The sequence below is a fragment of the Oncorhynchus nerka genome, unplaced genomic scaffold (genome assembly GCF_034236695.1).
Source record: "Oncorhynchus nerka isolate Pitt River unplaced genomic scaffold, Oner_Uvic_2.0 unplaced_scaffold_129___fragment_2___debris, whole genome shotgun sequence".
NCBI lineage: Eukaryota > Metazoa > Chordata > Actinopteri > Salmoniformes > Salmonidae > Oncorhynchus > Oncorhynchus nerka.
The window spans coordinates 1-125,000 of NW_027039945.1; the positions used below are offsets into that span (position 1 = coordinate 1).

General features: G+C 43.8%; 1 protein-coding gene across 1 annotated transcript; it reads right to left on the reverse strand.

The window, feature by feature from the left end:
* Positions 1–3,493: 3,493 nt before the first annotated feature.
* Positions 3,494–71,285, reverse strand: LOC115108028 (utrophin-like). Its single transcript, XM_065015569.1, has 14 exons — positions 69,934–71,285; positions 67,627–67,799; positions 64,806–64,962; positions 52,432–52,561; positions 50,364–50,632; positions 49,944–50,090; positions 48,697–48,775; positions 35,220–35,280; positions 23,802–23,863; positions 14,288–14,362; positions 12,207–12,408; positions 12,011–12,096; positions 6,650–6,807; positions 3,494–3,649 (listed from the first exon to the last, which is right to left on the reverse strand). Exons 1-14 carry the CDS (start codon positions 69,982–69,984, stop codon positions 3,494–3,496), a joined length of 1,806 nt encoding a protein of 601 aa, XP_064871641.1. The 5' UTR covers positions 69,985–71,285.
* Positions 71,286–125,000: the final 53,715 nt, after the last annotated feature.

Sequence of the window (125,000 nt, forward strand, 5' to 3'; positions counted from 1 at the left end):
CAAGGCTTCCACTAGATGTCAACAGTCTTTAGAACCTTGTTTGATGCTTCTACTGTGAGGTAGGGGGGAATGAGAGCTGAATGAGACGGAGGTCTGGCAGAGTGGCATGAGCTGATCACACGCGCTCACGTGAGAGTTAGCTGCGTTCCATCGCATTTCTACAGACAAAGGAATTCTCCGGTTGAAACATTATTGAACATTTATGATAAAAACATCCTAAAAACTGATTCTATACTTCGTTTGACATGTTTCTACGAACTGTTATATGACTTTTCGTCTGAACTTTCGCCTGGACTTGCTCGCTCGTCGGGGGTTTGGATTGTGTACTAAACGCGCGAACAAAAAGGAGGTATTTGGACATAAATGAGGGACTTTATCGAACAAATCAAACATTTATTGTGGAACTGGGATTCCTGGGAGTGCATTCTGATGAAGATCATCAAAGGTAAGTGAATATTTATAATGCTATTTCTGACTAAAGTTTTTTTGAAATCTAACACAGCGGTTGAGAAGTGGATCTAAAATTCCATGCATAACAGTTGTATCTTTTATCAATGTTTATTATGAGTATTTCTGTAATTTGATGTGGCTCTCTGCAAAATCATCGGATGTTTTGGAACTACTGAACATAACACGCCAATGTAAACAGATTTTTGGATATAAATATGTTCTTTTTCGAACAAAACATACATGTATTGTGTAATATGAAGTACTTTGAGTGTCATCTGATGAAGATCATCAAAGGTTAGTGATTTATTTGTACTTTTTGTGACTCCTCTCTTTGGCTGGAAAAATGGCTGTGTTTTTCTGTGACTAGGTACTGACCTAACATAATCGTTTGGTGTGCTTTCGTCGTAAAGCCTTTTTGAAATCGGACACTGTGGCTGGATTTACAGTTTATCTTTAAAAATTGTGTAAAATGCTTGTATGTTTGTGGAATTTTAATAATGGGATTTATGTTGTTTTGAATTTGGCGCCCTGCAATTCCACTGGCTGTTGGCGAGGTGGGACGCTACCGTCCCACATATCCCAGAAAGGTTAACCCTTGCAAGGCTATCGGCCCAGACGGGATCACTAACTGCGTCCTCAGATCATGAGCAGACCAGCTGGCTGGTGTGCTTCTGGACATATTCTCTTTACTGTCCCTAGTAAAGGATCATATCACCTCCACCTTACCTGTCACCCTAGACCCACTTCGATTTGCTTACCAACACAATAGGTCCACTGACATTGCAATCGCCATAACAGTGCACACTACCCTATCCCATCTCGACAAGAGGAATACCTATGTATGTAAGAATGCTGTTCATTGACTATAGCTCAGCATTGAACACTAAAGTTTTTAAGTTCCTCGCCGTACACATCAGGGACAAACTGAAATGGTCTACCTACGCGGACATTGTGGCGAAGAAGGTGCATCAGCGCCTCAGGAGGCAGAAGAAATTTGGTTTCTCACCTAAAACCCTCACAAACCTTTACAGATGCACAAGTGAGAGCATCCTGTCGGGCTGTATTACCGTCTGGTACGGCATCTGCACCACCCACAACCACAAGGCTCTCCAGAGGGTGGTGTGGTCTGCACAATGCATCAACGGCGGCAAACTTCCTGCCCTCCAGAACACCTACAGCACCCGATGTCACAGGAAGGCCAAAGACCCGAGCCACTGCCTGTTTCCCCCGCTACCATCCAGAAGGTGAGGTCAGTACAGGTGCATCAAAGCTGGGACCGAGAGTCTGAAAAAAAGCTTCTATCTCAAGGACATCAGACTGTTAATCATCCATCACTAACACCGAGAGGCTGCTGCCTACATACAGACTTTAAATCATTGCCCATTTAATAAAGGTATCACTAGTCACTTTAATAATGCCACGTTAATAATGTTTACATATCTTGTATTACTCATCTCATATGTATAAACTTTGACAAAACACTTCAAACTACTTTTGTAATCCAACTTTAGGTATTAGTAAACGTTAATAATCGATCGAATTGATCACGGGGCGATGTCTATTCAATAGCTCCACGTCTTGAAATGATGGTCGATATTCTCTCTTCCAAAACATCCTGTCGTGTACCGGATGACATGAAGTGCCTCTTCTTCATTTGACCAAGGATCAACTTCAAGCCAATTGCCAAGACTGGCGACATCGTGTGGAAGCTGTAGGACTTGTAAACTGGGAGCTATCTATTTTCCCTTGCCATAGACAATACAGCCAACTGGCGGATTGATATTTTTCTTTTTTTGGGGTGAACAGTTTTCCTTGGGCTTTTGCCTGCTCCACACGTTCTGTTATAGTCACAGACATGATTTAACTAGTTTTATAAACTCCAGAGTGTTTTCTATGCATGTACTATATTCCTGGCATGAGTAGCAGGACGTTGAAATTTTGCACGATTTTTAACAAAACGTTGGAAAAAAAGTCCCGAGCCCTAAGAGGTTTTAAAGTGAATGGAAATGAAAATTTAGTGTCAACCAATCAGCTTTAGAGTTGGCTATTGTACGCCTGCTCCAGTGTTACACAGGAGCCAGCTAGCAGGCGTAGTGCGTGCACGTCTTTTGATTGGATTACCAATATTGAGAGGCATGTCCTATATGGGCAGGTATATGCAAACCTCAGAACTAGGAAACTGAATTTGATCAACTAACTAAGCTGTTTTTCTTAACCCACAATGGCGGAAGGAGGAGAAGATATCGATTTGGTCGAGGATATAATTATAACGCCATTCTCAAGACAAACTTTTCAAGAAAAGTTAGACATTGTCAGGAGAGGTCGCCCGACGCCGACGCTACAAAGCCTGTCACAGGCGGGAAAGGGGTTCGTTCGCCACTTTCAAAGTGGCTCACAGGCTCTGCGCTATCAATGGCTCACAGGCTCTGAGAAGCACTGCAAACTGTACTGCTGGGAATGCCTATTATTTGCAAGTGATAGATTTGGTGTTTGGAGCCACACTGGCTTTGCAAACTTGAGTTGTCTAACCAAGGCAGCAATGAGACACGGCAGGGCACTTAGAAGCAATGGTGCTTTTGAAAACTTTTGGGGACACCCGAGTGGATCTACAGCTCAACGAGCAAGCGTGCAGGGCAATGGGAGCTGCACAATGAAAAGGTATTGTACTCTTCCCCTGCAATTCTATGAATAAAAATGTCAATTTCAAGGTGACGCAACGCCTGGTTTTATACTGCGTTTCTGTCTAAATGTATAGTGTCTAGAGCCATGGCATCATAATGATGGTAATAAGAGGTGGATTAATTTGGGTGGGACTGTGTAGGACCTCACTGAAGGCCCAGCCCCCAGGCCCACGGCACGCCACTGCATGTTAGATATAGCTGCACTGTCGGAACTAGAACCACAAGCATTTCGCTACACTCGAAATAACATCTGCTAACCATGTGTATGTGACCAATAAAACGTAATTTGGTTTGAAATAAACATCACTTTCTTTTATAGTTTTCAGTAGCGCCATGCTGCAGTTGTTGCCAGCATAAACTAGCTAGCTGGGAGGGCTCTTCTGGACGACTGACTGAACCAAATCCATTCGTCTCCACTTGACTCTCAGCTGTGCAACATACGTCATCAATTTCGGCACCAGATGTGTCCATACAGCGTCTCCCAAGAGGGAACTCTTGGGACTCGTGGAAGAAATTGTCTGCAGGTCACAAGATACTCACACACAAAGTGAGAATCACCATGCTTTTGGTCAATGAGCTGAAAGTTCAAAACCTTTTCCTGTGTGTGTGATCTCTGTTTTTTTACAGTGACCTCTAGCTGAGTGCCTCTGTTGGGGATAAATGTCAGATATATGTGATGCAGCTCTGAGATCACACACACACAGACAGAAAGACATGGAGAACCAGTTCTGGAGTTGCAAGGCATTGAGCCAGAAAGCAGACACCACCGACCCTTCCCTAAATTTTCCTCCCTGTTTTCTCGTTCTCTCGTCTGTTTCCCCCTCCCTCCCTCATCCCTGAGTCCCTCCTGTCATCCAAGGGGCAGAGTTACGGCACTTACAGATCAATTACCCGAAGGAAGTAGGGAGGGAGGGAGGATGGAGGGATGGCGAAAGAGGAAAATGGGAGGTCAAGGCTCGTAGAACAGGCCGTATTTATGGGCCCCCACCTCATTCATTACAGCCCCATTCAATCAAATGGAGTGGGTGACTGCACTGTGGCGGCTCTTCGCTGACTGGCTGATACAGGAAGGTCACATGGACAGAGAGCGAGACAGAGAGAGAGAGAGGCTACTGGGCAGAGAGGCCAGAGCCATCAGTCACTCTCACCATGAACTTTAATGCATTATGAATTGTACCGTGAATATCACACCGTCTCGTTGTAATGGTGGTGGTGCGGAGGATGGTGTGCATGCATGTGTGTTCAAGTTTGTTTATTTGTCATATACAAAGGGAAAGGGCGATACCTAGTCAGTTGTACAACTGAATGCATTCAACTGAAATGTGTCTTCCTCATTTAACCCAACCCTTCTGAAAGTATTTAGACACCTTCTCTTTGTTATGTTACAGCCTTATTCTAAAATTCATTAAATTGTGTTTTCCCCCCATCAATCTATACATAATATCCCATAATGACAAAGCAAAAACAGTTTTTTAAAAACTTCTGCATATATATTAAAAATAAATGCAGAAATACCTTATTTACATAAGTATTCAGACCCCTTTTCTATGAGACTCGAAATTGAGCTCAGGTGCATCCTGTTTCCATTGATCATCCTTGATGTTTTTACAACTTGATTGGAGTCCGTCTGTGGTAAATTAAATTGATTGGACATTATCTGTCAATGTAAGGTCCCACAGTTGACAGTGCATGTCAGAGCAAAAACCAAGCCATGAGGTCAAAGGAATTGTCTGTAGAGCTCCGAGACAGGATTGTGTCGAGGCATAGATCTGGGGAAGGGTATCAAAACATTTCTGCATGATTGAAGGTCCCCAAGAACACAGTGGCCTCCATCATTCATGAATGGATAAAGTTTGGGACCACCAAGGCTCTTCCAAGAGCTGTCCACCTGGCCAAACTGAGCAATCGGGGGAGAAGGGCCTTGGTCAGAGAGATCCAGAGTTCCTCTGTAGAGATGGGAGAACCTTCCAGAAGGACAAACATCTCTGCAGCACTCCACCAATCAGGCCTTTATGGTAGTGTGGCCAGAGGGAAGCCACTCCTCAGTAAAAGGAAATATGACAGCCCGCTTGGACTTTGCCAAAAGGCACCTAAAGGACTCTCAGACATTGAAAAACATGATTCTCTGGTCTGATTAAACCAAGATTGAACTTTTGGGCCTGAATGCCAAGCGTCACTCCTGGAGGAAACCTGGCACCTCCCTATGGTGAAGCATGGTAGTGGCAGCATGATGCTGTGGGGATGTTTTTCAGCGGCAGGGAATGGAAGATTAGTCAGGATTGAGGGAAAGATGATTGGAGCGAACTACAGAGAGAGTCTTGATGAAAACCTGCTCCAGAGCTCTCAGGACCTCAGACTGGGGAGAAGGTTCAACAGGACAACAATCCTAACCACACAGCCAAGGCAACGCAGGATTGGCTTCAGGATAAGTCTCTGAATGTCCTTGAGTGGCCGAGCCCAGACTTGAACCCCATCAAACATCTCTGGAGAGACCTGAAAATAGCTTTGCAGCGACACTCCCCATTGAACCTGACAGAGCTTGAGAGGATCTGCAGAGAAGAATGGGAGAAACTCCCCAAGCTTGTAGCGTCATACCCAAGAATACTTGAGGCATGTAATCACTGGCAAAGGTGTTTCAACAAAGTGCTGAGTAAAGGGTCTGAATATGTGTGCAAATGTGATATTTCCGTTTTTTTTTATAGATTTGCAAAAATGTCTAAACCAGTTTTTGCTTTGTCATTATGTAGTATGATGAGGGGAAAAAACAATTTAATCAAATTCAGAATAAGGCCATAACCTAACAAATTGTGAAAACAGTCAAGGGGTCTGAATACTTTCTGAATGCACTGTACACATGATATTCATGGAGTACACAGTGCAAGGAAATGCTTGGCAGGCTCACCACTCAACAATGCAACAACAATAGGAAAGTAAATATGTGAATAAAAAAGTAATAACAATAAAAGCTTAATTAAGACAAATATAGTGAAAGGGGACAAGGGTGTAATGGGGGGAGAGAATGGAAAGAGGTTGTAGGTAGATAAGGAGTGAGAGGAGGGGGACTGTTGAGGCGATAGGAGAACGTACAGACAGTAAAGACATCTCCAGATCCGTAGCGGCTCCTGTTACACTGTATGACATTCCCAATGTCAGCCGCGCTCCATCACCCCCACTATTTTGGGAGCCCGAGCAGCGAAATCTGGGATATTTATTGCTTACTAATTTAATTCTGCCAAAGAGTTTATGACTGACGAAACATGAGTCATGGGAAAAGAGAAAAATGAAAATGTGAACCCAAGGGATGGAAAAGTCATTAAACAGGAGTGGTGGCCAGACATAAACACAGGGAAAGTGCTTGGGTGGCCGCAGTAAAACATTAGAGGACAGGCCAACCACGTGAACGTTTATATTTGTACTTTCATGAGCAATGTGTATGTGTTCTGAGTGCCTGTGCGCATGCATGCTTGTGTGCGTGTGTGTGTGCACATGCAGGTGTGTGGGTGTACGCATTTACATACGTGTTGGAAGCAGCTCCGGACACTGGGTTCAATGTTGCTCCCTCCGAAGGCAGAGACCTCTCCTAGTTGCCGTGGTATCTGGATAGCGTCATGGAGCAACAAACCCAGCTGTCTCTGGTCACACTTATCCCCTGACGATGCCACCTGACTGAACAGGTCTGGAAGAAAGAAAGAAAGAAAGAGTGTTTGATCTAGGAGACTACACAAATACAGTTTCTCATCCAAGAGTCCACTGACACTTTTTATCAGCGTGTTGTGTGAGTCAGTGTGTTGTGTGAGTGTGTGTATTAATAGCTTCATGTGGGTAGTCATCACTAAGAGCTCCCTTCCTCCCGCTATCTCTATCACAGGAGAGCAATCAATTTCCCAACAACCCCTGCCCTGAGCGGAGAGGAAGGGGCATCTGCCCGTTGTTAAAAGGGATGACAGAGTTCTAGACGTACACACCTAACGTTTTTTTCTTCTTTAAGTTGTAAAACAAAACAAAACCAAATTGAAAGCAAGAGCTCAGTTGATTCTTGTCAGAGCTCTGTCTGCATTGTTACTCATAGATAGGACAAACAAGGAGAGAGAAAGAAAGAGAGAGACAGTGAGAGAGAGAGATGAGGGATGAAGGGAGAGTGAGATGAAGAGCGAGAGATGGAGAGCTAGTGAGAAGAGAAGAAAATACAGGGATGCAGTAGACAGCGAGAACGTTGGAGAGAGAGAAATACATTTACATTACATTTACATTTAAGTCATTTAGCAGACGCTCTTATCCAGAGCGACTTACAAATTGGTGCTTTCACCTTATGACATCCAGTGGAACAGCCACTTTACAATAGTGCATCTAGGTCTTTTAAGGGGGGGGTGAGAAGGATTACTTTATCCTATCCTAGGTATTCCTTAAAGAGGTGGGGTTTCAGGTGTCTCCGGAAGGTGGTGATTGACTCCGCTGTCCTGGCGTTGTGAGGGAGTTTGTTCCACCATTGGGGGGCCAGAGCAGCGAACAGTTTTGACTGGGCTGAGCGGGAACTGTACTTCCTCAGTGGTAGGGAGGCGAGCAGGCCAGAGGTGGATGAACGCAGTGCCCTTGTTTGGGTGTAGGGCCTGATCAGAGCCTGGAGGTACTGAGGTGCCGTTCCCCTCACAGCTCCGTAGGCAAGCACCATGGTATTGTAGCGGATGCGAGCTTCAACTGGAAGCCAGTGGAGAGAGCGGAGGAGCGGGGTGACGTGAGAGAACTTGGGAAGGTTGAACACCAGACGGGCTGCGGCGTTCTGGATGAGTTGTAGGGGTTTAATGGCACAGGCAGGGAGCCCAGCCAACAGCGAGTTGCAGTAATCCAGACGGGAGATGACAAGTGCCTGGATTAGGACCTGCGCCGCTTCCTGTGTGAGGCAGGGTCGTACTCTGCGGATGTTGTAGAGCATGAACCTACAGGAACGGGCCACCGCCTTGATGTTATTTGAGAACGACAGGGTGTTGTCCAGGATCACGCCAAGGTTCTTAGCGCTCTGGGACGAGGACACAATGGAGTTGTCAACCGTGATGGCGAGATCATGGAACGGGCAGTCCTTCCCGGGAGGAAGAGCAGCTCCGTCTTGCCGAGGTTCAGCTTGAGGTGATGATCCGTCATCCACACTGATATGTCTGCCAGACATGCAGAGATGCGATTCGCCACCTGGTCGTCAGAAGGGGGAAAGGAGAAGATTAATTGTGTGTCGTCTGCATAGCAATGATAGGAGAGACCATGTGAGGTTATGACAGAGCCAAGTGACTTGGTGTATAGCGAGAATAGGAGAGGGCCTAGAACAGAGCCCTGGGGGACACCAGTGGTGAGAGCACGTGGTGAGGAGATGGATTCTCGCCACGCCACCTGGTAGGAGCGACCTGTCAGGTAGGACGCAATCCAAGCGTGGGCCGCGCCGGAGATGCCCAACTCGGAGAGGGTGGAGAGGAGGATCTGATGGTTCACAGTATCGAAGGCAGCCGATAGGTCTAGAAGGGTGAGAGCAGAGGAGAGAGAGTTAGCTTTAGCAGTGCGGAGTGCCTCCGTGATACAGAGAAGAGCAGTCTCAGTTGAATGACTAGTCTTGAAACCTGACTGATTTGGATCAAGAAGGTCATTCTGAGAGAGATAGCGGGAGAGCTGGCCAAGGACGGCACGTTCAAGAGTTTTGGAGAGAAAAGAAAGAAGGGATACTGGTCTGTAGTTGTTGACATCGGAGGGATCGAGTGTAGGTTTTTTCAGAAGGGGTGCAACTCTCGCTCTCTTGAAGACGGGAGGGACGTAGCCAGCGGTCAGGGATGAGTTGATGAGCGAGGTGAGGTACGGGAGAAGGTCACCGGAGATGGTCTGGAGAAGAGAGGAGGGGATAGGGTCAAGCGGGCAGGTTGTTGGGCGGCCGGCCGTCACAAGACGCGAGATGTCATCTGGAGAGAGAGGGGAGAAAGAGGTCAGAGCACAGGGTAGGGCAGTGTGAGCAGAACCAGCGGTGTCGTTTGACTTAGCAAACGAGGATCGGATGTCGTCGACCTTCTTTTCAAAATGGTTGACGAAGTCATCTGCAGAGAGGGAGGAGGGGGAGGGGGAGGAGGATTCAAGAGGGAGGAGAAGGTGGCAAAGAGCTTCCTAGGGTTAGAGGCAGATGCTTGGAATTTAGCGTGGTAGAAAGTGGCTTTAGCAGCAGAGACAGAGGAGGAAAATGTAGAGAGGAGGGAGTGAAAGGATGCCAGGTCCGCAGGGAGGCGAGTTTTCCTCCATTTCCGCTCGGCTGCCCGGAGCCCTGTTCTGTGAGCTCGCAAAGAGTCGTCGAGCCACGGAGCGGGAGGGGAGGACCGAGCCGGCCTGGAGGATAGGGGACATAGAGAGTCAAAGGATGCAGAAAGGGAGGAGAGGAGGGTTGAGGAGGCAGAATCAGGAGATAGGTTGGAGAAGGTTTGAGCAGAGGGAAGAGATGATAGGATGGAAGAGGAGAGAGTAGCGGGGGAGAGAGAGCGAAGGTTGGGACGGCGCGATACCATCCGAGTAGGGGCAGTGTGGGAAGTGTTGGATGAGAGCGAGAGGGAAAAGGATACAAGGTAGTGGTCAGAGACTTGGAGGGGAGTTGCAATGAGGTTAGTGGAGGAACAGCATCTAGTAAAGATGAGGTCGAGCGTATTGCCTGCCTTGTGAGTAGGGGGGGAAGGTGAGAGGGTGAGGTCAAAAGAGGAGAGGAATGGAAAGAAGGAGGCAGAGAGGAATGAGTCAAAGGTAGACGTGGGGAGGTTAAAGTCGCCCAGAACTGTGAGAGGTGAGCCGTCCTCAGGAAAGGAGCTTATCAAGGCATCAAGCTCATTGATGAACTCTCCGAGGGAACCTGGAGGGCGATAAATGATAAGGATGTTAAGCTTGAAAGGGCTGGTAACTGTGACAGCATGGAATTCAAAGGAGGCGATAGACAGATGGGTAAGGGGAGAAAGAGAGAATGACCACTTGGGAGAGATGAGGATCCCGGTGCCACCACCCCGCTGACCAGAAGCTCTCGGGGTGTGCGAGAGCACGTGGGCGGACGAAGAGAGAGCAGTAGGAGTAGTGGTGTTGTCTGTGGTGATCCATGTTTCCGTCAGAGCCAAGAAGTCGAGGGACTGGAGGAGGCATAGGCTGAGATGAACTCTGCCTTGTTGGCCGCAGATCGGCAGTTCCAGAGGCTACCGGAGACCTGGAACTCCACGTGGGTCGTGCGCTGGGACCACCAGATTAGGGTGGCCGCGGCCATGCGGTGTGGAGCGTTTGTATGGTCTGTGCAGAGAGGAGAGAACAGGGATAGACAGACACATATTTGACAGGCTAGAGAAGAGGCTACGCTAATGCAGAGGAGATTGGAATGACAAGTGGACTACACGTCTCGAATGTTCAGAAAGTTAAGCTTACGTAGCAAGAATCTAATTGACTAAAATGATTAAAATGATACAGTACTGCTGAGGTAGGCTAGCTGCGTTGTTGACACTACCCTAATCAAGTCGTTCCGTTGAGTGTGAAGTTTCTACAATGCTGCTTTTCGGGGCAAGCTGGCTAGCTAGCAGTGTTGGTTACGTTACGTTGCGTTAGGAGAACGACAATAGCTGGCTAGCTAACCTAGAAAATCGCTCTAGACTACACAATTATCTTTGAAACAAAGACGGCTATGTAGCTAGCTATGTAGCTAGCTACGATCAAACAAATCACACCGTTGGGACTGTAATGAAATGAAATGAAAATATGATACTACCTGTGGAGCGAAGCGGAATGCGACCGGAATGCGAAAGTTCTATTCAGTAGACGTTGGCTAGCTATTGGCTAGCTAGGAGTGTCTCCTACGTTAAGGACGACAAAATAGCTGGCTAGCTAACCTCGGTAAATTAAGATAATCACTCTAAGACTACACACTCTAACTACACAATTATCTTGGATACGAAGACAGCAAAGACAACTATGTAGCTAGCTAACACTACACTAATCAAGTCGTTCAGTTGAGTCTGATAGTTACTACAGTGCTACGGTAGACGGTGAACGCGTTGGGCAGATAGGAGATGACGAAATACGATAATTACGCAATTATCTTTGATACAACGACGACTAATACAGTAGAGACGATAGATAAAAGGCGATAGAGAGTAGGATGGAGAGATGTGGCTCTTCTATCTATCTGTTCTGCCTGGCCATGTATTTGATCTCTGTGTGAGACCCTGCCTTGATGTCAACTCTCATTATGTGGAATGGTAATGTCGCTTCTACCATACCGTGTGTGTATGTCTGCATGTGCACAAACCAGTCTTGATGTCAGCTTGCATTAGGTTAAGTAATTATGGCTCTTCTTCGTTAGTGCACGGCCTGAGCCGAACATACTTATTCATGAGCAGCCATGTGTTTGAGCTACATAAGCCTTCATAGCCACTACGTAGGACATCATTGTGAACGACCTCAAAATCACATGAGCCTCAGGCTTACTTAATATTTCTACTCTGAAGGACAAAACGAGGACACAAAAACGGGTGAACAACAGAGCACACTCCCCCAGTGCACCGGCCATTTCCCTAATCCCCCTGCAATAAAAAAAATAATCCTAAACTAGTGGGAGGTCTCTCATTTAATTAGACGGGCCATTCACTGGCATCCTCTGCCACGGGTCCAGCCGCTCGTCACCCTGGGTAACTGAGCTGGGATTACAGCCTGGCAGAGGGCATTATGGGATACACTGGCACGGAGAACACTGCAATGCTCACCACAGGGCTGTTCTCAATTCACCTCAGTGCGTGTGTGTCAAAGTGAGTGATAAAGTTGACAACACTTTGTGTGTTTGAGTGTTTCTGGGTGTGTTATGTGTGTGAAAGAGGTTTTGTGTGATGGTTGGTACTTACATTTGTATTTCTCCTCCAGATGGCCCTTGGAGAGCGAGAGCAATCCTATCTTCATGGACAGGACACGAATCTTCCCACTGCGTCCACTACAGAGTGAGGGAACACACATACACAAGAAGTAAAATAAAATAAATACAAATTCTACAAGGGGCGTGTGTGTGTTTAATACATGGAAATAATGTGTGTGTCGACGTACGTGTCATAGACATTTAGCAGCCAGTTGAGACACATGTCGACACAAAGCGGAACATTGACGAGGTCCTTGTGCTGCTGCTCCAGCCCGTCATAAATGGATGTCAGACAGTTGATCACATCAGGCACTGTCAGCAGCTGGGCATTCTGGGTAAGCTTGTGTTGTTCAAAGGTGCTCTGGGCCACCTTCAGGTCCAAGAGGTCCACTGGATGGAGGGAGGGATTTCCCAAAGTTGTTTACTAAGACCACTCAATTACAACTAAAGGGCATTAGAAAATGGTGAAGAACAGTGGGAACTGCCACTGCAAATTACAGATGGCTGGAATGTCACAACAAGGCCGTAGACAGGATATGAGGTGGCTGTAGACATTGGTGTGACACCAGGGTGGCAGGCCAACCAATTTATGTTACAGCTACTGCAGCCCACGGCTCAGAGTTAATCTAATTAGCCATTTAACATTTTACGACTAGGGGGCAGTATTTACATTTTTGGATAAAAAACGTTCCCGTTTTAAGATATTGTCTGTGAGTGCAACAGAACTGATGTTACAGGCGAAACCCAGATAAAAATCCAATCAGGAAGTGCCGCATTTTTTGAAACCGCTTCATGCCAATGACTCCTTATATGGCTGTGAATGTGCTACGAATGAGGTTACGCTTTCTACGTATTCCCCAAGGTGTCTACAGCATTCTGACGTCTTTTTACGCATTTATGTTGAAGAATAGCCGTAAGGAACCACATTGAGAAAGTGGTCACATGATGGCTCCCGCAGAAAATCTTGCTTAAAGTACTGAGGTAGACATTTTTCCAATCGCTTCTTATGAGAAACCAATTGTCCCGACGGATATATTATCGAATAGATATGTGAAAAACACCTTGAGGATTGATTCTAAACAACGTTTGCCATGTTTCTGTCGATATTATGGAGCTAATTTGGAAAAAGTTTGGCATTGTAGTGACCGCATTTTCCGGTTGATTTCTCAGCGGAATATTGGTGTCTGAGTGTGTGGGAGACACACACACAAATACACATGTCTCACAGTGGGGGTCCATGGAGGAAAAACAAAACACCTGCTACCGGGAAGGGGTTTGAGGAAAATATACCAACTCGTTCCCTCTCTCGCTCATCCCCTCTCTCTTACTCTCCTTCCCTTCTTTTCTCACTCACTGTACGTTTCAGAGCTCACATTAAGCCAGAGTAATAACTAATAAATACAGATCCTGTGTCTATGCTTCAGGCTTCGACTTGTAATCTAATGGGTGAAATTGAATCGGAACGCCTCTGGTCCAAATCAATCAGTTGTACTAGGAGATCTCATCTCATCATCACAAGCAAATAGAGGCAAAGTATTATAATGCAATATTAGATGAACCCAAAGCGCCTGAATCATCTAAAATCATTAACAGACACACTGCTCCATGCATAGAACAACAAGACGCTGAACACACACCCACACTCTGACACCTACTCTCAGCACGACAAGCACCTACCCATCCTCACCCACCCACAGCATGACAGAAAGCAGACAGCGAAATAGGAAAGTAAAGCCGTGAAGTTTGGGGTATTAGTTGGAGCGCTCTGAATAACATAAACACCTGGGTAATTATGGTAGAGAGCCTGGCTCAGTCCCATCAGCAAGGTACAGACAGTACCCAGAGGAACAGATGATCATATCTCTGCACTGCCACACACCAACAGGGAACAACTAACACAATGATAGCTATAGCCAGCTGGTTATTGTAGAAGACAATATGATCCCTTCAAGAATGAATCAAACAAGGGCACAGGTGGATTCTCAGCTAAACAAAATGATGTACACACACACAGGCACACACAAACTCAATCACATACCTACGCACACACCTGCAAAGTGGGATGGACATACTTCAAAATTAGCCCCTCCATGTCAGACTAGAGCCAAACGGTTTGGCAGTAGATCAGGTCATTAAGGCATCTGATGCCTTGCACCTGGACTATGATGTGAATAGGTGAGGAGGGAGAAGATTCTGATGGCACATGAATCTCTACAGCCTGAGGACATTTAGCTGAGGTGTGTGTAAGTGTATAGAAAAGGACACTTACAGCATAGTGCTTTCTGTAGCCTGCGGATTTTCATGGCTGTTCTGTAAGCGGAAAATCTCACGTTGTTTAGGTCGGCTAAAAAAGAGAGAGAGAAAGATAGAAAGAGAGAAACCAGAGGGAAGAAATACATCATACAGAATGTATAATAGCGATCTGACACATGGGCATAAAATAACTGGAAAGGCGGGGAGACATGAAATAATTATGTCAAACTGAAAACCTGTTGAAAAAATGTGCTGTAGTGTAATTTATATGTGGTCACACAGGGATGGCTGGAAATGAATGGTAATTGGGTTAGTGAGTCCTCTCTTGGAGGAGTGGAGTCCTATTTGTTGAGTGTTGGCCCTCAGGAAATGTTCCCAGAGTTTCACAGCTTATTACCTATCCATCTGCTCATTAAAGAACAGTCACACTCGCCACCGCAATGGCATGACTACATGAATTTGGATGTTACAGTCAGTGTGAGTGGGAGAATGTGAGTGTGTGTGCATGTGTGTATGTGTGAGAGAGAGGGTGAGTGAGAGAGGGAGAAAGAAAAGGTGAGAGAGAGAACTTTGGAGCTACTCCATGGTGTAAAATGTGTGTGAGGTGAAAGTGATTTTTTGGTGATTATTTATATATTCATTTATTTCACCTTTATTTAACCAGGTAGGCCAGTTGAGAACAAGTTCTCATTTACAACTGCGACCTGGCCAAGATAAAGCAAAGCAGTGCGACAAAAACAACGACACAGAGTTACACATGGGATAAACACACGTAGTCAATAACACAATAGAAAAAGCTACGTACAGTGTGTGCAAATGTAGTAAGGTTAGGGAGGTAAGGCAATAAATAGGCCATAAAGGTGAAATAATTACTATTTAGCATTAACACTGGAGTGAAAGATGTGCAGATGATGATGTGCAAGTAGAGATACTGGGGTGCAAAAGAGCAAAAAAATAAACATGAGCATGAGGTTGTTGGGTGTGCTACTTACAGATGGGCTGTGTACAGGTACAGTGATAGGTAAGCTGCTCTGTCAGCTGATGCTTAAAGTTAGTGAGGGAGATCTAAGTCTCCAGCTTCAGGGATTTTTTGCAATTCATTCCAATCATTGGCAACAGAGAACTGAAGGGAAATGCGGGGGTGACCAGTGAAATATACCTGCTGGAGCGTGTGCTACGGGTGAGTGTTGCTATGGTGACCAGTGAATGGTGATCAGTGAGCTGAGATAAGGTGAGGATTTACCTAGCAAAGACTTATAGATGACCTGGAGCTAGTGGGGTTGGTGACGAATATTTAGCGAGGGCCAGCCAACGAGAGCATACAGGTCACAGTGGTGTGTAGTATATGGGGCTTTGGTGACAAACCGGATGGCACTACATACCGTTTGCTGAGTAGAGTGTTGGAGGCTATTTTGTAAATGACATTGCCGAAGTCAAGGATCAGTAGGATAGTCAGTTTTACGAGGGTACGATTGGCAGCATGAGTGAAGGACGCATTGTTGCGAAATAGGAAGCCGATTCTAGATTTAATTTAGGATTGGAGATGCTTAATGTGAGTCTGGAAGGAGAGTTTACAGTCTAACCAGACACCTAGGTATTTGTAGATGTCCACATATTCTAAGTCAGAACCGTTCAGAGTAGTGATGCTGAATGGGCGGGCAGGTGTGGGCAGCAATTGATTGAAGAGCTTGCACTTAGTTTTAATAGCATTTAAAGAGCAGTTGGAGGCCGCGGAAGGAGTGTCGTCTGGCATTGAAGCTCGTTTGGAGGTTTGTTAACACAGTGTCCAAGGAAGGGCCAGATGTATACAGAATGGTGTTGTCTGTGTAGAGGTGGATCAGAGATTCACCAGCAGCAAGAGCGACATCATTGATATATACAGAGGAAAGAGTCGGCCCATGGAGTCACACCCATGGAGACTGCCAGAGGTCCGGACAACAGGTCCTCCAATTTGACACACTGAACTCTATCTGAGAAGTAGTTGGTGAACAAGGCGAAGCATTCATTTGAGAAACCAAGGCTTTTGAGTCTGCCGATAAGAATGCGGTGACTGACAGAAGAGAGAAGGAGAGGGGAGAACAGTTAGTTTTCGTTTAGTCAAAACCCCTCGTGCTCTACAGTTCCCGGCACCCCAGTGCGCATGTGCATTTCCTATTAGGTGCAGTAACGTAACACTGCCGTAATGCATTACTGCTTAGTAACCGCACAGTAACTAATATAAACAGATGTAGATCCCAGATACTACACTCCTCCCCCATAGTGTTTAACTCCCAGAGAACAAGGTAAATATGTTAGGTAACTACTAACGCAATATCTGAACAATGAATTCTTAAACATTTTTCAACTACTGGGTTGAAGCAGACTTTTCAGAGCCCAGCACAAATCCAGGGGATTATTCTGCCCCGAAGATGGAGTTTGTGTCCTAATAACTAACCCAGGTAATGTCCTTTTTCTTTCCTTTTATCTAGGACATATTAAAATGTTTGTTTTACTGTCTGTTACCTCCTTAACCAGCTCAACTCACAGGTCAAGCTTTTGAGGTGCCCTTCGCTGTCGAATAGGATATCTCTGCTCCTCCTGGGCTTCCTGTGGTGGGCCAGGTTCGGGTGGAAGGTCAGGCTCTGTCTCTCCCGTACGTCCACAGTCAGGAGAATAGTCCTGGGGGTCGTTATTGTTCTTGTTCTCTCGGCATGTCTCTGCTGGGGCGTTGGACCGTAGCAGATGATCCACATGAACGTTGACCTGGCGATGACCAATTTGGACTTGGTAAGTCAAAGGTCCTCTGCGTTGCAAGATCACACCTGAGTTCCACAGGCCCTTAGGGTGTCTGAAATCACGTACCATAACCCTCTCTTCCTCTTTGAATTCTCTGGTCTGGTTTCAACAATGTCAGGCGGGTACGTGGTTGGCGTTTCAGAAACAGTTCAGCTGGTGTACATTCCGTGGTGTAGCAGCCCAGGACCATGGATGAAGAGGTGCAGCAGCAGGCTTGTTGCGAACAGCTTCACAAGGTGAGCAGTGGCCTACGTGCTGTTGAATGTCCTGATCCAGTCCAGGCCACCACAGATAACTAATTTGTGAGGTACCACCACCCTTGATCCCCACAGAACACACCCTTGATCAGTGGACAACTGGTCTTTCTTGTCGATGAATGGACGAAGGTTATCGTCATTTACGAAGGTTGGCCAACCGCCTAATGTTAAGTCCAAGACTTTGGAAAGCACTGGGTCTTTCCTTGTTTCCTCTGCTATGTCAGAAGCAGATATGGGCAGTTGATCAATGAGAGAGATCTGGAAGACTGCTCTATCATCTTCACTGTCAGAGTCCCTATTGCACGGTAGTCTCGATAGTGCATTGGCATTTGCGTGATCACTGGATCGTCTGTACTCAATCTCGTAGTCGTAGGCTAACAATATCAGAGCCCAACGTTGCATTCGAAGTGCAGCAAGGGTTGGTATAGCTGATTTTGGTCCAAGGATGGCCAACAGAGGCTTGTGATCTGTCAGCAGTTGGAACTTCCTTCCGTAGAGGTATTTGTGAAACTTCTTCACCCGGAATATTATGCTCAGGGCTTCCTTCTCAATTTGAGCATAATTTTTCTCACTTGGTGACAGAGTCCGTGATGCAAATGCAATAGGGTGTTCTTCACCTGACGGTAGAACATGTGAGATGACGGCTCCTACTCCGTATGGAGATGCATCACACGCGAGTCTCAGCTTCATCTCTGTGTTATAGTGGGCAAGCCACTTGCTCTTTAGCAGACGCTGTTTGCAAGTCTTGAATGCTTCTTCGCATTGTGGGGACCAATTCCACTTTGTATCGGCCTGTAGCAATTGGTGAAGTGGATGCAACAATGTGTAATAGTTCAGGAGCCCCAAAAATGACCTCAGCTCTGAGATATTTGTGGGTGCTGGTGCGTTTACGATTGCTTCCACCTTGCTGTTGGTTGGGTGCAGGCCTTGTGCATCAATCTTGTATCCGAGATACTCCACTGAGTCCTGGAGGAACTCACACTTGCTGCGTTTCATTCTCACTCCGTATTTCTCCAGTCTTGACATCACTTTGTCCAGCACTACAAGGTGCTCTCCAATGGTTGGTGCTGACGCGAGGATGTCGTCCATGAAGCACACAACATGGTCTATACCGTTCAAGATCTGATCCATTGTTTGTTGGAATATCGCTGGAGCTGTCGAGATTCCATAGGCCAAGCGATTGAATCTGAATAGCCCCTTGTGTGTATTGATGGTCAGATACTGTTCTGACTCCGGATCCAATTTCAGTTGCTGATAAGCGAATGCCAGGTCCAGCTTACTGAAATCCTTCCCACCAGCTAGAGTGGCAAACAGATCTTCAGCGTTTGGTAGTGGATATTCCTCTGGTAGTATGCAGCGATTTACTGTGACCTTGTAGTCACCGCACATTCTGACGGTCTTGTCTTTCTTTGGGACTACAACAATCGGAGCGGCCCAGTCGCTCCTCGCTACTTTCGTGATTATGTTATTCTTCTGTAGGTGGTCCAGTTCCTTCTCTACTGCTTCCTTAAGAGCATAGGGAACCGGACGTGGTTTGTGAAAGATAGGCTTGGTTCCTTCTTGCACTCTGACTTTTGCTGTGAAGTCTTGTATTTCACCGTAGCCATCTTTGAAAAGTTATTTGTGCGTCTCCAGCATGTTAGTGAGTGTAGCCTGATTGACTGGTTTGTCATTTCTGAGACTGAAGATTTCTCCCCAGTTCAACTTGATCTTTTGTAGCCAGTTTCTGCCTGACAAGGCTGATTTTTCTCCTTTAACAATGACAAGCGGTAGCGTCCACTCCTTGCCCTCATACCGGACTGGTACCTGGATCTGCCCTAACACAGGAATAGTGTCACCAGTGTATGAAGAAAGGCGGATGGACGCGGGCTGAAGAGGGCAGTCTTTCAGTTTTTCTTTGTATAGTCTCTCTGGAACCAGAGATACAGACGCTCCGGTGTCCAGCTGCATTTTTACTGGTTTTCCCGCTAACTCCATGTTGAGATAGATTCCATCTTTTAGTTGCTGAGCTGTGTACACTGTGAACAGTTCCACTACTGTTTCAGCTGTACCTTCCTCTTCTTGTGCTGTGTCTGACACTTTGTGCGCTGTTGCTGTGCGTTTAGAGGCTTTACACACTCTCTGTAAATGTCCAACCTTTCCACACTTTTCATTTTGGAATCGACATTCACTGTGATGATGATTATCTCCCCCACATCTGTAGCAACTTGGCTTAAACCTTTGAGATGTGGGCTGCTTTGTTCTTGTGTAACCTTGAGGACGGGACTGAAAAAAGTGTGACTTTTGTGAGTTTTTTCACCATGTGCATCACTGACCTTGTGAACACCTTTCTGACGTTCTGCATGTCCCGATAGCTCAATAGTATCCCTGTGGGCAAGCTCGAGTCCAAGTGCTATATCACAGGCGTTCTTAAAGGTCAGGTCCTTCTCTGACAGGAGCTTTCTGTGATATGCTTCACCTGTGAGACCACATACAAACTTGTCTCGGAGAGCATCATCAAGAAATCGTGCAAACTCACATGTACTTGCCAGCCTTTTCAAAGCAAGGATGTAGTCAGCCACGGTTTCCCCTTGACTCTGGTGACGTTGGTAAAATCTGAAACGTTCTGCAATGAGAATTGGCTTAGGCTTGAAATACCTTGAAAGAGTTTCAGTCAGTTCTGCATAGTTCAACTCCACTGCTTTCATTGGTTCAATGAGACCTTTCAGCAATCCCATACTCAGTTGGACCCAAAACACTGAGAAATACGTCTGCTTTCTTTCCATCTTTGATTTCATTTGCAGCCAGCCAACGCTCAAAACGCTCCAAATAGGAATCAAAATCCTCTTTTGTAGCCTCAAACTCTGGTACTCGACCAATGGTTGCCATTTTCACAGTTAATTGTTCAGTTTCCTTATTCCTTGTATTCCTTAATTTTCATCTAATTCTTCACTTCAGAAGTTTCTGCAATTACTTCATTCACTGCACTCATTTGTAATAATGTACACACCGTGCTACGTTTTTTTACAATATTTCTCTTCTCTGGCCGGATCAATGAAAACGGCTACACAGTAATGTCTTTTATCTATGGCGGTTATGGTATCCTTTAGGACCTTGAGCGTGGCTGAGGTGCACCCATGACCAGCTCGGAATCTAGATTGCATAGTGGAGAAGGTATGCTGGGATTCCAAACAGTCGATGATCTGTTCGTTATCTTTGCTTTCGAAGACTTTAGAAAGGCAGGGCAGGGCAGGATGGATATAGGTATGTAACAGTTTGGGTCTAGAGTGTCTCCCCCTTTGAAGAGGGGGATGACCGTGGCAGCTTTCCAATCTTTAGGGATCTCAGATGATACGAAAGAGAGGTTGAACAAACTAGTAATAGGGGATGCAACAATTTTGGCAGATAATTTTAGAAAGAGTGGGTCCGGATTGTCTAGCCCAGCTGATTTGTAGGGATCTAGATTTTGCAGCACTTTCAAAACAGCAGCTATCTGAATTTGGGTGAAGGAGAAGCTGGGGGAGGTGGCGTGGGCAAGTTGCTGCGGCGGGTGCAGAGCTGTTGGAAGGGGTACAGGTAGCCAGGTGGAAAGCATGGCCAGCCGTAGTATATTGCTTATTGAAATTCTCAATTATCATAGATTTATCGGTGGTGATTGTGTCACCTAGCCTCAGTGCAGTGGGCAGCTGGGAGGAAGGTCTCTTGTTCTCCATGGACTTTACAGTATCCCAAAACATTTTGGAGTTACAGCTACAGGATGCACATTTCTGTTTGAAAAAGCTAGCCTTAGCTTTCCTAACTGACTATGTATATTGGTTTCTCATTTCCCTGAAAAGTTGCATGCGGGGGATATTCGATGCTAACACAGTACGCCACAGGATGTTTTTGTGCTGGTCAAGGGCAGTCAGGTCTGGAGTGAACCAAGGGCTATATCTGTTCTTAGTTCAACATTTTCTGAATGGGGTATGCTTATTTAAGATTGTTAGGGATACACTTTTAAAGAACAACCAGGCATCCTCTTCTGACGGGATGAGGTCAATATCCTTCCAGGATACAGGGGCCAGGTCGATTAGAAAGGCCTAATTGCTGAAGTGTTTTTGGAAGCGTTTGACAGTGGTGAGGGGTGGTCATTTGACCGCAGGCCCATTACGGAAGCAGGCAATGAGGCATTGATGGCTGAGATCCTGGTTGAAGACAGCAGAGGTGTATTTAGTGGGCAAGTTGGTCAGGATGATATCTATGAGGGTGCCCATGTTTACAGATATAGGGTTGTACCTGGTAGTTTTTGTCACGCCCTGGTCTTAGTATTTTGTGTTTTCTTTATTATTTGGTCAGGCCAGGGTGTGACATGGGTTTTTTATGTGGTGTGTTTTGTCTTGGGGTTTTTCGTAGGTATTGGGATTATGGCTTAGTGGGGTTTTCTAGCATAGTCTATGGCTGTCTGGAGTGGTTCTCAATCAGAGGCAGGTGTTTATCGTTGTCTCTGATTGGGAACCATATTTAGGCAGCCATATTCTTTGAGTGTTTCGTGGGTGATTGCTCCTGTCTCTGTGTTTGTTTGCACCAGATAGGCTGTATAGGTTTTCACGTTACGGTTGTTGTTTTTGTATTGTTTGTTTTTTCATCGTCATTAAACATGTATCAAGAATACCACGCTGCATTTTGGTCTGACTCTCTTTCACCGCAAGAAAACCTTAACAGTTTTCTTGATAATTTGTGTGAGATTGAGGGCATCTTGCTTAGATTGTAGGATGGCCGGGGTGCTAAACATATCCCAGTTTAGAACACCTAACAGTACGAACTCTGAAGATAGATGGGGGCAATCAATTCATGTATGGTGTCCAGGGCACAGTTGGGAGCTGAAGGGGGTGGGGGGTCTATAACAAGCGGCAAAAGTGAGAGACATTTCTGGAAAGGTGGATTTTTAAAAGTAGGAGCTCGAACTGTTTGGGCACAGACCTGAATAGTATGACAGAACTCTGCAGGCTATCTCTGCAGTAGATTGCAACTCCGAACTCTTTGGCAGTTCTATCTTGATGGAACATGTTGTAGTTGGGGATAGAAATCTCTGAATTTTTTGTGGCCTTCCTAAGCTAGGATTCAGACATGGCAAGGACATAAGGATTGGCAGAGCGTGCTAAAGCAGTGAATAAAATAAATTTTGGGAGGAGGCTTCTGATGTTAACATGCATGAATGAAACCAAGGCTTTTACGGTTACAGAAGTCAACAAATGAGAGCGCCTGGGGAATAGGTGTGATGCTGGGGGCTACAGGACCTGGGTTAACCTCTACCTCACCAGGGGAACAGAGGAGGAATAGGAAAGGGTACGGCTAAAGGCTATAAGAATTGGTCGCCTAGTGCAGAGAATAAAAGGGGCAGATTTATGGGTGTGGTAGAATAGATTCAGTGCATAATGTAGAGACAAGAGTATGGTAGGAAGTGAGTACAGTGATGGTAAACCTAGGCAATGAGTAACGATGAGAGAGCTTGCATCTCTGGAGACACCACCTAAGCCAGGTGAGGTCTCCCCATGTGTGGGGTGTGTGACAAAATAGCTATCTCAGGCATGTTGAGCTGGTCTAGTGGGTCTACAGTGAAAGAAAACAATTACTGACCGAAACAGCAGAAGACAAGGCATATTGACATTAGAGAGAGGCATGTGTAGCCGGGTGATCATATGGTCCAATAAACAGCAATTGGTGAGTCCGGAAGCTGTTCGGTAGTCGCTACTATGCTAGGCAAGCAGGAGGCACGGTGTTCAGAAAGCTAGCGGGCCGGGGCTAGCAGATGGGTCTTTGGTGACATCGCAACGGAAATACCTGTTGAAACCTAATCGGACGATTACGTCTGCAGACCAGTCGTGATGGTTCGGCGGGGCTCCGTGTAGGCAATAAAGGGTCCAGGCCCTTTGGCAAAAGAGGTATTGTAGCCCACAAATTAGCGGGTATACCTCTTTTGTTAGCCGAGAGATGGGTCTAGCTTGAGGCTTGCTCAAGACTACCTGGTGCTTGCTTTGGGACAGAGGCGTTAGTCAGCGGTACCCACTCTGTTGCAGCTAGCTTGCTGCGATGATCCGGTGTAATGGCCCAGATCTTGCGGCAGGAATTTGGTGATGTGGTGGAGAAAAGCTGTCCGATATTCTCTGGGTTGATATCGCGCTGTGCAGACTGGCAGGTATTGAAGCTAAAGCTGACTGGTGTCCGATCTAAAGGGGAAGACCGCTAGCCATGGCTAACAGTGACTACTAGCGATTAGCTAGTTAGCTGGCTAGCTTCTGATGGAGGTTCCAGTGGTAACGTATAAAAATAGCAGATCCGTACCACATTGGGTGAGGCAGGTGGCAGGAAAGTATATTTAGATCGTAGGTTGATATATTAAGATTAAAATATATACGAAAAAAATGAGACTGGACAAGACAAACCCACGTCCGACTGCTACGCTATCTTGGATTGAAAGTTTTTGAGTGGAGTAAAGTCTGTGTGTGCGCATGCATGTCTGGTTGTGTAGGTGTTCCATACCAAGCGATTGGTAGAGCTCTGTCATCTTTGGATGGTCCCAGCAGGTAGTCTGAGTCTGGTGGCTGGAAAACAACAGGGGATAACGATAAGGCTTTTGTCACACACACACACACACACACACACACACATAAATTGCTCTGTGCAATCACTGTCTAGACTGCCTTCTCTACCTGTTGTCTCATCGGCTTAAAGATGGAGGCCCATGTACACAAATCAGAAACGCGGATTTGATTGTGATTACCAAAGCATACAAATTATCCAGGACGCCTTCAGAGTGATGCACAAGGAGACACAGACAATCACACCCCTCTCACACACCCCTCTCATCTCCACATGCCCCCTCTCAATATGGTATGGTAAATCAACAAAAATAAACAACATTTGAACTAAAAACGCAAACAAAAAAACAAAAAAACAGATCTGATCAAGGAGAGAGAGTCGTGTTGAGTCTAGTACTCCAGACGACAACATTGATAAGCAGGAGTGGGGTTTGTGTCAGTCTGTCTGCTGCACTGCTTCATGTGATCAGAGAACTGATAAAAATTGGAGGTATTCCGCTTCGGAAAAAAAAACCTGCCTGTACCCACACTGGTATCAAGGGACTGTAATGATTTAACGTTTTAAAAAGAAGTCGTGGGTTTAAAATTAGATGTCTATTCTGTTGTGAACGCCAGTGTCTCTGTGATTAGGTTGTTGTGGATGAGACTGTCTCCACAGAGAGAGAGACAGAGAGAGTTGGAAAGAGAGAGAGCGAGAGTGAGAGAGAGAGAGAGAGTGAGAAAAGACAGGGTAGCTAGTGAAGTGCTGACAGTAGAACACAGGGGAGACTGACTACAGAAGCCGTCAGCAGGTGTTCATCCCTATTCATCATGCTCTGAAATGGCTGACACTTTCACACCTTCCTCCACACACACACACATCTTGCATTGCAAATATCACTGGAGCACCGCTCAGAGTGTCTTTTTTTAGCTGTCCTACACTAGTCAGGGCCTGATTCAATCACGGTCGATTGGATATTATTGTGTCCCAGTGAGAAACTAGTGGTAACTAGTGACAATTTAAGAATCTCTCGGATTTGAAGAACAACACAGAGATGCATCTTCTTAAATAAGCAGTTAAGGTTGGCTGTTCTGAAGCTACTGCCTGAATCGACCAAAGAGGCTTGGAAGTGCCATATAGAATGCAACATTCATTATCAAACTCGGTTAGAGATTTAGTCTTTTCCATGTGTGCACCAATGTTTCCGAGTCAATTATATTCTACTTGTAATGCGTATTGGAATGTAATTGTTGTGTAATATCTGGTGCCAACATGGAAGATATAACAGCTTTGGGTAATGAGCTCAGACAGGAACTCAGAGATCAGCACCACCGGTGTTGATGTGTTGAAGGTACCGAACTGTCTCATCGGTGCCAAACAAGACCTGCAACCAGAGGAGAAAATGGCAGATGTTTTATGTGCCCACAGCCGATTATGTTATTTTGCTCGCTTATTTGCTGTGTTTCTAACTTATTATTTTAAAATAACTTCTAGACATCAGGACTGTGATTACTCACCACGGACTAGCCGAATCCTCTTTTTCCTTTCACGACTCTGACGAGCCCGACGCGAAGGATTCGCTGCCTTCTGATACGGCTGCCTTCTGAGGCGGGAAAAGAGGGGCCGAAGGTTCGACTGCCTTCTGAGAATTCGCAGGTAATCAAATAAACCCCCACTCCCCTCCATTCTGCTAGCGAAAGTGCAATCTTTGGACCATAAAATAGACCAGTTTCGCGGAAGATTAAACTACCAACGGGACATTAAAAACTGTAACATATTATGCTTCACGGAGTCATGGCTGAACGATGACAACATCAACATACAGCTGGCTGGTTATACGATGTACCGGCAGGATAGAAGAGCAGCGTCTGGTAAAGACAAGGGGCGGCAGTCTATGTATTTTTATAAACAGCAGCTGGTGCACGATATCTAAGGAAGTACCGAGCTATTGCTCACCTGTGTTAGAGTTTCTCATGATAAGCTGTAGACCATAGTACATACCGAGAGAGTATTCCGCCATAAGCAAAAAAGAAAGAGCACACCAAGAGGCGGCACTCCTAGTAGCCGGGGACGTTAATGCAGGGACACTTAAATCTGTTTTACCAAATTTCTATCAGCATGTTAAATGTGCAACCAGAGGAAAAAGTACTCTGGACCACCCATACTCCCCACACAGAGACACATACAAAGCTCTCCCTCACCCTCCATTTGGCAAGTCTGACCATTTTTCTATTTTCCTGATTCCTGTTTTCAAGCAAAAATGAAAGCAGGAAGCACCATTGTCTAGATCAATAAAAACAGTGGTCAGATGAAGCAGATGCGAAGCCACAGGATTGTTTTGCTAGCACAGAATGGAATATTTTCCGGGATTCTTCCGATGGCATTGAGGAGAACACCACATCAGTTGTTGGCTTCATCAATAAGTGCATCGAAGACGTCGTCCCAACAGTGACCATGCGTACATACCTCAAAGAGAAGCCATGGATTACAGGCAGCAGGCTAGAGCTGCCAAAAGGCTAGAGCTACCACTTTCAAGGAGCTGGACTCTAACCCAGAAGCTTATAGGAAATCTCGCTATGCCTTCTGACGAACCATCGAACAGGCAAAGCATCAATACAGGACGAAGATCGATTTGTAATACACCGGCTCTGACACTCGTCGGATGTGGCAGGACTTGCAAACCAGACTATAAAGGGAAGCACAGTTGAGAGCTGTGATCACGCTCAGTGTGATCACGCTCTCCGCAGCCGATGTGAGTAAGACCTTTAAACAGGTCAATATTCACAAGGCCACAGGGCCAGATGGATTACCTGGACATGTACTGCGAGCATGCGCTGACCAACTGGCAAGTGCCTTTTCTGACATTTTCAACTTCTCCCTGTCCGAGTCTGTAATACCAACATGTTTTAAGCAGACCACCATAGTCCCTGTGTCCAAGAACACTAAGGTAACCTGCCTAAAAATCTACCGACCCATAGCACTCACGTCTGTAGCCCTGAAGTGCCTTGAAAGACTGGTCATAGCTCACATCAACACCATCATCCCAAAAACCCTAGACCCACTCCAATTTGTATACTGCCCCAAAAGATCCACAGATAATGCAATATCCATTGCACTCCACACTGCCCTTTCCCAACTGGACAAAAAGAACACCTATGTGAGAATGCTATTCATTGACTACAGCTCAGCGTTCAAGACTATTGTGCCCTCAAAGCTCATCAATAAGCTAAGTAACCTGGGACTAAACACCTCTATCTGCAACCTGAAACTGCAATCGGGCCAACCCCAGGTGGTAAGGGTAGGTAACAAGATTGTAGTGTCTTAACACTTAGTACTTATTTATGTAATAAGAAAGACTCGGAATACAAGCAATTGAACTGGAGCTTCACATTTACTCAAACTAGTTAGTACCAGAATAACATAGAACAATACTGCGCATGACCAAGGGTGCTCCATCCTTAAAGGGGACATCAGTAATTAACAGAACATAACATTCCTTCTCTTATACAATCAGAGTTACTTTTACCAAACCACAACTGAAACATTTCCCAGAACTTCTTGTAGTTATTTTGCATCTTTTAATTTGAACTTGAACAGTTCGTTTTTGTTTGTTTGTTTATAAGTCTAGTCTGTCTGGTGGACGGTGCCTTCGTTTTGGGTAGCGCCTCGGATTGTCTGGAGGCTCCTGAACATCCTCAGTGTGTGCTTGTTCCATTATAGCGTCTGCTATAGCAGCACCTTCATCAACACGTTCCCTTCTTTCAGCCTGGGGTCTCTCTACTGCCCCACCGTCCTCTACAGTTCCCTGTGTGTCACTCTCAGGAGCTCTCTGTGCCTGTTCTCTCTCGATTGTTGTGCTGTTTTCCGTGGAATGCATTTGGTTAATGTGACGCCGCCACATTATGTCTGGGCTCACTTGAACCTGGTAAGTTCTGGGTCCCGTTTGTGTGTGTACGGTCCCTCTTGTCCATTTCCCTCCTCTTCTGTAGTCTCGCACCATCACTTCCTGTCCTGTTTGGAGATGGCGCTCCCGGCCACCGGAGAGCATCTTGGCTTGTTTGTTCAGCACTTCATTACGCCTGTTTGGCTTCATGATGTCCAGCTGTGTGCGGAGAGGCCTCCCGAACATCAGTGCGGCTGGGCTTTCATTTGTCGTGGCATGTGGGGTGTTTCGGTAGGAGGCCAGGAACTTGGCCAGTTTTGTTTGCAAAGTCCCTTCGTCTCGTTTTGCTGCACGGAGTCCTTGCTTTAGGTTTGCACAAAGCGTTCTGCCATCCCATTGGTGGCAGGGTGGTACGGAGCTGAGGTTGAGTGTTTGATTCCATTTACTGACATGAATCTTGTAAACTCGTCACTTACAAAAGCTTGCGCGTTGTCACTTACCAGCTGCAGTGGCAAACCGAAGCGTGCAAACGTTGTTCTGAGACACTCTATCGTCTGAGCTGAGGTGGAGGAGTCAGTGCAAAACACCTCTGGCCATTTGGAATGGGCATCAACTATAACCAGAAACATGTGCTTTTCAAAGGGACCAGCGTAGTCCACATGAATTCTCTGCCATGGCTCTGCGGGCCATTCCCATGGGTGGACTGGGACAGGAGCAGGCATGTGAAGGGTTTCCAAACATCCACTACAGTTCTTTGCCATATTTTCTATCTGTTGGTCCAGACCTGGCCACCAGAAGTGGCTCCTCAGAGCAGCTTCATTTTGACAATTCCAACATGACCTTCATGTAGTTGCTGCAAGACTAGATGTTGGCATTTCTGGGGTATCATGACTCTCATTCCCCACATCAAACAACGTTGTAATTTCGTTTCTCCGCTGGAAATACGGAGTCAGCTCCTTTCTGCCAGTAGCTGGCCATCCTGACCACTTTTGACAAGGTCACATCTTTCCTTGTCTCCTGTTTGATAACTGTGCTTGTGACTGGTAGTGCCTCAAGCTGAGCGGTATGGAACATGTCCACTGCATCCACCCTCCTTTGTCTTTCTCTTGTACACGGCAGTCTGGATAATCCATCTGCATTTGTGTGGAGGGATGACGGCTTAAACTCAATAACATACATATGACTGGCAAGGAACAGGGCATATCGCTGTAACCTGGCTGCTGTCATTGCCGGAATGCATTTCTTTGGACTGAAAATGGAAAGCAACGGCTGGTGATCTGTAACCAGTGTGAAACGCTTGCCATATAGGTATGCGTGGAATTTCTTGACGCCCCACACTAGTGCCAGTGCTTCTTTGTCGATTTGTGAGTAGTTTTTCTCTGCATCATTCAATGTTCGTGACGCGAATGCAACTGGCCTCTCTGACCCATCTTTCAGTGTGTGTGAAAGGACTGCCCCTAATCCATAAGGGGACGCATCACAAGCCAACTTCACTGGCATTTCAGGGTCGTAATGCATCAGGACCTGTTCAGATGTTATGAGCCGTTTTGCCTCCAGAAATGCATTTTCACACTGCTCTGTCCACCGCCATGTCCTATTCTTTTCCAGGAGCTGATTTAGAGGCTGGAGTACTGCTGAAAGGTTTGGGAGGAATCTTCTGTAGTAATTGATCAGTCCCGTGAAAGATCTCACTTCTGTGATATTTTGTGGTCGTGGTGCCTGTACCACTGCCTCGATTTTGTCCTGTGTTTTGTGCAATCCATTGCAGTCAATCTCATATCCACAGAAGACAATCTTGTCTTTGAAGAACTCACACTTCTTTAAGTTTGCCTGTAGACCATACTCTTTCAGTCTTTTCAGGACCTCTTCCAGGTTAGCCAGTCCTGTTATGATCATGTCATCCAGGATACACTGGGTTCCTGGGATTCCTTGCAAAATCTGGTCAATAGTTCGTTGCCAAATGGCTGGGGCTGATGCAATGCCAAAAACCAGGCGGTTATACCTGTATAGACCTTTGTGTGTGTTTATTGTCAGGTACTGTTTGGAACTCTCTTCAACGGTAGCTGCAGGTAAGCCTGTTTCAGATCGATTTTACTGAAGTGTTTCCCACCAGCTAGTGCAGCAAAGATGTCATCCAGACGTGGTAGGGGGTATTGGTCCACATGCAACATTGGATTCACAGTTACCTTGAAGTCCCCACACATTCTAACAGACCCGTCTTTCTTCACAATAGGAACTATGGGTGTGGCCCATTCGCTTCTGTCCACTTTCGTCAGATCCCTGTATCCTGCAAGCGATCGATTTCCGCTTCCACCTTTGGTCTCAGGGAGTATGGAACAGATCTGGCTTTGCAGAATTTTGGGGTTGCATCATCTCTTAGTACAAGTTTTGCTGTGAAGCCTTTTACTGTTCCCATCTGATCACTGAAAACTGTGTTGTATTTCTTCCGCAAGTGTTCCAGTGTTTGGTCTGTGCCTTTCTCTTTGACTGGAACGTGTGGAGCATTTTCAAGTCACACCAATTCAGCTTTATTTTTGAAAGCCATTCCCTGCCAAATAATGGGGGCCAGTTCCAGGCACAACATACAGCTGTAACTGCTGTGTTTGCCCTCCATAATGCACTCTGACTTGCAACGCCCCCATTGGACTCAATCTCTCTCCTGAGTATGTCTTCAGCAACACATTTGTGTTCTTCAGCTTGATAGCCTTAAAATGCTCATTGTAGACAGTAGTGGAAATTATAGACACTGCAGATCCTGTGTCCAGCTCCATTTTGAGGGGTTTGCCTTCGATATCTGGTGTCACCCATATTATGCTACTGCTGGGAGAAGTCACTGTGTTTAACTCCATTGTACCAATTAATCGTTCATCTGAATCACTGCCACTGTTCTCTGCTAGTGCATTCACAGACCCTTTAATTTTCTCAGTTTTCCTGTTGTGACTGAATTTTGCTTTGCATGCTCTTTGAATGTGCCCCTTCTACTGCATTTGTGACAAATTTCGTCTTTGAAACGGCAATCCTCTGCTCTGTGACCATCTCTGTCACACCTGTTGCATTTTTCGGCCACACGGGGCGCTGTCGACTGCGTGAAAACTTGTGCAGGGAAATTTGTGACAGGTCAGTACTTCTTTTACTTTGCAACTCAAATGCATCTTTAGTCGCGATTTCCATAGCCACAGCAATTTCAACAGCCTTTGCAAACGTGAGCTCTGATTCTGTGAGCAAACGTTTTTGAATGTGTTCATGTTTCAGTCCACAAACAAATCTATCCCTTAATGTGTCATTTAGGTTCTCTCCCAACTGGCAATGTTCCGACAGTTTCTTCAACACTGCTACATATGTACTAACCCCCTCCCCTCATTCTGATCTCTCTTGTGGAAACGAAAACGTTCCGCGATGAGGAGTGGTTTAGGTGATAGGTGATTTTGCAATATCTCCACAATCTCTGTGAATGTTTTATTTGAGGGCTTCAGAGGGGCAGTCAGATCTCTTAGCAAACTGTATGGTTTTGGGCCAATTAAACTCAACAACGCTGGTACTCTTTGTTATCAGCAATGTCGTTTGCAATGAAGTACTGTTCCAGTCGTTCAATGTAAGTTGCCCAGTTTTCTTGCGTGTCATCAAACACATCTATTTTCCCGATGCTAGCCATTCTCTTTACCTCCGGCTCCACAGGTCTTTGATCTGCCGCCTCGTTCTCGTCAGCTCTCCCCTCGTTTTCACTGCTTGCTAGCTGTTGTGCTACAGGGTCAAAATCTTCCTCTCTTCCTACGAACTCCATCTGTATTCGTGATGCACACTGCAGGTAATCATCCTCGTCGCCATTGTAGTGTCTTAACACTTAGTACTTATTTATGTAATAAGAAAGACTCGGAATACAAGCAATTGAACTGGAGCTTCACAAAGATGATTGTGGACTACAAGAAAAGGAGGACCGAGCACACCATTCTCTTCGATGGGGCTGAAGTGGAGTCGGTTGAGCGCTTCAAGTTCCTTGGTGTCCACATCACCAACAAACTAACATGGTCCAAGCACACCAAGCCAGTCGTGAAGAGGGCACGACAAAATCTATTCCCCCTCAGGAGACTGAAAAGACTTGACATGGGTCCTCAGTACATCACCGGGCCAAGCTTCCTGCTATCCAAGACCTCTATACCAGGCGGTGTCAGAGGAAGGCCCTAGTCATAGATTGTTCTCTCTGCTACCGCACGGCAAGCGTGCCGGAGCGCTAAGTCTAGGTCCAAGAGGCTTCTAAACAGCTTCTACCCCAAGCCATAAGACTCCTGAACATCTAGTCAAGTGGCTACCCAGACTATTTGCAGTGCCTCAAAGAACATTGACTCTGTATCGGTACCCCCCTTTATCGTCTCGCTACTGTTATTTCACTACTGCTCTTTAATTACTTTTATCTCTTATTCTTATCTGTATTTTTTTTAACTGCATTGTTGGTTAGGGGACTAATAACGTTTTATTTAATCTTACTTGAATACCCAAGTCCAAGTCCAGAACAGAGGCTGGGAAACACACAGTATTAAATAGAGCCATGACTACATGGAACTCTCTGCAACCCTAGGTAACTCAAACTAGCAATACAACCATATTCATGAACACATTACGGCACTACGGGACTGTGAAGAGAGACAGACATTTGTTTCTATTTCATTTTTGCATTGCAGTATGTCCTGATATGTGACACGTGGTTGTGATACGACTGTGATATGTGGTTGTCTCACTTGGCTATCTTGAGATGAATGTACTGGCTGTGGGTCGCTCTGGATGGGAGCATCTGCTAAATTGTAATGTAAATGTAGTGCTATGTATATTGTGTATTTTATTTGTTGTGTTTTGATTCCTGTTTGGACCCCAGGATGAGTAGCCGCTGCCTTGGCAGCAGCTAATCGGGGATACTAATACATACTATTATTACTGAATCTTTCCTCAGCAGGGAGTGAATGAGTGAGTGATATAGATAGCAGCACATTTCCCCCGAAAACATCCTTAAATGACATATCTGTGTGAAGAGTGAACATCATTACAACGGGCCTCTGGGATGGAATACTACCTAAAACCTAGGAAACTCTACATTTATGTAACCAAAAAGCTACAGGAAAGTGTTGTTTACAAGAGTGTGTGGCCAAGCTGCAGCAGAGTAGTGTGAATAGAATGACAGAGGTGAGTCTGCTATTCTGCTTCTTCCTGGCTCCAGGTTGCCTCGGATACTGGGTGCATAATTACAGTGTTTAGAATCCTCTGCATAATGACTACTTCCCCTGGAATTTCCTGTTTGGCTTGGCTACTTCATCCACATCACAGACAAGAGAGAAGATGAAGGATGCATAAATGTCATACCTCCCAAAAACATGCTAACCTCCCCTGTTATTGGTAATGATGAGAGGTTAGCATGTCTTGGGAGTATGATCTTTGTGCCTCCTTTAACTTTCTGATTCATTATTCACAATTCATTCAGGATTATCTGTAACCATGGTGGCATCCAGAGTCATGCAGAAGTGTTCAGAAACATATTATAATCTTACTTACAATAAAAGGGACTCCAAAATGACACTTATGATTTACCATTGAATTCTATTGGCCACAAAATAATCTGAAACACAACTAAAACTGCAAATATATCTAACAAGTGTATCTAACACTTTTCCTGCATCTTCTTGTGGTAGACTTATCTCCAACCAGAAGTACCTGCATTCTCCAATTGACATATTCCAAATACATTTTTCCTCTACTCCTACCCTCAAAATGTTATATATTTTTTCTCTCCTCTTCTCCTTTGCATTTAGAAAAATGCAAACCCATGCCACACATGTCCCGTAGAGTGTAATGTGAAGCTTAAGCTAGCTCTTATGTGGACAGAAGACAGCGGCAGTCCACTATTATACCCTGACAGTGTTCTGGACGTCTGAGCCCACTGAAATGCCAGAGGTCAGCTGGGGGTCAACTAGGATGGCAGAGTGTGTTGAGGTGTCCGTGTGTAACCGTTTGATTTGCTAGGTTGTCGCTTCTCCCGGGGAGGAGAGCGACGGGGTTACGGCGTGGTTTAAACAGCGGTCATTGTGCAATCAGGCCGACGAGAAGTTGGATGAGAGAGGTGGGGGGCAAGAGCCAAATTAATGTGCCAAAGCCTGATGTTGTGGTCACAGAAATATCACTACACTGTAAGTGACCTTACAATTAGCCCTGTGAAGGCTGTGGCAGAGTTTTGAATTCACTCAGAAGATATTTGACAGATGTTTAATCACAGATGACAACAGTGGCAATAACTGAGTGTTGCAGCTCCCGGTGGTGGCATTCATTTGAATGAGGTGAAAACCTTACAGCGTTTTGGATTTGAGGAAGGCTGTCAATAGGCTGATTTCTCGCCCTTTCTCCCCATCTTATAGGGTCACTCAGGATGAATGTGAGTGGGGCTCAGCTAAACCCGTGGTGAAGTTGTTGTGCTATGTAATACAGAGTCAAGAATGGTACATATGGTAAAAAGTGTGTGTGTGTGGGGGCAGGCAAAGGTTCAGTAGTCGGCCGCTTGAGGGCCAACATCTGTGATCACAGAGAGCTGTTGTTGATTCCATAGTTCTAAGCCCGTCCTCTCTTCCCAGCCTCTTGCTGCTTTCATCTCTGATGCTTTCCAGTGCAAAGCTCCAGGGCTAAACAAATTGCAGGTGTTCACAGGGATGCCTCCCTGTCTCACTCAGTATCTCTCACAACCTGTCTCTGTACCTCTACCTCCTTATCACCCCCTCTCCCTCTTTCATCCCCACTCCATCTCTCTCCGACTGTCATTTCCTATTAATCACTATTTTTCTCTTTCTACTCATATCCTTCTCTCTCAGTTTACTTATCTCTCAGTAGCCCTCATATCTCTATCCACTTTCTGTATCCACCTGTCTCTGTCTCTTTCTCTCTGCATGTGTCGGTCTGAAAGCCATCCTGAGTGGCTATCAGCACAAGCCTCTCCCTCCCTCTCTGCTTTTTTAATCGACCATGCTGCTAAGCCTGTGTGTGAATGTATTACAATGGGCACCTATCTTAAGCTGTGATACCGCTGCTATAGACCGACTGCAAAAGGGTCCATGAATACTTTGTCATTATCACAGGTATTATGCAAATCGGAAAGACCCCCCGGCAAAATGAATGAGCAACAATTGACATTGCACTGCGAATCACTTCAAATTCAATATTATGCTTGTGGAAACATTCAAGAATTGAATCCAACCCTTAAAGTTTAATACTTAATTGGTGAAACTGCCACGTCCGTTTGGGACGCTCTCCCCTGTTTCTCCTCTCATAAACAAAACAAAAACTATAACAAAGGTGCTGGGGGCGAACAGTGGCGCTGTTTCCCCAAATGAGGATTCGATCTTTAAAGGAAACTTCAGAGCATTAATAGAATCACGCACTCACAAGTCAAATGAGTTACCATACAATAAGCACAAATGATTCTTATAGCATGCAAAAGCAGCATGTTTTCAGTAAGTGTTACTCACTTGATGTAGTACGGAACCTTATTCTGAGAGAGCGCCCTCTGCCACGGGAGCTGCACAGAGGCTGTTGAGAAAAAGGAGGAAGATACACCACGTGAATATAAAAACATGCAATATTTGCAGCACAAACCTTTCGAGCCGCACGCACGCATGCTTTTTAGTCTTTCACAGCCGCACGCTTCTGCAAATATCCGCTAATGGTTCCGTAATGTAATTGGCTTGTTGTACAAATGCGATTCCCACTATGCATGAAATTTAAAAAATGATAGGTATAACTTTTGGTCAGTGGAAGTAAGTTAAGACGGCCGTATCTTGTAAAAATGTACTGCGTCATCTAAATAACCGGTTAATGTGTTCTAACGGCATGTTATTGTTAGACAACACAGATAAAGGGCAGAACAAAACTGAGAGAAGGAAAGTGGATGAATTATCTGAACTTCAAAGCCAAAACACAACCATCATGAAGTGCTTTGAGAGACGAGTCAAGAATCATATCACCTCCACCTTACCTGATACCCTAGACCCACTCCAATTTGCTTAACCGCCCCAACAGGTCCACAGACGACAATCACCATCACACTGCACACTGCCCTATCCCATCTGGACAAGAGGGATACCTATGTAAGAATGCTGTTCATTGACTACAGCAATGAACAGCTGTTCATTCATGAGGCTCGGAACCCTGGGTCTCGACCCCACCCTGTGCAACTGGGTCCTGGACTTTCTGACTGGCCGCCCCCGGGTGGTGAGGGTAGGAAACAACATCTCCACCACGCTGATCTTCAACACTAGGGCCCCACAAGGGTGCGTTCTCAGACCTCTCCTGTACTCCCTGGCCATAAACTCAATCATCAAGTTTGCAGATGACACTATAGTGGTAGGCTTGATTACCACCAACGACGAGACAGCCTACAGGGAGGAGGTGAGGGCCCTCGGAGTGTGGTGTCAGGAAAATAACCTGTCACTCAACGTCAACAAAACAAAGGAGATGATTGTGGACTTCAGGAAACAGCAGAGGGAGCATCCCCCCATCCACATCAACGGGACAGTAGTGGAGAAGTTGAAAAGTTTTAAGTTCCTCGCCGTACACATCACGGACAAACTGAAATGGTCCACCCACACAGACAGTGTGGTGAAGAAGGCGAACAGTGCCTCTTCAACCTCAGGAGGCTGAAGAAATTTGGCTTGTCACCTAAAACAAACTTTTACAGATGCACAATCGAGAGCATCCTGTCGGGCTGTATCACCGCCTGGTATGGCATCTACAGCATGGCTCTCCAGAGAGTAGTGCGGTCTGCACAGCGCATCACCGGGGGCAAACTACCTGCCCTCCAGGACACCTACAGAGCACGATGTAACAGGAAGCCATAAAGATCATCAAGGACAACAACCACCTGAGCCACTGCCTGTTCAACCCGCTATCATCCAGAAGGTGAGGTCAGCACAGGTGCATCAAAGCTGGGACTGAGAGACTGAAAAACATCTTCTATCTCAAGGCCATCAGACTGTTAACCTGTTGAATCTAGGGGTCATTGTTTTGGGGGGGATAACGTTCCCAAAGTAAACGGGCAATTTTTCAGGACCAGAAAATAGAATATGCATATAATTGACAGCTTAGGATAGAAAAACTCTAAAATGTTCAAAACTGTAACGATATTGTTTGTGAGTATAACATAACTGATATTGCAGGCAAAAGAATGAGAAATGAGAGTCCCTTCCTATGCTTCCCTATTGAGCAGTGTATGGGATATCAACGAGATTACTTTTTCTATGGCTTCCTTAATGTGTCTAGTATTACAAGACATAGTTTCAGGCTTTTATTTTGAAAAATGAGCGTGTACAACAACATTGTGTCAGTGTCCACCTGATGGCTCTTTGTGTATTTCTCGCGCAAAAGACAGAGGTAGCCATTTTTCCACCCGGTCTTACTGAAAAAATCTCTGTCCCGGTTGATATATTATCGAATAGATATTTAGATAACACCTTGAGGATTGATTTTAAACAACGTTTGCCATGTTTCTGTCAATATTATGGAGCTAATTTGGAATATTTTTTGGCTTTGTCGTGACCGCAATTTCCGGTCGTTTTCTCAGCCAAATGTGAAGAACTAACAGAGTTATTTTTGGCTACAAAAATAATTTTTCTGTAAAAAAGGAATATTTGCTATCTAACTGGGAGTCTCGTGAGTGAAAACATCCGAAGCTCATCAAAGGCAAACGATTTTATTTGTTTGTTTTTCTGGTTTTCGGGACCAGATTGCATGCTGCTAGCTAGGCATAATGCTATGCTAGGCTATCGATAAACTTACACAAATGCTTGTCTTGCTTTGGCTGTAAAGCATCTTTTCTAAATCTGAGATGACAGGGTGATTAACAAAAGGCTAAGCTGTGTTTGAATATATTTCACTTGTGATTTCAATTATCCCGGATCCGGGATGGGTAGATCCAAAATTAAACAGCCATCACTAACAGAGTGGCTGCTGCCAACATACAGACTCAAAACTCTTGCCACTTTAATATATTTAATAAACGGAATTAATAAAGGTATCACTAGTCACTTTAAATAACGCCACTTTAATAATGTCTACATATCCTACATACTCATCTCATATGTACTGTATAGGGGAGGTAATCAGGAAGGTGATGGAGTCCAGATGAGTAATCATGATGACGGGCAGGTGTGCGTAATGATGAATCCCAGGACTGCTGGTTAGTATACCAGCGATGTCGAATGCAGTACCCCCCCCCCCCTCCGGCCGCAGGACGACGCCGATCAGAGGGACGACCCCGAGGACGAGGAGCGGGTGGCGAAGGTGGAATTCACAGATGATGTTGGGATCCAGAATGTCCTCTACCGGAACCCAACACTGCTCCTCTTGGCCATACCCCTCCCAGTCCACCAGATACTGGAGCCGACCCTCACAACGTCGAGCATCCGGTAGGGATCTGATGGCATAGGCCGGACTCCCCTCGATATCCAGGGGGGTGGAGGGGTGTCATGGGGGAAAGCATTAGCTAGGGGACCAGGAACCACCAGCCTGAGAAGTGAGATTTTAAATGAAGGTGAGCTACATTTGTCACTCGGAACCTGTAATCTATGTGTCACTTTGTTGATCCTCCAGAGAACCTTGAACAGCCCCACAAACCCGCTGCTCAGTTTCTTGCAGGGCAGGCAGAGTGCGAGGAGGCCTGGCAGACAGCCAGACACGATCCCCAGGGTGGAACACAGGGGTCGCAATGCGGTGGCCTGCTCCTTTTGACAGTGGAGTCTCATGTGAGTGTCGCTCCCCATTTCTGCACGCCGGAATCACTCATCAACCGCAAGAGTGTTGGTCTTGGTCCATGGAGCCAGGGCTGGCTGAAAACCAAGAACACACTGGAAGGGGGTCAACCCAGTGGAGGAGTGACGTAGCAAATTCTGGGCATATTCTGCCCATGGAGGGAGAAGGAATCGAGCCCACTCTCCCTGCCGGGCCTGACAGTGACTCCTCAGGAACCTCCCCAGCTCCTGGTTCCTCCTCTCTACCTGTCTGTTGGACTGAGGCCGGTACCCGTAAGTGAGGCTGACCATGACCCGTGAGCTTCTCCATAAAGGCTCTCTGTCCTCCGGAAGGACATAATGCCGGAAGATCTGCTGGAATAGTGCCTCAGTGACCCGGAGAGCAGTAGGGAGACCAGAAAGAGGAATTAAACCACAGGATTTTGAAAATATATCCACAACAACCAAAATGGTGGTGAAACCGTCCGAGGGGGGAAGATCAGTAACAGAGTCAATAGATAGATTGGACCAGGAACGCTAAGGCACAGGAAGGGCTTTCTCTGCTGCAGTGTTCCAGGGGGATTTGGTTTGGGCAAGTATGGAACAGGAATGTAGGTAACATCTTGCGCCAAGGTGGGCCACCAGTATTTCTCAGATATGGATTGGATAGTGCGAGAAAAACCTGGATGTCCAGCGACGACAGCTGTGTGTGCCCAGGTCAGCAGCCCATCCCTTATCCGCATAGACAGGACAGCGGAGTCAATCACCACCTTCCGGAGACACCTGAAACCCCACCTCTTTCAGGAATACCTAGGATAGGATAAAGTAATCCTTCTCACCCCCCCCCCCCCTTAAAAGATTTAGATGCACTATTGTAAAGTGGCTGTTCCACTGGATGTCTTAAGGTGAACGCACCAATTTGTAAGTCTGCTAAATGACTTAAATGTAAATGTAATGTAAATGCATAGAAACGTAGATGCACTCGGCAGGACAGTTAGTGGGTGCGGGCTCCCTCTCCAGAGCCTGGGGGATGTCCAGATCTATGTCCCAGACCACATGGGCTACGACTCGAGAGGATGGGATTATAGATGCGTTCTGGACAGGACCCTCTCCCGAGTCATAGAGACGGTACAAGGCATCGGCCTTGGTGTTCTTTGAACCTGGCTGATATGCCAGCGTGAAGTCGGACCTTGTGAGGAAAAGGGCCCGCCTTGCTTGGCGAGGATTCAGCCTCCTCGATTTCCGTATGTACTCCAGGTTCCGATGGTCAGTGAGGATGACAAATGGTTCCTTGGTGCCCTCCAGCCAGTGCCTCCACTCCTCTAATGCCAACTTCACTGCCAGGAGCTCCGGATCCCAAACCCCAAAAACCGTTGTGGAACCACAGGGGATGGGGATGCAGGTCCTTCAGCATTCGGGTAACCAGTCTGTGATTCTCATCCTCGACCATGAGATCGGGTGGGGTTATGACATTGAATCCAAGGGAAGAAGGGGATATTCTCCTGATCAATTGACTCCACGGTGAGCGTGAGTGGTTGGGTGATGTGTGTAATTTTTCCGGATCCTAGTGCCCGACTATCTAGGGCTTGAACCGGGAAAGGAGAGGAGAGCGAGTATGAGATGTTAAGAGCGGAGGCAAGGGTCTCGTCAAGAAAGTTCCCCATGGTACCGGAATCCACTAATGCTGTAGACACAGTACATGAGGGACAGTCAAATAGTGTGGAACACCAAAAAGAGTTTAGCAGAGAGTGATGAAGATGGAATACTCACTCCTGCCCCAGGAGGTGGAAGATCAAGTGACCGTCTCTCTGCTCTTGAGGATCCTGGATTAGGAAGTGCCGGACACCGCTAGAGCTGGTGGCCCCCTTGACCACAATACAGACAGAGCCCCTGCTGTCTCCGTCTGTGTCGCTCCACCGTGGGGAGGCGTGCGACTCCTACCTCCATGGGTTCAGGCTCTGATACAGAGGGAGAGAAGAATTGAGAGTACCGACGTTCCCGAAGTAGGTTATCCAGATGGATGGTCATCGCAATGAGTGCGTCCAAGGAGAACTTGTCATCTCGACAGGCCAGTTATGTCTGGACCTCCTCGCGCAGACATCTTCTAGATGCTGCTATTGTCCAGAAGGTGAGCGCCTACTTGGCAGCAGTAGTCTGGTCACCCTGCCGTAATTGGATTGAGCTCAAACCCCCTCTCTGCCCTCAAGGGGGATGATCGAAGAAACATTTAAACAGAGCCATGAACCCCTCATAAGAATCTAGCTCCTCCGCCAGACGGCCACAGCCCATTTCAACACCCGCCCAGTCAGCAGAAAAATAACCGTGGCAACCTTGGACCTGTCGGTGGTGGGAGCTCCCATCTGGTTTGTAAAGTAGCGGGAGCACTGAAGTAGCAAGCCACAGCATTTAGATGGGGCCGTCATATTTATCAGGGCGGGACAAACAGGCGTCGCTGACCTGAGCGGGTTGCTGAATGGGCTGTTGTGCTGACTCGCTGGGTCGACTGATTGTAGAGTATCATCCGCTAGTTAACGAAAACGCCTCCCGGGTATGTTCGAGACGTTGCACACTGCTAAGAACCTCTTCCATAGCTGTACCCAGTTGTGCCAGCTGGTCATGTTGTTGACTTAGAAGATATCCCTGCTCGTCGACTGTCTGGAGATATTCTGTTTTCCTGCTGCTTCCATTGTTTGAGTCAGTATTCTGTAACGGAGATGCTGAGAGTCGAGAAGCAGGTGCAGGTGAAACATTTAATAAAACAACAAACATGAACTGAGATAACATAACAGTAGCGTTATATCATTATGTGTACACTTAAACACAGGAACAATACTGACTGAGGAAAGAACCAAAGGGAGGGACAGATATAGGGGAGGTAATCAGGAAGGCGATAGAGTCCAGGTGAGTATCATGGTGAATTGCAGGTGCGTGTAAGGAATGATGCCAGGTGTGCATAATGATGGATCACAGGACATGTGGTTAGTATAACGGTGACGTTGAATGCCGGAGGGGAGGTGCGGGAGTAGACGTGATGGTGAATGCATATCCAATATGAGTGTGTGCATGCATGCATTGAGTTATTGAGCTTGTTTTGGCTGATTTCAAGGGGCTTCATATGACAACCAATCTTTTTCCCTTCCATTTGTACTGATCTATAACCAGTAATGACGACATTCCCGTGGGGAGAAGGGGGTGGCCCTTTGGAGTCTATGGTTGAAGCCCTATTCACACACAGTCAGTTCGCTAAGGCAATAGATACATCTTTGGGAGCGAGGTAAGAGAGAGACCGATTAAGTTGATGAATAAAGTTTGGGTGGCAATCAGCTTTGAAATCAGCATATTTTGCATTATGGTTTGCATATTATCACAAACAAAGGGTAGTGAATTGATGTTAGCTGCCTTCAGCTGTCAGCTAGCAAGGAAAGAGAAAAAATGTTAGCGAACAGTAATTAATAACAGTTTCAACATTTTTACATTGTGTGTCGCATTATTCAAGTGTGTTGACTTCTGTGCAGCATGACAGAGCTAACATAATGCAGCCCAGACTCCCAGTGCAAGCTAAGCGGAGCAGGCATGGTGCACTCGCGTTAAAAAGGGGGACATCGGCTGCGCTGATAAACAGACTTGATCCGTGAGACACATTTGACAGAAGTACCAAAAGTAAAACTAAATCTAGTACCGGGCCCTTTTTCACGTTCTAGTATCAAAGTACAGAGGTTCAGAATACCAACACTAATCAGGAGAGATTATAATAAGAATAAAATAAAGAACAGAGTAGCAGTAGCATATGATGATTGTGAAAGTGTGGTGTGTATGTGTGTTGTCGGTATGTGTGTGTTTGTGCGAGAGTGTCGGTGTAATGTGTGTGAGTGAGTGTATATATTGTGTATATACAGTCTTCCAAGTGTGCATAGTCAGTGCAAGATAGGGTCATTGCAGATAGTCTGGGTAACCATTTTATTAACTATTTAGCAGTCTTATGTTTATTTAGCAGTCTTGTGGCTTGGCGGTAGAAGTTGTCCCGGAGCCTGTTGGTCCGAGAGCGGATGCTCTGGTACTGATTGCTGGAAGGTAGCAGAGTGAACAGTATGTCTATGGCTTGGGTGGCTGAAGACTTTGGCAATTTCTTGGACCTTCCTCTGATATAGAGGTCCTGGATGGCAGGGAGCTCAGCCCTAGTGATGTACTGGGCTGTCCATACCACCCTCTGTAATGATTTACTGTTGAGGGCAGTGCATTTGCCATACCAAGTGGTGATGCAGGCAGTCAATATGCTCTTAATGGTGAAGCTGTAAAAGCTTTTGAGGATCTGAGGACCCATGCACAATCAGCTCCTTGGTCATACTGATGTTGACGAAGCTGTTGTACTGACATCACACTTTCAAGGCTCTGATCTCCTCCCTGTAGACTGTCTCATCGCCGTTGGTGATCAGGCCTACCACCGTTGTGTCGTCAGCAAACTTGTTGATGGTGTTGGAGTCGTGCGTGGCAGTCGTGTACAGTACAGGAGGGGACTAAGCACACACCCCTGAGGGGCACCCGTGTTGAGGGTCAGTGTGGCGGAGGTGTTGTTGCCTATCCTCACCACCTGGGGCCGACCCATCAAGATTTTCAGGATCTAGTTGCAGAGGAAGATGTTAAGTCCAAGGGTCCTGAGCTTGGTGATAAGCTTGGAGGGGACTATGGTGTGGAACACTGAGGTGTAGTCTATGAACAGAATTCTCACAGTTATTTCCCCTCTTGTCCAGGTGGAAGAGAGCAGTGCGAAGTGCAATTGAGATTTCGTGATCTGTTGGGGCGGTATGCAAATTGGAGTAGGTCCAGGCTGTCTGGGATGATGGCTTTGATGACTGTCATGACCAGCCTTTTAAAGCACTTTATAAATACAGATGTCAGTGCAAGGAGAATATAGCCAGGTTACCTTTGAGTTCTTGGGAACAGGGTCAATGGTCTTCAGCTTGAAACATCTTGGTATTACAGACTGGGACAAGGAAAGATTCATAATGTCCGTGAAGACACTTTCCAGCTGGTCTGCACATACACTAAGAATGCACCCTGGTATTCCATCTGGCCCGGCGGCCTTTTAACCTGTTTAAAGGTTTTACTCACATCGGCCATGGAGAGTGAGATCACACAGTCAACTGGAACAACAGGAGCTTTCATGCAAGACACTGTTGGTATAATCTGTGTTTTTCGGTTTGGTTAAATTTGTATGGTCACTCTGGAGACTACATGATGAAGCCTGTGACTGATATGGTAAACTCCTAATGCTATCGGATGAATCATGGAACAGATCGCTGTCTGTACTAGCAAAACCGTCTTGTAGCCTCACATCTGCTTCATCAGATCACTTCCAGTTTGAGCTTTCATTTTTTTTTAATGGGAAGCAGCAGGATAGAGTCATGGTCGGATTTGTCGAAGGGAGGGCGATGGAGGGCCTTCTATGGGTTGTTTTGGGTAGAATAAAAGTGGTATAGCATTTTGATGCCCCTTATGGCGCAAGCAACATGTTAGTAGAAGTGAGGTAGAACGTTTTTAAGTCTCCCCGAGTTAAAGTTTCCTCCTAAAAGATGCCCCTGGGTGTGTGGTCTTTTGTTTGTTTATGGCCCCATAAAGTATTGTTGGCTTCTGGTGGGATGTAGACAGCTGTGATATTTTGGATGAGAACTCTCTTGTTAATTAAAAAGGTCTACAGCTTACCATGGGGCATTCTATGTCTGAGTTTCCTTCGCACTGGAAGAGGCGCACCAGTTGTTGTTTATGAAGGGGTAGACCAGTCCTCCTTCACGTTGTGTTGCTAGCCTGACCACTAAAATATTCTGTCATAATTTAAGTAATTTGTTGTAACGAGAGGTACTAGGGGTGTTGTACAAAAAGTTATCAGCGATTGGATTGTCTAACCAATCAGAGTATCATAGCAAATGGCGAATGTTATAGCTGCCACTTTACCCATATGTGTTCTGGCTCTGGCCCGAACCATCAGTTTCTGGACCAATCAGACAGCCCCTAATGTGTTCGCATTCAGTGAAGGGGATGTACTCAGATCCAAACTGTCGTCCGTGGGCGTGGCGTAGCATTTGGTCGGAGCAAGGAGTCTGGGTATCCAGGCAATAATAATGCAGCTTTTCAAGTCTCTCTGATAGGAGACTCTGGAACGAAGCTCATCCATCGTATTCTCGAGTGACTGGACATTTGCCAATAAAACAGAGGGGAGTGCCAGTCGATTTTCTCTTCATCTCAATCTCACCAGGACTCCAGCCTGTCTGCCACGTCTACAACTGCAGTGTTTTGGTAGCCCATGAAATAAAGGAATAGGGTCTGGTATAAACAAGGGTACAGCTGTCAGAGTCGGGTTTGAAGTTGAAATTGAGGTTAGTAACTGTCGATCTAACGTCAAAAAGTGATTGGCGGTATTGTGTGATAATAGTAAGAACTTTAAAACTTTATAAACTCAAAAAAATTTGCTAAAGTTGGGTTGAAACTTGTAAAGTTTCGACCTTCTCTGTCGGTTACTATGAGAAGGAACGGTAGATTCTGTCTATGAGAGATGAAAGGGGAGCCAGAATGGCATCTTGGCTGATACAATAACTCAGCTGTCAACACCACTCAGGTCTATTGGCACGCGACAACTAAGTTTCCTCTCTATCCCACCACCCTGTTATCATCAAATGGAGGACACGTTGAGATTTGAGATGGAGAGAGGAAAGGGACATAGCAATGAAATAGAACACTTCTGTGTAATTTGGAGTAAATGGGGATGGAAGGAGGGGATGAGGGGGTGTGGCTTTGTCTGTCATTAATGATCCCTCCCTCCCTCCCTTGTTAAAACCTCTTAGGGACAGGCCTGAATACTGCCCCTTCTGGAGGAATTCGGCACCCATATAAACCATGATACATTTTTGTCAAAAGTTGCTAATATATGCATATAAAAATTGTTATCGAATAGGAAACACTCTAAAGCTTATAAAACCGTTTAAATTTTGTCTCTAGCTAAAGCAGAAGTCTCAGGGCATGCATTCTCCCAAAGTCTCTCTTGTAATGGGAAAAGTTGCCATCACTTTGACGTCATCGTATACACACTTCCCAAACAGCTATAACCATGGAAACAGTTTCTACGTCTTCAGCGTGAAGCCTGCTTTCGATGAGGCGTGTAACTGTGAGAATCGCGCGCTCACGAGACGTTCAGTGTGCCCAAACGTCCCGGTGACGCAAAAAAAAAGTTTCACCAATGGGAGCTGGGAAATTTCTCTCTCTTTCCCTCAGGACGGACTGAACAACGTGTGCTTATCTGTTCGCCCTCACGATTGCTGTAGACCTTTATAACATGCTAAGGCTTAATTATAAACATAGTTTGACAAGTTTACTCGAAATATAATGTATACTTTCGACGTTTTGGTGCGCATCCACTTGAAATTTGCATACATTTCGACCGAAAAGTGTCTAGTTTGAGAACGGAAAGACACAGACTTGAAAACTGAACGCTAACTTGGTGAGTATTAACCCTTCCACGTCTTCTGAAGCAAGAACAGCCATGGTAAGGGAATATTTACGTCTTCATTTTGGGTTTCTGTCGACTCCATGATAGAGGAGTCAGTATGCTAAATGAGAGCGCCGACTCTCTATTATAGCCTAGTAAACGCCAAATGTAACGTTAAAAATAATTGTAACATAGCAATTGCATTTAGAAGAAGTTTATCTTGCCATACATATGTAAAACATGCATATTTAGTCAAAGTTTATGATGTGTATTCCTTGTTAGCTGACGTTATCTGCCGGAGCTATTTATTTCTCCTGACATTGCAGTAGCATTTTTTGAACGATGCATAATTGTAAACAGAGATTTATGGATATATATTGCATATTATTGAAAAAAAAATGAATGTACTGTGTAACATGTTATATTACTGTCATCTGATGAAGATTTCAAAAGGTTAGTGAAATGATTTTTCTTTTAATCCTGCGTTTGTTGATTGCATATTTTTTCCTACTTGGCTAAGCTAATGAGGTATGTATGCAGTGGTGGTTGGACATAAATATGTGCTATGTTTTCGCTGTAAAACATTTTAGAAATCTGACTTGCTGGGTAGATAAATAACTTCTTTATCTTTCATTTGAGCCATTTTTCAAGCGATTCTGTGGAGGTTAAATATTTTTAGGATTATTTCTTGCGTTCCCTGCGCCACATTACAGCTCAGGGGGGGTGGGGCTTGATCCCAAAGGGGATCATGTGGCCCTGAAAGGTTAATGACCACTGGTCTGAAAGGAAAGTGAGTCAGAGGAGAGTTGTAATTAAGCCTTGAATGATTCAAGAGTGAAGAACCTTGCCTCCTGTAAACAACCTGCTTGAGTGTGTGTTTGTGTGTGGGTGCGTGTGTGTAGGAGGCAAAGGATGAGGGCAACCCTGACAAAAAGTACAACAGCAACAACAAAACATAATGGATAGGCTACCTCCTAGACATTCATAGGCTGAATCGATAAACATCAAGGGAAGTCATTGGAACGCGAGGTCAGTACAGGTGCATCAAAGCTGGAACCGAGAGACTGAAAAACAGCTTTGATCTCAAGGCCATCAGACTGTTAAATAGCCATCACTAGTCAGCTACCACCCATTTACTCAACCCTACACCTTTTATTTATTTTTTATTTCACCTTTATTTAACCAGGTAGGCAAGTTGAGAACAAGTTCTCATTTACAATTGCGACCTGGCCAAGATAAAGCAAAGCAGTTCGACAGATACAACGACACAGAGTTACACATGGAGTAAAACAAACATACAGTCAATAATACAGTATAAACAAGTCTATATACAATGTGAGCAAATGAGGTGAGAAGGGAGGTAAAGGCAAAAAAGGCCATGGTGGCAAAGTAAATACAATATAGCAAGTAAAACACTGGAATGGTAGTTTTGCAATGGAAGAATGTGCAAAGTAGAAATAAAAATAATGGGGTGCAAAGGAGCAAAATAAATAAATAAATTAAATACAGTTGGGAAAGAGGTAGTTGTTTGGGCTAAATTATAGGTGGGCTATGTACAGGTGCAGTAATCTGTGAGCTGCTCTGACAGTTGGTGCTTAAAGCTAGTGAGGGAGATAAGTGTTTCCAGTTTCAGAGATTTTTGTAGTTCGTTCCAGTCATTGGCAGCAGAGAACTGGAAGGAGAGGCGGCCAAAGAAAGAATTGGTTTTGGGGGTGACTAGAGAGATATACCTGCTGGAGCGTGTGCTACAGGTGGGAGATGCTATGGTGACCAGCGAGCTGAGATAAGGGGGGACTTTACCTAGCAGGGTCTTGTAGACGACATGGAGCCAGTGGGTTTGGCGACGAGTATGAAGCGAGGGCCAGCCAACGAAAGCGTACAGGTCGCAATGGTGGGTAGTATATGGGGCTTTGGTGACAAAACGGATTGCACTGTGATAGACTGCATCCAATTTGTTGAGTAAGGTATTGGAGGCTATTTTGTAAATGACATCGCCAAAGTCGAGGATTGGTAGGATGGTCAGTTTTACAAGGGTATGTTTGGCAGCATGAGTGAAGGATGCTTTGTTGCGAAATAGGAAGCCAATTCTAGATTTAACTTTGGATTGATGTTTGATATGTGTCTGGAAGGAGAGTTTACAGTCTAACCAGACACCTAAGTATTTGTAGTTGTCCACGTATTCTAAGTCAGAGCCGTCCAGAGTAGTGATGTTGGACAGGCGGGTAGGTGCAGGTAGCGATCGGTTGAAGAGCATGCATTTAGTTTTACTTGTATTTAAGACCAATTGGAGGCCACGGAAGGAGAGTTGTATTGCATTGAAGCTTGCCTGGAGGGTTGTTAACACGGTGTCCAAAGAAGGGCCAGAAGTATACACCTTAGAGGCTGCTGCCCCATATTTTTTTATTTCAAACTTTAACCGGGCAAGTCAGTGAAGAACACATTCTTGTTTACAATGACAACCTCAGAACAGTGGGTTATCTACCTTGTTCAGGGGAAGAACAACACATTTTTACTTTGCAGTTCAGGGACTCGATCTAGCAACCTTTTGGGTACTAGCCCAATGCTCTAACCACTAAGCTACCTATACTGTACATAAGCATTGAATCACTGGCCACTTTAATAATGGAACAATAGTCAAGTAATAATGCACTGTTGGAACTAGGAACACAAGCATTTTGCTACACCCGCAATAACATCTGCTAAAAAGTGTGTATGTGACTAATATACTTTGATTTGGCTACTCACTGGATAGGAAGTGCTGGGAGGAAGGGCCAAAGTCTCTGTGGGCTTCCTGAAGGACCTTTAGTCTCTCTTCAATGGCCACCTGCACACCAGAAAGCGGAGAGAGTTAGACACACACAAAGACACACCTGCATCCCGCCAGCACTATATTGTCCGGTCCAGCTGAGTGTGTGTGTGTGCGTGCATGTGTGTGCATTGATGAGTGTCCTTACTGTGTGCAGTGACTCAGTCATCCTCCCTAGAGTGAGGATATAAGGCTGTCTCTACACAGGGAACCAGAAGGCAGACAAAATGTGTCTTCCACACTTTCATCCAGCCCCAGTGAATCTCTGTAAGTCGCTCTGGATAAGAGCGTCTGCTAAATGACTTAAATGTAAATGTTAAATGTATGGGGTGCCTGGTGACTGAGTCCTGCTCTGCCGTTTGCCCTTCTGTTTGATCAGACCAAAGTGGCACGGAGTCCTATCTCAGTGGTCATCATCAACTCCAGCATGGCAATACCAGGGGTGGGGGGGGGCATGGAGAAGGAAAGGGAAGGAATCTAATATCTCTCTCTTGATGTCTCTTTTTTTTCTCTTTGTCACACACGCACACACATTAATCTAAACAGCATAGTGACAAATGAGCCTGAGGGGTGCACGAGTAAAGCTCTGATCCCGGCCATCAGCAGGCTGGACCAGGACACTAGTCCGCTGTGTCAAAAAGTGTTATTTATCTATAGTGACAGAAGTCCACAACATAGAACTCAGTAACCTGTAGAGGTAGACAAGGGGAAGGCCACCTCTCCTCACCCCTCTATGTGTCTGAGCTAAAGTACAGCAGGCTGACAGAGAGAGAGACGGCAGGAATAATGAGAGAAAGCAACGACAAAATGACACAAACAGGTGGAAAGAGATGGACAGAAGTACTTGATTACAAAGACAGCAAGAGGGCTAATATGACGTTGACAGAATAAACATGAGCGTACAGACAGGTTGAGATCTGAATAAGGTGGGTGAGAAAAAAAGAGTAGAAAGTAGAAAAGTCAAGAATATGATAGCTCGTAAAAGGAGGAAGGTTTTACATTTGACCTTTTAGTCATTTAGCAGTGGCACGTACTCCCAAGTATGACAACTCCTAAAAGGGAGGAGGTTTGTAGCTGTGACACCTCTTCTTAAGTATGACACATAAAAGGGAGATGGTTTTAGGCATGAGACCCGTTGCCCACCTGTAAAAAGGGGAAGGTTTTAGGTGGGACAACCATAGCCCACCTGTAGTAGTTTCCAGTGCATGTTGAGGTCATCCAGTTGCCTGGAGGAGGTGGAGGACAGCTGCACATCCAGAGAAGCTAGTTCACCAGACAGCTCATTCACCACATTCACGTCCTGCCTCAGAGGGGCCATCTCTTCCTTGAAAGCCTGGAACATACACAGGATGCACACCCACAGGTCAGTGTTTTGATGTGGGCAGATGTATCTATAACATATTGTTATGGTGCAGGGGTGATACCTGTACCAATGGTGATTAGATGTTGACCTAGGTAATTCATTTTTTTGACACTGATTTATGTACAGGTTAATCACTACCTACACTTGTTGGCCCTAAATGTTTTGTAGTGGACGTAAAAAAACAACGTCCCTCTCTCTCTTTCCCCCTTAATAAATCAGTAACACCCCAGTGACTCCCCTCACCGTGGTCTTCTCTATGTGTTCCTGCAGTGAGTCTATGAGCAGGTCTCCTACAGGCTGCCAGCCAGCCTTGGTCTCTTCTGCCCTGGCTAGCCGCAGGTCCAGCTGGTTCATGTTGCTCTGGAGCTCTTGTAGCCTCTCAAATGCCCTTTCTACCTGACTCTGCCATCCACCAGCGTGGTCCTGCAGACGCTCCCAACGCTCCTGCACCTCCGCTGTCTGCTTCCTGATGGCCCTGGCCACACCCTGCGCCTTCTCCTCTGGAGTCAGGTCTGTGAGAAGGGTAGAGAGGGAGGGAGGGAGAGAGAGAGAGAGAGGGGGGAGCAAGGACAAAGACTTTAACAACCTCAAAGGGGAAAGTTGGTTGTACAATAAAAGCAAGCATTTAAACTTGAAGAGAGACTTATGAGCCAAAGAGAAAAGAGCATGACCAATGTCCACAGTCAACCATCTTGTCTGCAGACCTGAAATCTAAATCATAAACACCCTAAGCACACATCAAGGGTCTGTCTGTCTGTTAGTCTGTTAGTCTGCCAGCCAAGCACACATCAATGGTCTGTCTGTCTGTTAGTCTGCCAGCCAAGCACACATCAATGGTTTGCCTGTCTGTTAGTCTGCCAGCCAAGCACACATCAAGGGTCTGTCTGTCTTTTAGTCTGTTAGTCAGCCAGCCAAGCACACATCAAGGGTCTGTCTGTCTGTTAGTCTGCCAGCCAAGCACACATCAAGGGTCTGTCTGTCTGTTAGTCTGTTAGTCTCCCAGCCAAGCACACATCAAGGGTCTGTCTGTCTGTTAGTCTGTTAGTCTCCCAGCCAAGCACACATCAAGGGTCTGTCTGTTAGTCTGTTCGTCTGCCAGCCATAGATGCCACACAGACAGGACCAGTGTGGGGTTAGTCTGCCACACACCCCAGACAGGACCAGCGTGGGAGCTGTCTGTTTTGAAAATAAGAATGGCAGGGAACAAAGGCCAGGGAAAGTCTGGGAGCGTTTGATTGGGTTGAAGAGGATCTGAAGACTAAGGTGTTCTCACCCAATGGGTTCAGTTAGACTAGAGTAGACAGAGGTGTCCGTGCTGGCACTGGTCTCAGTTTTACCCTGTGAAGCCCCTTGTCCCTCCTGTGAAAGCATCCAATCACAGGTTTTAGATCAGATTGAGATCAGATATACCCTTTACAGTCAAACACCCCTTTCGAAAGTATCCGAGGTCATTGCAGGGCTGGTTTCAGATTACACCTACCCCTCTGATATACCACGCAAAGAAATCATCCTACCCGTCACAGCCCTTAGATCAGTTCTTAACCACCGATTAGACCAAAGGCCCCTTTGATAATTACATCAAAGATCACACAGAAGGGCCAGATCTCTGCCTGCTCGGAGCTCTGGCCACACCCTCCCAGATTGTCTCAGGGGCCTGCTACATTATTTAACAGCACGATTCTGTTAAAGAGGAAATTTGCTGACACAGCGATCACTTCACTTTCATCCTCTTAGGCCCAGCTGCCTTTAGATACAGAATTACTAATGAGTTCTGGTGCGTATTTAGTGTTTGGGTGTATTCTGAGCGTCATACACACACCACATAAACATCAAGTGGATTGGGCAACTTCTGAGGTGCTTTTCAAGGATATTCTCACCCATCCTGATGGGTGGCAGGGTAGCCTAGTGGTTAGAGTGTTGGACTAGTAACCCGAAAGGTTGCAAGTTCAAATCCCTGAGCTGACAATGTACAAATCTGTCGTTCTGCCCCTGAACAGGCAGTTAACCCACTGTTCCTAGGCCGTCATTGAAAATAAGAATTTGTTCTTAACTGACTTGCCTAGTAAAATAAAGGTAAAAAATAAAAATACTGGGTTTCACCAGATCTTGGTTTTGGAGGGCCACTATGTATGCAGGTTAAACGGAATGGTCAACATAAACTGACCAATACTGATATCCGTTACGTAGGTTATGGCACATAGTAGGTTTTATAAAGGAGATCAATTAAATTATAACGTAAGACTAAGTGACGGTTGATGTCACTGGACTTTGGCGTGTGCGTATTCAGGCAAGTCAGTGACAGGAGACTCACCTGTTTTGGGCTGTAGGTTCTTGCATGGTTCTCCCGGCCCCTCGATGGACTGGTCAGCCAGGAATGTGTGTGCCTGGTCCAGTGTATTGGCCACAACATGCTCGCGGTCCTTCAGCTCCGACCGCAACACCTGGGGAGAAACACACACTGGTCAATTGATACTGTCCTTTTAACCTGAATGTTTTACTCAAAATGTATTACTCCTAACTGAGCTCTTTCAAATCAGTTAGAAAATGTTGCCTGATATCATCAAACAGTGCGCGTGGGTCAAATCACTGGGGAAGCCAAGTCCCCCAAAAATATTACAACCCACAGTATGTGTTGTGATAATTGCGTTGTTCTCTCTGTAACCCGTCAGTTCAAATCAAATCAAATTGATTTATATAGCCCTTCGTACATCAGCTGATATCTCAAAGTGCAGTACAGAAACCCAGCCTAAAACCCCAAACAGCAAGCAATGCAGGTGTAGAAGCACGGTGGCTAGGAAAAACTCCCTAGAAAGGCCAAAACCTAGGAAGAAACCTAGAGAGGAACCAGGCTATGTGGGGTGGCCAGTCCTCTTCTGGCTGTGCCGGGTGGAGATTATAACAGAACATGGCCAAGATGTTCAAATGTTCATAAATGACCAGCATGGTCCAATAATAATAAGGCAGAACAGTTGAAACTGGAGCAGCAGCATGGCCAGGTGGACTGGGGACAGCAAGGAGTCATCATGTCAGGTAGTCTTGAGGCATGGTCCTAGGGCTCAGGTCCTCCGAGAGAGAGAAAGAAAGAGAGAAAGAGAGAATTAGAGAGAGCACACTTAAATTCACACCGGACACCGAATAGGACAGGAGAAGTACTCCAGATATAACAAACTGACCCCAGCCCCCCGACACATAAACTACTGCAGCATAAATACTAGAGGCTGATACTGGAGGCTGAGACAGGAGGGGTCAGGAGACACTGTGGCCCCATCCGAGGACACCCCCGGACAGGGCCAAACAGGAAGGATATAACCCCACCCACTTTGCCAAAGCACAGCCCCCACACCACTAGAGGGATATCTTCAACCACCAACTTACCATCCTGAGACAAGGCTGAGTATAGCCCACAAAGATCTCCGCCACGGCACAACCCAAGGGGGGGGGGGGGGGGGGGCGCCAACCCAGACAGGATGATCACATCAGTGACTCAACCCACTCAGGTGATGCACCCCTCCCAGGGACGGTATGAGAGAGCCCCAGTAAGCCAGTGACTCAGCCCCTGTAATAGGGTTAGAGGCAGAGAATCCCAGTGGAAAGAGGGGAACCGGCCAGGCAGAGACAGCAAGGGCGGTTCGTTGCTCCAGAGCCTTTCTGTTCACCTTCCCACTTCTGGGCCAGACTACACTCAATTATATGACCCACTGAAGAGATGAGTCTTCAGTAAAGACTTAAAGGTTGAGACCGAGTTTGCGTCTGACATGGGTAGGCAGACCGTTCCATAAAAATGGAGCTCTATAGGAGAAAGCCCTGCCTCCAGCTATTTGCTTAGAAATTCTAGGGACAATTAGGAGGCCTGCGTCTTGTGACCGTAGCATACTTGTAGGTATGTACGGCAGGACAAAATCAGAGAGATAGGTAGGAGCAAGCCCATGTAATGCTTTGTAGGTTAGCAGTAAAACCTTGAAATCAGCCCTTGCTTTGACATGCAGCCAGTGTAGGGAGGCTAATATGATCAAATTGGGTTCTAGTCAGGATTCTTGCAGCCGTATTTAGCACTAACTGAAGTTTATTTAGTGCTTTATCCGGGTAGCCGGAAAGTAGAGCATTGCAGTAGTCTAACCTAGAAGTGACAAAAGCATGGATACATTTTTCTGCATCATTTTTGGACAGAAAGTTTCAGATTTTTGCAATGTTACGTAGATGGAAAAAAGCTGTCCTTGAAATGGTCTTGATATGTTCTTCAAAAGAGAGATCAGGGTCCAGAGTAACGCCGAGGTCCTTCATCGTTTTATTTGAGACGACTGTACAACCATTAAGATTGATTGTCAGATTCAACAGAAGATCTCTTTGTTTCTTGGGACCTAGAACAAGCATCTCCGTTTTGTCCGTGTTTAAAAGTAGAAAGTTTGCAGCCATCCACTTCCTTATGTCTGAAACACATGCTTCTAGCGAGGGCAATTTTGGGGCTTCACCATGTTTCATTGAAATGTACAGCTGTGTGTCATCCGCATAGCAGTGAAAGTTAACATTATGTTTTCGAATGACATCCCCAAGAGGTAAAATATATAGTGAAAACAATAGTGGTCCTAAAACGGAACCTTGAGGAACACCGAAATATACAGTTGATTTGTCAGAGGACAAACCATTCACAGAGACAAACTGATATCTTTCCGACAAATAAAGATCTAAACCAGGCCAGAATTTGTCCGTGTAGACCAATTTGGGTTTCCAATCTCTCCAAAAGAATGTGGTGATCGATGGTATCAAAAGCAGCACTAAGGTCTAAGGAGCATGAGGACATATGCAGAGCCTCGGGTCTGATGCCATTAAAAGGTCATTTACCACCTTCACAAGTGCAGTCTCAGTGCTATGATGGGGTCTAAAACCAGACTGAAGCATTTCGTATACATTGTTTGTCTTCAGGAAGGCAGTGAGTTGCTGCGCAACAGCCTTTTCTAAAAATTTTGAGAGGAATGGAAGATTCGATATAGGCCAATAGTTTTTTATATTTTCTGGGTCAAGGTTTGGCTTTATCAAGAGAGGCTTTATTATTGCCACTTTTAGTGAGTTTGGTACACATCCGGTGGATAGAGAGACGTTTATTATGTTCAACATAGGAGGGCCAAGCACAGGAAGCAGCTCTTTCAGTAGTTTAGTTGGAATAGGGTCCAGTATGCAGCTTAAAGGTTTAGAGGCCATGATTATTTTCATCATTGTGTCAAGAGATATAGTACTAAAACACATGAGCGTCTCTCTTGATCCTAGGTCCTGGCAGAGTTGTGCAGACTCAGGACAACTGAGCTTTGAAGGAATATGCAGATTTAAAGAGGAGTTCATATGCATATAACAAAAGTCCAAAAAACATATTGCATGTAACAAACAGTTAAATGACCTCCATCATGGTCAAGCACGGTAATGTTTCTGACATTTTCGGACTACTAAACAACTAATGATTTAGAACCACGTAGAGTTACCAAGATGCAAAGAAAACAGGAGCTGCCTCCACTATTCCAGCACCATTTCTAATTCAACATCATCTAATCACCTATGCTTAGTCTAAAAAGGTGAAAACTAAAAGAAACCAAAAATGATTTAGTCCAATCAACTTAAGCTAGATATGATGTGGCTGTCCATGGTACTGATTTCTCTGTGTGTGCGCGCACAAGTAGGAAAAACATGTTGACTCACCCTACTCGTAGAGAAACGGCAATGCCATTCTCCTCTTTCATGTTGCCTAAACAGTCCATGACTCTGTCATACAGCACATGCTTTTAGTTTTTGTTGTCCTAGGCTACCTGGTTAAAATGTTTGTTTGCTAGACTCACCTCATGGGCAACGATGTGCCAGGCCAGCAAGTAAACATTTGCATACTACATCAAGTTAGGAATTGAACTTCCATCCTCTCAGGTCAGGGGCACAATGTATGAATTAATGGTTGGATCAGAATCGCCGTTGTAATCATTGGCGAGCAGTGCAAATTAAGTAAAACCACTAGTCCAAACCTCCAGCCATGGCTAATTTAGTAAAGGGGCGATTTTAACTTACTAGCTTGCCACCAGAGGACATCGACACAACGAGATGCAACAATTCCATTTTTTTTCCTGTCAATTATGTTTGGCTTCTGATGTGATTCGTCTGAAGCCAAATCCAAACTGGCTTCCTTTGACACTTTTCTTTGTTGCGCCAGGACCATTCACAGCTCTGCTCACTCAGTTCAGGTTGTCTAATATTCTATAATGTTTTTCTATCAAGGGAGGCCAAATGCTCGCTGGCTTCCTTGGCATTCAATGCTACAGGCGGAAACAATGTCATACTCTTTCTGACCAGACAACATCAGATAGATACGCTACACATCCAGAGACAGAGGGGTGCTGTTTCGTTCACTCAGATGCTTTTGCCGGTGAGATACACTACACGACCAAAGGTATGTGGACACCTGCTCGTCAAACATCTCATTTCAAAATCATGGACATTAACATGGAGTTGGTTCCCCTTTGCTGCTATAACAACCTCCACTCTTCTGGGAAGGCTTTCCACTGCTGGAACGTTGCTTTGGGGACTTGCTTCCATTCAGCCACAAGAACATTGGTGAGGTCGGGCACTGATGTTGACCGATTAGGCCTGGCTCGCAGTTGGCGTTCCAAATTAATCTCAAATGTGTTTGAGTGGTTGAGGTCAGGACTCTGTGCAGGTCAGTCAAGTTCTTCCACATCAATCTCTACAAATAATTTCTGTATGCACCTCGCTTTGTGCACAGGGGCATTGTCATGCTGAAACAGGAAAGGGCCTTCTCCAAACTATTGCCACAAAGTAGGAAGCACAGAATTGTCTAGAATGTCATTGTATGCTGTAGCGTTAAGATTTCCCTTCACTGGAACTAAGAGGCCAAGCACGAAACATGAAAAACAGCCCCAGACTATTATTCCTCCTCCACCAAACTTTACAGTTGGGACTATTCCTTCAGGTAGGTAGAGTTCTCCTGGCATCCCAGATTCGTCCGTCAGACTGCAGGATGGTGAAGCATGTTTCAGCACTCCAGAGAACATGTTTCCAGTCCAATGGCAGCGAGCTTTACACGCCTCCAGCCAACGCTTGACATTGTGAATGGTGATCTTAGGCTTGTGTGCCGCTGCTCGGCCATGGAAACCCATTTCATGAAGCTCCCGACGAACAGTTATTGTACTGACGTTGCTTCCAGAGGCAGTTTGGAACTTGATAGTGAGAAGATTTTACACGCTTCAGCACTCGACGGTCCTATTCTGTGAGCTTGTGTGGCCTACCACTTCGCAGCTGAGCCGTTGTTGCTCCTGGACGTTTACACTTCACAATTAATAGCACTTACAGTTGACCGGGGCAGCTTTAGCAGGGCAGGAATTTGACAAACTGACTTGTTGGAAAGGTGCCATCCTATGACTGTGCCACTTCGAAAGTCACTGAGTGACGAAAGAGAGAGAAAAGATAAATTCATTTGTATATTTTTTTTCTTGGTCAACTTGTTTGGCATCTATGAACACACACGACTGCACATTAGTGAACTCAAGCAATAATAGTGTTGTTTTCATCAAAATGATAGATACTGCAAGGACCCTCTTTATCTCTAAATGTCCAAGTGCCTCAGTGGAAGTGCCTGTATTGGAATCATAGTTTTCATCTCCCAGTATCATCAACGTTGTGAACTCTATGTGAACCTTATTTTCCCCACTGTTCAGATTCCTATGGCAGCCTATCCACTACAAAATTACCATCTCCATATCAAACAAGTAAAAAACTAAAGTGTCACTTTATTCAACCCCACCTTACATTCGACAACAAGACATTTTCCATTCAAAGGAACGGGCGTCTAGACGCACACATACTCATACCCACGCACGAACGCAAGCACGCACACACACACGCAGACTATACTGAGATGGGTCTCACCTCATCCCAGCACTGTAAACAATAATCTCAACATCTATTCAGGTGATGGCATCAATTCAGAATGTGCTCCCTATCTAACCTTCTCTCATCGAAAGAGACAACAAGAGATCGAGAAGAAAGAGAGAGAAAGAGGAAGATAGCAGGAGCAGCGATTGAAGGAGGGAAAGACGGGTCAAATGAGATTTCCCTGAGGTCATAGTGAAATTAAATGAGCGATTTAGAATAAAGTGAGACGTTCACACAGCACTGTTCACAACACAGAAGCCTGCAGGTTTCATCAGAGGACTCACTAATACCAAATTATATCACCCACACATTCTCTCTGTCATACACTTCCTCTCTCACCCTCTTTCTCACACACACTCTATATTTTTGTGTCCTATTTCACTAACTCAAAGTCACTCTACCATCCTTTCCACTATCCTCTCTCTTTCTTCCCCACATCCTCCCTTCACACACACACACACAGGTTAGTCCGGTGGGGACTAGCGGTCACTCTCTAAATGAGTAGCGGTCACTCTCTAAATAGCAATTATTTATTTAACTAGGCAAGTCATTCTTATTTACAATGACGGCCTACCCCAGCCAAACCCAGACGACACCCTATAGGAATCCCAATCACGGCCTGATGTGACACAGCCTGGATTTGAACCAGGGACTGTAGTGACACCTCTTGCACTGAGATCCGGTGCCTTAGACCGCTGCGCCACTCGGGAGCCAAACTAACATGTGTGCCAAAACATCCACTACAAGGGACGAGAGGAAGAAGGGGAAAGCATGTCTACTTGTACCAGAGTAATTATTCTTGTTTTGATATAGCAGCCGGAACCCCAGGGGGCCTCTGATGCCTAACGGGCTGTGTGATTGCTTTGTGAGAGGACGATGTCAGAGAGAAATAAAGTGGAACTACATTATGTTGTCATTACATTTCAGGTAAGACCCAGGTGCAGACAATGTCAAAGTAACAACAGTTTATTAATCGATCAGGGGCAGGCAAAAGACAGGTCCAGGGCAGGCAGAGGTCAGTAATTCAGATAGGTGGGGCAAAGGTACAGAACAGCAGGCAGGCTCAGGGTCAGGGCAGGCAGAATGGTCAACACCGGGAAAACCAGGAAACAGGCACAATCGAGAGAAAGGAGCAGGGTGAAAAACGCTGGTAGGCTCGACGAAACAAAACGAACTGGCAACAGACAAACAGAGAACACAGATATAAATACACAGGGGATAATGGGGAAGATGGGCGACACCTGGAGGGGGGTGGAGACAATCACAAAGACAGGTGAAACAGATCACGGTGTGACAATTGTGAGCCTTGCTGTTTTTATAAAGGCTTATGGTTTAATCAGACAGGACGAGATGAGGAAGAGAGAGAAGCGTTGAAGAGATTATGACAGCACGCTAGGTTGAGTGTTGTAGTAGGATACATTTCTTAACACCTCTTGAATATAGGGGGCACTATTTTCATTTTTGGAAAAATAACGTTCCCTAAGTAAACGGGCTATTTTGTCAGGACAAGATGCTAGAATATGCATATAATTGACAGCATAGGATAGAAAACACTCTAAAGTTTCCAAAACTGTAAAAATATTGTCTGTGAGTATAACAGAACTGATATTGCAGGTGAAAGCCTGAGAAAAATCCAATCAAGAAGTGACTCTTATTTAGAAACCTCTGCATTCCTATGCGTCCCTATTGAGCAGTGAATGAGATATCAACCAGATTCCTTTTTATATGGCTTCCCTAATTAGTCTAGTGTCACAATACATAGTTTCAGGCTTTTATTTCGAAAAATGAGCCTGAACGTCAACATTGCGTCAGTGGTCAGCTGAAGTCTCAGAGTGTTTTGTGCGTAAAGGACAAATGCGGCCATTGTTTCTCTCTACTAAAAATCCATCTGTCCCGGGTGATATATTATCAAATAGATATTTGAAAAACACCTTGAGGATTGATTATAAACAACGTTTGCCATGTTTCTGTCGATATTATGGAGCTAATTTTGAATACTTTTCGCCGTTGTCGTGACCGCAATTTCCGGTCGATTTCTCAGCCAAACGTGGAGAACGAACGGAGCTATATCGGCTACAAAAATAATATTTTTGGAAAAAAGGAACATTTGCTATCTAACTGGGAGTCTCGTGAGTGAAAACATCCGAAGCCCATCAAGGGTAAACGATTTAATTTGATTGCTTTTCTGATTTTCGTGACCAGGTTGCCTGCTGCTAGCTAGGCATAATGCTATGCTAGGCTATCGATAAACTTACACAAATGCTTGTCTTGCTTTGGCTGTGAAGCATATTTTCAAAATCTGAGATGACAGGATGATTAACAAAAGGCTAAGCTGTGTTTCAATATATTTAACTTGTGATTTCATGAATAGGAATATTTTCTAGTAATATTTATGTCCGTTGCTTGCGTTATGCTAATTAGTGTCAGTTGATGACAACGCTCCCGGACCCGGGATGGGTAGTACCAAGATTAACAGACATATGGGAATACTTACAAAAAAGGAAACATTAACAGTTATATTCGAGTATGCTTCATGTCAAATCAGATTTTAGAATATATATTTTCTTCATAATAATATATTTAATTTCTACTTTGGCAGAGTTGAGGAAATAGATGAAGTAAGGGAAGACAAGGACATTGAGAGGCAGAGGTGATTCATGTGCCTTTATATAAAAAGAAAAGATGGAAATTGAAAGTGTGTCGGCATTGGCAGTGGGTATAAAAATAGCCGTGTCTTCAAATATCTTCCTGACGAAATATTGAATTATGTTATATTATGCATATGTCCCCTATGGTGGACAGAACACGTTACTACTACATTACACAGACGGAACATTTTCACCACACAATAATAACAGGAAATACACACTTTTGTAAAACCTCAAATTGGTGATGATGCTATAAAAGTTTAAAGTCATCACAATTACACAAAATCGATTGAGCAACAGCATCAGTTTCAACTTATGTTTTAGGAATATAAATAATTGTTTTAACATATTTTTTTACAGGATTCTACTTAATCAGGTAAAACTACTGAATGAGTTCTTGATTTTGATGATATTACTGAAATCGTGAAAACGTGTTTGTCTTGCCTTCTTATGGACAGGGCCTTGAGGAAAAACACTCAAAGTAGAAAACAACCATTAAAACACAAGCTGATGCGCCCCCTTTCAAGAGGAAGTAAAACAACTTTTCTCAATTGCCGTGATGAGATAAGAGATTCCGATCTGTCTGAGGAGGAGAAAATAGGGAAACAAGATGCATGAAAGGCAAAGAGGTTGACACGGTCTTCTGTTAACTTCTCTCCTCTCTGATACAATAGTTGCAGTATTGGTTTTGGCACTTAACACTAACAGATTTGTGACTCTTCAGAAAAACGTTATTCTTCAACTAAGAACAGAATAAGTGGTGCTACAGGGACAAAAATTCCCCCAGGATGACATTTTTTCAATGCACTGTAAGCCTGGAGTGTATCTTGTGAGACGTGACCTTGACTGTGTGTTGTGTACAAAACAGCAGAGAAGACGGTCTTATCGGCCCCTACCCTGTGCAGATGAGGAGATGATAGCATTACAACACAGTAGAGAGGAGAGAAGGCTATTTTCAGACCTCCATGAATCCGGCCTCTCCTCCCTTTCACTTCCCCTCTCCTCAAGGCGGTCAGTGTGAATTGAAGCAGAATCATGCTAACTCTGGAAGACATAGCTGATAGGATTGGAACCTGGTCTGGTCGTCTGCTGCAATAGCCAATCCGTGACAATGACTGATGAGGTGTGCATTTTGAGATGCCGTTCTGCACACCACTGTTGTACTGTGCTGTTATTTTGTTTGTTTGTGGCCCGCCTGTTAGCTTGCACGATTCTTGCCATTCTCCTTCTACCTCTCATCAATGAGCTGTTTTCCCCACAGAACTGTCCATTCTAATGTTCAATCAAACAGTAACTGAATGCCTTGATGCCTGTCTGCCTGCTTTACATAGCAAGCCATGGCCACATGACTTGCTGGCTGTATGAGCTCCTGTGGGACAGCAGTCTTAGGCACTGCATCTCAGTGGTAGAGGCGTCACTACAGACACCCTGGTTCAAATCCAGGCTGTATCACAACCGGCTGTGATTGGGAGTCCCATAGGCTGGCACACAATTGGCCCAGCGGCATCCGGGTTTGGCCGGTGTAGGCCGTCATTGCAAATAAGAATTTGTTCTTAACTGACTTGCCTAGTTTTAAAAAAGAAGGAAAAAAAGGAGCAAACCAGCTTTGTGAATGGGGTGGGGTATCTAATATACTGGCCACTGAGTGTAGTTTTTCATTCATGCTGGATTGAAGGTATCACCTGCGTTAGGGACGGCACACCTACAATGTAAACTGCTTCCTACAGAGGCTCTGGGCACTAAAATAAATAAGATAGACATCTTCAAGGAAGTTTCATCCAAACGAAAGGTACTCCTCTACCTCTGGCCTTGGCCCCTCAAAAGTCAGAAAGCTCCCATACAACCCAGTAAGACATGACATTCGAGACTTGGCTTTGCTAAGTAAACAAAATGAAAGCCAACCAACACAATAAAGGACTTTAATGTTCACCAGGCTCAATTCAGCTTCATAGGAATCCCTAAACACTCGAAGTTTCTAAAGTTAAATAAGGAGAAACAAATTCAAAGTTAAGTCATCAATGATAGGTAATTATTCACAGAAGTTCAAAGTCAGAAAGTCTCTCTCTGGTTCTCTCTCTCTCTCTCTCTCTCTCTCTCTCTTGCTCTCTCTTTCTCCCTCTGAGAGAGATAAGGTTGTGGCAACGCAGCAGTTTAATTTCATTTTACTTTACAACCTGCCCATCCAGGTACAAATGGTGCTAATCAATCACACAGACAGTGTGATTAAACCATTTTAGCATAGCTATACAGATTATATTAGCTTCAACTTTGGCTTCCATAGGTTAACATAGGCTGTGTAAAAATGTTAGCTTGGTTTATCCTCTCAACTGACAGTAATATTAGCAAAATGAGGACAACAACACTCGAAACTTAAGCCTCCAGAAACAGTGAGTTAATTAAACCCCTTCAAAGCCAGTAAATAGCAGACACACACTCCTAATCACTCCTTTTAATTATATACTTCACTCAGTTTTAATTATATACTTACATACAACATATTGTTGTAGCTTCTCCCCACACTGAGAAGAAAATGACAACTGTTGCAGGGAGATAAAAGTAGAGAGTGATTAAAAAAAGGCCACAAGTGCTCTCTTCTCGTCCCCCTCTCTCCCCCTACGCCTCTCTCTCCCGCTCTAAAATCGGTTAATTTAATAAAGCTGATTGATGAGTTTAATCAGTGAGACGCTTACACGGGGCTTTTATTGGATAATTGAATGTGTGATTAATAAAAGCTATTATCAGCAGACAAAAACACAGACACAATCTGGAGGAGGAAAAGAGCACTGTCGGGCAACACCCGCCCCGGAATAACAAAATGTCTTCCTTTTCCGCCCTTTCATTTGTTTACATTCATCTATATGTACTGTAAACAACTAGCTGTATTCATAAAAACAGAGGAGAAATTATGTTGTTGACTTGGTGATGTACGGATTGATGTGCCCCAATAAAAATGCAACGGTTCTATCGTTCTCTTTGAGGGATTCAGAAAAGGTCTCTTTTACTCCCTCCTGAGCTCTTCATCTCAATCTCTCCACCTCCTCCTCTGCTTCTACGCCTGTCTCTCCATTAACATCATCCTTCTCTCGCACTCCTCTCTCACTTCTTCTCCATCGCTCTTTCTGTCTGCATGATTTCTCCGACCGTCATTTCATCATCCTTTTCTCCCTCTCCTTTCCACTCTGCTCCAGCCCTCCTATATCTTCCTCTTTATTCATGGGAGTGGCTTAGCTTCCTTCCTTCCTTCCTTCCTTCCTTCCTTCCTTCCTTCCTTCCTTCCTTCCTTCCTTCCTTCCTTCCTTCCTTCCTTCCTTCCTTCCTTCCTTCCGGACATTTCCCTGTATCTTCATAAGCCTCCATTCAGACCTCCAATTTCCATATACCCATACATTTACTGTATGTATAGTACACCAAAATAAAAAAGCAACATGTAAATTGTTGGTCCCATGTTTCATGAGCTGAAATAAAAGATCCCAGAAATGTTCCATATGCACTAAAAGCTTTCTTCTCTCATATTTTGAGTACAAATTTGCTTACATCCCTGTTAGTGAGATTTTCTCCTTTGCCAAGATAATCATTCTTCTGACAGGTGTGGCATATCAAGAAGCATTGTGCTGGGACAATAAAAGGCTACTTTAAAATGTACAGTTTTGTCACACAACACAATGTTACAGATGTCTCAAGTTTTGAGGGAGCGTGCAATTGGCATGGTGACTTCAGGAATGTTCACCAGAGCTGCTGCCAGATAATTTAATGTTGATTTCTCTACCATTTCTCTACCTCTAACGTCATTTTAGAGAAGTTGGCAGTACGTCATGTGGGCGAGCGGTTTGCTGATGTCAACGTTGTGAACAGAGTGCCCCATGGTGGCGGTGGGGTTATGGTATGGGCAGGCATGAGCTACGGACAACGAACACAATTTCATTTTATTGATGGCAATTTAAATGCACAGAGATATCGTGACGAGATCCTGAGGCCCATTGTAGAGCCATTCATCCGCCGCCATCACCTCATGTTTCAGCATGATGATGCACAGCCCCATGTCGCAAGGATCTGTACACAATTCCTGGAAGCGGGCATGGTAATGACTGTGTAAAAGTTGTGTTACGGTACTGACCTTGCAGTGGTTGTGCTGCTGCAGCAGGGTGGGGACATCTCCTCCTATGGGCATCTGTTTGGCCAGTTCCTTCTCCTTCAGACAGATCCACCTCCACAGCTCCTCCAGCAGGCTCTGAAGATGACTCCAACGCTCCGCACTCGCCTCCAGGTGAGCCCTGGAAACAAATGGCCATAACATGGTTAAAATATGATTAAAACACAGTTACAACCCAGGTAAAATATGTTCACAATACGGTTATAACCTGGTCGAAACATGGTTACTAGAATGTTATGACATGGTCAGGTCCATCTCCATGTAAAAAGTAAGTTGCACAGGTCTTAGATTGCCTAGTGTGTGCCGGAACGACTCAGAGAAGCAGGAGTCTCCTATCTCCTGGGTTCTGTAGCCTGAGGCACAAGAATACCCCCTGGACAGGACTCTGGGCTATTGCCTGGCCGTACCCCCAATCTATCTCCTTAAAGCTGAGTGAGCAAGTAGAGAAGCACCGGGTCCCATTTTTTAAGTCTTTACATGGTGTGACTCTCAGGGCAACACACAAACCTCAAGGCCTCTAAGTTTTGTGTCTCCATATAAGCAGAAGGTGAAACCAGCCATACAAGTCCTAGTGGATACTACAACAGAATAACATGGTTAGGCCATGGCTAGACTGGTGAGGTTGGGGTGGATTGGTGTGTCAACCATTACAGTTGGCCGCATTTCAAAGTAGCACGTTTGCTGGATATCTCTTGTCCAGCATCTTGAAGCATTAAGACCTGGAGACAAGACAAGTGAGCATTAGAGGGGAAATCTACTCTCTCTGGAGGGCAGCCAAAACCACTTATACTTGGAGTGTATGTGGGTTGGTGCATTGTGAGCATCAAAGTGTGTGGATATACAGCATAATGTGTATTATTATTTAATGTGTGTGTTCTTAAATGTTTTGTTTTGACATCCTCCGCTCACCGTAATGCACCGTAATGCACCGTAATGCTCCGCTCACCGTAATGACCATTATGTACAGCAGCAACGTTTCATAGCAGCTACTCATTATTAGTATGTACAGTAATTAAGACATAATGTGCTCTAAATAGTACACACATTGCGGCACACACACCCATGCGCTCGCATGCACAGTCACAGTGCATGCACGAACACAGCACACACACACGCACACACACACACACACACACACACACGCACACGCACGCGCACAACCTGCTGACAGCTCAGCCTTGCCTCCATCCTATGGAGATACACAGAGTTACATGGTTTATAGGGAATACTAGTGCTCTTATGAATATGCTGTTATCTTTATGGAACTTTGCAGTGTTTCTGTCTTATTTCACTCCATCTGTGTCTCTTTTGCCCCCTAGTAGTAGTAGTTGGGGCTATCAGGCTGTGAAGTGTTGATCTTCACCTGCTCCTACCTTCTCCTCTCATAACATATTTCACCCTCACTCTGCATCTACCTCTTGATCTAATGTTTTCCAGTACATTGTAACCTACCTTCACTGTTCCTCACATACGACTTTTCTCCTTCGCTCACCACACCTTCTCTTCCCCTTCACAACCTTTGCTCCTATCAACATCTCCACCTTGCCCCTGCCACCTTCACACTCTCCCTCCATCTCTCTTTCACTCTCGGAACATCTTCCACTCTCTCCATCTCTCTTTTTATTTATGCCAAGGTTGTGGTCGCTCCTCCACTGTTCAGGTCCTGAAGAGTTCTGTGACACCATAATGGTTATAACTCTCAACAGAGGCAAATAAAGCATACATGCTCCAGTTACAGTTTATTGAATGGTTTAATCAACAAACAAGTCAGCATGGTTATGACATGGTTTAGAACACCTACTCATTCAAGGGTTTTTCTTTAATTTTCTTTATTTTTACATTGTAGCATAATAGTGAAGACATCAAAACCAAAAAAAGTATTTAACAAATCAAAATAGACACCCTTTGCCTTGATGACAGCTTTGCACACTCTTGGCATTCTCTCAACCAGCTTCATGAGGTAGTCACCTGGAATGCATTTCAATTAACATGTGTGCCTTCTTAGAAGGTAATTTGTGGAATTTATTTTCATCATAATGCATTTCAGTTGTGTTGTGACAAGGTAGGGGTGGTATACAGAAGATAGCCCTATTTGGTAAAAGACCAAGTCCATATAATAGTCAATCATCACTTTAACTTCTTCGATATAGGGGGCGCTCTTTTAATTTTTGGATAAAAAACGTTCCCGTTTTAAACAAGATATTTTGTCACGAAAAGATGCTCGACTATGCATATAATTGACAGCTTTGGAAAGAAAACACTCTGATGTTTCCAAAACTGCAAAGATATTGTCTGTGAGTGCCACAGAACTAATGCTACAGGCGAAACCAAGATGAAATTTCATACAGGAAGTGCCCCAGATTTTGAATGCGCTGTGTTCCAATGTCTCCTTATATGGCTGTGAATGCGCAAGGAATGAGTTTGTTTGTTTTTTGGCAGATTTTCCCCCTATAGCGGTTCTAGTGTTAAATACTTATTTTCTGTGTATTGGAGTATTTTAAAATAATGTGGCCCGAATCAACTACTTCTACTGCTAGTATTTGAAATACATATTTTTATAATTTCCTATAAATACCCTATTTACAAATATATTCCAATATTCCACTACTTGTCTTTTCAACAAAACAAAAACACCTGAACACTTACTACGTAATGTATGTAAAAGCAATTGAGAAATAGTATTTCAACCCAGGTCTGTACAGTACTGACCATATGTTATCAGTATAGTACAGTAATGACCGTATTATGTTAGCAAAGATGTGTTGTTTAGTATTATGGGACTGACCGTATGTTTGCAGATTTGGTCTTGAGGTCGCTCCAGCGCTGGTTCATGTCGTCCAGTCGGTGCTGCAGAAACACTGCCTCCTCAGACGTTCCCAGGGACTTGACCATCTTGGGCTTATTCCCGTCCACACTCTTATAGATATCATTATGGGCATCGATCTCTGCCTGGATATCCTACAGAGAAACAGAGAGAGGTTTGAGTTTGAACAAGTCTGTGTTATTATTACAGTGTTACATAAAGTACAGAGCTTCACACATATAATTGAGTAGTCAAATCAAACCAACAAAATACTCTGCTTGTCATTTTCTATTAGCTTTAAAATGGTGGGAATGGAGAGGGGTGAAGGAGAGAGAGAATGATGGAGAGAGAGCCGTATGAATGTACTAGCTGGTCATGCGAGTGTGGAGGGACAGCTAGAAAAGCAAAGAGGGCAGAGCAGTTTAAAAATCTTTCAAATGTACTCTACCTACTCAGGACTCTTGGAAAATAAATGCGTTCCAAACTCCTCTGCCTCCCAATAGAGAACCAATTCATTCGAAACCCCCTCCACACCCTAACCAAGCATTGTGGGTTTCCATACTAATACTAATACTCTACTAATTAGCTGGTTGATAAACTGAATCAGGTTATTTACAACTGGGGTTGGAGTGAAAACCTACAGGAGGGTAGCTCTCCAGGAACTGGGTTGGAGTGAAAACCTACAGGAGGGTAGCTCTCTAGGAACATGGTTGGAGTGAAAACCTACAGGAGGGTAGCTCTCTAGGAACTGTTAGAAAATAAACAAATTCATTGGAACAGCGGCAGACTATTCTCACCTAGCCTAGTGTAAGGAGGAAGTCAGTTATTTTCACAAGGGATAGAGGTGAATGGCCCTACAATGAATCTCTCGCCATCACAGTAAATTTTCTCCCCACCACAAATCAAATGACTAAAGGTCATAACGTGAAATAATTCAGAGTGAGTGTGAGAAAGAGAGAGAGAAAGAGAGAGGCATTGTGCCGGTGAGTCGTTTGGATGTGTTCCAGCTCATTCCCAAAGTGATTTTCCTCTAACAATTTTCTTCCGAGGTGATGCTTGGATACACACACACACACACACACACACACACACACACACACACACACACGCACACGCACACAATGAAATAGCCTTCTCATTGAGTGGTGGCAAAGGTGACACATGCACATGCATACTCAAACATCTTTGTGGCATCAAATAGTCTAGTCATTGAGTGCTGCCACCATGAATGGCTACTTTGAGAGAGGGACGAAATATGAAGAGAGAGAAAAGCATGTTTCCTCAACCCAAGCTTAGGTACGGATATGTGTATGTGGGATAAACACACACCTTCCAGCTTTATTCTTACAAGGACACTGTAGATGAGGGTCACATGTGGCTGCCATTTCAGCAGTGAGCACACACACACACACACACACACACACACACACACACACACACACATCTAGACATTCCATGGCTGAACCGCTACTTGAAAAACGATACAATACCTCCACTGTGTTTAGGATTCGATGAAACATGTTCAAATGATAGCTGTGGCACACACACACCCTCTACCAAAGCCGTGTCTTTTCTTGCTCTTCAAACACAGAGCAACAGAAGGAGCATAAGGATAGTGGATAATGGATGTGTCCCTGTCACACACCCATTAACGAATGGGAGATTGGCTGGCTGTGAGCAGCCCAGACAGCGGACAATGTCCCCAGGAGGCCTAATGTTACACCTATTTTGGTTTGCAGAGGAACAAGGCATTAGAGCTGTACCTATCAGAATGGCTGACTGACAAACACACACGTGAACACAAGCACACACACAAAATAAACTAAAAGAACTGTTGGACATCAACTAGCAGCTTTGGTGAACAAATACTGGACAGAAGTGGCAAAACCTCTAGCAAGTCAAAAAATGAAGCACTACAGCGTTCCAGACATTTGAGACCAGAGCACTTGAAGGAATCTCAGTCTCCCCACGTGTTCTGCTGCCGACTAGCTGTACCCCTCCACGCTCTGGGCACTCTAATAATGTTGCTACCGTGACAAAAGCTTTAATGAGTTCAATAATAACTCCACGTACTTCATAAACCTCAGACTCACTTAGATTGCCCCACTTTATACTACACAGACAGAGGGGAGAGAGGGAGGGAGAGAGAGAGGGGGAGTGTTTGACTACAGAGACTACAGTGAATTAGTATGAGGCTGGGCTTTCATCTATGGCATCAAAAAGAAACAACCTTTCCGATCAGTTTGTCCCAATAGGAGCTCAAATAGGTGTCAAACTTCTCAATTCTACCTCTTCAAATTTCCTGAGGAGCTCTTGCAAGGTGAAGTTCAAGCCAATCATCTTCGGCTCTAGGATGAGTCTCCTCCCCCTCACCCTCACTTCTACATTGTCTCTGAGGTCACAGAGGACAAAAGGCACAGAAGGGTCGCTGGGGTTAGGGTAGTCCTCCAGTGGTTACGGTCAAACCCAGCTTTCAAAACAGGGTCAAGGTCAGTACTTGAACCGCAATCAATCCATTCCAAATATGATCAAAAACAGTTCTCAAAATACAAATACAATTAAATCTAGAGCTCAAAACACAAATTCGGGCTATCCAACCCGGCGACATACACACTTCACATACCCCTAGTCGCCATGTGTGTGTCAGTGTGTGTGTTCGCCCTGCTCGGCTAGATGATAGAAGCATCCTCCTCGATGGAACACAGGCTAAGAAGGGAGCCGTAGCTATCCTGCTGTCATGCCTCAAGCCTGGGGTTAGATGTCCTGAGAGCTGGGCTGAGGCTGGGTAGGATGTAGGAGGTGACAGGCTGTCTGAGGTGGTCTGTAGGCTGGGGAAGAAGTCCGTGAGCTGGGATAGAATTTCAGGGGTCAGGGTAGAGGTCTGGAGACTGGAGGGAACTATCCAAGTGCTGTCGAGAGGTTTGTAGACTGAGGTGGAAAGACTGAGAATCTGAAGAAATGTTCAAGCTTTTCCTCTTATTCCTTCCCTTTTTCTCTCCCTTCCTCCACTGCTTCTCCGGTCACTAAGGAAGAGGTTTACACTCCAACCCGTGGTAGGGACGAGTGTTTGTTCTCAATTACTCAGATAAAAAACACACTATCCTTGCACACACACAAACACACTCAGGTGACAGGAGGCAACACAAAGAGGCACATGGTCTGCCGACCTCTCATTCCTCTCTTACTAAGGTAATGCTAACACACTGCAGAGGAAACACAAACACACATCAGACACACTCTCACAGAGAGAGACAGGGTTATGCAGTCTTAGCCCTACTACTAGCCCCCTGTCCCAGCCTGGACTCCCTCTCACACCCTTCTATTCACAGCCAAGGCAGGGCCAGTTAGTGAAAGAATGTCTCTTTCTCCTCTCTGGAGCCCCAGGCCACGTGTCCAATGATTGAAGCCCCTGATCAGAATCACGATCCTGGAGAGAGATTCTGGCAAGCTGGTCTCTATGTCATGGAGCTCTGCAGAGAAGTTCCTGTCCACTGCAGATCTCCTTGCAGAGTGGTAATGGGAGCAGTTGTTCTTCCTCTTCTCTCTTCCTCTTTCACACTGCTTTGAGGAACCTTTGAGTAGAGTACCAACAATTTTTCTTCCTCAACGGTTCTTTTTTTTTTATCCCTCTCTTCCTCTCCGGGTCTCTTTCTCTTCCTCACTCCGGCCAGTGGCTCGGCTCTTTCCAGCAGCAGTTTATTATTTTAATCAGCATCCTCCCTTCCTACACCTCCTCCTCTTCCCTCTCCCTCTTTTCAGGTCTTGCTCCGTTCGCTAAACTAACTCAGCACCCACCCACTTCCTGAGGCCTCTACTGGCACAGAAAGAGAGTGGGGGACAGAGGTAGCAGAGGTGACAAGTGGACAGAAAGTTAGGAAGATAAATGCCCTAACCAAGGGAGAGAGGGGGAAGAGGAAGTGGAAAATGGAGAGTGTTGTGAAAAGAGAGAAAGAAGGGAGAGAAAGAAAAGAGGTGGCAGAGGGCCAAGTAATGCAGCACTTTACTAGCAGAACGTTCTACCTGTCTGAGTCAGGGATGGTGAAAACATGTGGCTCTCATGTGAATGGAGAGAAGGAAAAAGAGAATAGAAGGGGCTGGGGGTTAATCGGCCTTTGAGGAGGTTTGGGGGTTTTAGCTTTGAAACTACAACCATACAGATACGTTAAGTCTATTTGCCTCTGTGTGGGTAGGCCTACATACAAAGGCAGAGTCAACAGCAGGACAGACATATTGTGTGCATCTCACAAACAGATTGGCCACCAATGGGAGAAAGAAATAAGAATGATAAGAATGATACAATGCAGAATATTTATAAGAAAACTATGAAGTGTGCTTTACCTAATAAAAATATTGCTATGGATTTTTACCCTGTAACGGCACTTCTGATGAGGCACTATGTATGCAGAAATGAATTTGTGCTGTGTGTGTTTTTGAGAAGCAAGTCCAAGTTGATTAACCAACGGGAAATGAGCAAGTCCAACATGCGAGCGAGACAAATTCAACAACTGTTGATTCCCTGGAGTTCGATGCACACCATGTCTGTAAGTGACAAGAAAATAAAAACACACTCACAGAGGAATAAACATAGACACGGGCAAACAGAAAGGACACACACATCCACACACGATCACACAGAGGAATATGAGGTAAAAGTTACTAAACATTACTACAGCTAAGAGGGATTAGGGCCATTACAGAGGTAAGATGTCGAGCTATTAACCCTCAGACTGGGAGAGAAAAAGAGAAATTAAGAAAGAGAGGGCACAACTGAAATAGCTGATAGAGAAACAAAAACACAGAGAAAGAGCGAGAGAAAGACATAGAAAAGACAGAAAAAAGAAAGAGTGAGAAGAGAGACAAAGAGTGACAATGAAAGGGAGCGGGAGGCCATACTGTGTGGTTTAAAGGACTTGAGGCACACCTGCCTGTTATTCCCTGGCTGGATCATAGAGGAACGGAGGGCTGAGGAACTTCAATGGGATGTTAGCGTATGTTAGCGTACACACACACACGCATACACACCTGGCCTCTGTAAAGTAGCTTTTGCCCTCTGATGGGATCGAACCTAAATCAATATCAATGACGTGCAATGACCTAGGTGGTATCTATCAACAGCAGAGAGGGAGAGAGAGAGAGAGAGAGAGGAAGAGAGAAATACACTGCTGTCTTATCCTGTATGTGTGAGCGAGGAGAGAGAAAGAGAATGTAAAGGAGGAGAGAACGGGAGGAAGCTGAGTTTGTCTCACCCTGTGAGAGTAACATGCTGACCAGACTGATCGCGCGCCTGCGTAATCGTTTTGAAATATCAAAACGAACTCTGAACCAACCATATTAATTTGGGGACAGGTCGAAAAGCATTAAACATTTATGGCAATTTAGCTAGCTAGCTTCCTTGCTGTTTCTAGCTAATTTGTCCTGGGATAAAAACATTGGGTTGTTATTTTACCTGAAATGCACAAGGTCCTTTACTCAGACAATTAATCCACAAATGAAATGATAAACCGAGTTTGATTCTAGTAATCTCTCCTCCTTCAGGATTCTTCTTCTTCTCTGGACTTTATATGGCGGTTGGCAACCAACTTTAAGGTGCATTACCAACTGAACGGGAGTGTGGACCTCAGTTCATCTTTCAATCACCCACCTTGGATATATGCTCCTAAAACCCAATGAGGAGAGGGGAGACTTGCAGTGCAAAAAGCATCACAAATAGAATCAAGTTCTATTTTAGCGCCTGGCTACGCAGACGTTCAGTGGCGCACGCGATCAGAGTGGGTGCAATGATTGAATAACATGTATGTGTACATTTATTTTGCTCGCGCACGTGACTTGAGCAGTGTGGTCAGCATGTAAGTAGACAAGGAGCCAGAGTAGAGCTATGAGCTAAAACAGCCCAGTATCAGTTACTGCAGGGACAACAAACACTAGCTATCCTGTGTGGACTGTAAAATACTGCTTTGACAGAAAAAGCGATTGATGTGACCACTAAGTATTTGTCCAATTTACGTGTTTCACTTCAATGTTGAAAAAACGGCCAGAAGCTTTAAAAAAATGCATGTATCTTCACTTAACAAGGTATTCAGAGGACACACAACAGGACGTACAGACCCCCTACCAGATGTAAGATGAACTTAAGTTGAGAAAAAGAACAATGTTTCTAATGTGTGGGTTGGGTGTATAGGAGTGTATAGTGTTCTCTCTTCAGACTGGGAGAGCATCCATTACTGTATGTCACAACAAACAGTATTATTCACATTGTTCTATCATTTAGTTAGGTTCTTCTGTATGCACAGATTAACCTGACAAAGTTTACAGCGTAAAGACAGTAATGTGATATTCTTACTTTTGGTCACCTACCTCTCTAATGTGTATCATGTCTGTTTTGCATGTCATTATTTCTCACTTTTGACCTTTTTGCTGTCTGGCAGACTCTTTCTTCCTGACCTAGATAACTTTGTCTCTCTCTCTTACTCTCATCATTCCCTCTCTTTCTTAATTTCTCACCTTCTAATGTCTCTGATGCAGACACACACACAAACAGCTGAGGACCTCAAAAACAAACTGTACTGTATTCAGTGCGAAGGCAGTTAAGGAACTCTTTCACTACCACAATATCATAGGCCAGCTTTCAGACAGAGGAATCATGCATTTAACACTCGTTCCCACCCAGCCTCTCCACAGGCCACGTCGACGAGGTCACTTCCTGTGCCCGGGGTTATCGCCAACGCAACACTTCCTGTTAGAGGGACAGCGTCCTGTTCGGGAGATGAGAGATCTGTGTGTGTGTGTGCGTGTGAGAGTGTGTGTGTCCTCAACTACACTACTCTTAGAAATGTTTCTCCAGGGGTCCAAATAAGAGGTGTTGGAGAGCACACAGCGCCACCTGAGCGTTAGAGGAAGTTACACTGTTACACTTTGCACAGCAATCAATACAGGAAAGGACACCAGCATAGAAAGGTCTCCAAGGGCACCACTCTCAACTAGCTCTCACACACACCCTCCTCTGTCTTCCTTCACAGAGCTACAATTGAATAAGAATGGAAAGAAGGTAGAAGGATGGATGGAATGATGGATGGATGGATGGATAGATAGTGAACCCTGAACAGACAATACAGATCGATGGACAGATGGATCTGCATTGTCAGTGTTGCAGTAGCAATTAAGCACATTGAAAATAGATACATCGATTGCATCATGGACACATTTCTCAAATCAGGCAGGCACATGCAGATGCATACAGGATATTTAAACTCTTAATTACAAAATTGTGTGATTTACAATTACCAGTATGCTTGAGTCAAATGACATTTCATAATTTAAAGGACTTCATTTAAGGACTTAATTTAACAAAACACATTCCACATTCAATATCTCAAACAGGCTGTATTGCACAGCCAGAGAAAACAACATTTTGGGACCCTGACAATTAACCAAACAATGTTGTGTGATGTATTCATACGAAGAAAAGCCATCATGTAACAGAAAATAAATGTCCAACTAGGCTCTCTCCCAAAGTACCTAAAACCCCATCCAGCTTTGAATACTTATCCCTCTTCCTCTGCTGCCAGATGACATCGTTGTATCGACAGCAGACGACCTACCTGGTCACGTCAACAGGGCCCTTATAAAGGACAAAAGGGACGAAGGTCATGGAGCAAATCACTAACAATGTGGTAAGGGTCAATCAACCAACCCAAGAATGAACCGTGAATATCAAGTCTCGGTGTGGCTGGACAGCCTAATGCCCCCATGGCGAGATGCGTCTGAAAACATCCAGGGTGTTTTCAATAGGGACATTTAAATTGATTTGGACCAGTGGTTCCATGGCTGTGCTGCTGACTGACTAATTTAATCAATCAGCTATTGATTATGGTGGAGTGTTGTCGTGGCTTGGTGGTTTGGTGGTGGCTACTATGGTGTTGAATGCTGAGCTACAGTCAATGAACAGCATTCTTACATAGGTATTCCACTTGCCCTATCCCATCTGGACAAGACGAATACCTATGTAAGAATGCTGTTCATTGAATATAGCTCAGCATTCAACAGCACAGTACCCTCCAAGCTCATCATTAAGCCCGAAGCCATGGATCTGAACCCCGCCCTGTGCAACTGGGTCCTGGACTTCCTGAAGGTCCGCCCCCAGGTGGTGCAGGTAGGAAACAACACCTTCACTTCGTCGATCCTCAACACCGGGGCCCAACAAGGAAGTGTGTTCACCCCCCTTCTTTACTCCCTGTTCACCTATGACTGCATGGCCACGCATGCTTCCAACTCAAACATTAAGTTTGCAGATGACACAACAGTAGTAGGCCTGATTACCAACAATGACGAGACAGAACCACATCGACGGGACCACAGTGAAAAAGCTGAAAAGCTTCAAGTTCCTCTGCGTGCACACCACTGACAATCTGAAACGGTCCATCCACACAGACAGAGTGGTGAAGAAGGCGCAACAGTGCTTATTCAACCTCAGGGGGCTGAAGAAATCCATCTAGGCCCCTAAGACCCTTACAAACTTTTACAGATGCACAATTGAGAGGAGCCTGTTGGGCTGTATCACCGCCTGGTACGGCAACTGCACCACCCGCAACCGCAGGGCTCTCCAAAGGGTGGTGCGGTCTGCCCAACTTATCACCAGGGGCACGCACACAGCCGGATCTCCAGGACACCCACGGCACCCAATGTCACAGGAAGGCCAAAAAGATCATTAAGGATATCAACCACCCGAGCCACGGTCTGTTCACCCCGCTGTTCACCCCGAAGGTGAGGTCAGTAGAGGTGCATCAAAGCTGGGACCGAGAGACTGAAAAACAGCTTCTATCACAAGGCCATCAGACTGTTAAATAGCCACCACTAGCCAGCCTCCACCTAGCTACTCAACCCTGCACCTTAGAGACAGCTGCCCTATAGACATGGAATCACTGGTCAATTTAATAATGTTTACATACTGCTTTACTCATTTAATATGTATGTACTGTATTCTATTCTACTGTATTTTAGTGAACACCACTCCGACATTGCTCGTCCTAATATTTATATATTTCTTAATTCCATTCTTTTACTTTTAGATTTGTATTTTTGTGAATTGTTAGATACTACTGTACTGTTGGAGCTAGGAACACAAGCATTTCGCTACACACGCAATAACATCTGCTAAATATATGTATGTGACCAATAAAATTGGTTTGGTTGCAGGATGTGGGACAAAGGGCCAAAATGCAGAACTGTCTCACACAATCCGGGACATGTGGTCACCCTAGTTATAGGTAATTCATGTTTACCTCCTACTGAACGACTCAAGACAAGAGCTGTCCTTTAATGATGCCGTTCAGCTTCTGTGTTGTATTGTAATTCTAGGAATCGTATGAGATATAAACAGCAGCAGCACCAGAGTTTTTTTTATGGTTGTGTGTGAATGACAAGCACATGTATGCACATAAATACACAAACAAGTACAGGCACTCAGACACTCTCAATCACAGCACTATACCAACATTCAAAGCTAATTTAGAGCACTTCCTTTGTTTAATCAGAAACAGGGAAATGTGGGTAACCCAAACAGATGAGTGCAGGCCTTGAAGTCTGATTGGAGAGTCGACGAGAGGAGAGTAGAGACTTAACAAATATTAGCCAGCTAGGCCCTTGATCCGGGAGGGCATTTTCTGCTGTTTCCAAGCAAATGCTTGGTTTTGGAAAAAGCGAGCCACTAGATAGATAGCTAACTATAAGGGCACAAGGCGAGACCCAAATGCAGACACAGGAGGCAGATGGTTAGAGTCCAAGATGTTCAATCCAAAAGGGGTAGGCAAGAGAATGGCCGTGGACAGGCAAAAGGTCAAAACCAGTTCAGAGTTCCAGAGGTACAGAATGGCAGGCAGGCTTGAGGTCAGGGCAGACAGAATGGTCAGGCAGGCGGGAATGGAGTCCAGAAAAACAGGCAAAGGTCAAAACCCGAGAGGACTAGTAGGACAGAATGGAAAAGCAGGGGCATGGGAAAAAACCACGCTGGTTGGCTTGAACATACAAGACGAACTGACACAGAGAGACAGGAAACACAGGGATAAATACAGTGGGGAAAATAAGCGACACCAGGAGGGGGTGGAGACAATCACAAGGGCAGGTGCAACAGATCAGGTCGTGACATAACCAGCTACTAAATCAGCAACTGCAGAGCATTTAGCACATTTTAGACAGTCAACTGTAATAGTTACAAGATATCTGGCAAACATTTGGTTGAGTGACTCACAAGGCTCCGGTCTCTCGTCATCGTGTGCTTGTAAACAAACACCACGTGACACGTGACTGGGGACTACCTAAGCCTCCTAATAATGTGAAAGGTGAAATGAAGAATTAATTGTGTATTGCACAAGTTGACTGTATGTATTTATTTAAAAAGTAGCTACAAATATTCAAATGTATTAAAACACTTCAAAAGAAATTGTTTCAATGCTATTGACGGCATTGAAAAAACATATTTAGGCCTTTTCCAAATATACTGAATTCAGCCTAATTCTAAGCCTATACACTACACTACGGCAGCCAGCCAGACAGACAGACAGACAAGCAGGGAAATCTCAATGAGGCTAAAGGCCATTGTAAATGACTGGCTGTTTATGAGAATCAAAGAAAAAAAGGAATGTCCGCAACTCTGGGATGCTCCTATTGTGATTTAATTAGACGCAAAAAAAATACAACTTTGTTTTCCAAGTTGACCTGAGAAAGATCCAACTCGAAACAAAAATATTTTTTTTGTGCTTCTGATTAAATCGCCATGGGAGCCTACCAGAGTTGCGGACTGGTACCTGATAAGTTTGATGTGCATATGCTATTCAATCTATAGTCCATAGACAAACAAATACTGCTGTCACTGAATGCTGTATGAACTCACTACTGTAAGTCACTCTGGATAAGAGCATTTGCTAAATGACTAAAATGTAATGCAAATGTACTGAGTATATAGTATGGTAACCGTATGGTGAGGGAGTAGGTTGTACTGTCTCTGTTGATTAACTCTGAATGACAGGGAGAAGTGAGGGAGGGACGGAGACAAGTTACTGGGATTCCTGTGTAAGCTAGAGTGCCTTGTTTACAGGTTACAGACTCCCTCCTCCTCCCAGTTAGATTATTGCTGGTGAAGGTGGGAGTTGTGTAACTTGGCCGGGTCACCCAACGCTGCCTGTCACCATGACAAGAGGCTGCTGGCTATTTACTTCCTGAATGTTTACAGTAAGTCAAGTCACTCTGCATTACTATATGTTCCCTCTGGGGATGCAGCACCAAAATCAATGTAGCTATCACGTTATTAGCGTTTCATCTCTCCTTGTCCCTCTCTCGTCCTCTCCATCCCTGTGTCTAGATTAGAAGGGATAGAAGTCCCCTAGGGTTTCCTCCTGAATCTCTATCCTTTGTCGACTGCATGGTTTGCAATCTCCTCCAATCCATTTTTCCATTTAGGTCTAAACTAACTCGTACTCTGTGTTCCATCTGTTCTTAGGAGGGGCTCCCTTCTATCACCTAGTCTACTATCTCATCACCTCCCCTGGGGTTTAGACGCTGTGGTGTGTGTGTGCGTGCCTCAGTCACTTTCACTCTATATTGCATCTCTGTCCTCCCTAGGGATCCATTTTCACACCTATCCATTTTACTTTATGGAGTTTCCATCTCTCTCCGTCTCCCATATATTGCTGCTCTCTCCAAGGTGCCTCTGGTGGTAATGAGAATATGCAGAAGACGCAGCCTTGTCCCACCGATCCTTCTCTGCTGTTGTCTCCCTTGAGATGAAAAGGTCTCCACGGAGTCAAGATAGAGTAATGTTCTCTGCATGCCTTTACCTCCCTCCTTACTGTGGGTCTCTCAGACACCTCATAAAGTGAGAACCGGGCCCGTCCCAAAGTTCTAGCCAAGCGGTTCCCTCTATAGGATAAGAGCTAAGTAGAGATATAATGTTCTTTGTCTGTATGACCCTACGGCTGGTCTCTCCAGGGATGAGGTCTTACTCTCTGTAGTCAACAGGAATAGGAGAGTGTACTCTCTAAATGCCTCTTATATTCCCTCTCACTCCATGGAATTAGGTTCAATTCACAGAGCAGCACATATTAACTCAACACATCCTATAGTAACCTTGTCTTGTTTGCAGTTGGCTCAGAGCGTACGTTTTCAGTGTGCAGAAGATCAACTCTGTGTTAACAGCTCTCTCTAATCAAAGAGACAGAGAGCCCGGTCGGCAAGGGCCATTGTTCATCCTTAACAGCCATTGTTTTGATTGGCAGGTCCTGTTCCGTAGGGGCGGGGCTGAGTCTGGAGCACCATTAACCTGCTGTCCCTGTTGCGCCCTCCAATCAGCTTTAAGATCCTTTAACACGCCTCAACAGGACACTTAACACAGCAGTTAACACTGTGTTCCATAATGTAGCTAATGAGATGGAGAGGTCTACGCAGGTACTCAGACAGCACCCAGACAAACAGTTAGACGTCTTGGGAAGGTTGCTTGTCCGTGCATCGTTGTAATGCATCTTCTGTGGACAATCAGTGTTGCACGCACGCCTACACACACGCCTACACACACACACACACACACACACACACACAAGGTGGTGACAGGGCAAATCCTCTTGTCATCAGTTTTCACGATGAATAACCCATCTCTGTCATGGATGGAGTAATATGAGGTGACTGGGGAAGAATTATGTTATCCAAGACAAGGGCACCAGGAAATTAAACAATACAACAGGCCACAAAAATACCAAGTCCACCCTGCCATTCACAACACATGGTCTGGGGTTGCGTAGAGACTTGACCCCTAGTATAGTCACTGGAGGAATGAGGGATTTCTGTGAGAGTGCTGCTATGCTTCTTGGCCAGTAAAGTGTGTTTCTTTGAAATTGCGCTTACAGCACAGCGAAGAGTTATTCAAATTAGCCTGAAAAGGAGGGATAAAGAGAGAAGAGATGGGGGAGTGATAGAAAGAGAAGGGCAATATCTGAGAGGCACAGATCTAAAAGAGCTGACTCTTCCCCTTACATTTATTCATATAGAGTCAAGTGATTGCCCCCCTGTGTGTGTGTGTGTGTGTGTGTGCATGCTTAAGTTTGTGTGTGTTGTACAGTAACATACACAGTCTTCAAATAATGTTAAAAGCAGGCATCCATGTTGATCTGCTTGTCATTTTCTCCTCCCTCTCTTCTCTCTCCCCATATCCATCTCTGTGATGAAAAAGACTGTGCCAGCCGAGGAGCGAGGCAAGGCGAGGCTGCGGTGCTGAGAGGCAGAGAGGTGTTAGTGTGTTTGAGCTTCAGACTCATCCACAACACAAAACTCAATTAGCCTAATTACATGGAAATGGAAAGAACAGAGTGAGTGGGAGAGCGAGAGCGAGGGAGGAAAAAGGTGGGGGTGTGTGCTGCGTGTGTGTCTGTGTGCATGCTCTATATTACAGAGTGCTCCTGGAGACTGGGGCTACCTAAGGAAGCTAATGAACAAATAGCTGTTACCATTACTATGGGGGTAAGAGGGAGTGGAAAGGAGGGAGGGAGTGTATATTCCTCTTCATCTAGGTCTCTGCTGTGTCTAGTACAACCCTTCTAATTTAGATGGCAGAAAGGAGAGAGCAGAAATAGCAGCAGACAGACAAGGCCAGAACCATAGGGGTTACACTGACTCAAGTGGTTCTGAAACACCACGTAGTGTCTGAACCACACCGCCTGCCCTAGACACACACACACTAATGCTTGACTCAAGTGGTTCTGAAACACCACGTAGTGTCTGAACCACACCGTCTGTCCTAGACACATACACTAATGCGTGACTCAAGTGATACCATAAGATAATGCCTTAATGCTGTGTCTGAGGGGATAAAGTCATACATTTTCCGATGTTGTGATATAATGAATGATTCTTGACTGCAGAATGAGATGAACTAGTTAGCACGACTATACGGATTGTGATGATTGTATGGTGCCTTACGGAACACTTTACACAGTTGATTGAAGATGAGTCCTACGTTACGGACCACAACTGATGTGTATGGTAAGATCATGATGGTGTGCAATGAGATTTCATTTATGGCTGGAGTGCTCTGGAGTGCTATTGAGCACTTCCACACACTTCTCTGTGAGGAGTTGTGCTGCAGCCAGACAAATGCGGAGAGCTCTCCTATATCTTGATATCTATTTCTCTCTCACCTCATCTATATCTATTGGTCTCTCTCTCACGTATCCCCTTCTCTCTCACACCATCTACTGTATTTCCTATCCGTTTTGTCTTGAGCTTTACGGGTTTACTCCAACTCACTCCGTTTGTGTTCCCCTCTCTCCCTCTCTTAAACACTTCCTCCATTTCCCTCAAATCAATCACAACATCTCTCCTTCCCTCTCGCTTTCTGTTGCACCGGTGCCTTTGTCTATCAGTCGTATAGTTCATTAGTCAAATAATTCTATAGCAACACCAACACACAGAGAAAACAGAGCACCTCTCTACATTTGAAACTAAATGAAAATAACCACATAAAACACAATTACGACATTCACAAACAAGCACCAAATGTAGGGGTGAACCCATTCAGTCGACTGGTCCATTGTTTAGTCAATAGGCTGTTGGGCAACAGATTTCTTTAGTTTTATGGTGCACAAGACAGTTTTATGGTGCACAAGACACTTGTCTGATTCGCACCCGTCTCGGAGGCCACAGGGATGGCACAGTCCATCACTCTAAGACGTGATACTGAAATTGTATATGGTTATATTATGTAAAAAATAATGGTGCAACACGAATATAAATGTATTTTAGAACAAATGCGCTTTCTCCCACATTGGATATAGTTGCTGTCCGCGGTTCTGAAACAATACTCAACGTGCCGTAGAATTGGCACCTTTCCCTATGTTACTATGTGCTATGTGCATAATAGCAAAGTTAACTAGCATATTGTGATTGAGAATAATGCAGCGGAGGCACAGCAGCAGAGACGAAGGAACAGCCCTTGCCTTAGTATAATTGTCTAAGAAAATTGAGGAGAGAGGAAACCAACCTAATTAGGTCTGTAATCAATAGCCTAACTGTTAAATATGCCTGGCTTTATAAATCATCCATATATATATACAGAAGACAGATCTTGCTGCTGTTGCTTGTTTAAGTGTTTATTTAATAGCCTACTGATTCCGTGAGCACCAAGTCTCGTTGCAACGGAAAAATGTCGGATAAAGCAATTTAACAGCTGTTTTCAATCTTTGATATGCTGTAATAAAGGCTTTTTCAAAAAAGTAGTTAGAACAGACTGGTATTATTTAGCTTTGTTTAGACTGTTCCAAACAGGCTGAACATTTTAATTTTAATCTAAAAGCACCTGTTTGTCACACATAACATGCATGCAGCTCTTGCTCCTACACTACACCCTCCTTTTTAAATTTTAAGAGCAAAATTCGTATTTACAATGACGGCCTACCCCGGCCAAACCCTAACTCAGACAACGCTGGGCCAATTGTGCACCGCCCTATGGGACTCCCAATCATGGCTGGTTGTGATACAGCCTGGAATTGAACCAGGGTCGGTACACCTCTAGCACTGAGATGCAGTGCCTTAGACCGCTGCGCCACTCGGGAGCACACTCAGGATCTGCTTTTTATTGTTATTATTACAATTATTATCATGATCCTCATTATAATACTAAGTAATGTCGTTATCATTAGTAGGCTTTGTATAGTAAACTTGTATAACCACCATTGAGCTGTAGGCCTAAGAGCGTGTCCTGTTTAGTCTTAATACCCTAACTTACTTCGGCCCACATGTCAATACAGTATATAGGCTACTGTAGCAATCAATCATTCATTTCTTCATGCCATCACACAGAATACCAGACAGTCATGCTTAGAAGTGAAATCAAGCATTTTAGTCTTACAATTAAATAAAGGAAGCTTTGAAAAAATGTGCCTAAACAATAAACAAACCACAATTCACGAATGCATGCAACTGTTTTTAGTCTGCTGTAATAAATACTTTATATATCTTTTTTTCCCATTAGAATAGACTCTCTGGTACACTTGTGATTCTTACATTGTTCCAAATGGTCAGAAAAAAATCTAATATTGTAATCTAACAGCAACTGTTTGGCACACATAATACTCACCTAATGCTTGCTTCTATACCCTCCTTTTTCCGGATCTCCAGTAGTTTCCACCACTAAGTCAAATGTCTTCCACAGATCTGACTTCGCCTTTTCCGCCTGAGCAACCAGTAAACATTTGCTCGTTTTGAGTTTCACATCCTCCGCATCAATTTTGCTGTCTTGTGTTACTGTGTTTGGAGTTTGTTGTAATCATGCGTGCATTGCTTACATGTTTCACATAAAGAGAGCAAGGGTTGAGGGAATAGGGAATGTTTTTCCTAAACAAATCAGAAATTTCGGTAACAGAGCTTTTCAGTCAGAAACAAGTAAGAACCTAAATGGCTGAAATGATGTAGCAGCTTCAGCATGGACAGCGCAATAAACACTTGCTGTGCTGTGGTGCCTTTTCAGTGCAGTAGCGAGGAGAGCAAGACAATGTGTGCCAGTCACACAGGCACTAACACAGTGTGACCACTGGGCTCGTTCTTGAGTAATTTGTGTGTCTTAATTATTCAATCTAACAGTGTGCTTAAAGCATCAGCCAAGATCAGTGCATATGTAGTTGATGTTATTCAAACACATAGTATGTGTGTCTATACAGTGCCTTCGTAATCTATTCAGACCCCATGACTTTTTCCACATTTTGTTACGTTACTGCCGTAATCAAAAATTTATTCAATCAATCAAATCCTCAGCAAGCCACACAATACACCATAATGACAAAGCAAAACAGTTTTTAATTTTTTTTAGCAAATCTATTAAAAATAAAAAACAGAAATACTTTATTTACATAAGAATTCAGACCCTTTCCTATGTGACTCGAAATTGAGCTTAGGTGCATCCTGTTTCCATTGATCATCCTTGCGATGTTTCTACAACTTGATTTTAGTCCACCTGTGGTACATTAATTTGATTGTACAAGATTTGGAAAGGCACACATCTGTCTATATAAGGTCCCACAGTTGACAGTGCATGTCAGAGCAAAAACCAAGCCATGAGGTCAAAGGAATTGTCTGTACAATAATTGTGCCGAGGCACAGATCTGGATTGTGTCGAGGAACAGATCTGGGGAAGGTTACCAAAAAATTATGCATTATTGAAGGTCCCCAAGAAACCTTGGCCTCCATCATTTTTAAATGGAAGAAGTTTGGAACCACCAAGACTCTTCCTAGAGCTGGCTGCCTGGACAAATTGAGCAGTTGGGACAGAAGGGCCTTCGTCAGGGAGGTGACCATGAACCCGGTGGTTACTCTGACAGAGCTCTAGAGTTCCTCTGTGGAGATGGGAGAACCTTCCAGAAGGATAACCATCTCTGCAGCACCACCAATCTACCAGGCCTTTATGGTAGATTGGCCAGACAGAAGCCACTCCTCAGTAAAAGACAGCCTGCTTGGAGTTTACCAAAACGCAGACCATGAGAGACAAGATTCTCTGGTCTGATGAAACCAATATTGAACTCGTTGGCCTGAATGCCAAGCATCATGTCTGGAAGAAACCTTGCACCATCCCTACAGTGAAGCATGGTGGTGGCAGCATCATGCTGTGGGGATATTTTTCAGCGGCAGGGACTGGGAGACAAGTCAGGGTCGAGGGAAAGATGAACGGAGCAAAGTACAGAGAAATCCTTGATGAAAGCCTGCTCCAGAGCGCTCAAAACCTCAGACTGAGCCGAAGGTTCACCTTCCAACAGGACAATGACCCTAAGCACACAGCCAAGACAACACAGGTGTGGCTTCGGGACAAGTCTCTGAATGTCCTTGAGTGGCCCAGCCAGAGCCCGTACTTGAACCTAATCAAACATCTCTGAAGAGACCTGAAAATACACTCCCCATCCAACTGACAGACCTTAAGAGGATCTGTAAAGAATGGGAGAAACGCCCCAAATACCGGTGTGATTACAGCCAAGAAGACTCAAGACTGTAATCACTGCCAAAGGTGGTTCAACAAAGTACCGAGTAAAGGGGCTAAATACTTATGTAAATGTAATATTTAAGTTTTTAAAAATATATAAATTAGCACAAATGTAAAAAAAAATATGCTTTTGCTTTGTCATTATGGGGTATTGTATGTAGATTGATGAGGGGGGGAAATGTGATCATTTTCAGAATAAGGCTGTAACCAAACAATTTGGAAAAGTGAAGGGATCTGAATAGTTTTAAACATTTCGACATTCGACATTTCGACTCTCGGTCGACCAAGATTAGTTTTTGTCAGGGACAGCTCCACCCAGATGTCAGGCCTGGTTTAAGAAAAAATGATTGCACAATGACATCACACAACAAACTAGTCAACAAACTGTTTTTGTACAGAAGGTTATTGCTCAGTATGGTTCAGATGGTATTTATATTATATATTCATTTCATGGTTTCATTAATTGAAAAGCTGTTTGCATGGCATGCCAAATGATCATTCCGGCATCTGCCACAGTGATGATGGAAAAAGGGTGTATATAGAGTAAGACAAAGACAGAGAGAGAGAGAGACAGAGAGAAAGAGAGCAGAAGAGATATGAGAGAGCAGAAGAGATATGTGTTCCGTTGCACTAGATGCTCGTTTCTAGACGAGTGAGCGCACACACACACATGCGGTCGTTATCGTTCTCCTCTCTAATCTGTGTATGATTCCTTTGATCTTCTGAGTGATAAGGAAACACTCATTTCAGATGTAGTCTGTCCCATTAGTGAGAACTAAAGCGGAACAGAGAAGAGAACAGAGGATGTTTGTAATATAGCGCGTTTGGGCTGTGCAGATGTTTAAATACACTTAGTGCACACACTGACAAACAAGGTGGTTAAAAACAATGAAGAGATGTCAGAATGCAGAAGCAGAATGGCACTAACAGATATTACAAAGACATCTTATCTATGAATCATAAAATGTGGACACAGAATGGAGGACCACATATGCTAGTTGACAGTCCAGACAGAAAGATGTCTGTTGACTCTATATAACACCACTCCATCCAGGTCAGTCAGTACAGTACAGGCATCTTGTTTTCACCATTCAGCCCCTTGGTAACAATCATCCTCCCACTAACCCCATAATTTCCTTGGATACGCTCCCCCGTATCTGCTGTTCCATTTATACAAGTACAGTACACACGCCTAAAGCCTTCCCCAAGCATCACATTAAAAACAGCTTTAATTTAATGTTTTAACCTTTTAACCTATTTAACTAGGCAAGTCAGTTAGGAACAAATTCTTATTTACAATGACAGACTACCGGGGAGCAGTGGGTTAACTGCCTTGTTCAGCGGCAGAAAGACAAATATTTACCTTGTCAGCTCAGAGATTCAATCCAGCAAACTTTCGGTTACTGGTCCAATGCTCTAACCACTAGGCTACCTGCCACCCCAATGTACACATATATAAAAAAATATATACCATCTGTAAAGTTGTCCACAATAAGTGGCAATTACACTGACTCTCCTTCACATTCTTCCAAACACAGATGTGTTTTGTGAGTTTTTTATGAATACAGTTTTAATGAGAAAATCTATGATGAAATGCATTACACCGTACCCACACCAGCCATGCGCGTTTGTCATCGTGCGCAAATGTATTTTGTCCCCCCACACCAAACACGATCATGACATGCAGGTTTAAATATCAAAACAAACTCTGAACCAATGATATTAATTTGGGGACAGGTTGAAAAGCATTAAACATTTATGGCAATTTAGCTAGTTAGCTTTCAGTTGCTAGCTAATTTGTCCTATTTAGCTAGCTTGATGTTGGTAGGTAATTTGTCCTGGGATATAAACGTTGAGTTATTTTACCTGAAATGCACAAGGTCCTCTACTCCGACAATTAATCCACATATAAAACGGTCAACCGAATCGTTTCTAGTCATCTCTCCTTTTCTTCTTTGGACTATATGGCAATTGGCATCTAACCTTCATAGTTACCATGACGACCGTCCAAACTCAGTTAATCTTTCAGTCACCCACGTGGGTATAACCAATGATGAGATGGCACGTGGGTATCTGCTTCTATAAACCAATGAGGAGATGGAAAAGGTAGGACTTGCAACGCGTTCGGCGTCACAAATAGAACTGACTTCTATTTTAGCGCTTGGCAACGCAGATGCTCGTTGGCGGGTGCGAGCAGCGTGGGTGCAATAATTGAATAACATGTATTTTTTACATTTGTTTTTGCAACGCTCGCACACGCGACGCGAGCGGTCTGGTCAGCATGTTAGACGTAACTAATGTCCTCATAAGGGGAAGTTATATGTAATAGAGATGACGACTAAGATCCATTTTTGTGCTTATGGTATAGACTGGTGTTAGTGGCCATTCACTCACCTTTTGATACACCATTAGCACCCCATTGTCCCACCTCCTACTCCTCCTCCTCCTCCTCTTCGTCTTCCCATCCCTCCCTTCATTCATTTCTACTTCTGTCTCTCCCACCTGCCGTGTACATGCACGCACACAACTATGTATGAGTGCAGCCGTGTGTGTGTGTGTGTGTGTTTGCTCCCTGCTGTTTTAAAAGCACTAGCCCCTCTCCAGACAGTAAGCATGGTGTGGGTAATTGAACTCGCTATGTGGCTGAGACGCTATCTCCTCCTTACAGCTTTGAAAAATCCATGACATCTCGCTGACACACGTTTACGATCACGTTTCTCCAAAACGGATCTTTATTTAGTAGCTTGAAAGTCAGGGTAGAGCGGCAGGGTAGCCTAGTGGTTAGAGTGTTGGACTAGTGACCGGAAGGTTGCAAGTTCAAATCCCCGAGCTGACAAGGTACAAATCTGTTGTTCTGCCCCTGAACAGGCAGTTAACCCACTGTTCCTACACCGTCATTGAAAATAAGAATTTGATCTTAATAACCTCTTGAAACTCTGGGGGCAGTATTTCATTTTTGGATGAAAAACGTTCCCGTTTTAAACAAGATATTTTGTTACGAAAAGATGCTCGACTATGCATATAATTGACAGCTTTGGAAAGAAAACACTCTGACATTTCCAAAACTGCAAAGATATTATCTGTGAGTGCCACAGAACTGATGCTACAGGCGAAACCAAGATGAAACTTCAAACAGGAAATGCCCCAGATTTTGGAGGCGCTGTGTTCCAATGTCTCCTTATATGGCTGTGAATGCGCCAGGAACGAGCCTACACTTTCTGTCGTTTCCCCAAGGTGTCTGCAGCATTGTGACTGCATGTATTTTTCCATGTGGTTCAGAGGAGAAACCAAACTTCCACGAATGATATATCATCGAATAGATATGTGAAAAACACCTTGAGGATTGTTTCTAAACAATGTTTGCCATGTTTCTGTCGATATTACGGAGTTAATTTGGAAAAAATGTGATGAACAAAACGGAGCGATTTCTCCTATACAAGTAATCTTTTTGGAAAAACGGAACATTTGCTATCTAACTGAGAGTCTCCTCATTGAAAACATCCAAAGTTCTTCAAAGGTAAATGATTTTATTATGAATGCTTTTCTTGTTTTTGTGAAAATGTTGCCTGCTGAATGCTAGGCTTAATGCTATGCTAGCTATCAATACTCTTACACAAATGCTTGTTTTGCTATATATTTTGAAAATCTGAGGTGAGTGTTGTTAACAAAAGGCTAAGCTTGAGAGCCAATATATTTATTTCATTTCATTTGCGATTTTCATGAATAGTTAACGTTGCGTTATGGTAATGAGCTTGAGGCTATATTTACGATCCCGGATACGGGATTGCTCGTTTCAAGAGTTGCCTAGTTAAATAAAGGTAAAATAAAAAATAAATTTAAAAAATTACCACTGGACCTAGAGACAGTGGGAGGAGCTCTTTACCCCACCAAATGAGTGAGTGGTAACAAAAGCTAAATGGAGGGCAATAAAAGTGAAGCTGAAATGGATCAGTTGGAAACAAGATGACAAACCACTGCTGAGATAGCAGACTACGTTCCTCTCCAATTCACCACTTTGTTGCCTTCATCCCTCCTTACCTCTCAATACCTCCCTCATTCCCCCATCTCGCCATCTTCTGTTTCATAAAACACATCTGGTGTTTGACTGGTGCCGTGATATACCCATCATGCTTCTGTTGGTCCACTTAACCCCGACTGAGACAGAATAATTGGCTGTGCTTAAATCCTTGTCACACACAGTAAATCCTAGTAAAGTAGAGCTAGCCGTCAAGGCTGTATGTCTCTTCGGCTGATCTATATCTCATCCCCCCTTTTCATTCCTCCTCTTTCCTGCTCTTATTTAAGTTGACGGCCCACGGTTACCTGATTGATGGCAGAGTAATGCATGAATTCATGCAAACACACACACACACACACACACACACACACACACACACACACACACACACACACGTGAGACAGAGATGGGGTTAATGCCTTGGTTTGGTATAGTGCTGCCCATCAGGCTGAACTCTTCCTGTGGGGGCATACTTGATCAATGAAAAGAACATAGGACATGCTTTTAGAGAGGGAGAGAAAGAAAGCGTGCGAGAGAGAGAGAGAGAGAGAGAGAGAGAAGGTAAATGAAATAGCATGAGAGAGAGAGAGAGGTAGAGGGTAGAGGTAGAGAGATGTATTACTCCCTCTCTCTCTGTATCCTCCCCTCTTTCCCAGTGATCAAATCAAATCAAATGTATTTATATAGCCCTTCGTACATCAGCTGATATCTCAAAGTGCTGTACAGAAACCCAGCCTAAAACCCCAAACAGCAAGCAATGCAGGTGTAGAAGCACAGTGGCTAGGAAAAACTCCCTAGAAAGGGTGAGACTTGATGAGACTTGCAGCGTAGTTCTACTGGTATCACTTGCTTTATTCTCTGCCCTAACACATCCAGCACCGTTAGAAATGTCAAACCTCATTCACAAACCATATTTACCATAGCTTGTATGGTAAATCCCAGGTCAAATTAGGAACATGGAGCTAACAGGCATGTGTTTACCATAGCATCAAAAAGATAGACCAGACCGTGAGTACTGACTACTGTAATGGAGAAAGTCAAATCCCTTCACAACACTAACAGGGGACACACACAGCATATGCCAGCCTTACATAACATGGCATCAAATATGTGCACTGGGACAAAGGGCATTGGGGCAATTATATCTAATGATGGTGGGACCAAATGTATCTAGATTATGGCTATAAGGGGTAATTTAATTTCTACCCAGATTATGTAAATGAATAGTGAGTTTGCCCTCAGCTTCCTCTCTCTGACTCTTCAGTTCCCTTCTTTTCCCTCTCCTGTCTTATACAGTTTTGACTGGTTCAACATTCAAAGTTAAAGAACATATCAAATACAAATAGCTAAATCAATTTCTATACCTTTTCATCGGTGTGACTATGATGATAAAGTTTCTCTATTGAGATAGAAAGATGAATAGTGCACTACGGGGAGATAGAGAGAAAGATGAATAGTGCACTACGGGGAGATAGAGAGAAAGATGAATAGTGCACTACGGGGAGATAGAGAGAAAGATGAATAGTGCACTACGGGGAGCGAGAGAGAGAGAGAGAGAGAGAGAGAGAGAGAGAGAAGAGCAACCAGTGAAGAACGAACACAATTGTAAATACAACCCATACAGCGCATTCAGAAAGTATTCAGATCTTACAGCCTTATTCTAAAATGGATTACATATTTTTTTTCTCATCTACACACACTACCCCATATTGACAAAGCAAAAACAAGGTCTTCGAAAATTTAGCAAAAAAATTATACCTGAAGTATTCAGACCCTTTGAAACTCGAAATTGAGCACCGGTGCATCCTGTTTCCAATGATCCATCCTTGAGATGTTTCTACAACTTGACTGGAGTCCACCTGTGGTAAATTCAATTGATTGGACATGATTTGGAAAGGCACACACCTGTCTACATAAGGTCCCACAGTTGACAGTGCATGTCAGAGCAAAAACCAAGCCGTGAGGTCGAAGGGATTGTCCGTAGAGCTCCAGACAGGATTGTGTCGAGGCACAGATCTGCAGTATTGAAGGTCCCCAAGAACTCAGTGGCCTCTGAGTTCCTCTGTGGAGATGGGAGAACCTTCCAGAAGGACAAACATCTCTGCAGCACTCCACCAATCAGGCCTTTTCTGGTAGTGGCCATACTGAAGCCACTCCTCAGTAAAAGGCACATGACAGTCCGCTTGGAGTTTGCCAAAAGGTACCTAAAGGACTCTGACCATGAGAAACAAAATTCTTCGGTCTGATGAAACCAAGATTGAACTCATGATCCTTGATGAAAACCTGCTCCAGAGCGCTCAGAACCTCAGACTGGGCCGAAGGTTCACCTTCCAACAGGACAAATACCCTAAGCACACAGCCACGACAACGCAGGAGTGGCTTCGGAACAAGTCAAAGGGAAGCACAGCCGCGAGCTGCACAGTGACATGAGCCTACCAGACGAGCTAAATCACTTCTATGCTCGATTCGAGGCAAGCAACACTGAGGCATGCATGACAGCATCAGCTATTCTGGATGACTGTGTGATCACGCTCTCCGTAGCCGATGTGAGTATGTCCTTTAAACAGGTCAACATACACAAGGCTGCGGTTCCAGACGGATTACCAGGACGTGTGCTCCGGGCATGTGCTGACCATTTTCAACATGTCCCTGATTATGTCTGTAATACCAACAAATTTCAAGCAGACCACCATAGTACCTGTGCCCAAGAACACAAAGGCAACCTGCCTAAATGACTACAGACACATAGCACTCATGTCTGCAGCCATGAAGTGCTTTGAAAGGTTGGTAATGGCTCACATCAATACCATTATCCCAGAAACCCTAGACCCACTCCAATTTGCATACCGCCCAAACAGATCCACAGATGATGCAAACTCTATTGCACCCCACATTGCCCTTTCCCACCTGGACAAAAGGAACACTTATGTGAAAATGCTATTCATTGACTACAGCTCAGAATTCAAAACCATATTATCCTCAAAGCTCATCACTAAGCTAAGGATCCTGGGACTAAACACCTCCCTCTGTAACTGGATCCTGGACTTCCTGACGTGCCGCCCCCAGGTGGTGAGGGTAGGTAGCAACACATCTGCCACGCTGATCTTCAACACTGCAGCTCCCCAGGGGTGTGTGCTCAGTCCCCTTCTGTACTCCCTGTTCACACATGACTGCATGGCCAGGCATGACTCCAACACCATCATTAAGTTTGCAGATGACACAACATTGTCACAACAGTGTGTCATCACAACAGTGACACAACCTGATCACCGACAACGACGAAACAGCCTATAGGGAGGAAGTCAGAGACCTGGCCGGGTGGAGCCAGAATAACAACCTATCCCTCAACGTAACCAAGACTAAGGAGATTATTGTGGACTACAGGAAAAAGAGGACTGAGCACACCCCCATTCTCATTGACGGGGCTGTAGTGAAGCAGGTTGAGAGCTTCAAGTTCCTTGGTGTCCACATCAACAACAAACTAGAATGGTCCAAACACACCAAGACAGTCGTGAAGAGGGCACAACAAAGCCTATTACCCCTCAGGAAACTAAAAAGATTTGGCATGGGTTCTGAGATCGTCAAAGGGTTCTACAGCTGCAACATCGAGAGCATCCTGATTGGTTGCATCACTGTCTGGTAAGGCAATTGCTCGGCCTATGACCGCAAGGCACTACAGAGGGTAGTGCGTACGGCCCAGTACATCACTGGAGCTAAGCTCCCTGCCATCCAAAACCTCTACACCAGGCAGTGTCAGAGGAAGGCCCTAAAAATTGTCAAAGACCCCAGCCACCCAAGTCATAGACTGTTCTGTCTATTACCGCATGGCAAGCGGTACCGGAGTGCCAAGTCTAGGGCAAAAAGGCTTCTCAACAGTTTTTACCCCCAAGCCATAAGACTCCTGAACAGGTACTCAAATGGCTACCCAGACTATTCGCATTGTGTGCCACCTTCCTCCCCGAACCCCTTTTTACTCTGCTGCTACTCTCCGTTTATCATATATGCATAGTCACTTTAACTATTCATTCATGTACATACTACCTCAATTGGGCCGACCAACCAGCGCTCCCGCACATTGGCTAACCGGGCTGTCTGCATTGTGTCCCACCCACCACCCGCAAACCCCTCTTTTACGCTACTGCTACTCTTTGTTCCTCACATATTCATAGTCACTTTAACCATATCCACATGTACATACTACCTCAATCAGCCTGACTAAGCAGTGTCTGTATGTAGCCTCGCTACTGTATATAGCCTGTCTTTTTACTGTTGTTTTCTTTACCTACCTATTGTTCACCTAATACCTTTTTTGCACTACCTGTAAGTAAGCATTTCACTGTAAGGTCTGTTGTATTCAGCGGACATGACACATACATTTTGATTTGATTTGAGTCTAGAGCCCAGAGATAAACCCGATCAAACATCTCTGGAGAGACCTGAAAATAGCTGTGCAGTGACGCTCCCCGTCCAACCTGAAAGAACTTGAGAGGATCTGCAGAGAAGAATGTGAGACACTCCCAAATTACAGGTGTGCCAAGCTTGTAGTGTCCTACCCAAGAAGACGAGGCAATAATCGCTGCAAAAGGTGCTTCAAAAAAGTATTGAGTATAGGGTCTGAATACTTATGTAAATTTAATTTCCAGTTGTTGTTTTTTTGTTCAAAACATTTCTATAAAAACAGTTTTTGCTTCATCATTATGGGATATTGTGTGTAGATTGATGAGGGAAAATACAATTTAATACATTTTTGAATAAGTCCGTAAAGTAACAAAACATGGAAAAGTGAAGGGGTCTGAAAACTTTCCGAATGCACTGTATTTATGTTTATTTATTTTCCCTTTGGTACTTTAACTTCTTGGTGACAGGGGGCAGTATTTTCATGTCCGGATGAAATGCATGCCCAAATTCAACTGCCTGCTACTCATTCCCAGAAGATAAGATATGCATATTATTAGTAGATATGGATAGAAAACACGCTGAAGTTTCGAAAACTGTTTGAATCATGTCTGTGAGTATAACAGAACTTATTTAGCAGGTGAAACCCGAGGACAAACCATTCAGATTCTTTTTTTTTTTAGGTCACTCTCTTTTCAATGAGAATTCATTGGGAATCCAGATTTCTAAGGGGCCTTCTTGTAGTTCCTACCACTTCCACTGGATGTCACCAGTCTTTAGAAATTGGTTGAGGTTTTTCCTTTGTGTAATGAAGAAGTACGGCCATCTTGAACGAGGGTAACTTGAAGTGTAATGTTAGATAGAGGCGCGTGACCAGAAAGCATGCTAAGTTTGTTTTCCTCCTGTATTGAACACAGATCATCCTGTCTTCAATTTTATTGATTATTTACGTTAAAAACTACCTAAAGTTGTATTACAAAAGTAGTTTGAAATGTTTTGGCAAAGTTTTTGAGATACTTTAGTCACGTTGCGCAAGTTGGAACCGGTGTTTTTCTGGATCAAGCGCGCCAAATAAATTGACATTTTGGACATATATCGACGGAATTAATCTAACTAAAGGACCATTTGTGATGTTTATGGGACATAATTGAGTGCCAACAAACAACATATTGAGTGCTCATCAAAGTTAAGGCATGAATTATATTTTCATTTCTACGTTTTGTGTCGCGCCTGCAGGGTTGAAATATGCTTTTCTCTTTGTTTACTATGGTGCTATCCTCAGATGTTACCATTGTTTTCTTTCGCCGAAAAAAGCCTTTTTGAAATCTGACATGTTGGCTGGATTCACAACAAGTGTAGTGCAATCTTGCATGTGTGATTTAATTAAAGTTTTTATAGTAATTTATTTGAATTTGGCGCTCTGCATTTTCCCTGGCTTTTGGCCAGGTGGGGCGCTAGCGTCCCACATATCCCAGAGAGGTTAACTATTTGCTCATCGTTGTTTATTTTATTAATTTTTTCACCTTTATTTAACCAGGTAGGCTAGTTGAGAACAAGTTCTCATTTGCAACTGCGACCTGGCCAAGATAAAGCATAGCAGTGTGAACAGAGAACACAGAGTTACACATGGAGTAAACAATTAACAAGTCAATAACACAGTAGAAAAAAGGGGAGTCTATATACATTGTGTGCAAAAGGCATGAGGAGGTAGGTGAATAATTACAATTTTGCAGATTAACACTGGAGTGATACATGATCAGATGGTCATGTACAGGTAGAGATATTGGTGTGCAAAAGAGCAGAAAAGTAAATAAATTAAAACAGTATGGGGATGAGGTAGGTGAAAATGGGTGGGCTATTTACCAATAGACTATGTACAGCTGCAGCAATCGGTTAGCTGCTCAGATAGCTGATGTTTGAAGTTGGTGAGGGAGATAAAAGTCTCCAACTTCAGCGATTTTTGCAATTCGTTCCAGTCACAGGCAGCAGAGTACTGGAACGAAAGGTGGCCAAATGAGGTGTTGGCTTTAGGGATGATCAGTGAGATACACCTGCTGGAGCGCGTTGTAAGACTGTACATAAACATAATGCCTTTTAAAATGTCTCTATACTTTTGAAACTTTTGTGAGTGTAATGTTTCGTGTTCATTTTGACTTCTGTTTATTATCCATTTCAATTGCTTCGGCAACGTAAACATGTTTCCCATGCCAATAAGACCCTTTTGAAAGGAACTGAGAGAAAGAGAGAGAGATGAGAGAGGGAGTGGCTTTAGGGTAAGTCCTTGATTAAGGGTAGTAGAACAGTCCTGTTCCGGGATGAAATAATCATATTTCGGACTGGCACAGTGCTGTCAATCGATAAGAAGCAGATTACACCCATATAAACCCTACCATCCTCCATCCCAGTATCATGTCTCTCTTTCTCCCTCTCTCTCTGTATGTGTGTGTGTGTGTGTGCGTGCATGCTCAGTGTTTCCCCTACATTCATTTAGCAGCTTCACCATGCCGCTACTACATCATTGCATTTTGGAGTAGAATGCCTTTTTAAAAAGTCACCAGAAGTGACCTTCTTACAGTCGTGGGTGAAGTAGGCAATATTGGGTGAGGTAGGCAATAATTCCCTTTCTTTTTTTGCCATCAGACCTGCCTTATTCTCACTTGAAACCCATTTATTTGATTAATAGATTAGATTACTCATTCTGTCAACATTTGACTTCAGAGTGACGTGTTCTTGCAAGATCATTTTTCACTGAGTAGTTTGGTTGTAGTGAATTACTATATTTTTTAAGGGTGGCTTTAGTGTAACTTAACTTCTACCAGTGTTACATAATTGGTAGCTTGGTGGACTATATTTTTCAGAGTAGCTTACCCAGGGCCTGCTCCAGGCATATGTGACATAAGCGGTCGCATAGGAACTCAGTAGGGGTCTCAACTTACTTTTGAGAGTTAGAATAATAGAATAGACAAGGTGCAATTCAAAATGTATTGTGCATCAGCAGTTTTCATCTTGTTTTGTCAGTCACTGACAGTCACTCAATTAGCCAAGAAGCCAACAATTGTTTGATTAGTAAGTTTGCCATGCCAGTTATATAAACTTGTAGAAAATATGGCCGAATACCGACCGGATACGCAAGTCCCCCATTGATTTTGTTATTCACTCTCACTCAGATATCATTAACATGGCATAAGTCATGGCAAAATATGTAGAATTGCAGGAAATGATCTTTAAAACTGCAAAACTTTCTCTCCACCCCATGGCAAAATGAGTAGATTTGCATGCAATGTTTTATAAAAACGCTACATTTTCTCTACGCCTAGTAGGAAATTAACTTTGAGGGGGGCTAAATTATTTTGTCCACTTGATGGGGGTTCCCCCCAACCAAAAGGGGGACCTATATGCCGCTACTGCAATGTCAGTTTGTGTGCGCATACATGAGTAAGATGCAACATACAGTGTCTTGCAAAAGTATTCACCCCCCTTGGCATTTTTCCTATTTTGTTGCATTACAACCTGTAATTGAAGTGTTTTTTTTTTATTTGGATATCATGTAATGGACATACAAAAAATAGTCCAAATTGGTGAAGTGAAATGGAAAAAATACTTGTTTCAAAAAATAAAAAATAAATAAAAACGGAAAAGTGTTGTGTGCATATGTAGTCACCCCCTTTGCTTTGAAGCCCCTAAATAAATCTGGTGCAACTAATTACCTACAGAACTCACATAATTAGTTAAATAAAGTCCACCTGTGTGCAATCTAAGTGTCACATGATCTGTCACATGATCTCAATATATATACACCTGTTCTGAAAGGCCCCAGAGTCTGTAACACCACTAAGTAAGGGGAACCACCAAGCAAGTGGCACCATGAAGACCAAGGAGCTCTCCAAATAGGTCAGGGACAAAGTTGTGGAGAAGTACAGATCAGGGTTAGGCTATAAAAAAATGTAAATAAACATTGAACATCCCACGGAGCATCATTAAATCCAAAGAATATGGCACCACAACAAACCTGCCAAGAGAGGGCCAACCACCAACACTCATGGACCAGGCAAGGATGGCATTAATCAGAGAAGCTACAAAGAGACCAAAGATAAGCCTGAATGAAGGAGCTGAAAATCTCCACAGCGAAGATTGGCGTATCTGTCCATAGGACCACTTTAAGCCGTACACTCCACAGAGCTGGGCTTTATGGAAGAGTGTCCAGAAAAAAGCCATTGCTTTAAGCCATTGCTTAAAGAAAAAAAGAAGCAAACACGTTTGGTGTTCGCCAAAAGGCATGTGGGAGACTCCCCAAACATATGGAAGAAGGTACTCTGGTCAGATGAGACTAAAATGTATCTTTTTGACCATCAAGGAAAACGCTATGTCTGGGGAAAACCCAAAACCTCGCATCACCCCAAGAACACCATCCCTACAGCGAAGCATGGTGGTGGCAGCATCACGCTGTGGGGATGTTTTTCGTAGGCAGGCACTGGGAAACTGGTCAGAATTTAAGAAATGATGGATTGCGCTAAATACAGGGAATTCTTGATGGAAACCTGTTTCAGCCTTCCAGAGATTTGAGACTGGGACGGAGGTTCACCTTCCAGCAGGACAATGACCCTAAGCATACTGCTAAAGCAACACTCAAGGGGAAACATTTGAATATTTCCTAGTCAAAGCCCAGACATAAATCCAATCGAAAATCTGTGGTATGACTTAAAGATTGCTGTACACCAGCGGAACCCATCCAACTTGAGGGAACTGGAGCAGTTTTGCCTTGAAGAATGGGCAAAAATCCCAATGGCTAGATGTGCCAAGCTTATAGAGACATACCCCAAAGAGACATGCAGCTGTAATTGCCTCAAAAGGTGGCTCTTTTAAATACTTTGTGTTAGTGAGATAAGCTCGAATAGATAGATTTTATCTCAAATGGTTTGTCAGGATTTATAAACGTCACTTAGTAAATACCTTAATGGCATTTTTCTTTTGATTTAACCCCCATTCTCAAGGCCAGTCAGAGAAAAGGAAAGCTGAGATGGGGACGTCACTTGTGGCATAACACCTCTCTGGAAGGCTTTACTTTCACAGTGGTTCCTCAATTAAAAGTTTAGAGCTTATGTTGCGACCGTTTGTGGTAGATGGTGGCAGACTGTGTTAAATTGCTTCATTCTGTCATTGCACCACACTATCACAAGTAGAAGTTACAACGGTGATCTACCGGTAGTCTAAATTGTGGCAGAAATGGACTATCTTTTTGTAAATGAATGGAGGTGTGAATGTATCAGTCCGACAGTCTCTCTTTTCAGGAACTAGAGTCCTGCATTAGGAAAAAAAAATGCTGGCGGGTCGTCCCGGAGTTGAGGTAAACTTGGGTAAATACAATGGCGCAATTACACTTTTTGAAAAATGGGCTTTTGTTTTCTCTCCCTCTAAAAACAGAAATAAATCATTCTAAACAACAAACTGTCTTTATTTACCACAGTGTGAAAGAGTGATAGCCCCTCTATATGAAGTAAGTTTTTGAAACACAGTCCTTATTTGCTGATGTGAAGAAGAAACTGAATGAATGTGTCCCACGAGGATAGTGAGGGGGAAAAGTTTGCCCATATTTTCAAGCCCTGAGCTACTTCATTTACATATGAAATGTACTACTTTATTCAGGAAATGAGGCTACATTTATTGTAGCTGGGGATTTTAACAAGGCTCATCTGAAAAAAAGCCTCCCTAAATTTTATCAGCATATCGAATGCACGACCCGGGCTGGAAAAAACCTGGATCATTGGTATTCTAACTTCCGCAACGCATATGAAGCCCTCCCCGGCCCTCCTTTCTGAAAATCTGAACACGACTGCATTTTGTTACAGCCTATAGACAGAAACTGTTCAGGTCTGCTCAAGACTGTTCAACGCTAGTCCGACCAATCGGGTTCCATGCTTCGATCACGTGGACTGGGATATATTCCGGATAGCGTCGGACAATAACATTGTTGAATAATTCGGTGTGCGAGTTTATTAGCAGGTGCATTGGTGATGTTGTACCCACAGCGTCTATTAAAACCTTCCCCAACCAGAAACCGTGGATTGATGGAAGCATTCGCGCAAAACTGAAAGCGCAAACCATTGCTTTTAATCAGGGCAAGGTGACTGAAAACATGACCAAATATAAACAGTGTAGCAATTCCCTCCGCAAGGCAATCAAACAAGCTAAGCTTCAGTATAGAGACAAAGTAGAGTCACAATTCAACGGCACAGACGCGAGAGGTATGGCGCAGGGTCTACAGTCAATCACTGGCTACAAAAGGAAAACCATCCCCGTCGCGGTCCACGATGTCTTGCTCCCAGACAAACTAAACAACTTCTTTGCTCGCTTTGAGGACAATACACTGCCACTGGCACGGCCAAAACTTGCGCGCTCTCCTTCACTGTAGCTAGTGTGAGTAAAACATTTAACCGTGTTGACCCTGTTAAGGCTGCCGGCCCAGACAGAATTCCCAGCTGCGTCCTCAGAGCATGTGCTGACCAGCTGGCTGGTGTGTTTACGGACATATTCCATCAATCCCAGTCTGCTGTTCCCACATGCTTCAAGATGGCCCCCATTGTTCCTGTTCCCAAGGTAACTGAGCTAAATGACTATCGCCCCGTAGCACTCACTTTTGTCATCATGAAGTGCTTTGAGAGACTAGTGAAGGACCATATCACCTCCACCCTACCTGACACCCTAGACCCATTCCAATTTTATTACAGCCCCAATAGGTCCACAGACGACGCAATCGCAATCACACTGCACACTGCCCTAACCCATCTGGACAAGAGGAATACCTATGTGAGAATGCTGTTCATCGACTACAGCTCAGCATTTAACACCATAGTACCCTCCAAACGCGTCATTAAGCTCGAGACCCTGGGTCCTGGTCTTCCTGAAGGGCCGCCCCCAGGTGGTGAGGGTAGGAACCAACATCTCCACCCCGCTGATCCTCAACACTGGGGCCCCACAAGGGTGCGTTCTAAGCCCCCTCCTGTACTCCCTGTTCACCCATGACTACGTGGCCATGCACGCCTCCAACTCAATCATCAAGTTTGCAGAAGACACTACAGTGGTAGGCTTGATTACCAACAATGATGAGAGGGCCCACAGGGAGGAGATGAGGGCCCTCTGAGTGTTGTGTCAGGAAAATAACCTCACACTCAATGTCAATAAAACAAAGGAGATGATCGTGAACATCAGGAAACAGCAGAGTGAGCAGCCCCCTATCCACATCGAAGGGACGATAGTGGAGAAGGTGGAAAGTTCCTCAGCGTACACATCACGGACAAACTGAAATGGTCCACCCACACAGACAGTGTGGTGAAGAAGGCGCAGCAGCACCTCTTCAACCTCAGGAGGCTGAAGAAATTCGGCTTGTCACCAATAACACTCACAAACTTTTACAGATGCACAATCAAGAGCATCCTTTGGGCTGTATCATCGCCTGGTACGGCAACTGCTCCGCCCACAACCGTAAGGCTCTCCAGAGGGCAGTGAGGTCTGCACAACGCATCACCGGGGGCAAACTACCTGCCGTCCAGGGCACCTAAACCACCCGATGTTACAGGAAGGCCAAAAAGATCATCAAGGACAACAACAACCCGAGCCACTGCCTGTTAATCCCGCTATCATCCAGAAGGTGAGGTCAGTACAGGTGCATCAAAGCAGGGACCGAGAGACTGACAGCTTCTATCTCAAGGCCATCAGACTGTTAAACAGCTACCACTAACATTGAGTGGCTGCTGCCAACACACTGACTCATCTCTAGCCACTTTAACAATGACAAATTGATCTAATATATGTATCACTAGCCACTTTAAACAATGCCACTTTATATAATGTTGACATACCCTACATTACTCATCTCATATGTACAGTTGGGCAAAAAAGTATTTAGTCCACCACCAATTGTGCAAGTTCTCCCACTTAAAAAGATGAGAGAGGCCTGCAATTTCCATCATAGGTACACTTCAACTATGACAGACAAAATAACTTTTGTTATTGACCAAATACTTATTTTCCACCATAATTTGCAAATAAATTCATAAAATTCATAAATTCCTACAATGTGATTTTCTGGATTTTTTTTTCTCATTTTGTCTGTCATAGTTGAAGTGTACCTATGATGAAAATTACAGGCCTCTCTCATCTTTGTGGGAAAACTTGCACAATTGGTGGATGACTAAATCCTTTTTTGCCCCACTGTACACTGTATATACTGTATTCTATACCATCTACTGCATCTTGCCTCTGTCGTTTGGCCATCGTTCATCCATATATTTGTATGTTAATATTCTTATTCATTCCTTTACACTTGTGTTTATAAGGTAGTTGTTGTGAAATGGTTAGATTAAAATTAGTTTTTTCCATTTCACTTCACCAATTTTGACTATTTTGTCCATTACATGAAATCTGAATACAAATATATTTAAATGAGAGGTTTTAATGCAACAAAATAGAAATGCCAAGGGGGATGAATACTTTTGCAAGGCACTGTATTATGGTCTGACATGTCTGCAGAAATGTTTGCAATTTTGTAATGTGTTTTGTTTGGTAAATTGTATTATAAATACTAATTCACATTTGTGTATCAATATTGTCATTATATTATTATTATTATTAATAAAATATGTTTATTAATAAGGGACAGAGAAGTTTAAAAAAATAACCCCAAAAGGTTAGTCGGAGGAGCCATTATAAGGGGTTCTCAAAGAAACGTTTTCAAGGGTTCCCCGAAGAACATCTAGGGGTTCCCGCAAAAGGTTCTTCGAAAAACCTTTTTCAAGGGTTCTTCGAAGAACTTATAGGGGTTCCCCCACAGTTTCAATTTGAAGAACCCTAAAGGATAATCCAGGAACCTTTTCTTTTCACAGCGTAGGAGTAAATGTCAGTTGGCTTTCCATAACCAAGCATTCAGAAGTCAAGACAGCAGTGTGTGTGAGCGAGCGGGAGAAAATATCGAAACACACACAGTAACATGTGTTAATGAGTTCCGAGAGCCGATCTGTTATCCAACCATTAGTTTAATAGCCCGGCTACTGTGTGAAAATCCCCCCCGAGACAAGCAAGATTACTTAATAAACATACACATTTGAAAACAGTTTTTATTTTTATTAACCCTGCATTATAATTGTATAAAAACCCCTTAAATATAATTACATTTAGAGGATTCCAAATAAATATCTACTACTGTACAAGGACATTTTATGGATCTGCGAGTATTTCCATTTAGAGATTCCGGTGTGTGTGTAGAGGGGTAACATTCTTCACCAGTTCTCTTACCATTTTGTACAATTGTGTGATTAGCCTACCAGTTGGTGCAACTGTAATGTTCATTCTCTTGAGTGGAATTTTGCTCTTCACTATCACAATATTAAAAACTTCCAAATGGAATCATGAAATAAATCACTTTAGCCAACATATTTTGGTAAACCTGTTGAAGGATTGACTCGATCTATTAACCCAAGACAATAGTAAAACAGGCAATAAGATACACTTACAAGCAAGGAAACACATATATAACCGTAGAAAACGGTTGCAGGTCGGAGGGCCTTCTAACAAGTGCAGATCGGAGGGCCATCAAGCGAAACAGACCAATGAAGCACGGGTAAACGGCGGGAGTATCTATGACTCTCTGGGGACTGGGTGGATAGGGGGCCCACGCCCTCCACTTCTCCCTTCTCTCTGCATGGGGTTCTGGGCCGGGAGGCTTGAGAAGTTGGCTTTGGCTCTCGCCCTAGCTCGGATCCCTGCATCTCCATGTCGCCTGGGTTGTACCCGACGGCTCCATCCCCCCTTTCCACACCCTCTTTCTCCGTTCAGCACGGCCGTATCAAGGTGCACATGGGCCTATTTATATAATGAATATGAATTCTGATGTCACAGTTTACTTCTATTGAAGGAAAGGCGGATCAAAACTCGGCGTGATTTGTGTTCATCTTGATATTTAATTAAAGAAAGTCCTGAACACTGAATACAAAAACAATAAACAAATAACGACCGTGAAGCTAAATGAGAACTGTGATGACACCAGCAATCAACATAGACAATCACCCACAAACAAACAGTGCAACCCAGGCTACCTAAGTATGATTCTCAATCAGAGACAACTAATGACACCTGCCTCTGATTGAGAACCATACTAGGCCAAAACATACAAATCCCCAAATCATAGAAAAACAAACATAGACTGCCCACCCAACTCACGCCCTGACCATACTAAATAAATACAAAACAAAATAAATAAAGGTCAGAACGTGACAGTACCCCCCCCCCCCAAAGGTGCGGACTCCGGACGCAAAACCTTAACCTATAGGGGAGGGTCTGGGTGGGCGTCTGTCCGCGGTGGCGGCTCTGGCGCGGGACGTGGACCCCACTTCACCATAGTCTTGGTCCGCCTATTGTCCGCCTCCGTGGCTTCCTAACCACGGCAACCCTTCTAAATGACCCCACTGGACAGAGGGGCAGCTCGGAACAGAGGGGCGGAAGCTCTGGACAGAGGGGCGGAGGCTCTGGACAGAGGGGCGGAAGCTCTGGACAGAGGGGCGGGGGCTCTTGACAGAGGGGCGGGGGCTCTGGACAGAGGGGCAGGGGCTCTGGACAGAGGGGCAGGGGCTCTGGACAGAGGGGCTCTGGCGCCTCTGCGCTGAGGGGCTCTGGCACCTCTGGGCTGAGGGGCTCTGGCACCTCTGGGCTGAGGGGCTCTGACACCTCTGGGCTGAGGGGCTCTGGCGCCTCTGGGCTGACTGGCGGCTCTGGCAGATCCTGGCTGACTGGCGGAATGGAATATAGCAAAATTAATTTCAGTTTAATACGCAGTGTAGATCACCTATTATCCTTCTCAGACTTAAGAATTGTGTGTGTTAAATTATTTGTGACATTGTGGCATTTAAAACATATTGAAGATAGGATTTGAAGCAATAGCCTATCCGCGTGTGGTCAACTATTTCAGCACTTTTGCACTGCTCTGAGACAAGCATGGGGACCGGTCTTGATAAATCAATTACATTTTTATTTTCACTGAATCTCCCTTTGGGTATTAGTTAGCCTACAATTTAAATTTGGAAATGTTAGGATTATTTTGCTCTTAGTACTGTAGCCTACTCCCGACCAGTCACGGTGTACAGCGCCATATTTTACCTAACGGAAACCCTGAGGGTTTTGTTTTTTGTTTTTCTTGGAATAGAAACACCATAATATTAAAACAAATTAATTAAGCAACATTTCTTAAAATCAATCCCATTTACAGTACTATGTTTTTACAAAAAAAGGTTTTAAATTATCTAGTACATCCAATATTAAAACAAGTCAATACTTCTCAAAGATGCCCTCTGGTGGTCAAACTAGCACTTACCAGCATTAATTGCAACAATGGCTGACACTTAAATATCGTGCCATAGAATTATGCGGCAGCCCGCAAGGTGTGCTGCAGTATGACGCAACTTTTACTGGTAGAACCACTGTAGGCTACCATAAATGCATTTACATTTTTCTTGGAATAGAAACACCATAATATTAATCAATTTAGTCAAGATACATTTCTAACAGTATAAACAGCACAACAAATTGAATAATAATAACAAATTATAATCAATCCCATATAGTCTGCTCTAACAAAAAAAGGCTTTAAAGTCTCTCCTGTACAGCCAATATTAAAAACAGTCAAATGTATTTGGGAATTTCATCGCATGTTGCAGTTTATTCATTGTTTAATTATTCAAGGCTCCCTTTGTGATTTAGTTTTTTAACTAAATTGCTTGACTGTATTTAAAGACATGCAAGAGAAACAATGGCCGCATTTGTCTATTACGCACATATCACTCTGAGAGCCACCAGGTGAACACAGACACAATGTTGTCGCTCACGCTCATTTTTTAAAATATAAGCCTGAAACTATGCCTTGTGAAACTAGACACATTTAGGGAAGCCATAGAAAAAGGAATCTGGTTGATATCCCAGTGCTACTGCTAATACGTGACCTTTCTGATGCATTGTACATCGTACTATGTATGATAAATAGGATGGTGTGTTAAAAGTAGAGGTCGACTGATTAATCGGAATGGCCGATTAATTAGGGCCGATTACTTTGATACTGTATTGCTTTCACCTATGCAGTCCTATCAGATGCATGGAGGGAACTAAGAAGTGAGCAAGGGCCAAGGCCATAAGGGGAGGGGACAACTTTTCGGAATGGAACACAGCCCGAATCCACTTTCTTTCTAGGATGAAGGAAGCTGGAACACACTACTCCCACCAACCATCATCAACACAAGAGCTCCATATAGAGCCGAAAAGGGGCCCATACAGAAATACAATGGAGCACTATAATACTCTGCTGCCTGGAAAACAATTCGTTTTCCTCTCCTCCCAGCCGAGACACAATGTACTGTTGAGGCCCAGGCACTTATAGAGAGAGAGAGAAAGAGAGCGAGAGAAAACATTTCATTGAGTTGTGCCTTCATGAACGCTGACTCCCTGCACCCTAAAAATAGCAAACAGTCATTTTTCACCATTGGATGTGTCTAAGAAGTCTGAGTGGAGCTAGGGGAAAAGTCAGAGACAAAGACGGAAAGTTTGTTAGTTTGAGAGAGTGCAATGTGGCAATTATTTTCTACAGCTATACACTCCAGGGTTCTGATGTGTCTTCCTGAGTAACAAAATAGAATGTGTGTGTGGTGTGTGCATACGTGCGTGCGGGGCCTGCAGTGGAGTTGCTAGGTAGATTTACAGTGGCTGTGAGCCTTTCAGATTGATACTCTCAACTAGGGAGAAAGACACATTAATTACTACTAACAACTCTGTCCTCTTCAGCACACACACACACACACACACACACACACACACACACACACACACACACACACACACACACACACACACAAACAGGATATAACCTAAATACTGAACAAAAAACTATGCACTCTCATTAGATTGAGAGATCTGACACACGTACAGCCTTACACACATATTTGCAACCATCTACACACATGCAGACTCCATTAAATCAATATCTAATCCAATTGTATTTGTCACATGCTTTGTAAACAACCTGTGTAGACTAACAGTGAAATGTTTACTTATTGGCCCTTCCCAACAATGCAGAGAGGAAAAAAAGAGAAATAATAGAAAACTAATAACACAAGGAATAAATACACAATGAGTAATGATAACTAGATAAACAGTGCCCAAGTACCGTTCTGGTGACCTGGTCCCTACAGTATGTTTCTGTGTTGTCCTCTGTCCCATACCCATCATGCTCTGCTCCTAGCAGCTCTATTTATATCCCCCTGAAGCCCACGCCTTGGTGACCGAGTGATTGACAGGACAATCGACAAGCAAGCTTGATCCATCTGACTTCCTCCCACCTCCCACCTCCCTTCCCTGATCGCTCTGACATCACAGTGGCACTCTGATTTTCAGACATTCAGTCTCCTCATCTTGGATCCCAGACTGTGAGTGAGTGAGTGAGTGAGTGAGTGAGTGAGTGAGTGAGTGAGTGAGTGAGTGAGTGAGTGAGTGAGTGAGTGAGTGAGTGAGTGAGTGAGTGAGTGAGTGAGTGAAAGAGGATAAATTAATTGGGAATTTGCTATGGCCATGTGTTCCTTTGCTAGGTGGCCCTTCAAATATTGCGATGAGGTCACCTAACAGAGGGACAAACACACTCACACACACACACACACACACACACACATATTTTGGGGTCACTAAGCATGCTCAGACACACTCCTTTCATTCTTCTCCAGTGTGGGTGTTTTCAAGGGCACTTCCACCAATTCTCCAGGGGATTATCTCATTACTGACATTAAAGTAATCTAATTGGGCCTTGAAATGAATAGATTAATTTAGCCATTACAAGTGATAACCTATTAAAAGGGTTTGGGGATTTGTGTGTGTGCGTGCATGTGTGTGTCAGTGTTGCTTTGCGTGTGTTTCTGTGTATTTATGTGTGTACGCTCACTCACCCTGGTACCTACTTCAGGGTTAATGTGTTTATGGGGAAATCATTACCCCCTTTAACCTCATATCACAGGCAATAACTCACACACTTCAAGAGCAGACAGACACAAACATACGTCTCTACCTGAGCTCTCTCGGTATCATTAAGAGACATTATGAACATTTGATGTCATCAGTGGAAGAAAGCAAAACTGTCCAAGCATCCCTTTCTCCCCATTCTACCGCAATCTCCCCCATCCTCCCCTCCCACCCCCTGTAACTAACAGCTGTTCTAATCACCCTTTAGTGTTTATGTGTGTGTGTGTGTGTGCTCGCTCACCGTGTGCGCAATACTGTATGTTGATGTCACACTGTCACAGTGAGTGTGTAAATGTGCCTGTGTGTGTTGATGTGTGCATGCATTTGCATGTATGTGAGAAAGTGTGCATGTGTGCATATTAGAGGTCTTCACGGATATACCCAAACCCAATCATTATTTATTTATTTAACCTTTATTTAACTAGGCAAGTAAATTAAGAACAAATTGTTATTTGCAATGACGGCCTACCACGGCCAAAACCTCCCCCGGACGACGCAGGGCCAATCGTGCGCCGCCCTATGTAACTCCCAATCACGGCTGGTTGTGATAGAGCCCGGGATCGAACCCGGGTTGTATTGACACCTCTAGCACTGAGATGCAGTGCCTTAGATCGCTGTGCCATTCGACTAGCCGATATCTGACCCTATATCCGAACAAGTCGGACCAAAATTCTGTAGTTGACCCTTGGATCCCAGATCGGATAACACTCTGTTGACAAGGACTTTGGATCTGTCTGAGAATATGTGAAATACCAACTAGATCCAAAATTTTGGGTCGGATCTGGTCCACCCCGGCTCTGAATTGGATCGGGTATTGATTTTCAAAAACATTCCGGGGTTCTGTCGTTGTCGGACGTTAATTTCACAGATTCAATTCGGCTCGGATCTTCATTTTGGGAAGCCCTCTAGTGTATATGTGTGTGTGTGTGTAAGTAAAAAGGTCCGTCACACTTACGACCAGATTAGCCCTCTGCCCGTCCCCGAGGGACGCCCACGGAAACTAAAAGGTAATTGTTTTTTAATTGAGCCCCGGGCGCTAAGCCCACTGATATTTAGCAGAGCAGCTTCTAGAGCAGACAGTCACATGCACACACAAAGGACACACAAAGGGCAGACAGACAGACACTCAAGAGAAGAAACAGTATTCATTATGTGTGTGAACTGAAGAGAAACAACATGAAAGACAAATGGAGTATTGATTAAAATGATTTTGCTAAATGCAGACAGAATGTAATGTTTTATTTATCCTGGATATTGGTGTGGAGTGTTTGTGTGCGTGTGTGTGCATGTGTGTATACATGTTCATGACTACAGAGCACCTCATCATAGTTGCCATTTGAATGTGAGAAGAAGGAAACTCACCTACACTGAAAAACGGGACAAGGTGGGCTGTCAGATTTACAAAAACATATTGTGTGATTCACTCAAGCATGTTTTGTTTCTCCACTCAACGCCGTTTCATTGCTTGCAATCAATGCAACACGAAGCAAAATTAGATCTACTAGTTTGAATCATGTAGGGGGAGTGTGAACCAATAAAGTAAATTAATGACGAGTAACAATTCAAACCACGCGAGAGTCGAATCTTCCAGAAAGAGCACTGGTGCGTTAGCGGAGAAGATAGTACCTAGAATCTTGGTCAAGGTAAGCATGGTCTTTGATTTTGTTTAATGTTTGTCTGTGTTGTTGTCGTCAGAATTGTAAGTAGTAACGTTATTAGTGATTGCTCCATATCCTCATTTTGTGCTCGAGTCTGAAACATATCGGCATGGCAGCTAAAGGTAAAAGACGATGTTGCTAGCTAGCTTCTATGAACAGTAAAACAGGACTAGGTCAAGATTAACATTTTGAAAGGGGGTAAAGTTAGTTGGCTAACTTGCTAGCTAACTAATGCTTTGGTACTTGTGCACGACATCATCTGCAATCACTTTGCAGCAACATTTAGTGCACCAACATTTTTTTCTTGTGAGGTAAAAGTTTTTTTTAAATTAATAAAAGCTCATGTATTTGCATCAAAACAGACATTTAAAAAACAAATGTCATTACATATGAGATCTAATGATTATACATCTAAACCTATGAGATTCATGCTTTCATGCAGTTTAACAGTTTGCCAATGGCTGCCTCCATGTTGTAAAACGTGGTGCAAAGGCGACATAGACTTATTGAAATGGGGTGTGGAGTTCATTTTAGCTGTTGAACAGTACTACTTTATGTTATAGGTGTCCATTTATCAAATAAAAAAAGTATTCTATGTATGTGCATATGTGTGGATGCATGCATAAATCAATAGATAATTGAATCAAACATTTCATAATGAAAAAATAAATAATTTCATGAACAAAGATTGTATTTACTGGTCCATGATGTTTGCCTACTACATTTGAGCTGCTTTGTCTACCCATTCACAGGCTATGTAGTGTTGGTGAGTACTGTTATCAGAGGTTGTTTTAATACCCAAAAATAATTTGCTCCAAATGTCAGTCTTTAGGTCTTATGCTATTTCTGTTGTTTTTTTCAGTGTCGTGTGAATGTGGAAATGTAAGGGGTGTTCAGAATTGATGTCAAGTAAGTCCCAACTCTTGCATCATTACAAGTTAAAGCACCCACATTGACTGTCCATGTGCATTTAAGACCTGGAACGCCTTAATTGTGCACCAAAGTACAGTCCACTCAAAAGAAGTTACAACAAATCTGACTGAGAAGTGTTCCATCACTGTATGTGGAGGATGGAAAACCAGTTTGAAATACAAACTGGGAAACTACCGCACTCGCCTGAGAAGACTGGGATGCCCAGAGGTGACGATAAACTCCTTGAAGCACAAACCTGCAGGGAAGTCAAGCCTATGGTGTTTAAAAGTCCAAAGAGAGCAGAAGTGAAATTCTGCCCCACATATCCCCCAGGAGAAACAGAAGAGAGCCTCGAGGACATGCAGAAAGCTCTACTGTCCGATGTGAAGAAAAGAAACAACAGAGACACATTCAAGTTCAAAGTTAACTTCTTATGGTATAGGGGACGGTTGCGACCCATTTGGGCAAAAAACAGGCAAAATGTAGTGCCGCAAATTCAAATATATGATATAAAAATCAAACGTTCATTAAATCACACATGTAAGATACTCAATTAAAGCTACACTTGTTGTGAATCCAGCCAACATGTCATATTTTTAAAAGGCTTTTCAGGGAAAGCATAATAAGCTATTATCTGATGATAGCCCAATAGTAAACAAAACGCAGAAATAAAATATAAAACATGCATTAACTTTGATGAGCTTCTTTTGTTGGCACTCCAATATGTCCCATAAACATCACAATTGGTCCTTTTGTTCGATTAATTCCGTCCATATATCTCCAAATGTCCATTTATTTGACGCGTTTGATCCAGACAAAAACAGCTTCCAAAAAATGCAAAGTCACTACAAAATATTTCAAAAGTTGCCTATAAACTTTGCCAAAATATTTCAAACTACTTTTGTAATACAACGTTAGGTACTTTTAAATGATAATAATCGATCAAATTGTAGACGGGTCTATCTGTGTTCAATACAGGAAGATAACAAACCATGCTGCTTTTATCATCTTGCGCAACTCTCAACAGTGTTACCCAGTACCTAGATGGCCTACTTCTTCATTGCACAAATGAATAACCTCAACCAAATCCCAAAGACTGGTGACGTCCAGTGGAAGCGGTAGGAACTGAAAACAGGTTCCTAAGAAATATAATTTGCCAATGAGAACTCAGTGAACAGACATTCTGAACGGTTAGTCCTCGGGGTTTTGCCTGCTACATAAGTTCTGTTATACTCACAGACATGATTCAAACAGTTTTAGAAACTTCAGAGTGTTTTCTTTCCAAATATACTAATAATATGCATATCTTATATTCCTGGCATGAGTAGCAGGAAGTTGAAATTGGGGACACTATTTTTATCCAAAACTGCCCCCTATACCTTAAGAAGTTAAGCAGACATTTACATACAGGAGACATGAAGTTGTCCGTGACGCACCCATGGTAGAGGACTTTGTGGCAAGATGGACTGTGCTCTTTAAAGTCATTGAGGTAAGTTAGCCATGCTTGTCTTATTCTTGATCTATTGGTTATGTTATCTGGGACTTGATGGTGAAGGTAGAAGATTTATTTTCCCTAAGCTTGCCACATAAGTGAGCCTTATTCAGAGTTATCTTCTTTTGTGCTGACTGACTCGTTATTTCTCTCCCTATAGAGAACAATCTAGTTTGCTGCTTGTGCGATCATATCAAGTCTATTTTCCTTTCTGCAGTTGTTAATCTAATTTGTTTAACTACTATTTTCAGGTCAATGCCGAGTTTAAGAGAATCACCACAACCCCAGTCCAGTCCAAATGTATTTCTCAACTTGATATACACTCAGATGACCTGCTGAAGTTGGTCCAAAGAGGAGGACAGCTGGGCAGAAGACTCATATCAATCATGGCACCTATGACGGGTGTAATAATTCCTTATGCTTCAAAATACACATTCATATGTGGTTCTACACCAAAAGTTGACTTCAAAATAAGACCTACATTCAAAAATCCTTCTCTTTTCATAGAATAGCAGCATAGATGTCAGACGAGAGTGCATCATAAAGGGAGTGTGTGTGGATATGGGTGAAGACCCAGAAAACCTGGTTCAGGAATGTGGTGTTTCCTTCCATTACTTTCTTTTCCTCTCCTGTTCCGTGCCACCATCATATTATATCACTAGCTATTCTATTACTGTGTCATCTCCTCTGTCTTCCATCTTATTCCATTAGCTGTGGTTAGATGCCATTTTTTTCTTCTCCAGAATTGTATCATTCAGATGAGACTCAATTTTTGTTTGCATGAATGCTGAATACAGTGATCAAAATTGGCTGTCTCAAATGTAATCTGAATAGAATTGAAATCATGATTATAACCACTTAGTTTTAGCCTTGTAATAGGCGGTGTTCAAATATTGCCAGCAGTTCTTGATTTAGCTGACACTTAAAAGGACTCCAGTCTTGAATTATTTATGTCTGTATCATCCTCTTGTGCTTCATGAGCTATACTTTTTGCAACCTAGAGTCCCTAACTGTAAACACTTGAATGAATCATTTTGTATGACTGACCAGTTTTGCCTTTGTGTCTTGTTCAGGGCATTGGATGAAGAGTCCACTTACTGTGGGGATCTACATTATCAAAGACCATGTGAGTGAGGAACCAGAGGACACTGGGATTATCCTTGAGGGCGTCAAAGTGCTGCAGGATCTGGGCAACGTAGAATTTGCTGTTGCAATGCTATTCGGCCTCACGTATGCCATGAACCTCAGTAAACTGAGCTCTGCTACCACCTTTCAGAAGGTTTTTATGGAACCGAGTGGGGAACACTTAACAAAGCTGTTGCATTTAACAGGCTGGTTCAGTGAGCTGTTTTGTTGTGCGTTTCAGACTGTAGGTTGTGTTTCACACTGTATGTCTGACTTATGTGTTGAACTTGTTACAATGTTCACAAAAACGCAAAACAGAATGAGCATGTTTAAAGATGGAGCTGTCATGATTTTGTTAGACATTTTGTATGGTGTTTTGAGTAGATGCCCTTAATTTTCTTTGCTGCTTATGGAAAAAGTTCAGTTTCACTTTGTAGTGACTTTTAGTCAATAGAATTGACATGCACCAATATGTACACATACCTACCTCATCCTTTGTCTGTTACTCCTTATGAAAAATAACTACCTAATTTTGTAACAAAATGCATTAGAGAGTGTGACCAATCATTGTTAGGACAAGTCTTTTTTCATACAGATATACATTACTGTGATTTAGACCTGTGCAATTCATTGAACGCTGAATGTCAGTGAATGGACATTTGTCATTTCAAAGAGCTGAACCGTTACAAAAAATAATCATTATTTTAAACTTTTACACTGATCTCTTGCGCCGTGGTTACACATCTTTAGCATATTATTTTATTTCCTTATTCATTTGTGTAAATACAAACACTAAGGTAGAACATCGCAGCATTCCATCCTGTGCTTACATTAATAATTATGCAGAACCTTGTCCATAATATAAATTGGACAAATAAAAGAATGTTAAAATCATGTTAATCATTAAGTAGTGATCAGGTTTAGAGAACATGATCAAATCCATTTGAAGCTACAAATTTAATTCAAATACAATGAGCTTTACCTAACCGTGTTAAATTGATTATATTCCATTACAATGCATTTACTTGAAGAAATTATATTTTCTTGACAAAAATAAAATAATTAAACTGAAAAATAAAGAATTGTGTTTATCCTCTTGAAGCTAGGGGGCACTATTTTTATGTTTGGAAAAATAACGTTCCCAAAGTAAACAGCCTATTTCTCAGGACCAGATGCTAGAATATGCATATAATTGACAAATTAGGATAGAAAACACTCTGAAGTTTCCAAAACTGTCAAAATACTGTCTGTGAGTATTAACAGAACTGATATTGCAGGCGAAACCCTGAGGAAAATCAAACCAGGAAGTGGCTTCTATTTTGAAAACTCCATGTTCCATAGCCTGCCTTAGCTCCATTTAAAGGGATATCAACCAGATTCCTTTTCCTATCGCTTCATCAAGGTGTCAAGTCTTTAAACATATTTTCAGCCTTTTATTTTGTAAATTGAGCGAGAAAGATAACATCGCAACAATGTATGCCTTTCCCTCTCCTACTGCAAAAGACATTTGCGGTTGATATATTATCGATTATATATTTTAAAAACAACCTGAGGATTGATTATAAAAAACATTTGACATGTTTCTGTGGACATTACAAATACTATTTGGGATTTGTCTGCGTTGTCGTGACCGCTCTTACCTGTGGATTTCTGAACATAACGCGCCAAACAAACGGAGGTATTTTGGATATCAAAATAACTTTATGGAACAAAAGGAACATTTATTGTGTAACTGGGAGTCTCGTGAGTGAAAACATCCGAAGACCATCAAAGCTAAATGATTAATTTGATTGCTTTTCTGATTTTCGTGACCAAGCTACTTGATGCTAGGTGTTCATAATGTTTTGTTGAGCGATCGATAAACTTACACAAATGCTTGGATTGCTTTCGCTGTAAAGCATATTTTCAAAATCTGACACGACAGGTGGATTAACAAAAGGCTAAACTGTGTTTTGCTATATTGCACTTGTGATTTAATGAATATAAATATTTTTAGTAATATTATTTGAATGTGGCGCTATGCAATTTAGCGGTTGTTGATGACAATTATCTCGCTAAAGGGATGGGTAGCGTCAAGAAGTTATCTAACATGTTGCGTTCATGCTGAACCGATGTACAAATTTGAATTAAGTAAATTCAAAGCACCATTTTTGTCTGTGTACTTGTGATACCCCGGAGGGCAATGCATCGATGACGTTGGGAGGGAAATGCATCGATGACGTTGAGAGAGCAAGAGGAAGGGAGAGATGGTGAAAAGAAAGAGCTGAATGAGTATCTGACTGATAGTGAGAGAAGGCATCAGGAGTGAAATGCTGATGAGATTGGAAGGGATGCAGAGACACGCACAGAGAGGGAGAGGGAATGAAAGTCAAGGAGATATAAAAGGTGAGAGTCAGACAGAGAGAGATGAGAGGAAGGAAGGGAGAGAGAGAAATGAAGAGGGGGAGTGAGAGAGCCTGATGGAACTTGAGTGTGTGTGACAGAAGGAGAGAAGGAAGTAGAGCGGGAGACAAAAGAAATGAAAGGACAGATCAATAGAAGTTCAAGACTGCTTTTTACATGTTTGTGTGCTAACTCCTAAACCTAACCTCTTTTTCTAACCCTAACCCTAACTGTAACCTTAACCCTAAACCTAACCCCAAAAATAGCCTTTGTCCCCGTGGGGACCACGAGGGAGAATTGTCCTTGTTTTACGATCCTTGTGGGGACTTTTGGGGATTTCCGGTACATACACACACAGGTAAGGCTCTGTTCAATGTACGAGTCACACACACACTACAAACACACACATACAGTCCCTTCAGAAAGTATTCACACTTCCAGACTTTTTCAACAACTTGTTGTGTCACAGCCTGAATTTAAAATGGACTAAATGGAGATTTTGTGTTACTGATCTACACGCAATACCCCATAATGTCAAAGTAGAATTATGTTTTTAGAAATGTTTACAAATGGAGGAAAAATGAAAAAAATGAAATGTCATTAGTTAATAAATATTTAACCATTATGTTATGGCAAGTTTAAATAAGTTCAAGAGAAAAAATGGGCTTAACAAGTCACAGTAAGTTGCATGGACTTACGCCTTATCTTAAAAAAAAAAAATGTAAAAGGTGCATGGACTCACTCTGTGTGCAATATTGTGAAGCACAGATTCTACCACAAAGACCTGGGAGGCTTTCCATTGGTTCGCAAAGAGGGCACCTATTGATAGATAGGTAAAAAAAGCAGACATTGAATATTCCTTTGAGCATGGTGAAGTTAAATAAACATATTCCAAAACATGCATCCTGTTCGGAAAAAGGCTCTACAGTAATACTGCAAAACATTTGGCAAATAAATATTTTTTTATCCTGAATACAAAGTGTTATGTTTGGGGATATCCAACACAACACATCATTGAGTACCACTCTTCATATTTTCAAGCATGGTGGTGGCTGCATCATGTTATGGGTATGCTTGTCATTGGCAAACACTAGGTAGTTTTTGGGGGGATAAACATAAATGGAATAGTGCTCAGCACAGGCAAAATCCTAGAGGAACTTGGTTCAGTCTGCTTTCCAACAGACAGGACAATTACCTAAAACACAAAGCCAAATATACATTGGAGTTGTTTACCAAGACAACGATGAATGTTCCTGAGTGGCCTATGTATTGACTCAGGGCGTTGAAAACTTATGTAATCAAGATAGGTTTTTTTTATGAATGAAAAATAAAACACATATGTTTGAATGTTTCTTCCACTTTGACATTATGGGGTATTGTGTGTAGATCATCTCCATTTAATACATTTTAAATTCAAGCTTTATCACAACAAAATGTGGAAGAAGTCAAGGGGTGTGAATACTTTCTGAAGGCACTGTATACACACGCATTATTATTTTCTGTCACACGCACACACCTCTCTCTCTTTTTCCACTTGTCATTTTCCCACAATACAGGCACAATATAAGCCGTGATGGGGGAAAAACTCCAATAAATGGAACCTCAACAGTCAATCATATTCCACTCTCTAACGTGCTGCTCTTTTCCCCTCCTGTAGTGCTATAGTATACACTATTATACTGCTTGTTTTACTCAGTGCTGACAGTATGTTCTCCATGGTCCCCTGCAGGCCTCCTGCAGATTACAGACTATTTATAGAATGATTTATCCTTAATCTCCTATTGACATAGTCATTCTCCACAATGTATTGCACTGTGTTTACCTCTCAGGGCATGCTCTGCCTTTTCTCTCTCGTGCCCTCTCGTTCTCTCTCTTTATATTTTGCTCTAGCTCTCACTCCATTTTTCTCTTTATTAATTGTCTCTCTTCTGCTCTACAATTAGGCCCTCGAGTTATATCTCCACCCATTACATGAGACATCCGACTGATACTGACACATGTAGGCTGCCGACGAGTCATCTTCTCACACAACCTCAAGTGCACACGCACACACTCACTCTCACAGACATTTTCACAAACACACTCTCTCTGTCACACACACACACACACACACACACACACACACACACACACACACACACACACACACACACACGCCATGTTAGCAATGTTAGGACTAAATACAGGTCAATTGAGTGACTGAACTGTAATGTGATGTGGTGTGACTGATGTTGGCGTGTCAGAGAGAGGCTTTGATTAATCATTCATGGTCATGTAACGTTATGCTTCATGCAGAGCCAGAAGAATGCAGATGCTACATCACTTGAAACCATCTGTAAATTGAAGCCTTGAGGAGACACAAAGAAAGACGGACTGAGTGTAATGTTTACTGTTCATTTCAAATAGTTTTTTTGTTAAGGTTAAATTTGTTTCTTCTCACCTTTGTTTATTGCTTTGGCACCGTAAACATTTATATTTGACATTTTAGTCACGTAGCAGACACTCTTATCCAGAGCGACTTACAGGAGCAATTAGGGTAAGTGCCTTGCTCAAGGACACAGACAGATTGTTTTACCTAGTTGGATCAGGGATTCAAACCAGTGCCGATCCGGTTACTGACCCAACACTCTTAACCACTAAGCTACCTGCCACATATGTTTCTCATGCCGATAAAGGCCATTTGAATGTAATTTAACTGCGAGGGGGAGAGAGAGAAGGAAGGGAAGTAGCATATGCAGGGGCACCAATAGAAGATTGAAGAAGCCAGTGCCTAAAGAGCTGATGATGTATAAATTGGAGGAGGGCACATGAACCAAAGCTGTAGGGTGTGCAGGGTGGCACTATACACACCCTGTAGAGAGAGTGGCAGGGAGGAGAGAATGAGAAAATGAGGAGGGGGAGTGGGAAAAGGTCAAAAGAGGTAGGAGAAGATGAGAAGCAGAGAAGTGAGTAAGAGCGGAGAAGAGGAGGAAAAATAAGGAAATGAGAGGGAAAAAGTGCATAAGGGAGGAGGGGAGAGGAAAGATAACATAAGGAAGAGGGGAGAGAGAATAAGAGGTATCTGTGTTTTTTATGTGAGTACAGGCTTTATCCTTTCAGGCTTGATGGTCTGAACTGAGGGAGGATTACTGATCATACACACGGTCTCATGTAATTACTCAGACATTTCGGTTAAGGTTAGAGGTAGGGTTAAGGTTAAGGGGTTAGGCAAAATAGGATTTTGTTTGGGAGCACATTTGTTGGTCCCCATAAGGACAGTTAAACAAGGGTTATGTGTGTGTGTATGTGCATGCGTGTTGGTTCCTCTATCCTTGTGGGGGACCTAAAATCCCCTTTTCCCACATCCCCACGAGGACAAAGGCTATTTTAAGCTTAAGAGTTGTGGCGCAGTGGCGCAGTGGTCTAAGGTACTGCGATGTGCTAGCTGTGCCACTAGAGATTCTGGGTTCGAGTCCAGGCTCTGTCGCAGCTGGCCGTGATCGGGAGACCCATGGGATGGCTCCTAATTGTCCCAGCGTCGTCCGGGTTAGGCCGGCAGGGATATCCTTGTCTCATTCGCGCACTAGCGACTCCTGTGGCGGGATGGGCGCAGTGCACGCTGACACGGTCGCTAGTTGTACGGTGTTTCTTCCGACACATTGGTGCGGCTGGCTTCTGGGTTGGATGGGCATTGTGTCAAGTAGCAGTGTGGGTTGTGTTTCGGAGGACGCATGGCTTTCAACCTTCGCCTCTCCCGAGTCCGTATGGGAGTTGCAGCGATGAGACAAGACTGTAACTACTACCAACTGGGTACAAAGAAATTGGGGAGAAAAAGGGGTGAAAATACAAAAAAAAGTTACAAGCCATCACTTGTTTGTTTGCTGGAAATCATCTCTCTCACTCCCTCTCTCTCGCTCTCTGTTCCAGGCCCAATCTAACCTGTTCAGGTCAGGGCTGGTCATAGTTCGTGGCTGTCAAACACCGGCCAAAATTGACAATGAAACTAGAATACACAGCAGAGCCATAAATGGGTACTCCATAAATATGACCAATGACCATCTGCCTTCCCTTCACTATGAGAGAGACCAGGAAAACAATGGACGAGTCAGCAGAGGAAAAACATTCTGAGTGTGAATGTCTGCATCAATCTAATCTCTGTACAATCAACTGCTGCATTCATCTATTCCAACCGTATAGTTTGGTATGGTGACGATCACTTTGACTCCACATCACACATCTGGACTACAGTAATCGACATTACCACTGGACCCTCACTGGGATAAAAGCCTTCACATACTGGGAGGGAGAGAGCTCTCTATCATGTCAATTATATCGCTGTGTTTGCTCTCAAGACACTCTCTGTCTTAGTAATGTCTCTTCCCTGCCTTTCTGTCACATTCTCTATCTTCATAACTGCCCAGACTGTCTCCTCATCTCTCTATCTCCCACTCCCTATGAGAACAAGACCCATCCATAAAGCTTAGAGTACTGTAAATTAGGTATCCTAACGAAGAGCAGTACTGTGGGGTGGACGTGACCGCAGTGTGCTATTCTAAAACAAAACATTCATAAAAACTGGGCCATTAGTATGAGCCTGGGCCAGGAGGCATTAATGCAACCTCACAATCCCCTCATAACCAGAGCACTAGATGGATAATAGCCATTACTGCTTCGATATATGAGAATACTGAGAGAGAGAAGGAGGGAACAGAAAGGGTAAATAGAGAGAAATACCAAGATAAATGTTTAGGATGCAAGTAAATGACAGCTAGAGCTTGGCAGAGAAAGAGGAGGAGAGAATAGGATGTTGCCATTTCTACCTGAACCCTTTGACACGTACCAACAAACGGGTGTGATCATTCTACAGTCGTCCCTGCAGCATACGATCAAACCGGTGTGATTAATATTTATTTTGAACGTCCAGTTTTGATTGACGCAACAATCACGGTTTGAGTTTTCACGGCTACATTAGTCCTGGCGCCTACTGAGGAAAGATTGACATAACACAAGCGGTCATATTTAGCTAACTCTCAGCTGACAGAAACCACAATATGAATTAGCTAATAGAAATTACTATTTACAATTCATCACATCACGGGTGAGCTCACTATTGATCAAAATAATTGCGTAAAATACTTTCTAAAACTCTAAAGTAATCTGGCGATGGGTAGTTTGTGCACTCCACCATGTTTGTTTTTTCACGTGAACCAAAAATAATAAGACAAGATAAGTTTGGACTATTTGCAGTATGAATGTTGAAGGGGGAGTGTCATCTATGATCATTCCCTTCCCTTCATTCAGTCCCGGAAGTTTACTCAAAAGATGAGTGAACCATTCCTTCACCTCATTATAACATCTTGGTCTGACAGACGTTTATGTGACTGCCAGAATACATTGTATAATGTTAACAAACATGGTGCCACACATACATACATACATGCTAAGCAAAAAGCTTAGCATTACCTCATCATAATCAGTACAACCAAAAAAGTAGGTGGTAGGTGTCCATTGCAATCTATACAATAATTGGAATGTGTTATTTGTCACCAGTACTTGAAAATATGTGGATACAAACTGTAAATACATTATGCTCCATACATTCATACTGTATGCTACAGTAGAAAAGACCACACAATAATAAGGCACTTACTTTGATAGGAACGGAGACATTAGTTATTATTTAGTTATTAAAGTTATTATTTGTAAGGAAAACAACAATGAAGGCAATGGAAATGCCAGCCAGAAAATGTGCCACGGGGAAAAAGTTAGTGCAATACCGCGCAAATGTCTGCATACTTGCTCTGCGGAGACACTGTGGAAGTGCTGTGGCTCTCCTAAAAGAGAGAAGTTTGGACGAGGACGACAAAATGCCCAAGTTCAACCTGCCAGAGCAAAATAAGTTCTAAAGCACAGCAGAATGGCGGGAGTGGAGACAGAGATTCTGCCATTTCAGGACTGCTACAAAACTGGACAAAGATGATGGAGTCATTCAGGTCAGTTCGCTAATCTATGTGGTGGGCAGTGAGGCAGAGAAAATACTCATCTCATTTAAATTCGCTCAGGAGAAAGATGACACAAACTTCGATAGTGTTGGAAGGACTACTTCATTCCACAACTGAATCTCATTCACAAGCGGGCATGTTTTTACCAACGCAGCCAAAGAGAGAGAGAAAAGGCAGAAATGTATATCAGAGCTCTTATGAGCTAGCTGAAAACTGTGATTTTGGTGCTAAAAGGGATGAACATATCCGAGACCGTCTAGTAGTGGGCATCACAGACAAAGTGAGGCTCTGGGGCCCAACCTGTGCCCCCTGCCCTCGTGCCTTGAACCTTGCGTGCTTTCAATTGATACAGCTGGACAACTGCAAGGCAATCCCATTGTGCGCCACTAGGGAGCCATGACCAATATATATTGTCCTACTAATAACAGGGTTAATAATATATCTGTGAAAATATCCAACAGGCTTTTTTATAATTCTAAATGAATAATAATAAAATTGCTTTGTTTAAAAAATAACAATATTTTGGAGATAGTGGAGGGTTTGTCTCGGGGGGCTTTACTTGGCTCTTTGAGCTCTAGCGACTCCTTGTGGCGTGCCAGCCGCCTGCACGTTGGTCATGTTTCGGTATTTTTTTTGTATATAAAGCGTGTAGAAAATAATTGGAAATTGACAAGTTGAAACATAGCCTATAGATAAATAGCAGGCAGAGACCATTAAATGTCATGTTGCGTAACAAGCACATTTTGGAACAGTGAGTGTACTCTGAAATTACGTGCATAAAACAACTCATGCTGGGGGCCACCGTTAGAGATATTTAGAACTCACGCGTGAAGAGGTTAAATCTGTAGCAGAAAAGAGCATTATGATGTGTTAGTTTTTACTCTGTTTACTTAGAACCTGCCCTGACACTCACTTTTTAACATAAATCTATTTTGGGATAGGGGGCAGCATTTTCACTTTTGGATGAATAGCGTGCACAGAGTGAACTGCCTCCGACTCTGTCCCAGATGCTAATATATGCATAATATTTTTAGTGTTGGATAGAAAACACTCTGATGTTTCTTAAACTGTTTGAATGATGTCTGTGAGTATAACAGAACTCATATGGCAGGTGAAAACCTGAGAAATATCCAACCAGGAAGTGGGATATCTGAGGTTTGTAGTTTTTCAAAGCTTGGCTTTCGGAATACACAGTGTCTATGGAGTCAAGTTGCACTTCCTACGGCTTCCACTAGATGTCAAGCATCTTTAGAAACTGGTTTGAGGATTCTACTATAAAGGAGGGGCTCTTTAGATCTGTTTGAGTCAGTGGTCTGGCAGAGTGTCTCAGGCCCATGACGCGCACTACCGACAGAGTTAGCTCTTGTTCCAGTGCTTTTCTTCAGACATAGGAATTCTCCGGTTGGAACATTATTGATGTTTTATGTTAAAAACATCCTAAAGATTGATTCCATACATCATTTGACTTGTATCTACGACCTGTAATGGAACTTTGATTTTGTCTGGATGAAGTGCTCATGCCTCATGAAGATGGATTACTGGGCTGAACACGCTAACAACAAGTGGCTATTTGGACATAAATGATGGAATTTATGGAACTTTATGGAATAAATCAGTCATTTATTGTCGAACTGGGATTCCTGGGAGTGCCTTCTGATGAAGATCATCAAAGGTAAGTGAATATTTATGGTGTTATTTCTAACCTCTGTTGAATCCAAAATGGCGGATAATTCTCTGGCTGGATTGGGCTCTAAGCGCCGTTCTCAGATTATCCTTTTTCCGAAATCTGACACAGCGGTTGCATTAAGGATGAGTCTATCTTTAATTCTGTGAATAACAGTTGTAATCTTTTATCAATGTTTATTATGAGTATTTCTGCAAAATCACCAGATGTTTTGGAAACAAAACATAACTGCACGTAATGCGCCAATGTAAACTGAGATTTTGGGATATAAATATGCACAATATCGAACAAAACATACATGTATTGTGTAACATGATGTCCTATGAATTTCATCTGATGAAGATCATCAAAGGTTAGTGATTAATTTTATCTATATTTCAGCTTTTTGTGACTCCTATATTTGGCTGGAAAAATGGCTTTGTGTTTTTGGTCTTGGCTATGACCTACCATAATCATATGTTATGTTTTCGCTGTAAAGCATTTTTGAAATTGGACATGTGGGTAGATTAACAAGATGTTTATCTTTCATTTGCTGTATTGGACTTGTTAATGTGTGAAAGTTACATATTTCAAAAAAAAAAATATTTGAATTTTGCTCACTGCCTTTTCAGAGGAATGTTGTCGAGGGGTTCCGCTAGCGGAACGCCTGCGCTAGAAAGGTTAATCTAGCATGTGCATGGATTTTTCTGCCATTGAAATACTTGGGTGGGTTGCCTAAGCGTTTTTTCGGGTCGCCTAAAGCCCAACAGTGTAAAAAAATACAAATGGAAATTTGGGATAGAAAAACAAAAACTATAACAAACTGGTCGAACACTTGCTGACTCAAGACATTTCAGCTTTTGTAAAAATGTCTGAAAACATAATTTCACTGTGATATTATGGGTTATTGTGTGTAGGCCAGTGACATAATTTAACCTCTAGCGTCGAGCAATCCCGTATCCGGGAGCGTAATTATAGCCTTAAGCTCATTACCATAACGCAACGTTAACTATTCATGAAAATCGCAAATGAAATAAAAGAAATATATTCACTCACAAGCTTAGCCTTTTGTTAACAACACTGTCATCTCAGATTTTCAAAATATGCTTTTCAACCATAGCGACACAAGCATTTGTGTAAGAGTATTGATAGCTAGCATAGCATTAAGCCTAGCATTCAGCAGGCAACATTTTCACAAAAACAAGAAAAGCATTCAAATAAAATCATTTACCTTTGAAGAACTTCGGATGTTTTCAATGAGGAGACTCTGTTAGATAGCAAATGTTCCGTTTTTCCAAAAAGATTACTTGTGTAGGAGAAATCGCTCCGTTTTGTTCATCACGTTTGGCTAAGAAAAAAATCAGAAAATGCAGTCTCTACAACTTTTTACCAAATTAACTCCATAATATCGACAGAAACATGGCAAACTTTGTTTAGAATCAATCCTCAAGGTGTTTTTCACATATCTATTCGATGATAAATCATTCGTGGCAGCTGTGTTTCTCCTCGAAGCAAACAAAAAATACACGCAGCTGGAGATTACGCAATAATTGCAACGGAGGACACCAAGCGGCCACCTGGTAGATGTAGTCTCTTAAGGTCAATCTTCGAATGATTTGCCTACAAATACGTCACAATGCTGTCGACACCTTGGGCAAACGACAGAAAGTCTAAGCTCATTCGTGA

Coding starts and splice junctions, on each gene's coding strand:
- LOC115108028 (XM_065015569.1), bottom strand. CDS start 69,984: ATGATTGGCTTGAACTTCACCTTGCAAGAGCTCCTCAGGAAATTTGAA. Junction 52,562..64,805: donor AGCAGCACAACCACTGCAAG/GTCAGTACCGTA, acceptor GTTTCTCCCCAG/GTGTTGCGGTCGGAGCTGAA. Junction 14,363..23,801: donor AGAGCTCTACCAATCGCTTG/GTATGGAACACC, acceptor TCTCTTTTTTAG/CCGACCTAAACAACGTGAGA.